At 38.9% G+C, this 113,390-nt stretch overlaps 2 protein-coding genes across 2 annotated transcripts; one reads left to right on the top strand and one right to left on the bottom strand.

The window, feature by feature from the left end:
* Nucleotides 1-18,005: 18,005 nt before the first annotated feature.
* On the bottom strand, nucleotides 18,006-19,163 carry LOC139743098 (neuropeptides B/W receptor type 2-like). The gene has a single exon (XM_071653606.1). It carries the CDS (start codon nucleotides 19,161-19,163, stop codon nucleotides 18,006-18,008), a length of 1,158 nt encoding a protein of 385 aa, XP_071509707.1.
* A 25,278-nt stretch (nucleotides 19,164-44,441) lies between these two features.
* Nucleotides 44,442-106,005, top strand: LOC139743096 (kinesin-like protein KIF15). The gene is made up of 34 exons (XM_071653604.1): nucleotides 44,442-44,542; nucleotides 46,855-46,885; nucleotides 47,361-47,535; nucleotides 48,769-48,845; nucleotides 49,699-49,736; nucleotides 51,706-51,806; nucleotides 52,808-52,987; nucleotides 54,520-54,621; nucleotides 55,023-55,256; nucleotides 56,199-56,257; nucleotides 56,462-56,525; nucleotides 57,708-57,858; nucleotides 58,816-58,922; nucleotides 59,439-59,600; nucleotides 60,922-61,120; nucleotides 61,890-62,017; nucleotides 62,752-62,931; nucleotides 63,872-64,120; nucleotides 65,958-66,065; nucleotides 66,561-66,797; nucleotides 67,149-67,226; nucleotides 67,859-67,975; nucleotides 68,588-68,749; nucleotides 69,693-69,779; nucleotides 70,321-70,548; nucleotides 71,031-71,135; nucleotides 73,459-73,637; nucleotides 78,794-78,884; nucleotides 81,132-81,241; nucleotides 81,959-82,084; nucleotides 83,510-83,581; nucleotides 84,641-84,734; nucleotides 87,104-87,235; nucleotides 104,764-106,005. Exons 1-34 carry the CDS (start codon nucleotides 44,536-44,538, stop codon nucleotides 104,932-104,934), a joined length of 4,341 nt encoding a protein of 1,446 aa, XP_071509705.1. The 5' UTR covers nucleotides 44,442-44,535; the 3' UTR covers nucleotides 104,935-106,005.
* The last annotated feature ends 7,385 nt before the right edge of the window (nucleotides 106,006-113,390 follow it).

Genomic DNA, 113,390 nt, shown 5'->3' with positions numbered 1-113,390 from the left:
AAAGGACGTAATATTTAAGTCAGTTTTCCATGTATTCTTCACGTCATATCAAAGGGATGGTACAGTATTGGTACGGATGAAAATTGGGCTTTTAAATTTTTGCGAGATACCAAGAAAACACTCATGATATAGTAAAGAGCATACCATTTTAAGAGGAATTCAACGTTTATTTGATGAAAATTGGGTTTGGAAATGCTGAAACATCCAAAAAAAGACAAAGCTAAAATCAAAGCGATCGTAATAAAGTGTGGGTCCCACACTTTATTAGCATTGCTCTTTTTTTGGATATTTCAGCCATTTCAAAAACCAATTTTCATCAAATAAACGTTGAATTCCTCATAGATTTACATGCTCTTTCATATTTCATAAGAGTTTCTCATTATCTCACCAAAAAATGTTAGAAACCTGAAATTAGGCCTCAACATAAAAACTGTACGATCCCTTTAACGACGCGTAACTGACGTAAAATTCACGTTGCTTTGCAACTTATTTATGACTTTATATTAGCGACTAATTGATGATGTAAAGTTTACGTCAGTTTTGCGAAGTACTTATGACGTCATATTTTTAACGTATTACAGACGTAAAATTTAAGTCAGTTTGGGACATATTTCTGACGTCATACTAACAGCGTCTAAATAACGTCAAACTTACGTTGCTTTTTGTAGTGTTTATCACGTCACACTAGATTACTTTTGTTGAGCCTGTAAGATTTAGTCGAAATTGCGAGTATTTCATGTAATTTTGTTGCCTGTCATTTAGAAGTGTTGTAAGATCTGAATAATATAACAAGTGCAGGTTTGTTGTTGATTTTTGGTGCAGAAATCGAAATTCCTCTTACAATTTGGAGGTTTGTAGTTACAATCGATTAGTATGAAAAATAATTTAAGTTGAAATTACTATTCAGATATGTTGACAAAAGATTAACATGTGTTTTATAAAAGAATAATGTTGTTTGTTCACAAATCTCTTAATCATGGATCAAAGGACATCGTTTTAATTGCCTATGTCTGGGGAACGTCTACGAGTGAAACCTGAACGTCTCTGATCAAAACATGGCTTACTTTCAGCATCTGTAGAGGGCTTTTATAGTGATTTGATCAAACAAAATGCACTAAATTCATCATTAGTATCTACGGAACAATAACATTTAAACAAATGAGACCCCTGTTAATCGTTTTGTTCAAATGAGATGAAAGTGAAGATATGAATATGAAAATCTCTGCCTAAATGACAAAAACTCCACTTTTTCTTTAACTTCCGTGTGTATTAGCTTTTGCAAACTTCACAGGCGGTAAACAATACTTTAGGAACAAATTATAACAGTCTTCGAAAGGATGAAGTAGATCAAAACACCCAACACACCCAAAACACCCAAAACACACAAGCACATAAACACACAGACACACATTAATAAAACGATCTTTTCATATCGCTTCAACAAATGTGTATATTACTTGAGAATCGTAGCTGTGGGTTGCATTTCTTTTACTCTCACACAGTGGACATATAGTTCTGCTGATATTATAAAGTTCATATTCATTCATTCATTCATTTCATTTCATTTATTTCATTTCCAACAACATTTTCATACACAAGATAACACAACATCAATACAATGTAGTAACAAAGAAAAATACGTGACGTTAACAATAGTACGCATTACAAAATCAAATGCAAATTGAATGAAAACTAAAGTTGCAGGAAATGGAGGAGACATGCTAAAAAGCTAAGCTTGTATTTTGCAGTCTCCTCGTGGACAAAAAGACTAAATAACATCAAAAAAGTAATTAGCTAGACAAAATATAAAAGGTGCACAACACATACAGACCTATACAAACAAACAGACGGACAAACAAACACAAGTAACCTCTCTTGTAAAGAGAAAGATAGAGAGAGAAAAACAAAACAGTGAAGGAAAAAGAGGAAAGGAGGAAATGCTATCATAGCCCCATTATATCATCACTTTCTCTGTGTATACACTATTCTTTTGTGTGTGTTTAAGTACGATACTGCACGACTTCGAAACAAGAAATCATGCTGTAGGTCGACGATAAATAGTTTGTACACATTTAAACTCATTAACCTAACTGGAAATCTGATACTAGTAAACGCTTGAACTTGTCTTCTCTTGGTTTCAATATTGATCATGACGAGTGTATGCGTGCAATTATCGTGTATGATATTTTTTAAGTATAGGAATTATAGACACAATGATAGTCTCAATATCTATTTTGTACTAGGTGTATTTTGCAAGATGTTTGAAATATCACGCAGCTAGCAAACAATAACGACATACTAAATTTGTAATCGAGTATGAATGATGGAATCGAAATGATTGTTTTTAAACATCATAAAAGAGAATCTACAATTTGGAAAATAGTGGAAATAAACTTTAGATAAAAGACATCAAAATACTTGTGAAATTAAAATTGAATATGTTACAGTTGCCTAGATCAATAATCTTTTCGTAATTATATTGATATGACATGCTTTTTACCAGTTCATGCTTGTGACTCGTAAAGACGTCAGAACGACGTAATACGATACGTTACAGTATTGATCATGAATATGCATAAGATTGAATCTAATATGCAAAAGTTAGTGAAAATATGGAAAACATTGATAATTAGAGTATTTATGCTGGGTTTACACTTAAACTGTGCCAGAAATTGTTCAATTTATCGTTATCTTATTTGAACTAATCCTAACTTATGCTACGGAGACATAATTTCATAATTAATTGGGTTTTTTCACAAAATTGTGGCCTTGTTTAGTAACCATGCCATGAAGCATTACAACTTTTCGCCCGTTTATATAGAAACGTGCTACGTCAGTCCAGTAACTAGGAATAGGTGGTACGTAGGCATAGGCATATAGGCATAGGGTTTAGGACTTTAGTCGTAGTTAGGTGAGATTGGTAGGATAGGCCTAGTAGCTGAAGATGCCCACACCTTCATTAGACTTTGTAATCAACGTAGTAATTAATCTTTCTCGGCAAGCGACGTCAAACTGACGTATTTTTTCTTTGGTAATTTTCGTCAAAAAGACGTCTTTTAGACGTCTTTTTGACGTCTAAATATAAGGTCTTTTTTTACGTCTTCCATATGAGCAAAATGACGTATTTCTGTCGACAGTTTACGACGTCTTTCTGACGACAGCGCTGACGTGAAATAGACTTCATTCTGACGTGTCTCTGCTATCAGGGAAGTTGTGAGGGGATGACATGCTCACTTTGCCATTTGCATATTCAAATACTGACCATTCAAGAACTGTTTCCCGAAAAAAATAGCGAAACATCAAAATGTCATAACTTCCTTATTTTTCATCCGCTTTCGATAAAAGATTATACCGTTGAACTCGTACACTGTAATATTTTACCCTTTTTTTATCAGACTAACTTATAATTATTCGGACTGAATTTCCCTTTTAGAATCGCTGTCTTGTCCAAAATTTTGATGCTATCTCTTGGGAGAGAGAGGGGGAGGGGTAGGAGGAGAGAGTGAGAGAGAGAGAGGATATCAAGGCGGAGATCAGTGAGAGAGAGAAGGAGAGAGTAGTAAAGAGGGTTGGAGGAACATTCCGTTACTACTAAGTCAAATTACCTTATCAATACGCAAGAACAAGAATGTCGAGTATATATTTCTTAGCGCAGTTCGTATAAGGTGTCACTCAATTTAATTGCACATCAATATTCATAATGAATGTGAAACTCGCTCTCCCTCTCTCTCTCTCTCTCTCTCTCTCTTGCACTGATGAGCAATGGAAAATGAAAGTTGCATACGTAAAGAAGGGTAATCAACTTCGGTAAAAAAAAAGAAGAAAATACGACATAATCAGCGATCAAAGTGGGGGGGGGGTGGGATGAATAAATTTGTACCACTAGTTAAGTAAAGAAATTTCAAGGTCACTGCTATGACTTGTGGCTTATAATGAAATTTGGAGTCAATTTCTTTTATAGTTTCCATGCTCATTCAGTGGAAGTTGATAAGAACTAATAGAATGAAATAGGATTTGACAGAATGCATAGGCCTACTTTACAATAATATTGCCCCGCCACTCCACGAAAAGAATACAACACACACTCTAATTGTGCGAAAGAATAGCACGTTAACTAGTAGTAGTGCAAAAGGAAAACTCCTTTTAAAAAATCGCTAAAACAAACATGTAATCGACTCCATATAGACCTCCGTCTGTGTAGGAAGACAATATGTCTGACGTCATAGACTTTCTCTGTTTAAGTTGCTTTTGTTGTTATCGCTGTTGTCGTTCCTTTCAGTTTTGTTCTTGCATGGGATGCACCGACTCTCTTCTTTGAAATGCCACTCTGTATAGTATAGTAGTGTAAGCCGGACAGAATATTATACGTTACAATCTCGTCAGGATGACCAACCACTTCTTGTCGCTTGCCAATGAGTGGTGAGGTCGCCGCAGCTTTGAAGGAAACTCCCTGGTGGCGCGCTGGTGACACCTTCACGACGAGTCTCTCTCGTTTATCGTGTGCTTATAATTAATAGTCGCCGACAAGAACGTGACAATCAGCAAGCCAAGAGGAGAGGCTGTAAAGCAAGACTCGACTGCCGCGCTCTTTCCCCTTGCTTCTATCCCTTCTGGCCTTCTGTGTTGCGCGCCAACAAAATCATAACGCCTATGCTGAAATCTGTCGAGTTTGTATGCTGATCTGTTGAATACTAACACGATGTTTTGTTCGCTTGTTCGAAGTAGATTTCATGAGTAAACACGTCACAAGACAGTCAGTAATGATAATGACCTTCTGAAACAGTTCATTGCGTTGGGGTCGCAGGAAATTGCAACATTATTGAATGGTCAAATGTGTTTGTTCATTCAAGACAATTGCATTTTGTGTGAGTGTGGTGTGTGATGTCCAAAGTAGATATTGAAGTAGCATACGATGTCACCCCCCCCCCCCCTGTAAAGAATGTTTTGTAACACTAAAAATTCCTATATCGTGCTAGCATATTCAAAATCGACAGGCATCCAATCTTACAGTAGGCCCTATCATCTTATCTTGTGCGGAAGATATGTCCTCCAGAAACGTGGAGAAGAGAGTGTTGCTACTTAGCTCATCCCAAAATTACAAGGTCTCCCAACCCCCACCCCCAAAAGAAACAAACACAAATAATCACATCGTGATACTGAATCAAAAACAAAACAGTGCAACACACTAATGTTTTTGCGCATTTATTGATTACGTTAGGATTTGTTAATCTAATTGTGTCAATAAGCCATTTACTCCCGATTATCGCAACTCACATCACAGAAAAATTGGATCAGCACAAAGACAGGGCAAAACTGTATTTTCATCATTAACATAATGGAGAGAGTGATGTTACAGTCTATGCTAATGTTGATCCACAACAGACAAAATCCGGCGGACTATAGTTGTGATCAGATTAATGGCATGATTTGAGTGAGTGTAAAGCGATTGGTATAAAGGGTTAAGAAATCGAACTGATGATCGTGACAATGACATGTGCTTAAAGGGACTCCGGTTTGATTATGATGTTCTGTATGGAAACAGAAATATCAGAGAAGTAAGTCAGGAAAGTTTCTCTTTTTGGGGGGGGGGAGGGAGATCGAGTGAGCAATATTTGGCAACTCTGTGTGATTTAGATGTATCAGCTTGTCACTAATATGTCACTAATTCCATTTTCCTCAAATATTTAGGCAGAGGAGGACTCGTAAGAACATATTACTCTTGTGATATTATGCCCAGAACATTTTTTTTTAATCGGGTGAAAATGGAAAGTATTCGATTTTTGCGTGCACATCGAACGGAGACCTGCTCAACAAAGATATCACACAGAGATGCCAATTTGCCTTTCTCTCTGAACTTTTTACCATTCGTAACGGTTTTTTGTGTGTCTGATTGTTACCCAAATTTTCAAGGAACTGCCTCTCTGCCTTTTCTATTTCAAAGCGAAGCAGTTATCAAGAAGTAATTTCCCTTTAAGTGACACTTGTTATCGTCCATCCTAGGTATGACCCACTGGTGCGCTGAAGCTGTTTTAGTCTCAAGATGTGGGCCTACACACCCCTTCTATAAAAACTTCAGTATCTGTGATATTTCTGTATCGAGTTGACGTGGCACAATATCAACAAAGTATGATGTCAGCAGTTTAAAATATGGATGTCCTTGATTGATCTCACTGTCTCCGATTTGTGAATCTTAGATGAATAGGGGCTTGGGAGCGAAGCTGCCGGAGCACGGGACATTTAGCACCTCCCGACGGGAGAGCACCAGGCTCGATCGTCGATCAAAACGCGAGCCGGGCGACGCTAGTACTTGCTGCTACGATTGTTCTGTACTGATATTCGTTTTTGTTTCATATGTGTTCACCTACGTGATTTGATTTGTCGGCGCAATCTATACATTCATAGAAATATGAAATGAAGAACATCCGCCAGCCTGTACAACCTCCCTAACCTTACACTGCAGGAAAGTGCTAAGTTCCTTCGATCAATAGTGCAAGGAAGGCATACTAGTAGTAGAACTGACACGAGAATCGCTGCCTGTGTAGTCATGTATTAGCAAGCAATTTAGGATTTCTTTTGATACTTCGGTTATTCCTTTGTCGTTCGCGTTGACGTTGTTTTCTTTCTCTCTCTCTCTCCCTCTCTCGCTCCAGGGGCGGATCCAGGAATTCCGTAAAGGGGAGGCGCTTTTACAAAAATTAGGGGGGGGGGGGGCGCACAAGCGCCCCCATTAATTTTTGTAAAAGCGTAGTTCTTTTTATTTCTTTTGCTTAAAAAAAATGAGGGGGCGCGCCCGATGCGCCCCCCCCCCCCCTGGATCCACCACTGCTCTCTTTTTATTTCTTTCTTTTTCTCCGGTGAAATGTAATCATGTCATAAGACCCTTTAAAAATGAATAATTTCGTTCTGCCGCATCAAAAAAGTAAAATAGTCCCAAAATGGCGCCCGCTAATATTTCTGCGAAATTCACAAAAAGTTGTGATTGGGGTACGTGCTCGACAGTTTGCTGTCGTGTGCATCTATAGGCTGAGTGGCAATTTGTGTCACAGCGTAAATCGAACAATAGTGTCCCCCTCGAAAAAAAAAAAGAAAAAGAAAAATGGCCCCAAATAATTTTGTTACCGCATTTGGGGAAAATTTGGATATGTATAATAATGTATGTGTGTATGTGTGTGTGTGTGTGTGTCTGTCTGTCTGTCTGTCTGTCTGTCCGTCTCTGAGTTTACACGCTGTATGTTCTTGTTTGTTTTGTTTTTGTTTTTGTTTTGTTTTGTTTGTTTGTTTTTGTTGATGTTGGTGGTGGTGTTTGGTTTTTTTCATCCGCGGTGACGGTGGCTTTGGACCTTCAGTGCCGGCGGGCACAGTGTTGTACCCCTGCAGGCGGTATAGGCCTGTATAACTGTATGGGCTTCAGATATAGAATCTAGTCGTATGCATAGATATGCGTTTGTCATTACGCTCTTGTTTTGTGATGTATTTATTTATTTATTTATTTTACGATGACGAATCTCTCTGCTGACTCATGTCGCAAGGTGGGATGTGTAACTTGTACATTATTTATGACGCTTCCCGGCGTTGTTAGCCTGATGTAACGTAGGCCCTACATCTTGAATCGAGATGGTGTCAGTCGCAGCATGCCTACCTGAAATGGTAACCTTCTCAGGCTATATTGCCAGACAAAAGTTTAGACTAACGGTATCTTTATTGCAGGGAGCTAATCGTTAGTGGGGCCTATTTCATACACGAGTATTGCGGTCATGCATGTACGGAGGATCAGTAATAGATTCTGGGAATCTTCAAGTCATGAAACAAACATTCAGTATAATGAGAACCAGTGATAAGTCTGACGGCACAAACTGAATAGAACAGACTTTTGCTAATACCACAGTTTCTTCATACAACATTACATGAGGTGATAAGAGGTATGTGAATGCATTAGAGATAATTTGCAGTGTGTTTTTAGTACGTTTTTTTCTAACTTTCTAGAGGATCCCAATATGGTTCTTGGTATTGTTGAGTGAACTCTTTATGTTATGATCGGACCATGTTAAGTGTGAATCAGTGATTACCAGTGGCGGATCCAGAGGGGGGCGCAACCGGCGCACGCCCCCCCCCCTTTATTTTTCGTTAAAAACAAAAGAAATAAAAAGAAAAAAGAATGAAATGAAACCCGGAAATAGCACCAGAAATATTAGTCACGCCCCCCCCCCCCCTTTACAGAATTCCTGGATCCGCCCCTGATTACGTCCCAAAATTGAACGCAAGACTTAGATCTAATTCAAAATGTTTGCTATCTACGTGAATAATGTTCTTTTAGTGGTGTTGGTAATTACCACGCTACAGTGGTTGCCATGGGCAATTGAACCTCCTGTGTTACTCAGTGTGCACCTGAATAAAATCAGAACCTCAGAGCCACTTTTCTCAAAAGTAACAACTGTATACCAATTTTATTTGAAAACTTACAATCTACTCTTTAAGCTCTGCCCTTGGCTGCTGTAAACAAAAACAAAAATAAAAACTTATACTTGCCTATTTCGACTTTTTTTAAAATCTTATATTTTACTCTTGAAATGGTAGTAAATAAATTGAATAAAGTTTAATTCACGGTCACATGTTGAAAATAGTGGTGGGTTCCATATTAGCAGAGGCTATGTATAACTTTAATGATGTGACAAATTCAGTTTTCGACACTCTTTGTCTAATGAATGTTTCATCGGGGGAGACGGTAATTTTAATACGAATAGAGATAGAAAAGGACTGACATACAGACAGATAACAACTCTGGAAGTGCGTGTCTATACACAAAAACACAACAAAAAACATCAAAAAGATCCCATGGGTGTGGCATGAACACTGTTCCGGTGTTTGCTTATTCATTCGTTCTCTAATTAATATTTTGCATAAACAAAATTTTTCCCCAAAATCTTCCCCACAAAACATAAACTAACCAAACACACAAACAAACAAACAAACTGGAAGAGCTCTTGGTATGGTAGTCCATGCACCGCAGCTACATAATATAAGTCATTTCCTTTTAACGAGATTTTGTGTGCAAAAGCCCCTTCTCTCTCAAGGCTTCTCAGAAATGCCGAGTGTTCGAAAATGCGGTCAATGAGAAAGCTATCAGTGAATAATTCAACGCGACATGCGCTTTCTCCGCAACAGTTAATCAAGTGCTATCTCTTCTAATCAAAATGCGTGTCGCGGAGTTCTTTTCGGCGGACGTGCAGCGTGCACACAGTGAGAATGGAGATGACATTCAGTGTGCTTCCATACAAGCAGTTATAAGATTACACATGAATAGCATACACATGAATAGTCGCACGTTTTGTGATGTGTACATCAGTTTTTTCCCTTATTTTTAATGGCTGATAAATAAACAGACAATCCTCACAAATCATCGGCTGAAAACCATCCTCTAGATTGGCCAGAGGACGTATACCTTTCAACTTCAAAGAGAGATGCAAAGAGGACAGGAATGATTATCTTTGCATCACTGCCTTTTCATGTCATTTTGATGATTTGTTTCGGTTGTCGTCTGCCAAGTATCTTCCCCTCGCGCGCTTTCATGGTCCGCCATGCCTTGCGCAATTTCACGGCTTATTGTTTATTAAAATTGGACTTGACACCCCGTCAGCTTTCCGTCCTCTCCCTTCCTTACATAAAAAAAAAACTCGTGCATTAATTAATGATAAGAACATACAGTGCAAGTGCTGAAGATTTCTGGTATGTAAAGCACCACGCTGGTATTACATTACCTGCATGCCTTACAAATTATGCTTACCGACTGAAATCTTAAAAACAAAATATCGGAATAATCAAGCTCGTATATAATGAGAGCTCTGCTACGTGATTTCATTGAGTTTCTTAAGCTTGTCATGCTGATACCCGAAGTGATAAGGATGAGGAGGAGGAGAAGAAAAATTAAAAGAAAAGAATTAAAACACAGCAAAACAGTGATGCAAATAGCACTTGTCGCAAGAAAACGTATAACGTATATGTAAGGACACAAAAGGTTCTAAAGAGGATTAACTTGTCAGTGCTATATATGTCACCACACGGGCCATTGATCACATTGAGTTGACCTCAATCTCTCAAATGATTTGCATAATTATGCAAATAAAAAAGGAAAAAAAAAACAACCGCAACAAGAAACCATTTTTCTTCCATTGTCACCTGAATGCTAGATCTCGATTCGAATATGATCGTTGATTCATAGTGAGCAGAGTTTATAGCAAAAAAGAAGAAGAAAAGAAATAAGAAAAAAGAAGTGTCTCGTAAACAATCACAAGATAATTGACATTCTCAAAACAAAATTTCAAAATGGAACTTGCAATGCCGATATCATTCAAATAATATGACCACATCTATGCTATTTTGAAACTATGTCCAAAATATTCTATTTTAGGGGGCTTTGCAGTAAGATTGACCCTTACACCACACAAGCAGTATCATTCTTGATTCATCTATCTCCCTCCCCCCCCCCCAACACACACACACACACGCACACACACACATATACACACACACACAAAACAACAAAAAAAAATTTCTGAGACCCTGTCATTATGTACGTACTTCAGCCTTAATGTGGATGCAGCAGTAATTATACTACCACGGAAACGAAGAGTACAGTGGGTGGTGTAATATCATTACTATAATTCTACTTGTGGTGAAAAGATACATGAACACAATTGTAGCGTGGTAAAATACTTTAAGTGAAATGTCATGTGGGCATGCGATTGCACGAACAAAAAAAAAAAAAAGACCCACGCACCAAGAAGCCTTAATCAAACAAAGTATCTGACAAAAAGGGGGGTGGGTGGCTTTAAATAGCAATACATCCAACAAGACAGGGGATGCATGTGTGTGCTTCCTTGTAACGACCAATAAATTGAGGAGTCTCATTGTGTGCCATATTGGAAGTAATTTCACAAACAATGCAGAAGAAATCGTCGCTGATCAGCTTTACAACATTTAAGTTACAAAACAAATATCCAGACGATATTAATTTCCCAGTTATGTCTGTCTGTCTGTAACTGTTTCAGCTATCATATATCATGTTCAAAGTCAGAGCGCCCATGCCTATAAATTGTGTTGAGAAACTTGAGATAGAATGAGAACAACGAACGTGTACATAACTGAACAAGGTGTAAAACATTGTATCATACGATCCCCACATATACAGCCAGGTCACGTACTTTCATGAATGCCATAATATCATTTCACATAATCTCTGATGAATTCGAAATGAAATCCAATCATAGTCTGGATAACGAATGTTGCTGTGATGTAATTACCCTTCTAACAGGTATGAAGGTACAAAAAAGAAACACACAAACAAAAACAACAAACCTCATTCCACAAAAAGGTGTCATGCATAGAATACATATATCCATAATGTGCGCAACCGAAATGTCAGATATACTTGGACACAAATACATACATTACGTTTACATTATACGAAAAAGTTATATTTTGCATCACCATGTTCAATTATTAACTTCACTGGCTTGTAGCGGCTAAATCTCATTATCAGTACATGTCTTCCTTTTGAATAATATATAAAACTCTGTCGAACGATATTTCCCCTGAAAAGGTGTGGAAAGATCGGCTGCCAAACGTGTCTTTGATATCTTTTCAGAAACCAAGCTAGGACAAACATTTGTGGTTTAAAGTGATCTTTAAGTGACTTCAAACAGAAGAAATTTTGTGGTTGTCCTATGGCAGCACTTCTAAAGTCTAATTGATTTCAGTTGTAGAATCTACTATCTTTATTAACGAGAATTTAGCAAGGTTTTGTTTATTCTGAAATATCATAGAGGGCATAATTTCAAATGTTTTGTATGAATGGGATTTTTTTTATTCGTCCACTGGAACATGTTTACATAGACCACTTAACAAAGTTCAATTTGTTTTCATTTTTACCTTAAAGACCAGGTAGAGTGTGGGTACCACGACCATGTAATCGGGAGGCTGCCTGACTCGGATATAATATTACATACATATTCGGGTATTGGCGTCGTCTTGGCGTTTGCGTCGCATATCTAAAGCTCGCTATACTACACTGTATTCGCAGACCGGCAATTCTACTCTAGCAGGCCTTACATATTCGGATTTGTGTGTGTGTGTGTGTGTGTCTGTGTGTGTGTGTGAGGGAGAGAGAGAGAGAGAGAGACTGTGTGTGTGTATGTGTGTGTGTGTGTGTGTATGTGCGTGTGTGTGTGTGTGTGCGTAAGTTATAAATTGTATGAAAGATATTGGTAGGATTTGATATTAGGATAAATGTAGATTTGTTTTGGTTGGGAGGTGAAGGGTTGGTTGGGGTTTTTTATGAATGATTTCATTCTAGATATGTATAACGTGTTTTTTTATTCTTTTTATTTATACGCCCTTGTAAGTGAGAATGAGTTGCATGATTCAACATATTCAAGGGATATAGGTTCGGTACATGTCAATACTTTCTCGTGAAGGAATTGTCAATAGGGTTGATTTATAATCGAGTTATTTATGTTGAGAGATTATTTGCAGTATAAATTGACAAATGGATTTGTTTGTGTTTTGAATTGCATTTGCACCGTTTTTGTTCATGTTACATCCAGAATGGGTTGATTTATGAATTATTTGAATGAAATCAATAAATATCAAGGAAAAACAAAAAAAAAGTAAGTGTACCCCAGTGGGTGGCGAATGGAAATCAATTCAGTCGCAACACCCTCCTAACCCACGCTAGCGAGTCCAAAAGTCACCCCAATGTTAATCAGCGTCTTCCAGTGTAGCCTCCCTCCCAGATACTCAGGGTTAAGAATGTGTAACCATACCCTCATGACGCCTGATGATTGTAGACAAATACGGTGACGCCAGCTCTGATGTTCGTGATCCATTATCGAAGGTCCAGTTTATATAAATTTTGCAAGCCTCAAAGTCGGCGTGCTTCATGCCCTAAAGGCCGTATCATTACCACTTTGAAAGAGACGATGTTGTCAGGGTTTAAAGGTACTGTTTACCATTGGGAGCAGTGATTTAAAAAAAAAATGTTCGAGTTTACATCACATGTGATACATAATGTGTAGGTCAGTTATTCACAAAACATCCTACCATATATATGAAAATTTTGCAATAAAACCTAAAATATAAGGAGATATCACCTTTTTTTTTTCTCAGTGAAGCATAATTAGTGTAGACGGTTTATATAGTCTAGAGACAATTTTTATCATAATGTTGTTCACTACTGTTCACATTTTGTACATTTAACAATACTTAACATAGATTATACTGATTAACTTTTCTTACACTGGTTTCTTCTATCCCTAACTCACATTTTTGAGCTATTTTGAAGCACTAAAGCTGCTTGTTTTTTTTTTCATCTTCAAATGGTATATAATGCCTTTAAAGGAAAAAAAAATATATAAACATAGAGGATAATGACCGGTACCTCGTAATAGAATCAGCTTGAGGCATGATTTAGGTTGGACTACTCAGTATTAACATTATCTGTTGTGTTATTCATATTTTCTTGCCCTTTGTCTGTCTGTCTCTCTCTCTCTCTCTCTCTCTCTCTCTGCTGTTTCTTTTTTCCCAAGAATTTTCGATCACGTATCAACCCTCCTATATCTGCATTTCACGTCGTAATTGTGTCTATGTATGTGATATTTCCCAACGTGTATACGCTCATCACATTGTACCCGAATATCAAAACCGCGAGATCGGATTTGAGTGTGTCATACGTGACCTGGAATGGTTGCATCTTGTTACCAGCAAATACAGCTACACTGTTTCAAGTTAGGTTTGGTAAAATGCCTCGTCTTGTCATCTTCTTTCATTTTTTTTTAAAACCTTTATATGCAAAGAGAGAGAGAGAGAGAGAGAGAGAGAGAGAGAGAGGGAGAGAGAGAGGGAGGGGTGGGGAGAGGGAGAGCTTGTGGAATGTCACAAATTTAAAATCACAAACGAAAAATGTATATGTTCGCTAAACAAACGAGCAATATCAAAGATACTTACACGGTAAACAGCGCCCCCTTCGTTGATGTTGCGGATGGAGTGACGTGACGCGCAGATCACTGGGGGTGCTTCATCAATTTAGTCAGCGCTGACAAGTTGTCAGTCACTGACAATTTCAGCAAAATCCTTATTTTTGATTGGCTGAGATGCTCTGGTCACTGACTGTTACCATGGTTATTGTCAGAGACTGACAACTTGTCAACGCTGACAACTTTTATTAAACGGTACCCTGATCTCGGAACTTCTTATCGATACAAAATCAATGGCGTTGACGCGTATATGAACAAAGTATGTTGCCTTTTTTTTTTGGGGGGGGGGGGGGGTCTGGAATCTACGTCATTGATGATAAACTGCAGAATGACGGAACTTAAAAATCTACCGAAGGCTTTGTTTGTTTGTTTCGTTTGTTTTGTTTGTTTGTTTGTTTGTTTGTTTGTTTACCCATCCACCATGAATCCGGCCACACACCCGCACCCACATCTCCAAAAACTGTATGTCAACCTTCTTCTTATCTTTTTCGTTGTGCTCGTGTACTCTTCAAGACCATGCCCAACAAAACAAATTCGACCTTATACATTTAATAACGAGGTCTTGTAAGATACAGTTGTACCACTCTACCCCTCACTAGCTGTTTATTTACTTCAATAATGTCTTCTCTCTTTTTTTTCCTGCTGATCTTCTATCTCCTTTTCATTTTGGCGTTATTCCTATTCCGTCTGCTGAACCTTGGCCAATGTCCGAACCATCAATGATGTGGATGGGAGAGACTTTAACTCTCCCACTGACAAGAAAGGCGTAACCCCTTACTTTGGTTACAGGAGTAGGTATATCGGACCGGTGACAGTGTGCAGTGTTGTCTAACACATATATGAAAATAAAGATATTAACACATGGGACCATTCAAACATAAGATTTAATGCACACACACACACACACACACACACACACACACACACACGTACAAACATAAAACTACCTATCTTAAAATCTTATGTTGCTATAAAACTTATCTATTGCACTTTCAGCCACTCAGAGCAGCACAATAGCAGTTGTTGAAGTGAGTATTGTTAAGTTTGATTATAATGATGATAATGTACTGACTCATATCGTTTTGTGACAATATTGTGATAACAAAGAATATAAAAAATGGTGAAGTGAGACAATCACAAAACTTTTTTAAAGAAAACACTTGGTTAAATCATTTCACACTCCCTCTCTCATTCTCATGGTTTCAAGGCATGTATGCTAACTATATGTATAAAGCCAAATACAAGCTCTGAACTGAAATGACACTTGGGAGTCATATGACGTCATTCTGCATCCTCTACGCAACTCGCTGTTCTCTGAGTGATAATTTGGGGGCGCTCCGCCAAAGCTCGCATCAATACTGGACTCTTGAAGACTCATCTATCAATGGGTTTCAAGAAGAGAAAACGATATCGTCTGCTCATTATTACTCCCGCACCATCTGTCGACCTTGGCAGCTTCGCTCGGTATACAGAAAGATGATCTATATCACAATACAAACAGAAATATAAGATACACAAATCATATTCGAGTTAATCCTTTCTTGTTCATGTTGTAAGGGATTTTTAATATCACGTAACATTAGGTGATTTCCTTGTTGTTTGGTATAAATTTTGAAGACTTTGAATTCGCATAAGAGACAGCAATCCTCATAAAAATGTGTGACTATACTGGCTGATTTGCTCTGATTCTCAACTCCTAATATATGGTTAAGGCAGATGTTTAACTAACTGCTATTTTCAGCAAATCTGCAATGATGATAAGAACATTCTGCTCATGATAAGTGATTCTTAACAGCGAAGACTGCACGCCACGGTTTCAAACTGCAGAGTCACAAGACTGACAATGAAATGTGGTGTTCTTCGATGTTCCATCTTGGAACCGTTATCATTATATATATATTAATGTATATATATATATATATATATATATATATATATATATATGTGTGTGTGTGTGTGTGTGTGTGTGTGTGTAAATGACATCATTACATTTTCTACTTATCGCGAATGATACCAATATTGCATTTTCTGAGAGAAATATTGAGACTCTTTTACCATTTGAACTCGTAATATTTCAAACATTGATTTTTGTTTAATTCATTCATGGTTTAATGTAACTGGACGAACTTCCACTACATTTCGCGAGGCAGTTTGGAATAACAAGTTAACTTGGCATGATTATATAAGAAGCATAACAAGGTTTACAGATAAAACTAAATATCTATTTTCATCACAATCATTATGCATTGTACATGCTTTATAATGCACTTATTCTGCCTTTACTATAGGACTAATTGCAATTTTGTGTGTGACAACTGTAATAAAGCGCAAGTAAATTTGTTGTTTTTATTGCCAAAAAGGCAATCAGAATATGTTCACATATTTTTTTCACGTATCTAGCGCATTCGGCCCAGTCATTCAAGCAGCTAAATACATTACAAAGATAAATTTCAGATTTCTGTATTAAAATTGTATGTACAAATATGCCAGGAATTCGCTGCTGCAGTCCTTTCAAAAGTTCTATTATAATACAAGCTTTCACTCGTATATATTTATACATCCGTTACATTTTATACACGACAATCAACAGATTTCCACTTATATAATCCAAACGCCCTCATAGCACACATGTCTGTAAGGCATCATGAACCAGATACATAGGGCCTACATGGATTGCTTTTCCCAACTCCCTGAAACACGAACATCACTGTTTTCTTTGAATGCTAACACTGAGTAGCTCATTTTGACTAAATGCACTCTGTTGAATATAACATTATAATTCACATAACACTTTTTTAAGATTCTGGTCTCATTCCTTCATCATTGTCTTATTGTTATTAAAGAATAATTAGGCCCCTATATCATTACATGGGCAAGAATGTTCACCGCAATTGTCTTGAAATACTACAAACTTTGTAGCAGTGCAATATCTTCCATGGCGAAATTTCTAAAAGCTTTCTCTTAAACCAGCAGCAGTCAACACCTACTATCACCGATGTGACATACATCTCTTTACGGTTACAGTCCATTTTTTCGAAGTTTCGTTATTCCGAAGGTTTGTTAATCCAAAAATGAAATAGAATTTGTCACTTTACATGGTTCGTTAATCCGACAACGAAATAAGTAGAGAAGCTTCATTGTTCAGAACTTTCATTGCTACGCACATTCTTTTCATTTTCGAGTAACAAACCTTCGGAATAACGAAATCTATTTCATTTTCAGATTAACGAATCATCGGAATAACAATCATCACCCCTTATAAGAGGTGTTCTTAGGAAAAAAAGAAACAGATACATAACAACTTTTTGTATTATCTCATTGTGAAAGATGCATTCTCCCAAAGCGCTTGTTGACAAATTCTTGCTTTGACTATAGACTTCGACATCTTTAGAGTGTCAAGACACTGCCCTGATTCACATGAAGGTGCTTATTCCCTCATCAATATGTAACTGTTTTCCATAGTGAGTATCGTATAATATGAACTGCGTCGCCGTTTACGAACATACAGTTCACATTTTAGGTTTATACTATAGCATTTGGTGTAGTCAAGTGTATATTTTTTTCCTCAAACTATATTTGCAACAAACAACGACACATGGCAGGGCGGACTGAAGTGACTTATCTGATTCTAATGCTGCAGGCGTCAAGGGAGAGTGCTGTGTTTGGGTAAAAGTACATGGTGACCTGATACTATACTGTTAATAAACACCAATTGACCATCTTGTGGCTTTAATGCTGGGCCTAGTTTCTTCCTTTAACACCTAACATGCCTAACGTAACATCATTGAGAACACTATCGACACTAGAATAAAACACTGCTTAACATTTTTCGTATAAAAACGTCCAGTTCAAAATAATCATATGCGCCCCTTTTGTTGCTTGTGTCTCTGTAATTCCTTTCACATACCGAAAACCAGTTAAGACAACTCAAAATCGTTCTATTCATAAGTTTATGAGCGTTCATCATTTTCCTTTTCACTAAAGTGATGTGTTGCGGGTCCTGCTTGGAGTGTTAGTTATTGTCGTTCCCAGTGGAAACGAATTGCTCATGGTTGCAGCCCTCACTCGCTTCAGTTGAAGATAGCGACCACACTTGAAGGCGGCCTTAAAGGCATCTCTATATCTTCTGCTCATGACGGTGTATATGACGGGATTAATCACTGAATTTAGATACTCTAGAGTGCGACCTGCGTCGAGGAGTATTTTTCTCTGTTTCACCGAGAGAAGCATTTTCGATTTCGTTAGTACGACGATCGTCTTGGAGAGAGAGAGAAACTGGAAAAGCGCTAGACACAAAAAGTACGCCACGCCGTTAACGACGAGCATTCGTATCGTTTGAGAGCGGAGCGCAGAATCCGTTTCGCTCCTGCGACCGCCCCATGTACGATGCATCATGGCCGCATCCAGACCACGAATGATGCGGAAAAAGAAGTACGTGTTGACAATGAAAGTGATGAAAAAGGGGATTGTTTGGGCAATATTACTGTAGCTACTGTGCCATTGAGCAAACTGTCCAATGAGTAGAACACGGCTGGGCCATGAGTCAAAGTCAGGGCTGTCGGGCCACAGTACGCAGGCCTCAAAGTACTTGCCATAAGCTGGAATGATCGTTGCCGACAATGCCGTCGCCAGCAACCAAATCGTTATTGAAACCGTGATCGCGTATGAACTGGTGGATCGTCTAGAATATGGCCTGCAAACAGCACAGAATCGCTCCCATGTCACGGCTGAAATGAAGCCCAGCGACGCAAAGCGGGCAATGTTTGCAACTGTATAGAGGATAATGCAGGCGGCCGGTCCCAGACCAGAAACATCTCGGACCACAGGAGACGCTCTCAGCTTCGAGAGTTTAAAGACCAGGACAGCCAGGAGAAAGAGGACATCAGCAATGGCAACGTTCACGAGGTAGACGTTCGTAATGGTTTTCATCGTCGGCACACGATGGACAACGAACAGGAATGAACAGTTGAGAATGACGCCGGCGGAACAGAGAAAGGGTAAGAGTACGGCGATATAGAAGAGATCTGACTTGGAATAGGCGAATGATTCGGCCAAACGTAGATGTGATGTCAGATCAATGACAGAGCTTGATTGGTAACACACATGACTTATATTCGACCACTCCGTTGGCTCCATCGTGATGATTTCTTGGCAAACGTTTATGAATTTCTCTGCGAAAGGTTAGAGGAGTGATTAAACGAAGAGACAATTTAATCGTTTTGTTCTGCGGTTTCTCCAAATCCGTTCCCTATCATATCGTTGATGTAAATCAGTGCTATGTTTAGACGTCCTTTTCAGGTTTCAACTATCACCAATCTTTTGGAAAATCAGTTCGCTCATTTATCTGTTGATAATGACAGTTATGCCAATGTAAGCTGGCGATAGCTCAATATACGTTCCATTGAAAAACGCCTGTCATTCTATCATGTTAAAACACAGCTGGATTGTCACTGGTACGGCTGAGTTCGAGTAATGTGAGATTTTCAATTTTATCCTTCTGAGCAATGAAGCCATTGGGCATCCGGTCTCCTTTTCCTCCGTCTTTTTTGCAGCGTCGTTTTACTTACTTTTAATTGTTCTTGCTTGATCAATTTGAAGACAGCCTCGTGGTATATCCCTACGTCCCAGTTAATGCTCTAGTAATTCAGAGACGAAACTAGCAAAAATTTGAAGTTGGACACTGGGCATTCAGAACACAATGAAAAACAACGCAAGTGAAGATCGACATTATTATACAGCAGTGTCTCTTTCTCCGTCGTCTTATTCCAGGAAGCCACTCGAGGGTGTGAGCAATCGTCTCGTACGGGCGCCCACTTTTGAAGTGGCGAGAGAACAAGGCGAAAGAAAAGAGGCAGAGGAGAGGCAAGCGATGAGTGCGACCATCGATACGTCCACCAATCAATAGCTGTGGTAAATTGACAGTGATTTATCACTATTAGTAGACTCGGAGACACGTTGTGCCGAGGCAGTAAACAGTCCATGTCAGGTACACGCTCGCGATGGCGGAATGCGATTTTACCTAAATGACCTTAAATCTTGTCGGTCTGGTCAAATAAACAGAGGCTAATAGCATCGAGACCGCTTTCTATCTTGCTCCCTTTAGAATCGCTTGTACACCAAGAAGAGAGTAAGACATATTGACCATGCATGATTGGCTATCATCCCTCTTCTCCAACAGGAGACGGGGTAAAATAGATTGAAAAGGGAGCAAGAGGGATGAGGAGGAAAAACAATCGGACGATGTATCGTTGATACGTATTGGATCCGGTTGATTCAAGCTGACAGATAATGGTCACTGCAATTTTGTCAATCGCCCTGTGATCGTAAACTCACCTTGCTAATCAGATAATGGGTGTTGGTACAATCATAACGACGTCGTGGCGCCTTTAAACATAAGGTTACAAACTGAGTGGCTTTTTATTTATCAATTTCATGTTTTAACAGTTTTGGCGCCAGATAGGAAGTGCATAAAGGAAGTTCCTGTTACTGAAGTAAAAATGTATAGTAATTGATGCGTAAGCTTCCAAATAAATGTGTTGAGATGCAATGGCGGAGATGATGATGTGAAGACGTTGTATACTGAGGACGCTGAATAGTTTATAAGTGGCATTTAGTGATGATCATTCCAAAGTTGATTTATTCGACAATCTAGACAGAGTAACATCAAACATACAGAACATTCGTTTTGCATTTTTAAATGAAAGTGCTATTATGATAAAGTAGAAAAACTAAATGATGTAAATTGTCCCACAATAAGTATCCCATGTGAATAAGGTAAATAAACGCACTTCGTCGCTGAATTTCTTCTCTTTACCTGAGTTCAGGTGCTTAAACGACATTATTGATAATTTTTTAAAGGGAATAGGGCTTTTAGTGGCTTACACCTCTCCAACTAATATCCCATAGTGTCATTTGCAATTTCCCGATTTGGAATTGATTATTGACAGCAAAAGTGAATTGTGACACGAGTGGTTTAATTACAAACCAACTATAGCGGACAGAGTTGTGACGTTATGACATGATAGCCGTATCTAATTAATGTGATTATGATCAATATCAGTGATCAGTATCAGTGAAACATTAACTGTTACTGTTTGACTTTATATGCTTCATATTAAAGGTTAATTAAGTTTTTGCACAATGATTTTCCCTTTAAATCAAGAGAAACTCCCCTCTGGATAATCAAGAGGATAAAGAGGTGAATAAAAGATAAGAATGAATTTAGAAATTTGCGTGAGACGATGACTGTGATTATAGCTCAAAACTTTCTCATTGTTTTATACGTAGATTTACAGGAATCACTATTGTCAAAATTTCTCAGTTGATAATAATAACCTCTCCCTTTTGATAATCATTGCATAATGCCATGGTATTATCAGATTAAAGGAAAATCTTTCTTGAGTCATGCTATTTGATAGCATTGCTACTTTCAGTTTGTCTATCTCTACATAAAGAGTAAAGAAAAAATAATACAAAATGAAGAGGAAAATTATCTTGGATATAGAAATAACCAATCAACAGACAGACAGACACACACACACACACACACACACACACACACACAACCCAACATGAAAGAAAACTGATTCAGGACGTACACAGAGAAGAGACTAGAGAGGAGACAGAAGGGAGGGCGAGGAAGCGAGCAAGGTAGAGGGAGGGGGTGAGAGGAAGGCGCACTGCCGACCAATTGGGAGAGAGAGAAGGGAGATTGATGACCGAAGATGAGCTCCGCCGGAAGTAATCGTAGGGCGGTGATGGATGCTAGTGTATACAACGGTTGTGTAAGTGCATGCCCAATTGCCGTCAGTATACCTAAAAGACTGCAACGGTGATTGTTGACGAATCTCTATCGGTTAATGATAACCGCCCGCAATTTTACGAACATAAGAATAATGTGCATTGTGATGTCCTTCACTCCTAAATGAACATCGCCTTAAATGATTATTGCTCGGATGCTACAATCAATTTAATTCAAGTGATTTTATTTCCATATACACGTAATACCAAGCAATATTCATAACGCTTACATGAGTACATAATATCTTAAGGTACTTTGAATCACATAAGTTTCAACAAAACATGGATACAATTATAACTAGAAAAGCACTCTGAGAGCGCAGACCTCCGCCAAGCATGCAGCTCATTTCCACCACTGATCTTGTTCTTCCATAAAGATATCAGTGATTTCCAACCATACGTACTCATAGCATCGTGTGCTGAAAGTCGCCCGATTTCCCAATATAGAAGCCTTTGTTACGTCATAAACCCTCAGCTGCACGGCGCGCCTCGCCCTAGCAGCTAAAAGAAACTAGAGCACGCACTTTACTGCGCGCATGCAAACCTCAAATACGCGCTTCCTGAACTCCCAAGTTCATTGACCCTACCTGCCAAAATATCAAAAATCCTTCACAAATTCCCCCAAAATTCTTGGATCACTACCAAAAGTTAATCGTTTGTTACTTGTGTCATTCTAAACCTTTCCTGCAAGTTTCATCCAAATCCGTTAACTAATGTACTTTTTGAATTGTTTTGCACACGGACAAACTAGCTAACTAACTAACGAACAAACCAACGGTAACGAAAACATAACCTCCTCCCTTGGCGGAGCCAGTGCCGTATTAAAGGGGCATAGTCCCGGTAGTGTAGATGGCGCTGTTGATGATACTGCCGAAGATTACCGAAGTAGAGCTGTCATCAAGAGTAAAGTGCGTAGGTGTTGCTAAGTAACGTTGCCTTTGTTGTCTTCTCTGCGCATCGCGCAGTCTGTAGTAATGCCAGGGTGCGTGCATATGTGCTTGTTATTATGACATCACAAAAGAAGTTTGCTAAAGCTGTCATCCCCCTCAGCCGAATCATGAGCCGAACTGTGATCGGACCACTGACTACAGTGAATCGGACTTCTTCGGACTCGGGAAAGTGGGCCAAAGCGTAAGCGCCAAAAGAAGTCGATAGCGTAGGTCTCTATAGGAAACTTGCGCCGTGCGCCCGCGTACGCATTTGACTAAAACACGGGGACCATGCACCTTTAAGAGAGTCTGGCCAACTCATAAATTGGACGCCATGTCGTTACCCAGCGTACAGTGCGCTTAAGGTTTTAGCGTGTGCGCTTGGGGACTAGCTAGCGTAGTACGCGCAGGCGTCCCAAAGGCGCAAGACACTGTGTTGCATGACTTTTTTTTTCCATAGAGAGAGAGAGAGAGAGAGAGAGAGGGGGGGGGGGGAGACAGAGAGAGAGAAAGGGTGTAGGTTGGGGGAGGGACATTCTTTCATTCCATCCATGTTGAACAAAGCCAACAATCGTCAATCATTTTTACACATTCAAATAGACCATTGTAGACACAAGCACCCAGGTATAGGGAAGCTGTCTAAAGGACATAACTCCTGAATATAAATATGATAATTTTTTGTTGTAAAAATAAAAGAAGAATGAGTATGCCGTGTCGTAACTTTCACTAGACGGTATGCTCTATTGTATTTAGCAAGCTGTGCAGGGAGCAAGAATATTGTATAACAAAATAGTGATAAATAAATTTAAATTTCTAGCAGTGCACAGGTGATAGACGAATTCCACAGTTATTACTGTTTTGCACGTAAATAACCATCAATTACCATCCTATTTAGTACCATAGTTATGTATGAAACTGACATGAAGGCCTACTATAATTCAAATGGAATACGCCTATGTACAATGTACAACATCAAACGTCATCGGCAAGTGCGTATTAAGGTATGTAAAATGATCTCAAATTGTTTAGAAATATTTTTTTAAAGACCTGTAATTGAACGAAAGCACAAATACCTGGATAACATGATAATGAGGGATATCCTCAGTGACATCCGTACCAAATATAAACTACGATCAGGACCATTTAATAGATATGAAATAAGTAAAAAAAAAAAGATTGTCCAAATGGCTACCGGTATATACCTCAGCCATATTGTTCTCTTAGCAAGTGTACAGTATGTCCCCCCAAAAAAATTACAATCAGATTTTCGCATTGATGATTAAACTGTCTAAATTCTACTTCAGAGTCTTAAAATACAATTAGCTCTCTTTTGCAGAAAACCTCATTCAATTTGGTTGAGCGGTCACAGAGAAATGTGGATTGTTGTAAAGCATGTCATGAGTCTGATTCTTCCAAGTTTAACACTTCGATGCTCTTGTGTATGAATACAATAGACAGAACTTAGAGGGAAGAGATTTCTGACATCCCCTACGAAACTCCTCATTTCTCTTTGACCAGTGCAGCAAATCGAAAGGGGTTTTCTGTAAAATGTGGGCAATGAGTTATAGTTTCATACCCTGAATTTGTATTCAGATTGATTCACTATTTTTATAGATATCATTGCGGAGGGTCCCGTTGTATTTTTTTTGGGGGGGTGGACATACGGCAGAGTACGTCTTGACAATGTTACACGACAGTTTCATATAATTGACAGAAAAAAATGGCATGTTTGTCATAAGATATAATGCGTCGAGTGTTTACTTTCCTTGAACTAGGTGTGAATTGATGATTTTTATTGTTTAAGAGAGCAAGTATTAAGGGATTTGAGAAATTTTTACTCGTAAGTTGACCTATATCTATAAATTTTCCTGGCAATACTTTGAGTGGTTATTTTAAAAACATGTGGAAAATCTTGTCATTTTACTATTTTCACTTGACTTTTGACCATCAGTGGATGACCAAAATCTTTCCCTGCGCGTATGATGGCATGCAAATACCGTGTTTGGTTTTAAGTTTTTGCATTGGGTAATCTCCAAGGTATGGAGGAACTGGGTAATAATATTTGAACAATAGATACTAGAATTTTAACATTTTACCTGACATTGATCCTTGACCTTAGCCCCCCTCCCATAACCCCCACCCCCACCCCCCACCCCCCACCCCCAAAAAAATCAATCTATCTATCAATAAATCACAAGAGAATCACAGTCGCCGCAGAAAGTTTCGTCTGGAAATACATGTACTCACCTTCAAAAATTGCATACAGATATGTGGGAAATAGTAATATTGTTATAAGAATTTAACCATTATGTACATGATTTTGACCTTTCACTTTCAGCGTGTTTACACAAAAGTTTATAAGCAAAAGACAAAACTTCGTCCACTCACACGTGCATCTTATGTCAAGTTTCATTACAAACGGTGTCCACAAAATTAATTACGGAATAATGAAGGACAGACAGAAGGACGGACGGACGACCAAAACAAATGCCTCAGGCGACATTTCGTACGTTATGGCGGTGACATACAAATGTAAATCAAAACTTGGATAGTCTGAAAGACACCGTGAGGAATTCAAAGAAAACAAAATTAATCATATAGTTTTCCCGTCGAACTCTGATTTCCCACTTTTTTTCTCCTTCGTTTTGGATCTGTCGGAAAGCGGTGCATCATTACACTTGAGTCAGGTCGGTTCAAGCAACGCCGTGCTGGGCAGGAATTAAGGCATGACAAATCTTCAGTTTTTCGCAGAAAGATATCAAAACAACTTTAAAATATATCATATACCTTCTACTTCAATACAGTAGACAACGGCAATGACAATTCACTATCCCCACTGAACCGTGACTGATATTGGGGATTTCCCAAAGGCAAACAAAATTAGCGCGTAGTTGCGCGTAATGAACAATGGGCACTGCGTATGAGCTTTGCTCGCGCCCGCGTGATTGACTTTGGTAACGACATGGCGCCTGTAGATCACGGGACCAGCTTTTGACCAATCACAGGCTTCAAAACACATAAGCCAAAAACCGAGTTGGCCAGACTCTCTTAATACGGCACTGGGCGGAGCTAACTAGAGAAGCACTCTGAGTCTGAGAGCACAGACCTCCGCCGCCAAGCATGCAGCTCATTTCCACCACTGATCTTGTTCTTCCATAGAGATATCAGTGATTTCCACCCATACGTACTTATAGTAAATAGGTAGAGTGAAATTTGGGTTGTGATTGGTTGGATAGTATCACGTGATTGTGCAAAAATTCCGGTATAGTGGCACGACCGTGCCACTATACCGAACGCTTACAGTGCGTGCCTACGCTTTATGTACGAAGAGAGATTCGCGCAAGGCCTAGGGAGCTAGGCGGCCGATGGACGTAGTAAGACAAGGCAAGCATTTCAACGTCATGCGCGCGTACAGCCGCCTGGACGCAGAATGTAGGAGTTTATAACCGAGTCTGCTCTGTGATGTGCAATACGCATACACGGCTGTACTAGCTAGCGTCGCACGCTGTGTACAGTTTGCACGTAAACTACGTACGGTAGGTTGCGGTTGTTTAACTCTGCGTGTAACAAGTGCAGTGCCGGCAGTACGGTGAGTCTTGTTAGATCTAAATTAGGGCCTAGACCTACGGAAATACATGTAGATCGAGGGACCTATTTACTATAATAATTAGTGCATGTTCTATTGATGCACCAGTACTGGACTATAGAACTCCAAATACTAAATTATCCCTCTTGCAGTTCTATTCACCTCGGCCTGCGGCCTCGGTGAAACAAAACAGCACTCGGGATAATTTAGTATTTGTCGTTCTCTAATCCAGTATAGTGCATCATAGAGCATGCACTATTTATATAATAGCATTGTGTGCCGTCCCAATATAGAAGCCTTTGTTACGCCACAAACCCTCAGCTGCACGGCGCGCCTCACCCTAGCAGAAACTAGAGCACGCACTTTAGTGGGCGCAGCCTGAACTCCCAAGTTCATTGACCCTATACCTGCCAAGATGTCAAAAATCCTTCATAAATCCCCCCAAAATTCTCGGATCACTACCAAAATTTAATAATCTGTTACTTGTATCATTCTAAACCTTTCCTGCAAGTTTCATCCAAATCCGTTGACTGCTTTTTGAGTTATTTCGCACACGGAGAAACAAACAAACAAACAAACGAACAAACAAACCAACGGTAATGAAAACATAACCTCCTCCCTTGGCGGAGGCAACTAGAGAAGCACTCTGAGAGCGCAGACCTCTGCCAAGCATGCAGCTCATTTCCATCTTGTTCTTCCATAGAGTGTTGTCAGTAATTATAAAATGGGTTCAAGAATGTAGCCAATTGGAAGCGCTGAAATGAGTCACGTGTGCGTGCATTATTTTCTTCAGGTAAGCACTAAGAAGAGTCTCTCTTCCACCTCCCTGGCCTGACGTACGTCACAATGTTTTACACTAGCAGTGCGCACTCAATCAGTTGTTACAAGTGCGTCACGCGCTACTATACGCGCTGTCAATCCTGTAAACAACTTCTAGTTCGGGCCGCGGGCTGCCACAACAGCCGGCGGCCTTTCTTGTGCATAACAGTACGTGGCGTACGTATACTCTTATACGTACGTACAGTACTAGGTGAGTGTGCGGGATTTCCGAGTGCGACGTGCGTAAATGTTTGGGACGAACATCTGCGGACATCTTGACTTTTGAGCGAGTGCTACATGTAGCTGACTGGTATTGACCCACAAAGGTACGTGAATAATGCTGTTAGTTTTCGACCCATTTTATAAAACTAATGACGCACAGGATTATTTCGTGGCGTTAGTGAAGGTGCGGCTCACTCTCGAGTATTGACAGCGGTTGCAAACATGCACTCGGCTGCGCCTCGTGCATGTCGCACCATTGTCAATACTCTCGAGCGCGCCGCACCTTCACTAACACACTCTATCCTGTGCATCATTAGTATAATATATTCATAAATATATATATATATATATATATATATATATGTATATATATATATATATATATATATATATATATATGTGTGTGTGTGTGTGTGTATCAATGAGCGAGGGGGAGGAAAAACGTTGATACGTATTGGATCCGGTTGATTCATCCAAGCCGACAGATAATGGTCACTGCAATTTTATCGATCGCCCTGTGATCGTAAACTCACCTTGCTAATCAGGGGGGGCATTTCATGAAGCATTTTGGTCGGATATTTTTCTGACAGACTGTTACAAGCTACTGAAATCCTTGCATGTGATTGGCTGAGAGCAAATTTGTCCGACAACTTTACCAAAATGCTTCATGAAATGCCCCCCTGATAATGGATGTTGGTACAATTCATAACGACGTCGTGGCGCCTTTAAACATAAGGTTACAACCTGAGTGGCTTTCATTTATCAATTCTATGTTTTAACAGTTTTGGCGCCAGATAGAACGTGAATAAAGGAAATTTCCTGTTATTGAAGTAAAAATTATAAAAATTGATACGTAAGCCGTTCCAAAGAAATGTGTTGAACACTCGAAGATGCGATAGCGGAGATGATGATGTGAAGACGTTGTATACTGAGGACGCTGAATAGTTTATAAGTGGCATTTAGTGATGATCATTCCATAGGTGAGTTACTCGACAATCTAGACAGAGTAACATCAAACATACAAAACATTAGTTTCTATTTTCAAATGAAACTGTCATTACAGTAAAGTAAAAAAAGGTAAATTATGTCATTTGTCCAAAAGTTCCAATAAACGCAATTCTTAACTGAATTTTATTTTATTCTCTTTACATTAGTTCAGGTGCTAAAACGACATTTAAACGACGTTATTGACCATTTTCTAAAGGCAATAGGGTTTTTAGTGGCTTAAACCTCTCAAACTAATATCTCAGTGTCATTTGCATTTTCCCGATTTGGAATTAATCATTGAAAACAAAAAAGAAATTGTGACACATGTTTTGTCATGTAAAATTATAGAAGTCATATAAAGATTATCGAAAAAAAACACACACAAAAGTTTGTGCTTGGGGTGTACGTTTGCTTTGGATTTTAGGTGAATGGGGTTAATGGGACTGGGATTTGATCTAAAGTGGACGAAAGTTATAAATTGTACAATTTTTTCTCTGATTTATCATCTAGGATAATAATAGATGAAGATTTGATTTGGTCGGGAGGGGAGGGTTGGTTGGGCCAATATGAATGATGTCATTCTTGATTATAATTTTCTTTGTATGTATGTTCATATAAATGGAATACATGTACAATATTATTCTACCTATTCAAGGAAAATTTGTATCATTATTTCAATATATATATTTTTTTTTTTCGTGAAGAATTGCCCAGTGGGATTCAGTGATTTAATGAGTTATTATCCATGTTGAAGAGATAGATTATTTGCAGTGTAAATTGAAAATTGAATTGTTTGTGTTTTTTTTAAATTGTATTTGTATTTCATTTGTTCATGTTATGCCAGCATGGGCTGATTCTTGTTTAATTTGAATGAAATCAATAAAGATCAAGGAAAAAACAAAAATGAAGGGGTGAGCGACATCACCTGACCCATTACTTCAAACACGATGAATCAATGTATATTACGGCACCCCCACGAACTTTGATTCCATGCCGCACGCAGTTGTAGATCGTATTTAAAAGTACGCTGATGGCAACTGATGTACTTAATTAGACCAGAGTGCGCGTTTGGTGAGAAAAGTACACGAACTTTCGTAGTGCAGGTGCACACTATCAACCAATCGCAGAGCTGTTGTCACGTCAGTCAGGTACACGAATTCCGCGCACATGCGTGGCGTCCATGTAGATTTCATTGCGCCTTCACCTGTTTTCTCAGATTACTCAAATACCATCAATATGAGGTCGATCGATATCGTGTCGGCCGCAATTAGAGCTTCGAGAAGGTGAAGTATTTAGTCTACTTTGTTCAGAAGACTGCAAGACAGGTTTACCCCTGTAATCAGGCGAACAAAACAGAAATAAGATAGGTTTTTCTGTAGCCTATCAAGAACTTTAGGGGACGATCTAGGAGAAAGCATAAACATGGTCCATTAGCAGGATTGTGTCTCGACAAGATAAAATATCAACCTGCTAATTTATTGGCGAAGACAAGTAGAACAGTGGCCATAAACTACGGTGAAAGGCGCCGGAGATTATTGTTCCCGCTATAGAAGAAAGCGAGCAGACGGTAAATCACAAACAACGAGTTGCTTCGGTATTTTGGAAAATGGCCAAGAACCAAGGATCAGGTTGGTATTATGTTGTAAATGTAATAATGAAATTCAAGCGATGTCGAGTATTCTCGCGGCGGTGTATTCTTTCATTCTCACTAACTAATAACCTATACTATGCCCCTTGGCCTGGGGAAAACCGAATGATTGCCGATTTTTGGTGATATTTTTCGTTGATGAAATTCAAGTTTCGTAAATCAATGTAATGAAAGCGGGCACAGGGAAAGCTAGGCTACTTCATACGACGACACTTTGCGTTTGATAAACGTTTGGATGGAAACAGTGTTGACCTCAATTACATCCCGGTATCTATGATAATAACTGTTATAGAACACGATATCTTTGGCGTAGCAGGGCAATATTTACCCCCCCTCCCCCGGCTAAATACTAGTTAGTGACAAGGTTAGAATAAAGATGAGGGTTAGGTTTAGAGTTTGGGTTAGGGTTAGAGTCAGGGGAAGGTTCTGGGGTAATTGCCCAGGGGGTTATTGCCCTAGACCTAACCTCGGGGCGCTTCTTCACACAGGCGTTCGGGCTGGTCGCAGTTACTCAAGACCCATCTTGGGTATAATAGCTGCAGGAATTATCCCGAATATTTACCCCACGAAATCACGCACGGGGTATGCTGTAGGGTTTTTTCCACTTTTTCTTCAACTCGGCACTCGGCAGGTAACTAGTGTGGGTTGTAGCAGTCGGTCTGTAAGACCATGGAGTATGGACCCTACTTGAGTCCATGACTCCATGGTAACACCAGATAGCTATCAACCATGGTATAAGACAGAGTTCTATAGTTATCCTGTTACAGTCGTTCGTATCTTTGTGTGTGTGTATGTGTGTGTGTGTCTGGACATATACACACTTTAGATATTACCACTCATTATGTATAACCACTTCTAAGGTGATGAAAGAGGGTGCTCGATTAATTTTATTGATACAGGCCTGTATAGCTGGTGATGGTTTGTGCATGAATCCAGTACATGAATTAGTACTAACAGTGAATGGATCTAGGCGCTAGCTAGTAATGCAGTGTCGAATCCAAGTTATATTTCATGTGCCGAACAGAACTATACCCAAATCGCACAAAATATTTTCCAACATGGATTGTATCTGATCGCTTTTGTAAATTTGACCTACAGATTGTACTCTGGACCACCGAAAGTATAAGCGTTAGCTTCTATAAGGTGTAAACAAGTGGCTTAGTCCACTTGATCTTCATTAGATAACTCAGAAAGTATGCATCACATAATACTGAAATTGATAAGTGTTACAGCCGAATAAAGTACAATTTTGTCGAAGGTGGTTCGGAAATGATACGTGTCATCACTTTGACGATTTTCTTTTCTGAATGTTAGGTTTTAGAAATGCTAATTTGCCAACACGCTGTTCTTTATAGAAAGACTGATGTATCCAAAGAGAAGAACGGGGAATTGAATTTTGAAGCAATTTTTGATTTTTCGTCATCATTTTTCAGCAGGCATTGAATAATCCCTTATCACTCGGATTTCACAGCCCCGCTCACAGACATAGCTAATCTTGTGTAGTCGTTAGGTAAACTTTTGGTACACGCTTTATGTCGAAGTTCTAGTAGGAGTGTACAAAAACCACATGGCACTACGCACATCATCAGCACGAATTATCATCCCTTGCGGCCGGGGCGTTAAGGTTGTGTAGATGCTGGATTGCTGGTGTTAGCTCAGCCTTTAGTTTTTGAAGTGGAGCTACAAGCTCCATGGTTTAAAATATAAATGCATATGACAACAGTAAGATTGGGTGGGAAAAAGATGAATTTGTAGCGGGAATAAAACATCTTAAGCGAGAGATACACAGCAGGAAGTTCAAACTCGAAATTCAAACTCGAACTGGAGAGCGAGAGATTTGAGAAATATAGTAGAGCTGCAGATCTCCCACCGAAAGTGGTGGAGTCAGAGTTTCTGGGGTTGGAAATTAGGGTGCTGTTCGTTTTTCCGAAGGTTCGTTATTCCGAAGATTCGTTATTCCGAAGGTTCGTCAATCCGAAACACACAAATTCCGTATACCTAGAGGTTCGTTAATCCGAAAATGAAAAAAGGTTCGTCAATCCGAACATTTGTGGAGTTATTCTGAAGGTTCGTTATTCCGAAGATTCGTTAATCCGAAAATGAAATAGGGTTCGCTATTCCGAAGGATCGTTTATCCGAAAGTGAAATAGGGTTCGTTATTCCTAAGGTTCGTTAATCCGAAAATGAAATAGGGATCGTTATTCCGAAGGTTCGTTGATCCGAAAATGAAATAGGGTCCGTAACGAACCTTCGGAATAACGAGCTTTGTTTCATTTTCGGATTAACGATCTTCGGAATAACGAACCTTATTTCATTTTCGGGTTAATGAACCTTCGGAATAACAAATCTTATCACATTTTCGGATTAACGAATCTTCGGAATAACGTATCTTCAGAATAACGAACCTTCGCAAGAACGAACCCTCGGACTAAAGAACCTTTGGAATAACGAACTGTAATCAGAAATTAAATTGTTGAACTGGGACAAGGCTAACAAGGACATCAATCTGTATGTTCATCTTAACAATTAAAGTGGACACTGTGTCATTGATCAGTTTATTTCCTTTCGCAGACATTGGTGTTGAAAAATACCTTGAAGTTTTTCTTCACGAGGTTTCACTCGACAATCATCCGCCAGACCATGTGCGCATCAGTCTTGCTCGCACGATTTGCACCGAACTGGCCAGGAGGGGACGATGGAATGATGTCGATCTTCTGTTTTCTACCGCGCTAGCGCGAGACATCGACAGCTATCGCGAAGTCGAGGACATTCTCCGTGTCGAGATAGCAAATGAACACAGAAAGGGAAACTCCACGAAAGTGTGTTTGTTGTTGGAGGTCAGTACGTTATTGACCGTTTCAGTTTCAAAGTTATTTTTTTTTTTCGCGAGGTTTCCTCACTGTATGTTTGTGTATTGACAAGACAACTTTTGTTAATGTTTTTAAAATCAATATAATATGAGTAATAATTGATTTCACCAATCATTTTGTATTTCCATTCTGAATCCAACCGTCATATTATGTAGGTTTAGTACTTCTGTGAAAATAATTCAACAGCGTTTTATAGAGTGGCCAAAGCACGGATAAGTGATAATCCATCTATACACAAAATAATGATTGATATTTGTTACATTCCTCGTGCAGTCTATCAGGAAATTTGTTATTGATTTCCCATACAAGTAATTTTGAAAGTAATTGATAGGTAATTCTATGATAAAACCATAATCATTATGACGACACGTGTGAAGCGTTTCTTGTAATGTAGGCCTACATAAAATCTCAAGTGGGAGTCCAGATGAAAGGCCAATGGCCTCTGCTGGCTCCTCCATTTTCTCTCTTAGAATTTCCTTTTTCAATCTTTTTTCCCTCGTTCTTTCCATTGTTTTTTTTTTTTTGTTCTTGTACATGTATGCTGTTACCCAGTGTAATGTTATCATTCTCAAATGACAATTGGAAATAAATGAAATGAAATGAATGAAAGTGTATGCTTCTGTGGAATTTGGTTAAGATCCAACTAAAACCTTTTAAAAGCTACCATACATAATTCCTTTCGAAGTGGATAACTAATCTCGATTATCAACATGAAACCAATAGGATCGCAATGAAAACTGACTGTGAAACTGTGTGTTTTTGTAATCAATGACTTTATTTAGGCTCTGATATTATTGACGTGGCATAGGGTCCCATTAAATCGGGTGTTTGCCAATAAATGCAAAATTCATGAGCCCTAACATTGATTTGCAGTGTCGAGAGGTCATTTTGAGCAGCGGTTATAACCTTTCTCTTCCTTACATTTTCCATTATAGATATCGGTTACGTTAACCCTTAATTCCATAAAGGAAAACATTTAGCAAGTCATTATGTGTTTTCTGCAATTTCCGTAAAATTTAACGCATTTACCACGTTTACGAATACATTATCGAGAGTTGAGTTCGTGTCCTTACATCCACCACATACTTCTTCCCGGCGACGTTGTTTTCAATGATAAATGCAACCCGTTATGAGGACATGAAATTAAAAAATGAATGTATATGTGTGAGTATAAATGAAACATATTGACCGCGAGATTGTCAAAATTCTCCCACAATCACCATGCTTGAATATTGTATGCTATGTTTGTCAATACTGTAATTTAGGTAAAACTTAAACACGTTCGAGTGTGGTACATGTACAGTGTACATAGTATAGAAGACAATAAAAGATTGATGTAAAGATCGAGCTTGGCTGTTCATTATATTGATCATCTTGTTTTCTGCAGAATGGGTTATTCCGCGACGGGAATGATCTTGTCAAAGTCTGGGATGAATGTCAGTATAATCTGAGAAGAGCGCCACACCTACCAAGTACGGCATTGACTAAGTACAGAATCAGACAAAAGTAAGAGAAGATTAATGCTGTTGTTGATGATTTTTTTAATACAGTCAGACATGTCTTAGCGACCACCCGTCTATAGTGGCCACCTGCCGTATAGGACAACTAAAAGCAATTCACTCAGAGAAAAAAAAAAAGCATGTTAAAGAACCTGTCTATAGCGGCCACCTTCCTATAACGGCCACTTTTTCGTCTCCCTTGGATTGGCGCTACAGACAGGTCTGACTGTATAATTCATCGAATAACATTTTTTCCCTTGATTATATAGGCCTTATATGCAAAGCTTTCCCTGTTGCTGTATTGTTCCTATACCTGGCATGTTCTATGCATTTGCTGTACAATTGCCTGCCCCACTGCAGGCGTGTTTTCTTCACGTTTATCTCAAACCATCAATGGATTTTTTTTCAAAGTATTTTCTAACATCTATGTCTGCGAAAAGTAATAAGAAAGAACATGGTGAGGAATCTATAATCATTTTCAAACTGTATTTACCTGAACAGATTGGTAAATCGGTAAGAATGAGGAAGTGAAAATCATGTTAATTACACCAAACTATCAATAATATTTTCGTTGAAACTGAGAGTGGCGTGCGCTAGTAGTAAAATCTAAGTTGATTTGAGAAGCTTGGAAAGCCTAGTAAAGTTTGACGAGCAAACGAATAAAAACCAGTGTTCAAAAATAAACAACAACAAAAGAATGAAGATGATTAAAAACATTCTCTTATCTTCACTTCCCCACATTGAGGTTCCCTCCGCCAAGGAGCATTTGCCCCGCTGGAATGCGTGAAAAGATGTCCATCAAACCATTTTCTCGCAAAGTGTTGATGGAATTCTACGAAACAAGCACGAATTACCCCTCCACGGCCCAGAAAGTAAGTGTGCCAAATTTTCACAACGCTTTGTTGATATTATACCAACACAGAGCCCTAATAAAGACAAGCGTAATCCTTGTGTTTGAATATACTATCCGGTAATGGGCAACAATAACAGTTCTATATTTGTCACAGCTTTGCGATAGTTATACACTTCAAAATCATATAGCGTTTTATGATAGTTGCCATGCAAACTTATGCTCTCCATCAAAATTAATTTCGATTTGTACTAGTGGTTTAAAGGGAAATTCGGCACCAGTTAATGGTAGTCTGAAAATGAAGAGTAAAATATGGTACGGACAACGATGAAAATTTGGTCAAATCGGATAAAAAGTAAAGAAGTTACGAACTTTCAAAGATCCGCTATTTTTTTCCTTGATTTTTTTTTTTGACATGAAGATGTAACTAAACGAGTTGATGATCTCATTACCTCACAATTTGTCATTAATCGTTCACAAAAATGGAAATATCGACTTTTCTGCTAGTAAAATGTAATATATGATGTTGTTCCTGGTTGAATAACTTCAACTTAATGATCAGCCAGATATTTCTAGATTAGAGACTGGGGCACACTTGCGCTTGAACGAAAAAAAAAAAAGAGGACATTTCAGAATGTTATGCACAAACTGCACTGCAAGTTGTGAGGGGATAACATCATCAATTCACTATTTGCATATTCATATCGACTGTTCGTAAAAAAATAGTGAAACTTCATAATTTCATTACTTCCTTGGATAATTTTATTCTATTTTGATCAAAATGTTCATTCTAAAACTTCCACTGGTCCAGAATCCCCTTTAAAGAGAATTATAAGCCTATGGTCTTCTGCTCTGAGCCAAACTGCAGTCTCTACGGAGGAACGAGTTGTACAGTCAACCTCGTAAAAGTTGAAATAAAAATGCTAAGTCGAGTAGAATTCTACCCTAGATGGATATACGCATGTATATTGTCTATTGTGTAAGTCGAAATTCACGTAACTTATAAATGGTTTTCTCCGGTCCCTTTGGATTCGACTTTTGTAAGGTTGGATGTGCAAGTGGATATTTTCTAAATTCTGCCTGCCCTGCATGTCATTTTTGCAATTAGTGTTTGCATCTGTTAATGCAATTTGACTATCTAATACTACTACCTGATGTTGCCAGTATTATTAGCTCATTCTTAAGTACGGTGAAGGTTGATTACACACTGTAAAAGCACCGTTATAAATATCACTTTTACGTTATCTTCTATCAATTCTCACTCAAAGAAGCAGTTGGCTAAGACAGCAGGTCTAACTCCAACTCAGGTCCACAACTGGTTTACAAACATGCGAAGAAAAGCCAGGAATAAGGCAGGAGAAATGAGAAAAATATCAAAAGTTGAGTCTGACCATTCGATGCAGGAACGGCGAAGCAGCTATGAGACCAAACGCTGCTTGTACACTTCGCCCACCACCAATGTCTCGACCTCCTGGACCAATACCGGAAGTGGTACATGCTCTTGCTCTGTCGGCCATATGGGGGAGCTTGGAGCCAGGAATAACGCAGAAGAAATGAGTAAGATACCGAATGTTGGGACAGATTCTGACCATTCGATGCACGATCCGCAAGGCAGCTATGAGACCAAACGCTGCATGTACACTTCGCCTACATCAACCAATGTCTCGACCTACTGGACCAGAGCAGGATGCTGTGCATGCTCTTGCTCTGTCAGCCATATGGGGCAACTTGGAGCATTATCATATCAAGCGCTCTCTTACAAAGGTGAGCTGATACAACATCAGGGACAACAGAACAAAGAGGTAGGATCACTTGTGAAATGGAGGAAAGAGCAAGTCTTAGCGTCATCGTATTCGAGTTATCCGGAATTCGTGAGCTTGGCGAATTATGGTAGTCAACAGGTGCAGCAAGATTACCAACCATTCAGATCCCCTGGAGTCAACATGCCCACTGAGCAGGTCGCTAGTCACCAAGTCTCAAGTCATGCGGACATGACTTATCATCTAGATTCCCAAACCACTGCGGACACGACCTACCAAGATTCCCAAGCCAACAACCCACTAGCCATTCTCCAGATGGCGGCAGAGTTTGTGGCAAACCCTGCCGCACGGCAGTCTACTGCAGTATTGCGGAGTCAGTATGAAGACAGGGCTGTCGCGGCGAATTCACCCACCTTTTGCAATGGTTACTAGAACAAGGCTGGACTCAAACATACGCCCCTCCTCAGAGTCACACCCTTAGTTGGGGAGGGAATTTCCCTTTGAGAGACGTGCCGGATGAACCACATTTAATGCACTCTCACGTGTGCTGAAAGTTCCATGGTATTCTTCTCTTCTTTTTTTTTTAATGTCCTGAACTGTTGCAACAATTTTGCGAGAGGTAACTTGCATTATCCTTGGTAGTTACGTGTTATATGTTTCAACGAGTTGAATTGCGCTATCAAGTACTTGAGTTATAAAGATGCAAATTATGGAAATTTTAGCTGCTGAAGCATTAATCCGAATCATGATATTTTCTTATTATAACTTGAGCATTTCCATCACGAAACTGCAAAAAAAAAAAAGAATAGAAATCTAAGAAACTCCAATTTGTCATTATGGATGAGGCATGCGGTAAAAGTATCTGCGCTACATCTATTCCACACAACTTGCAAATTCTTATCTGGTTAGCTTAAGCTTAATCTGTTGTTCTCTATACGTTTTTTGTGGATTTTATTTCTTGTGGGTGGGGAGGGGGTAAATATATATTGTGAATACCAAGTGAAACGTCGCGGAAAATTACTTCAAGGTATTTTATTCATGAGAATGTGTGATGGTATTAGCTTCTCCTGGCTACACTAACAGCATCAATATCAAAAGGCGAATGGATGCAGAGAAATAAAATACAGTATCTAGTACTTGGTCAATGTATTAAACATCTAAAACTAAAAGAGTGTAAGTTCTCATTTGTGCATGATTCAAAGCTCTTCCTATTTGATTGTCTTTCGCTTAACATGCAAATCTGTGCGTTTTGACTTTGTAATTTATATCTTTCTTATTTACGGTGAAATTCAATTTATATTATTTCCAGTCTACAAGCATCTACACTCACTAAAGTAAGAATGAATCATTTTCATGCGATTTCGATGAAAAGAGACATATAAGTTGAATTATTGTAGAATTGCTGTGGGTTCATCGAGGAAAATGTTATCACCTATCTAATCTCCAATTACATGTATTAAAAAGGCATTGCTAAAGTATTTTGCAGGATATCTGGTCTTAATGTTGAATCTGATTTGATTTTCTTTCTTTTTGCAGACTGTGCAATCAGTTGATATGACTGTATATGCAACACCGTCTGGCATAAAAAAAAAAGAAAGTTGATCTGTATCGCAGACTTCGAGGGATTAAGAATGGGAACTTCTGCCCTTTCAACATTCGAACATCAGCCATGAAATGTATGAAAAGAAAAAGAAATGATCAAGATGGTTTGAATCGAACGTGTTTAGATAGATATCGCATAAGACGGCATTATTTTGAAAAGTATACCTCAACACAAAATACGAAGAATCGGAATTCTAAGCTGATGCCATATCGTGAAAAGATGTGTTGTCATTCTCTGCTAGTTTTAAAAGAGTACACCTGTGTCTTTCTCTCATATACGAGGTGTTTTGTTACGATTTTTTAAAATCAAATAATCAATGTCCAGAATCGATCGGACGTAAAACTAAAAATTTGAGGTGGCTCATTCTTTTGTTACTTACGAATGTGTGTTTAACGTTAAAGTGAATGAAGATACCATGTATTGCTCATATTGATAAAAGCCTACTTTTAGGCCCGTTTGTGAACGTTTTATTCTGCTGCTAATTTATTGCCAGAAATTACACCACACGATTAACAGTCACATTGGTTTTGTGATCTCGTTTCTATTCGAAGTTCAAATACCATGAGTTTGTCTTCTCAAATAATAGCTTCTACAATTATATGTATCTGAGATGCAAACATAACCATTAAGGTTTAAGAATACGTAATTTGTTCAGGTTGTTCTTGGCATGTTGTTTTACGGTGTTATTGTGAAGACTTTTCAATCTAGTTCGATTTTTCTTGGAACATCGATCTCGCTTCCTTGTTTCACGATGCGTTTCAAATAAAGCCTTTGCAGTATGAGTGAATCCGTTTCGTTTACAATCGTTTGTTTTATTGCAACTTTAATTTCCATGATTACTTGACCTGCCCTGTTGGTAATAGCGTTATATTCTAAGCAAGCCTGACCGCTAACATGACTAAAAACAAATGAATTAAAGGGAAGTTAAGAAATTTCAAGTCCAGGATCACCCTATTGTTTTGTAGGTATCGATGACAATGATCTTTTCCAGTAATACCACTACTGCTGGAAAGTTTCCCACTCAATCATATAGACAAGCTCAGAACCACCATGGACTCCTCAGAGTCATGTCAATGATTAACAAGTTCCGAGTCAGATAGTTGGCTATAAGCAGTCGTCATTAGTTATAGGCTCTCATTGATATTCGGGTATTGCCTAGCGAACGATGTGGATAAGATGTCCAACCAAGAACAATGTTTCCGTGTCTTTAATACTGAAAGTATGCTCTTGCAATGTTTGCACCGATCAGTATCCAGAGAACATCACTTGGGTCAATACGCCTGACTCTCTCTTTACGTGAGCATGAGACTCGCAACCTTTAAATGTGCTAAATAAGCACCTTTTTTCCTTTGTTAAGAGCGATGATAATACCGTATGTCCTCCCCCCCCCCCCCAAAAAAAAAAAATATATATATAATCGGATTTTCCACAACGATAACTTTAAGGATTATGAATCAATCCAAGTGCAATTTCAAAGTATGAAACTGTAACTTATTATCTACATCTTACAGGTAATCCCATCCAATTTGCTTCAGTGGTCAAAGAGAAATGAGGATCTTTGTAAAGCATGTCAGGAGTCCTTTCCCTCCCAGTTTTGTCCATTGTGGTCAAAGTTCCATGAGAGCATGTACGTGTTAGACTCGGAAGGAGCAGACCCATGACATGCTTTACAAAGACCCACAAATCTCTGTGATCACCCAATCAAATTAAATGGGGTCTTCTGCAAAATGTAGGTAAACAATGTATGAAGTTACAGTTTCATTCCTTGAAGTAACATTCAGATTGTTTAATCATGTTGAAAACTATCAATACGGAAATCCGATTGCATTTTTTTTTGGGGGGGGGGGGAGGGACGTACTGTACATAGTGTAACTTTAACCATGTTTGCATAAATGATAACGTGAATATGAAACGCGACATCTATCGATATGATGCTCAAGACGCAAGTTGCAGAATACAGGATTTGTCTGAGGAATTTAACATACAATCGTTTTAAAAGCCACCCACTCCTGGTTTCAAGACGGCCTTGATGATTAGTCTGCATGTATAAGGTGCCTACAATAATCTATAGCAAATCACCTCCAAATAGCAGAGGTTCAGCCAATATACAGTGTATAGGTGAAATGAAAGAAGATTACAAGGTTTATGGAATTCCAGTGTCACACACTTTCAAGAGATGATGATAAGTCGCAATTACTTTAAGCTGTATGCAAGTTACTGAGGAGGCAATATCGCCTCATCAAGCTATTATGTTGTAACTTTGAGGGCGAAGGTGATAATATGTGCGAAATCTGTTCAAAAAGTTTGGTTCTACATTATTTGTAATCAAACCAGTGGAAATTCATAAGGCTAAGACATCGCATTTCATTTATTCACCAAATGTTCATTAATTTTTTTTCTTCATTTTTCTTTTTTATGATCGAATTCCTTAAAACATGGATCTATTCTTTGTCGTTGATCTTGCTCTGTTTTCAAAATCAGCGTGAGCCCTGCGGAGTGCCATATAAATAGCAATTTAGATTCCAATTCATTTTCACATTTCTCACTGAAATGCTTTGACTATTGATGAAAATTTGCAATATCTTTAGAGGTGTTTGGCTTGAGACTTGACAGTGAGAACATGACTGTGTATGGAACTGAAGTACAAATAGCTCCATGGTGAGAATGTGATGTCAGTTGCTGCAAGGGGGGGGGGGGTAATCGGGATGGTGAATACTGAGAAAGTTCGATCTTTTAACAGTTGTGAAGAGTGTATGGGTTACAGAACAGAGGAAACCAAATGTTGGAGAGAAGTTCGTCTACAGCATTATTATTTCTCATCATGCATGGCTGATCAAAGTTTTTAGCAGTAGGGGAGGGGGGATGTCGCTGCTGATAGCCAGTGAAATAATCAGAGAACGGTTGAGATGCGGATTGATGTTGGTTTCAATGATTATGTTATGTCAATAGTATAGTTGTGTTAAATTCAACACAAATAGAAGGGATTTAATTTGTATAGATTTATATAGAGAAAATCCCACCTCAATGCATGCTTTGAGTTTGTTTTAAGGGGTCGCACTGGGTTCAACAACAACAACAACAACAACAACAACAGTAACAACAACAAAAATCGATTCCATAATGTCATATGTATATTGTTTGAAGCAAAAAAAAAAATATTGTTTGAAAAAAAAAAATATGCTCGTGTTCATTCTACAAGAGTACCCAAGGATGCATTTCAGTGACACCGTACAAGAGCAGTTGTTGATGTTCTGGTGTGGCTAACCATCAGTTTCTCCACGTTGTATATTCCTTTACACAAACCTGTACTAAAGAGTCTGTTGCATCTTGCACTATATGATATATATACATTAACCTGGAACTATTTTTTTTAAAGAATAACGTACTCCCCACCTAAATGTTTACACCAAAAAAAAAAATCAACATGAAACATAAATAGTTATACCAATTAGGTAACTTAGTCTATAGAGTAGAACGACCCATAGTGTTTGTCTTATTAATTGTTCCGGCCTTTCTGGGATCCTTCATCGATAAAGTAAACCTTACAGCTTATCATGAAAACACGTCTGCTATACAATGAATCATCTGGACTGGAGCGGAAGCATGATTACAAATTACCTACGTGATTTTCACATATATAAGGAACACCGCTCGTTTCAACGAAAAATAATCATTATGGCGCAGATTGATCGGTCGTTTTGATCAGCCCAAAAGGTTAAAGAATCCATGCCATGTCATGTCAATGACGAATGAAGGTGATTTAGCCCCTTGTTGCTAAAGCTTTCTTCTTCCAGCCCATCAATTACTGGAGGACACTGTAATATTTGTGTGCTTGTCCTTCCTTTATTTGTTAGTTTTGGCACATCCCTCAACTTTTTTTTAAGAGGTGAGTTTTTGACTTTGGCTCTGATCGTTTGCTGGATTTGCATTTCGTTCTCCACAACTCTATAGCAGCTGAATCATTAAAAGAATTGTTATAGTCAATTTACTTGATTTGCTATGATTTTAATACTAAATTTTTGTGATTGTATGAATGATCAAACAATCTTTAAATGGAAACATTACTTAGCATACGAACATTAATGAAATATCAAATTCAAGTGTGGAACTTTACCTTACAGAAAACAATCCCATTAAAAGGGTTAAAACTTTACATTTTGAACACATTCGAAGATGGTAAAACGTCCAAAACGCAGCTCTTGGAGAAATGAACAATAACTGTTTATACACAGTAATATGATATAAACTTCGATAATTGAAATTATCAACATTGAAGCTCCTGCACGTATACCTTTGCACATTGGCTCTCGCGTATACATAGTGACATATACGTAATAAGGGTGACATGCGATGCACTGCATGAGCTATAGCCAGCGAGATGCTTTAGCGCAATGTGATGACGTCATTCGTTCGCTGTCGCTCCCGAGGGAACGAAGATGACACCAAACACTCCATACTAAACAACAGTCGGTGAAAGAGAGAGAGACAAGAAAGCTCGTGATTATGATGTCATTCGTCTTTTGTCAGTATCTCTGAAATACATAGTTTTTCTCTGCCCAATATTGATATAAAAACAAACTCATTCAAAATCGTTAACAAGAATCCAAGTTTAGCAATTCTCTTCGCTCGCCTTTAATTCCCTGAGTTCAAATTCGCTCAACGACATAAGAACTATCCAGTCTTGTGTAAAGAATGTATATATATATATATATATATATATATATATAATTGAATTCATTTAAGTTGTCATTTAATTCAAATTAGTGACAGAGTCACTCTCTTTCGCTGCACAATATCGCCATTTTTTCTTTCCTGTCGTATTTTTATCCTGCTTTATAATAGATCAACATCTTCAGAGATCATTCTTGTTAATATGTATTTTTATCACTTGTATTTAATTTCATGCCTGCTATAGGCATCTTGGGAGGGTGTCTCCTGTAAAGGAAATTTAATACGTAAATAACAAACATGTTTTCCGCATTTGAATGCTGGAACACTCCAAACCGGGAAACCAGGGTAAATACAAATGACGTCTGTTAGCCTTTTTAGTTGAAACAAAATCATACGATATGGCCAAAAGAGTTTCAAGCAGAACAAGTTCTTGAATGTTGATGTCGTTGCATGGGTTCATGGTGGCATAGTGGATATAGGACTCCTGACTTTCAATCGAAAGGACCGAGTTCGAATTTAGTCCAGCGTTTTCGTCCGTGGACGAGAATCTTGATTGAAACTAATTTGTCTATCTTCACAAAGTGTACTACAATGTATTTATGAATGAAAGGGGACCTCTACCATGTATACCGGGAGAAGGTTGGGGGGGGGGGGGGTATATCCCCCTCCACCCGAGGGATCGAGATTTCGCATTTTTATAATTGAAATTAAATAATATGGTGCACACTTCGGGTCAAATATTTTGACAGGTTATAAAGAAAAAAGCGAGAAAATTTCCACATCTCGGGAATTGGGGGAAGGAATGTTTGCCCCCCCCCCCCCCCCCCCCCCCCATCGGACATCGACGCCCCTGTAATATTAATTGTAACCTGTGCTCAAAGCACTAACCTCATTACTAATACTAGTACATGTACTTATGGTCTACCGTTACAACTGAATGGTTACAAAACGGACTGCTCGGGACCTGTTTTGTTCTGTTTTGTTTTGTTTTTTTCTTTTTTCCTTCTTCTCCCCCCCCCCCCCCCCCCCAAAAAAAAAAAACCATCTTTGACCGTGCAGGCTGAACAGATCTGTTGAACGTATTGTTCGCGTTATTCGTATGCGCATTGGCTGGACGTGCCACAAAAACAGTATGAACGTAGATGGCGCACTGTACTATGTCATTTTGGAGGCAAATTTCGAAGAAGAAGAACGTTTGAACGTTAAAAACACGCCAAATTGATGACGTTGCTTGAAGACAGTGGTGTTTACTCCAGCGGCGAATATGAGCAGTAAGTGTTATTTCATTGTACGTTTTCAATAATAGTATTGAACAGCTTTTTCAAGAAGGGATAAGGAAATATCGTGTTTTAATCGTGGCAGTTTACAACTGTGTAATAATGTACCAGACAGTCCACTACTTACTTCACGGTGTACCACCGGCGCCACGGCGCGGGCATCGGGCAGCACCACTAGCAGTGGCACTGCACTGCACTGTGCTGTACAAGTACCGGCTGACTGCCGTTAGCTCAGACGGGCAAGCTACGTGCAAGTTCTACGGCTACAGCACAATAAACACAATGTAGCCGTTTGTGTTTGGGCATTTCTGTCCTGCGCAGCTACTGTTGTGCCCTCTAGATCTAGTTGATTATATTTAAGCGACAAAAGCTGTGTAGCTAGAGTCTAGTAAAACAATGTCACAGAGACTCCAACCCCAAGCACCTTCTAATCTGGAGATTCTCCCGCCCGAAACCCCTAGCAAACGGGAGACTCCAAGTTGATGTGTGCGAAGCGCGAAGTTCCTAGGATTCTAGGTGTTCTCTGTTGCTATCTAAGGCTTATTTTTTCAACATACGATAGAAATAAGTAAGAGATCCTTTCCACCGGGAGACACAGAGTCAGGGCGGGAGGAATCAAATCTCAAACGGGAGAACGGGAGATTGTGCAAAAATGGGCTTTCGGCGGGAGATCTCCCGTCGAAAACGGGAGAGTTGGAGTCTCTGATGTCAAGGTTAAACTTTTTATGATACAGTTCGTGCTCTGTGCTTGTGAGTGCTGCTGCTCGACCCCGTCGACTGGTGTTACTGGTGGTCTGTCGTACAAGCTGTAGCTGTGCTGTGGTGATGACTGATGGTGTGTGTATGCAGCAGGCACCCACCCCTGCCACAGACTCAGTGTGTAGTTGTAGTACAAACATTATGTAGATTTGGAATTCTGAAGTGCTATGTACAAGTAGGATATACATGCACGTACAATACGCGTCAATGTAGATGATTGTCATGAATGTTGTCTATAAATGAGTATAATGCCAGTCTGTAGATCGTAATTGGCTCATGTGCACATTTTTCATTGGCATTTTGGTACAAATTACCTTTCTGTTTTACTTTTATCACTATCAGTTGGTTATACTATAAGGACTTCCTTTTATTTTCAAAGCAACATAATGAATAAACTTGCCCGATGTAATGTTTATGGAGTTTGATGTTCAAAGAATGAACTGTGACCAGAATGGTCAGTCAAAACTTTAACAAGCTGCCATTTCATTGTTTTTCATTGACTACATTTGATTAAGTCTTTTGTGTGCCACATTAATCTGAGACTGCAAGGCAGAAGTTCTTTTGGAAAGCATTCTGTTTGCCTTTTCTTTAAGCCATGTAACTTTTTACTGAAACTTTTATGCCAGACATGCAATGAGCAAAATTGGAGAGAAATTCCAGGCTTTGTAGTGATGTAAATTTTACAACAAAGGGGTCAAAGCTATGACTATTTTCTTTCAAATGACCAGTAGCTGCATTACTTTCCAGATTGGGAGGCATGACATTTGCAGACAATACCACGACAAAGATTTAGAATTCACTAGAAAAACCATAACTGCATTTCGATCACAAGGCTTACAAGGCAATGCAAGCTACATGTGCAAAGAATGTTGTAGATTTGTGAGTGAAGCTTTCATTGTACTCTGGCATTTGGCGATTATCAATCGGTTTCGGTGGGTTTGTGCATTTGAGCAAAATATGTGAACATGGCATGTTGTTGACTGAGTCGGGCATGCGAACGTGACACGTAAGAGTTAACAAACATTTTTTATGAATACCAGGCTTCAGGTAAACTGCAGATAAATACTTTGTTGCTGCCAGTGTCATGTGGATGCACTGGCAAGTTCCATTTATAAGGATTACATTCATGAATAATCATTGATATCTCTTATCTCAGTAGATTTAAGAACAGACGGGCCTGTTTGTACCAATGACCTTTTTTTCTGCTCATGTGCAAAGTGGAACAACAAACTGACCCATTGGCCTGGCCAATGAGAGTGGAGGGTGCATACAAGTCCCTGCCCATGATAAATCCACCATACACTTGACAAAAATAATTGTAGGACAGTAAGCTTACATTTGGTCAAACCAACTTATCATTGACAGTGATTCTGAAATTATCAGTGCACATTTCAAGTTAAGTTATTAGTGACGTACAGGTGAATATTGTGAATTATTGTGAGGTGGATATGCATTGTGAATTACTGTGAGGGGGAAAATGACAACAGCGAAAGACCAGGTTACAGTGTATTTCATACATGAACATCATTTCTGTTCTTTCTCATCAGAAAAAGACAAGTCTCAAGGCAGCAATGGAAGGTAAGACTTTTTATCAGGTAGCATTGGTTACCAAAAGGAAAAGACAGGATGTGCTGATTCTGTATTAAAAATTATTATTATATTATTAGTTGTATGAATGTGATGGCTGAATGGACATACACACATTATGAACATTGAATTTGCAACAGTTGTATCCAGTAGACCTGTAATTGGGGGAAAATCAGTGAGAATTGAATAAGCAAAATGACTGACCATTATAATCAAGTTCTGAAGTCATGATTTCTATTCTATCTAGTGTCAACTTTGCAGCATTATGCTATTTTTGTCTTTTTCTAACATGGCAAACTGCACTCACTTTATGGAGAGCCTGTAAATTATCTTTTACAGTAATACTTGGAAATGAAATGTAGTAGACCTATATTCATTGTGGTTGGCATATATTGCCTATTTTGGCTGCATATCATTCACCAATGCTTCTTACTCTGGGTCCTACCTCCCTGCTCTGTGTGTGAAGTGAGGGAGACTCAATTCAGGTGTACGTCCGAGTCCGTCCCTCAGAAGCAGTGGACAGTGACCTGGACTTTGGCCAATGTCTTGAGGTCAGACGTCCGGACACCATCATCATGCACTGCAAACCTGAGCCTAAAGTCTTCACCTATGACCATGTTACGGACGGAAACACAACACAGGTACTTGTAGGCAATTTGAGGGTGCAACAATATAAGTGATGAGTAATTATTTGCCACAGAAATACACTGTCACCTATGCAGTTCTTGCTTCTTGTTTGGTCATGTGATTCTACTGCTAATTTGTGCTTGCATGTGATTCACAGGTAAGGTTTCACCTGTGGGTTAGCATTCAGTCTTGATGAGGGAAGACTGCACAGCCAAAGCATAATGTGGGTAGGTTGCTGCAAATGCAAAGGTCCTACATGTACTCACCCATTGCAATTGATACTCATTATTGGGCAAGGAGAACAAAAACATAAGCAGCAGCAACAACAACCACAACAGAGTATTCTGCCATTCTTTTTTTCTTTTTTTTTTGGGGGGGGGGGGAGGGGGGGAGGAATAGCTTGTGCACTGACTTCACTTATAAAGCCCTAAAATGGGGGTAGGAGGGATGTCAAAAAATGTAAGCATCAATCAAGGAGGTTCAATATAACATAGTGTAAGACCCCGTTTACAGTGCGAGGCTCGGCCGCGGCCGAGCCCACGCTCTGGAGGTGGTCTCGACGCGGCCGAGCCCGGCCTTTTCTCAGTGTAAACGCAAACTGGGCCAAATGCGCGGCCAATTTTAGTCTGGCTTCCAATCCCTCTGCCCGTACTATTTTGTTATTTGGGATATTAACCCCCTCAATGTCGAAAACTAGTATAGTTTAAGGTGGTTTTGTCCTGCGAAGGATTTTTCCTTCGGCAAAGGCCTTTGCCCGAACGGCAACTTCGTCGCCACAGAATTCAGTTGGCAAAGGGGCTGAACACCAGACTATACCAAATTGCATTTGTTTACAAGCAGAGCGCCACTATGACAAAATATTGAAAGGTTTGAGTTAAAAGCGCGGGCCCGGCAGTGTAAATGGACAAAATTTGCGGGGCGAGCCCCACAATTGAGGCTGGGCTCGGCCCAGCCCCGCACCGGAAACGGGGTCTATGTCGCCTTGTTTTGATAACATATCCTGGTATTACCTATATAATGTATTCAGTGGTATACTCAAATATTACTCCATAACCTCTAGTCATGATAGATATGGACGAAACAGTTGTGTTGTTTATGTATGCAGTGAAACGTGGATTGCTAAGACCTAAATGTTTTGTTTGCATTAACATACAATCATGCGTTTCTTTTTGTCCTACTTTTGTGTTGCTCAGCTGATACTTAGCTAATATTGTCAGTCTCGTTTGTTTTCGTTTGTTTTGAATCAGGAATCTGTCTTCACAGCTGTGGGAAAGAGCATAATTGAGAGTTGTGTTGCTGGCTACAATGGAACAATATTTGCATAGTAAGTGCTTCTTTTCAATGGTCCATTTATATTGCTCAGAAATGCTGTTGCCCAAGTCATACATACAACTTGTATGAGATATATGATAATGGTAATGTACATGTAGAAGGTTCTTTATATAAAAATGGTAATCTAGGGTTCAGCAACACTGGATATCACAAATACAATTATGTTTAAACACTAGATCTGATGTACCAAGTGAGATGTACCTATGGATGTAAGTTGTAACTTCTACTAACAGATTGTCAATTGCCCTAATGAAAGCAAAATACTTGATGTATAAATCACATCTGATTCATTTTTTAGGCAAAGTGACTCTTTGCCCCGATACAATAATACAAGAGACAAATACCTTTGTGAGCTCTTGTTATACATTGTATGTACATCACTTGGCAATGGACCCGAATTATTGCTTTTTTAGTCTGTTTTCCATAATTTATTAGAACCGTTCAATACATATTATGTGATATTATTACATATTTATGTGGGTAAAAACTTAGAGGAATTAAATCAAGCTCTTTGGTTTTCTCTAGAATGAATGCTCTTGTCCAACATATTAATTTCATATATAAACTTGTACTATTAACTAGTTTTAACTTTAACAATTAATTATTAACTAGTAACTTTCATAGTTAGGCCTCACATTAATTGGATACTTCCTATATGCTTAACACTACGGAAAACATACTGTAATTACAATAACAAGCACAAGCCAAATAGCATACAGTGCCAATATTAATACTTTCGTGCAATACAGATGTCATCTGTATACATTGTATGTAAGTCTTTCTCAGGGCCCCAATGGATTATTCAACACAAGATTAACTGCCTTTTCTCATTATCAACCTTGCAGTGGACAGACAGGATCTGGCAAGACTTTCACTATGCTAGGTAAGCTGACGTTCAAACTAAATGCTTTTCACACAATCTTGGTCCTTTAGTAGACTCAAAATAGATGACAGTGTCTACTCCAATCTTTTCCAACCCACCCCCGAGCAGAGAGAGAGAGAGACAGAGAGACAGACAAACACACACACATACACACACAAGGACGTGAAGAATTGTGTAGTTGTTATTCTTTTTCAGTGAGTACTCTGTATTTCCATTGCAAAGTGTGGGAATTGACAGAGGAGAACTGAGTGTTCAATGTATTTTCTTTTTCAAACAGCATGGAGAGATAGTTTATTCATAAGGAATATTTCACAATAATCTTACTTTATTACATGTGCATGTTATGAACAATAATTGATATCAGTGAGTGTAAACACTTCCAATTTGTGAAAGACTGTAAGGATTTTGAGGACCAGTCAGAAGGCAAGGCTGGAGTTCCTTGGCAACCATAGTGACTAAAAGCATCGCTGACAGTTACCTCAAACTTGACCTAATTATCTGTTTACTTTATGAAGACCATGATTAAATGGACTTCTAGTTGTTTTCAACCTCATTTAAGAGCCAGGATTCCTACGAGTGCATAGGTCAGTCTTAATTTTAATGCCGCCAGTGCCTCTCAAGTGCATTCTTATGTAACTTGAGACAGTTCAGTCTGTAATCTGGCAATTGCTTAAGGACTTGTGATCGCATGCAGTGAGTGATCCAGTGAATGGGTTTTTGGAACCTACATAGTCATTGATTTACTATGAATAGACCGCTGATTGATATAATTTAGTTTGCCACCTACCCCTGTGCAAGAAATGTGGTCACATGTAAAGCATACTGTACATATACAGGGTGTATGTATGTATGCACAATTAATGTGCTTGCTTGGCATACATCTTTGCCATTTTCCCTTGTCTTCTTCTAAAGTACATTCAATCTTACATACACTGTACCTTGCTGTCAGATTGGCTAAATATTACTATCTTGAGGCAAAATAAAAGTCCTAACTTTTTCTTATTTGTTTCCTTTCTTAAAACATGAAAGTCAAAATAACTAACCCAAAGTTTGGTTGTCTTCTTAGGAAATTTGCAATCCTATCTATATTGGATTTATTGTTTTCCACCACATGTTAAAGGGGATGGCTAGTAACTGATCAGTGGGAATCAGTGAGAATGCTGGTGGATGATCGTTCCAATCCTTGTGGGATTCATTTAAGAGTACATTATACATTGTATATCTATTGTTGTGTGAAAATTATTTGCTTCAGAATGGTCTCATATTCAAGTAATGTGCAGTTTAATGCTTCCAGGTTAGCATACCTGTACAGTGACGGGGCATTAAACTGCACATTACTTGAATATGAGACCGTTCTGAAGCAAATAGTTTTCACACAACAATAGATATATTCAAAATGTTCTCTTAAATGAATCCCACAAGAATTGGAACAATCATCCCACAGCATTCCCACTGATTCCCACTGATCAGTTACTAGCCATCCCCTTTAATTAAAGCAAAAGTCCAACACCACTCAGCTATTCCCTGACATGCAAATACCAAAACTGAGCGCATGTGGGTGGTGAAGACAGCATCAGTAAATCTTTTTGCACTTGCTTGTATATACTGCGAGATCAGAGCGATCTTGCATTCAATGCAAAACACTGTACATGTATGTAAGAACTAGAAAATGATGACTTGTTATGATGACTGCCATGCCTCCGCCATATCACACTATTCTCCCAATAGGTCTATAGTACATCTTGACAATGTGTGAAGGCAAGTTATACGTGATTGGACAGACCTTTGACCTTTGATCCCTGGACAAAATCTTTAACCTACAATCATTGTGCAGTGATGCATGTACACATCCAGTGTCTATTCCTGCCATGTTGAATTTCTGAACTTCATCTAAGAGTCACATTGATTCAGACTTTCATTGCAATTAATTGTTCATGCTTGACCTCAGTGATTTGCATTCCTTTGACAGGCCCCTCTGAGGATGGCGATAACTTCCATCATGAGCTGCGGGGTGTGATCCCACGGAGCTTTGAGTACCTCTTCAGCTTGGTCAACAGAGAGCGGGAAAAGGTATAGAAAAAAAAAAAGGGGGGAGAATGAAAAGTATGATGTTGACGTTTTGTTGTCCTGAAATTTCGTCTTTTTTGTTTGCTCTTGGAATAGCAGAGCTGTACTAGCTAGCATGTGCAGTGTTGGTTGATTTCCCCCTAGGTGAAAGTGACAATACATTTTGTGTGTGTGTGTGTGTGTGTGTGCGTGTACAAAGTTCACTATACAGTACCAAGTCACTGAAACACTGCATCAGTTTGCAGCTACACACACTCTTGACTGTCATTCTTGTGGCACATTTATTTAGTTCTCTTCCCTCGGTTTAACTTTCAATGAGACTTTCACTTTGCAAAAATATTTGATGAAAAATGTGTCGAAATTTAGCAATGTCTCGTTCCATTTTATGCAGTAAAAATAACTTGCTTCAGAAATATTGCATGGTATTCTCTTGTTTATTAGAGTTTCACTCAAACAGCGGTGAAAGTATGTCTTCATATAAGGCATTGTATACTACATGTATGCGGTGTTTGTCTAATTGTCCCTGACAATGTGTCATTGCATGACTGTTATCTCAGAGCTATTATGTACAGCAGCAAAGTCCTGATATGATGATGATTTTGTTGTTGTTGAGGTAACGAGAAACCTCTTAAGAAATATTGAAAAGCATATAATTCTAAGAGGAATTCAAAGTTTATTTGATTGAAATTGGTTTGAAATGGCTGAGATATCCAAAACTACACGTATGTGATCCTAATAAAAGGTGGGACCCACCTTTTATTGGGATGGCATTGTTTTACTTTGTTTTTGGATATTTCAGCCATTTTAAAACCGATTTTCATCAGATGAATTTTAAAATCCTTGTAGAATCACATGCTCTTTAACATTGCATCAAGTGGTTTCTAAGTATCTCACAAAAAGAAGTTAAAAGCTTAATCCTCAGCTCAACCAATAATATACCAGCCCTCTAATGACTTGGATGGCTAGACAACTATTTGCACATCTTGTTTTCCCCAACCCAAAAGCATGGAGACAGATTTGAGTTCCTCTGCCGCTGCTCCTTCCTGGAGATCTACAATGAACAAATCTTTGACCTTCTGGACCCTGCCTGCATGGGGCTCCACCTCAGGGAGAACATGAAGAAGGGAGTCTTCGTAGATGGCCTCATCGAAAGGGTCGTTTCCAGTCCTAGTGAAGCATATGATGTAAGGGCTAAACTTAGAATGTGTGTATATGTGACCCTGCATCACAAAACAAACAAAGAGTCACCAGACATGGATTTTTAGTTAAGGGTAGATTCTGAAAGAGCAGACTAAGCTTTAAAATGATGTATAACTCAATTCAAATGGACTCTCCTAACCTATCTAAATATTGGAAAGAAAGGACACCCCCTGGAAAGTGTGAACTGAGAAACCAGGCTCTGAAATACGGGGTGTATTCAAGCGCTTAATCTTTACCAAGCTATGCCAGCTGTGGAATGAATTGAACAAAAAACAGGATGTTGACCACGGGAGCAACAACAATGAAGGGATTATCAGAATAAGTTTAGATTAAGCATGCTTCTTTAGCACATTCTGTACATGATTAATACCAACGTTCAATGCAGTAGCATCATTCTCTTCAAAGTTATTGGAGTTGAAAGTGAAGTGTGTGGACAGGGTTTTTGAGAAATGGGATGAGGGTTCTATGAGAATCAACTAATCACACTATTCCACCAAAAAGTATTCGAGAAAAACTGCTGAAAACGCAAGTTCCTGTTTGTTTTATGATCCCAAACTTTAATGTAATATAGAAGAAGACTTGCTCGTTCAGAAAATATGAAAAACTCAAGATTGGTTAGGTTGACCCATTTCACCTATTTTCAGTCCTCACACAAAATCACTGTGTGCGACTTTTTGTTCGTTATGTGGTGCACGGTCACATATGTTATGTATATGAAAATATATACAGGGCTCAACATAAAGCGGTGGCCTGGTGGCCCGAAGCAACTGGAAATTGATGTCAGGCAACCAAATTTCCAAAAAGGATATCTTTGGTTGCTTGATTGGGTAACTATGATTCAAATTGGATTGATTTATTTCAGGCCAAGTCGTTTTTTGTATGGGCCAGCAATATTTAAGATTTAACAGTCTTATTAATGGAACCAATGAGCCACCAGAGTAAAGAGTTTGTGTCAAGCCCTGATATTTATATATCTATGTTTTTCTATTTATCTGTATTTATATTTATCTTTGTCATCTAAGGAAACGTAGATGCAGTAGTGATGACATACAGTACAGAAAGTCTGGGCTTTCCTGTGAAATGATAGATATATGTACATGCAATTACTCATTTGGGCTTTATAAACATTGACTTGTATTCACTATTAAAGTGAGGTACATGTTTTTGAGACATGTATATCATGCACTCAGGTCTTAATTTTTCCCCTAATATGTAGATAGGGACATTCAGAGTAACAGTGATTTCAATAAAAAGAAAGAAGACAATCTTCTTCTTTTTTTTAATAGTAAAATAAACAACCCATTTTCCTTACCCTTAACATCAAACAACTTAAATATTGACCTTTTCATTTTACAAGTTCAATTAAGTTCGTTATCCACAAGCAATCCAGCGATAAAATGTAATGATATTGTGACACAGAATAGTAGAGGTCTACTGATTTGAATGGTATTTATCTGCAAAAGTATTAAGTAAGTCTAATCTGTTATATATGATTTTGTGGTATTCTGATCACCAGGTTCTGACATGTGGCTGGGTGAACCGACGAGTAGCAGCAACGTCCATGAACAGGGAGAGCTCGAGGAGTCATGCAGTCTTCACTGTTTCCATAGAGTCCAAGGTAAAGCTACACCAGAAAAATTCAGAAAAGACCCTAAAATCAACAAAATCAATGATAAGAAATTAGATTCTAGCACAATATCTTAAGCAATAAGATCGAATAGATCCATGTACTTGTTACAAACTTACAATGTATGACAAAATTTGGTGATTACATTTGAGCCTTGTTGGCATAATACTATTTCATAATTTGATTCAACACACACACACACAACACACACACACACACACACACACATACACAGATCATTTTTAACGTACCAGCTGAGTGAAAAAAAAAAAAATTCCTGTGATGAAATTGCCACTTTTACACTTTAATATGCTGCTCTAGTCATGTAAACTCAGGATCAAAACCAAATTTCTCCAATCACATCTTCTCACGCATTCTTCCTTGCCACACAGGAGAAGAAAGCTGGAGTATCCAACATCCGGGTGTCCCAGCTGCACCTGGTAGACCTGGCGGGGAGTGAGCGGCAGAAGGACACCAAGGCGGTTGGGATGAGACTGAAGGAGGCGGGCAGCATCAACCGCTCCCTCTCCGTCCTCGGCAACGTCATCATGGCTCTGGTGGACATCGCGCACAAGAAGCAGCGCCACGTCCCGTACCGGGACTCCAAGCTCAGCTTCCTCCTCAGGGTAAAAATAGGGAGCTTTAGATTTGCGACGCAGACGTTTAGACGACGATTGCGTTGGCCATTATTCTCCTCTCTCCCTGCGTCGTATTGTAAAGCAGCTTTAGATTACGCGAGAGCACGGCCTATACAAAGTAAAATGGTGCCTCCACGGGATCAGTGCATCAAATACTAATAGCTCTTAGCAGTGTGAATTTTGAGTGGACGCAAAAATAGCCCAGAACCAACTTAGCAAACTCGGACGACACGAGGTTGATTCTTAAAGCAAATTTGCGCATGCGCAGAATATGGTTTTTCCCTCTGAATGTCTGCATTGTGAAAATCTAAATGTGTCTAGTGTGAAGCTTGGTGCCTTTCAAACGTACAAGTCAAAACATAAAATAAGTTCCCCTGTGGCCATGCTTTTCTCCCTCCTGTCTAAACTGACAGTCAGATGAGAGTCTAGTGCATCTTTAATGGTCAAGTGCCCGTTGTATATGGATTCTTCAACACTGAGTTTTAGTTGACTCAAATGAGTAGGCCTTTTGTGATATGCTATAATTTGTTGGTTTCTGCATAATTACCGTATTTCTGTTTTGTTAATTTTTAATTTTTAATTTCTTAAATGAACACAGGATGTGAGACCTAATTTTGGTGTGCCTGGCACTCTTGCTGTTCTTGCACAGCTCTTGCACTCTTATTATTATCTCCTCCATTTATGGCACATAGATATATAATTCTATCAGTATGACAAAGAATAGAAGATTCCTATTCATTTTCTACCCCAGCTTTTATCTACTTCAGAAATGTAATCAGGAAAAATGATTTTGAGTGACTTGCATTTGTATACGTTGTATTGCTCTGAAAGGTTGTAATGGTAGATTAGCCATCATTACAATTGTGAAATTGATTTTTGCATGAATGCTGTTGCATAATAGTTTCTTTTTCTTTTTATTCCTTTATGCAGGATGCTCTTGGAGGCAATGCAAAGACATACATCATTGCAAATGTTCATCCAGATGCTAAGTAAGTATATACAGAAGAAAGTGTATCTGTTGCATCATAGACTATAATGTTTACAAGAAAGCAGATTCATTCATAGTAGTAGATCACATCAGCATGTGAGCATTCAGAAGAAAATGAACTCTATTAAATAGATGCAATAGCATCAAAATATATGAATTCTGTTCTCATTGTTAAACATGTGGTTTTCAAATATTCACTTTGCAGGTGTTTTGGGGAAACACTGTCCACTCTGAAATTTGCGAGGAGAGCCAAGATGATCAAAAACAGGGTGAGTTAAAGGCACTTGAGCAGCATTGCCAATGCTTTTTGTTTCAATAATGTGTCATCCATTGTTTGTGATAGCTGAGCTTTTGAAAATATTGATATCACAAGGCCAGGTCAATAGGGTCAGGCACAGTGTGCCTGGTTGATAATCAGTGTTGCCAGATGGTGATTTTGGTAACCAAAAAGGGTGAAATTTGGTGATTTTTGAAATTGTTTGGTGACAAAAGTTTAGCCTGGTAACCAAACCAAAATTTGGTGATTTTTGGTAATTTTTGGTGATTTTTTTGATGATTTTGAGACCAATGAAAAATTATCACAGTAATGAAAATGAAAATGCATTTTCCCAAAGGTTCCCCTCTTAGATTACATTGCAATTGATTGTACAAAGATAACATGTGCGTCTTTTGTCACTCAGCAGACATACGCACACATACACATCAAGTATTATCCATGAACATTGTAAGGCCTACACTTAACTGCGGTTAGGCCTACACTATGCATTATGGTGTGTGCGTGACCACGACGTGTGCTATTAGGCCCCATATAGTGCGATCAAACTGCACTGAAACTCGTGTAAGGCAATCATGTAGAGTGTTTGATAATGGTTTTCTCTTGAAATTGGAGTAAAAACTACACTTTTCCAAATTAGGTGTTTTTTTGTGAGTTTAGGTGATTTTTCACATGTCTTTTGGTGATTTTGTTTTGCTGGGACCTGGCAGCACTTGGTTGATACAGTTTGCTGACTATTGTTAATAACTTGGGTGAACCACGAGTGGTCGGCATCATTCACCCGTTTTTATTGTGTGGGTGAGTACGGGGCCACTTCACCGGGCTAGCATCCTGCTCTTTGTGATGAATAAAGTGGGATGTTTTATGTGTGTGACTAACTCACACATGGGACCTCCATTTTATGTCTTATCCAAGGGACAGAGTATTTTGCCTCTTAATGGAGGGGACAGAATGCTTACACAGAGTGATGCTCCGTGAGACTTGTGAAATGAACCCGGTACCCTGGGATCTAGAGGCAGACGCCCTACCGACTGAGCCATGCCACCACCCATCCTTGTTGAACTGCATAGAGAAGATGCAAATACAGTGCCTGGATACCACTCTCACGCCAGGTGGTAGTCGGCTCGTCACGTCTTACATTTCATGCGTTGTTTCCACTTCTCTCCTTTTCCTGTAGGCGGTGGTCAATGAGGACACCATGGGTAATGTGATGCACCTGCAGGCTGAGATCCGACGTCTGCGGGAGGCCCTGGCCCAGGCCAACTCGGCGAGGTCCGTCCCCCGTGGACCTGGGGAGGGCGGTGATAGCCAGGGATCCAGTACCATTGGTATGTTGAGAGCAAGTGCCTCATTTGGGCTTGAAAGCCTTTATGTGTTAACCTGCCCGGCGATCATTTACATTTTTCTTTTCCTGTGACCCATGAAAGGCATCCAAGTTCTGCATGTGAATACAGTCCACCTTGCCTCAGTCGAATCTATTTGGACTGAAGAAATAGCTTCAATTTAGAGAAAATTTGACTTATGAGGGATTAAAATCAATAGAATAAGGGAAGAGGACTTGAAAATACGTTCGACTTGGGTGATTATTTGACTTATGCAAGGCCGACTTAAGCAAGGTTAACTGAACATTTAGATTTGCCCCAAACATTTTGTTTCAATTCAGTAAATATGCATACCACATTGTGTTAAAGGTCCAGTTTACCTTTGGGAGCAGTGATTTAAAAAAAAAAAATCAAGATATCACATTTGATGCATATGTGTTTGTAGGCCTGTTGTATCACAAAATATCCTACCATATAAAATTTTCACAATAAAGCATAAAATACAAAGGGATATCAGTATTTTTCTTAATAAACCATAATTGTAGATGGTTTATTCTGGAAACATTTTTATTATAACTGTTGTTCCCATTTTGTGTATTTAACACTACTTAACATAGATAATACGGTTTCAAATTTTTACAGTGGTTGTTTCTATCCCTAACTCACATTTTCGAACTATTTTAAAGAACTAATGCTGGGTTTTTGTTTCATCTGCAAATTGTAAATTATGCCTTTAATTGAAATATGCTGGTACAATGTAGAACTTCATTGTAAGACCCTCCCTCCATAGAAATTGGTGCAATAATCAGAATGCAATAACTAGGCCTCATCTGGGCACGAAATAATCAGTGCTTGTGATACAGCTGTATGTGCTTGTGATACAGCTGTATGTGCTTCCTACAGAGAGGGTGACGAGATCAAGAGGTCATACATTTAAGTAATTGCTTTCTTGTCCATCTACAGGTGGCAGTGATGTTGGCTTACAGCAGCCTGCAAACAATGGTGGCAAGTGGAAGAAGTACTTCCTGGAGGCGATGTGTCTGAGAGACGGTGTGGAAACTGAGAAGAAGGTGAGAATATGAACTCTGTCATTAAAGAAATGGATATTTCAAGTCTTGCAAGAGCAATACAAACACCAAACTGTTTAACAATGCAGCCAGATTTCTGGCTACTCATGACAAGCAGTCCTAACCCATCTCAACATTTCTACCCAAAAAAATTCAATGGTAATGCTGCTTCACTGACGCAGACAAGTCCTTGTGAGAACACCAGAGAGCGTCTGGTTGCAAGAATTTTGCTGTTGCCGAGCTTTAAAAAAAATGATATTAAAGGCTTTCAATGAAGACAACATATTTTCTCTTGGCTGATTTTTCCACATTGATTGAATGCTTTATTGTCGGCAATAGAAATGCTCCGTACGTTGGATATCACAACAAATACACATAAATTACATTACAGGGACACCCAAAGATATCACACAAAGTGCACCTGACTAATGGAAACACATTAACATAAAGTATCACAGACATGACAATTTGATACGCTATATCTGTATGTGTATGTGTGTGTGTTAAATGTAATTGCAGGAATTGCATGAGAAGATCTCCAAGCTTGAAGAGCTGTGCTCCAAGAGAGAGCGAGCCATCCAGTCCACCAAGATGATCGTCAAGTTTCGGGACAGCACAGTGGCTCTTCTTGAGAAGAACAAGGGCAAGGCTACCCCTCAGGATGACAGGGACAAAATAAATGTGAGACCTCTAACTTGGAGCAGCTGACCCATATGAAAGTGTATATCTTTCAGAGTTCTAGCAAACCTTTCGATTGGAATGATTTCATGCGCAACATTCACAATGTCTTACTTCCATTCTTCTCTCCCTCCAAATCTTACAAATGTTTGTTGTACTGTGGATAAGATATTATTTTTCTTCATGGTAGCTGCTGTTTTGTTTTTTGTTTTTTTTTTATTACGAATATCAACTGTAATACTCAGAAAGGCCTCACCCATGTGCAACAGGAAAAATGTTTTAGTTTATGGGTAGTTGTGCAAGATGTTGTGTAACACCAGGAACATTTGCGGCATGAAGCTTTTGCGAATTGGAGCCAATTACCTTTTTCGCAACATGAAACTTTAGCAAATTGTCGACTGGCATTCCATTCATTGTGTACACAAAAACTTTTGAGTGCATTTTACTTTCTTGAATCTTAGCTCCTCGCGAATTTCACAAAAGTTTTATGTACACAAACATTTCTGGTTTTACAGTATTCTAGTTGGAAGAGTTGCTTGAGAACATTTTGCTTGTTATACCAGGAGATAATGATACAAATGAGGAGTGGAACACACTTTTCTTAAACAAAGCGACTTACACGTAAATCAGGTCAGTTGCACATAAAGGGGCCATAATTCCTTACTCTAAGTGATACACCGGTAATGCCATACAGCCAAATACTTCAAGAACTGATAAATCAATGAATGATTTTGAACTCCTCTCTCATTTTTGTGTTTGTGTCAGTGAGGAGGATCAAGTCCAAAGGAACCTGAGCTTTCAATCCTAGCAGAATCTTCATCAGAGGCAAAATGACAAATGTGTAGGGAAGCAATCAAGATATATAGACTACACACAACAAGCACAGTCTGAAGAAGGCTAGCGACGCAGAACAATGAAAACAAAAGGGGTAGGTTAGAAGTCAATGGCAGGAAGTCAAACAGGTAAATAAAGGGGATTAAAGCAAGGGGGTGAACAGACAAAGGGCAGAGGTGGGCCAGTGATGATCCCAAAGATTATAGGGGGCAACCCTTGAAGGATAGAGATGAATAGGGAGGCAACATCAAATGAGATATTAAGGAACAACAGAAGAATAAAGAATAGGAAAAGAGAGAAATAGCAACAGTGTGAAGGGGGCTGAAGGCTGAACAAGCAGCAAGCCCTGTGAAAACCTGATGAACAAAGATGTGGCAAAATTGAACGTGAAAGCCAATCAACAAACTGTCAGTGAGAAGACTGATATGCATGGGTCAGGAAAATGAGCAATACTGACAGTCAGCATGATCTCTTTACCGAATGATTGCAGGAGAATTTGAAGAAGGAGGTGAGTCAGCTCCGAGAGCAGCTGGACCACAATCCAATCATCATGAGATACGCGATGGAGAACCAGTCCCTGCGGGGGCAGCTCAAGAAGATGCAGGCCCTGGAGTCTGTCAGAGCTGGCCGAGAGATCACGGCATCCAAGGCTCAGGACCTGGAGAAGCTTTTCATGGAACTCAGGGAAAGTAAGAATTCTGTGACAATAGTGTAGACAGAGATGAGTGAAATTCCCTGAATACTTCAGTTTCTTGTTGGGATTGAGCAAGCTAAACCAACAAAGCAAGCAAATGTTTGTAATCTATTTGATTAGGATGAATCTTGAAATAGTCTCTCTTGGAACCATTCAGGTCCCATGCATTACATTGAAAGAAATTTCTTGCATTAAATTTCAAGAAAATTCAGAATGTCAGAGGTAACAGGCCAGTTCATTCAAAATGCATCATAACTGTACATATGTATCTGCAAACAAAAAAATAATAGATCTTCGGAAGGGAGGCTTTTATTTAGGGGATGTATAGCAGATCTAAAGTTTTTGCATTTTTTGTTTACTATGAATATAATCAACATAATGCTTTCAATAAATATGCCAAAGTTTGGCATATTTTTTTCGTGTGTCTTTTTATCAGAATCAATAACGTGAATTACACATTGCTTGACAGTAAAAGATTGGATCACTCACATAAGATTTTTGTCACTGTTTCTTCATAGGAAATTAACAATTCAAAAAATAAAAGATTACTATCTTGATGATGTCAATGGCTGAATAGTATTCAAGACTGGAGCCAAGTATGTCAAATCCCTGGAACTTACTGTTTGTTTGTTTTTGTCAAAAAAAAAAAAAATCTTACACTGAAAAAATTGACTGCAAAGTGCTACCATGTATGTCTTTGGAGATCAAGTCCTTGCGAATTTTAGCCTGATGTGCTTTTGATGATGCTACTCCTGAAATCCCAGGTCTTCCCAAGGGAGGTGAAATAATTGTCACTCCAAACAGCACCCCAGTGGATGGCGATAACATTCCTACATCTACTGTCGTCATCCTGAAGTCCCAGATCAAAAAGCTGCAACTTGAGCTGGAAAATGTGAGTCTGGATTTCGTATTTTGACATATCTATTCAATGTTTTGCCATTTGAAATGATTTCTCTCCCAGATGTGTACACATTTTGAAAGTTACCAATGTCTGCCTCAATTATGTTATTTCACAGTTGTAGACATGGCCTGGAAGGAACTTTGAAAACATTGTGGGATATTTGTATTAAAATTTACTTTGTTCGTTTATTTGTTTTTTTGTTCTCCATGTAAGAAAAATTTTTTGATAACCTCAGATGATATTTAGAATTGTGAGGATTCTGTAAGATAACAATTGACATCATTTCAGCTGTCCTTCAATTGGCCAATATACCCTCTCCCCTAGTCTCCAACTCTCCACATACAAATGAATTGTTTTTGAAGATAGCTTTGCATTTAGAAGAAGTAGAAATTCCTGTTTACTGTATAAGCTGTTGTTTTTGCATACAGATATTTTCGAGAATTAGGAGGTCACAGACATTTTCGCGAAACGTTTTTGTGAATTAACACCGAAGCTATCATAAATACATTGCTACCATAGCATATGGCAACATTTTCGCTTGTTGTTAAATTCGCGAAAATAACAGCTTATGTATACAATAATTGTACATACACGTACACACACATACACACACATCATATGCACAGCTGATCCATGTAACCATTGTCATATTCAACAATTGATAGACTTTCTAAACTTTAACCACAATGCACTGCAATTACCCCCCCCCCCCCCCCTTTGGACAGGCCAAGCAGGAGCATGCGGAGACAGAGGAGATGAGCCGAAAGAAGCGTCTGGAGCTGGAGTCCGAGTTGGAGTCGTACAAGAAGAGCAACACGGAGCTTGAGAAGACCCTGGAGGGGGTCAAGGTCAAGAATAGGCTAGAGCGGGACGCCCTCAACGACATGCACATACAGACCATCAAGGTAGTCAGTCCGAGGTCATCGATGTCCCCACTCCCAATGTGTTGCTTGGTCAACTATTGCGTGGGTTCTTGATGGCTCTTTAGAATAGTTGGCTTTTGTATGGATGCATGTAAATTAGAGCATACATGGAGTAAGAACTATAAAGTAATGCTGGCATTCATTTTTTTGATACATTATATTTTTCAATTTCATTATCTTTTTGCTCTACATGCACCATTCATGTTTTAGAGCGTAACTTGCCATCTACATATCTGTATATTATTGTAAACTAAAATTGCAAAATGATATGGATATTTCTTGCTGGACAAATGGAAGTCATACATTACACGTATATGAAAAATAATTTGATCAATCATGTTATAGCTCGTATGTATCATGTATTACTTACTTGCTGCAGTACTGTAAAAGTGGAAATTTTCGCGGTGTTGAAATTTTCGCGCATTTCGCGCAACCAGAAGCTAGCGCAAAAATAAAAGCACGCAAATATTTTTGTGTGCCATTTAGTCCAGTAGTTGACGTCTTGATTCAGCGGAATTAAAAACACACGAAACTCGTCCTACCCGGCCAAGCGCAAAAAATTGTTCGCGCGAAAATATCCACTTTTACAGTACATCATTTCACTCGTCTTTCCTCACTGATGGTACCCAGTGTTATTATGTCATGTTTCTCATGTTCAAAATAAATTACAAGTATGTTGTCATGTCTGTTTTCCCCTTTGCTCTATTTTCTTGTGATTTACATAACTACACCTATTCATCAGCATTATCCATGACGTTTGAAACCTCTCCTGCATCAAGATGAAAAGAGCTTTAAATAGGGAGCAGTGGTTAGGATTTCTCAATGACAGTGGAAAGCTATTATTTACTTTCTACAATCTTATCCATTTAAATATGTGTGCGTAATTTTTGTTTCAATGTTGTTTCTCTGTTTGATAATTTAGAAAATTACCACCCCAAAGAAAGTGTCCTACAACTTGCGCTCCCGCCTCATCATGCGAGTTGGCGCCACGCCCGGAGCCAGCCCGGGTGCCGGCGACGGCTCCAGCCCAGTGATGGACGAGGACATCGGTGGTGGCCCCTCCCTGAGCTCCCCTGCCCTGGACCAAGAAGGCATTGTCGATGAGGACATGCCAGAGCACTTGGTTGAACAGTGCAACGAGGCCCTGACCACTGAGCTTCAGAAACTGCAGGTATATGTGGGAGTCATCTTCTCCTATTGAATGGTGCATATGTGACCCTGCACCTCAAAACAAACAAAAAGTTCGCCAGACATGAATTTTTAGTTAAGACCATATTCTGAAAGAGCAGACTTTAAGCTTTAAAATGATGTATAACTCAAATCAAATGGACTCTCCTAACCTATCTAAATATTGGAAAGAAAGCACAAACTCAGGAAAAGTGGGAACTGAGAAAAGAGACTCTGAAGTACAGTGTCTATTCAAGCGCTTAATCTTTACCAAACCGTGCTGGCTGTGCGATGAATGGGACAAAAACAGGAAGTAAACCACCAGAGTAACAACAATGAAGGGATTATCAAATTAAAGTGAAATTAAGCATGCCTCATTAACACATTCTGTCCATAATCAATGCCAACTTTCAAAGCAGTAGCACTATCCTTTCAAAAGTTATTAGAGTTGAAATTGAAGAGTGTGGACAAGGTTTTTCAGAAATGAAAAAGGGATTCTAAAGACACACCTAATCACACTATTCTACCAAAAATGTTTGAGATAAACTGCTAAAAAACACACTTTCCTGCCCGTTTTATGATACCAAATTTTAGCATAATGTAAAGGAAGACCCGCTCTTTCAGAAAATATGAAAAAGTCAAGTTCGGCTAGGTTGACCCATTTCACTTATTTTCAGTCCTCACGCAAAATCAGTGTGTGCGACTTTATGTTCGTTTTGAGGTGCACGGTCACATATGATCTAAACGTGAAATAACTATTCTAGTATGCACAGACCGAATGACTTTACAAAGAGTCGATTTTTATCTTTTTTTTAGAGTGACAATGAATTTAACAAAATACTAGTTGACCGATTTAGAATATATCTAGATTTAACTACCAAACTGGTAGAATTGTCACTACAATTTGAGTAAGGTTAGGAAGTTAAGAAATTTAAGAATTTTTTAGTGAAAAAATGAGCAAAGAAAATGGGACCGGGATTCGAACCCGAAACCTCCAGAATACTAGCACGATGGTTTACTGGCTGAGCTATAGAAAGCTTTAGTACAGTGTCCGTCCCAGAAACCCTTAACTCTCAATGCTTGTGTGGTCGGAAGCTATGGCAGTGTGTGTGTGTGTGACACACGCACACACTTTAAAGGGAAGGTAAACCCAAAAAGCAATGTGGATTGAGTGAAAGCAGCAACATTAGTAGAAGACATCAGTGAAAGTTTGAGGAAAATTGGACAATCGATGCAAAAGTTATGCATTTTTAAAGTTTTGGTGTTGGAACCGCTGGATGAGGAGACTACCAGAGGATATGACGTATGAGTGGACAACAATACAATGAAAATATAAAAGAAATTCAACAGAAATTCACTTTTCTAGAATTATGAAAGGGCAATGGACCTACCTCTTTCAGAAAGCAGGGGGAATAATTGCTACCCTTAACATATGTCAATATCAAGCTGATGGAATTTGTAATTTTCATGAAAAATTGATTTTTGTAGAATTTTCTTTATATTTTCTTGGTATTGTTGTCCACTCATACGTCATAACCTCTAGTAGTCTCCTCGTCCAGCAGTTCCAACACCAAAACTTTAAAAATTCATAACTTTTGCATCGATTGTCCGATTTTCTTTAAACTTTCACTGATGTGTTCTACTAATGTTGCTGCTTTCACTCAATCCACATTGCTCTTAGGGTTTATCTTCCCTTTAACCTGATTTTTATCCTAACGGTGATGTTTGATGCAACCACATACGGCTGAGGCAATGATACCATTGCATATGTTATGAAGACAAATTTTAGCTTTGACATGACTTTGTTATTTGCTGTTGCTTTTTGCATTTATTTCTGACAGGAGAAGTCATCAGTGGTTGAGAAGCAGCTTCAAGAACAAGATGCACTGAAGCTCAAACTGCAGCAAAATATTTCCAAACTAGAGCACCAGTTGGCACAAACAAATGAGGTAAGAAAGTAGTCCGAGAAGTAAATGTATCTGAAGATTCGAGGTCTGGCATTGACAAGCTCCGGTGCAATAAAGATGACTAGAATTCAAGAGCAACTTTGTAACTACATTTGTGACATTTTTTTTTTCAAATGAATACAGCAGAGGTACAGACCAACATTTATGAGCAGTTGCCAAAGATGGCGCTTTTCCTGACCGCATGAAAATAATCAACTGACACTGCATGAATCTAACATCATTCTACTAAGCAATAGGTGGTTTTCATAACATATTCATATTCTAAGCGTACCTTTTGAACAAAGGTTGTTCTTTTCAATCTGAAAGCTTGTCCAAGGCTTGCTCGACATAGAAACAAGTATTACATGCAAAGTGGATTCCGCAATTGAATTTCATTTAAAAGATTTAATGGAATAGCTCGTTTCTATGTTCCTGGTAGTAAAACATCCATAAATTTGGATACAAATATGTCATGAAAATTATTACTCGCCCACACAGCTCCATGAGAGTGAATCCCAAAAGTGGTCAGAGACAGAGGAGGAAATGAGCAGCAAGCTGGCGGAGCTGACTCGTCAGGTGACCACCCTGCAGCACGACTACTCCCTGGCCAGGGGAGAGGCCGAAGATTTCCGGGTCCTCCTGGCAGCTGCCGACAAGGAGCTGGGCCAGGAGAAGAGGCAGAAGGGAGAAGAGAACTCAGCCTGGAACAAGGCTAAGGCTGCTCTGGATGCCCAGGTAAGCTTTCTTTTTTTTTAAAATGAAATAAAATAGGCTCTGCCTTGAATGCATGCATAGTGAGTGTGAGCAGATTTATGGATCTAGTGAATGCCTTTTTTATTCTTGTTTGTTGTTGAAGGGAATGTAAGTTTAGTGTAATGAGAGTTTCTTTTCCTTTTTTTAAACTGTTACCAGCTTTTGCCAAGATTAGAGCCCATTGTTTTACATGTTCTTTTGAATTCAGAATATTATCCGTATTCTTTCACTGTGTCTCACAGTGCCTATCAAGCATTTGTATTGTCAGCTGTGAATATACAAGAACGCTCTTGTCACCATCTTGTCTTCGCCTTGTTTTCTGTCCCTGGGCAGGTGGTGCGCCTTGAAAACGAGCTGTCCACTCGACTGAGGGAGCTTGAAAATGGGACGGAAGAAAAACAACAGCTCCAGGTTCGTATATGTGCATCATGGCTTGGATGGTGTGAGATTTGCATCCATCCAGGTGCTTGTAAATGACATCATTGCTGTCAACGATTTTATCCCTCCGTCTCTACATTGAACTCATGTATGAGCAGTTGGTCATCATTTCTCTTTGATGCTCATGTGTTCATTTATTTGACTTCATTACATGGGAGCAAAAACTGGATTGCTATACTCATTCACAGCTGGTCTTATTTTGGGTTTGCACAAACGTAATGTAAGTGAACGCACCCAAAAGCTTTTATCAAAGTCATCAATAGTTTTCAGCTGTGGTGATCATTAACACAATTGCACTACAGTAGCATTTCATGGAAAGGAGATAAAGCAATGATCTTAATGCTTAATTTGTTCTGATGGTGATTATTGTACACTATGACTTTACATTTAAATTTGAATAAATGTGTTTCACCATGACATAGTATCTGCAATATGCTGTCTCTGGTTGAATAGATGGCTCTTAGTCCATTGTTAGCTCAGTGTGCATTAGTGTTAACCAAGCTTTTATGGGAAGTAGATATTCCGTGCATTAAAATGGGGAAAATCATAATATATCAGAAGTCGAAGGTAATTGGTCTCAGTCCAACTCCTTTGTTTCTCTGCAGGATGCATACAATACCCTTCAGGCAGAGTTCGAGTTCCAGCAACAGCGAGAGTTTGAATTGGAGAGTCGGCTGCGTTCCAGGAAGGAAGAGATTCAGACTCTGCAGACTGAGATTCAGGTTAGTCCTAAACTCACCATTTTCCTTCTAGATCACAGAGCCCAGAGGACAGAAGGCATGACTGATTCTTTCAAAGAGTCATCCTTGGGCAAATTTATCGTGCTCAACACATTTTGGTTCCTGAGCAAGGCCCCAAACCAATGCCCTAAAGATCCATAGCACAGATGGAGATATATTGGCGTTACTATCATTATTATCCTAATATATATATTTTCTTTTTTGATATAGAAATGACTATCAATCTCTATTTTGATATAATATTACACCCATTGCACTAGCTATGTAGTTAATTATGATGTCATCATTTGTTTTTATGTTGTTTTGATATCTTATTACCTTATGTCACTTCTCTTACACACTTTACAATGCAGCATATGCTGGACACTTGGCTTCCTTGTAATGCAGGCCTATGTGGTTCTGAATTGGACTACCCTGCTTTTAATGAAGGCTAAAAAATAAAAATGAAAATGAATAAATCTTCATTATATAGTCTGTGATTCAAGGTCTATAAAACAACCAAACAGCCAAACAAAGTCACAGTCATTATTAGATTTTGATTGCGTTATAATATTCTCCCTTTTCATTCCTGATGTCATATTCTTTATAATGTAGTCCCACCTGGAGAAGATTGATGTTGAGTGTGAGAAGAACATGCGGCTGACTGCCGAGCTGCGTCAGGGAGACAACACCAAGCAGGAGCTCTTGGCCTCCCAGGAGCTCATCGACCAGCTGAGGGAAGAGCGTAAGGAGCTCTACCAGAGGCTGGATGATGAGGTGAGTCAAGTCATCAGTACTGTGTACGTCATATATTTAGAAAGTCTAAATTTTTGCGAATCGGGACTTCCGGACGATTTCACGAGTGGTCAAATTTGCAATAGTGGAGTCCTGTACTGAAAGGAGAAATATATACCCGTACCTCACATTCATATTGGGATCATCATATTGGGATCAGAGTCACTATTTTTGTGTGTCTTTAATTTTGCAAAGAGCACCTGACTGTGAAATTGGCAAAAATAAAAATCTTGCAAAATATTCTTGCAAATATATACAGTACGTTAGTCAATACCAGCTGGCGCTACTGCCCAACACCTTAGGAGAGGGGGGAGGGAAGGGGGAGAGTCAAGAGGATTATAACACCAGCCCTTTATCAATGCTGTAATGTGAAAGTGATGTGTCTATTTTTATACCAGGCTTGGTAACTGGCGTATCTGGGATGACTGATTACATGCTAATTCGCAGGCTGTTTGCTTTCATGATAAGTATTGTGATGTAAAAATCAGTCCAGCTTGACTTTTAAAACTCTCTTGGTAATATGCCCCATGCAGTTGTGTGAATGGCATATGAAAAAACAAACAAAACAACAGAAAATGAAAACGATTAATCCTGCAATGCAACCCTCCATACTAGCTTTGCAAACTCAGGTGACCGGGGTCAACCTCAAGTCATTTATTTATTAAGCACAGTCTGCAGATTATAAGTGTTTCATTTACCACCAAGTGATTTTGTCTATTTGTGTGTGTGTGTGTGTGTGTTTTTGTATGCCATAAATGAACTGTGGCAACTAAAGTTGGTTTTCATATCACAATGCAAAAATGTTTAACTCCTGTAAGCCATGTACATGTATGGCACACCTATATGTTTGTGTGATTCTCGCATCATTGTCAAGGACCTGCAATGAGCAGACCTACACTGAATAAACTAATTTGTGTCCTTGCAGTCCAAGAAGCTAGCAGATACGTCAGATGCCCTGGACGCTGCCAACTCTGCCATGTTAGCCATGAAGCGGACAGAGGCTGAGCAGAAGGTATGGTGTCCGTTTTGAAAGCAATTCGTCCATGAGACATTCTCAGGATGCATAATAAGTGCTGCCAATAAATCTATACCCAAGTGACCTCAAAGTATGTGGAAAGTTAGGTATTAATTCAATGAATTCCACTGTTATAGCAATGCATTTTTGCAGCAGAAGCTGAATTCCTGTTGGAGAGGAAATATGACATAAAGCAAAGACAAGAAGATAAAGAAAGAGACATCAAGAGAATCTTGAAAAAAAGATGTACCTGGTTTAAAAAAAAAAAAAAGCATTTGAAGCACATGACACAAACTTTCCCCAAGTACAATACTAGCCTGAATAATGTCAGAATGCCACCAATGTATTCACTTTCATTTCCTGTCACATGTGAGCACTCGAAACAAAATTGGCATACTCCACATTTTTGTAAGTCGTTATTCTTGCGATGTAATTGTGTAAATTCAGAGCTCATGAAGAAGTCTTATCAATTGACTCTATTGCCATGTTTATTATTTTTTATATGTAATTACCTTTCATTGCACCTTCACTGGTTCAGGAAGCCCTAGCCAGCTTGCTTCAGTCGCTCCAGGACCAGAAGGGGATGGTGAAGGAGCGGGAGGAGGACCTGGCCGAGCTCGGGATGCGATTGGAGGACTCGAGCAGTCACGTGACCCAGCTAGAGGCAGCCGTGGAGCAGGGCAAGGCCAGCTTGGAGGCACTCAGGGGCGAGGTCTCCGCCCTGGAGGAGAGGCTACAGTCTCAAGCCAGCTCCCACCAAGAACAGGTTACCCATTCTATTACAGTCTTTGAACCCCATGTGCAGTATTTACTTTTAATTTCAACAGGTCATTCATTATCCCTTATAATAATACATATGGGATGAAATCAAAATTATCCATAACATATACATTGTTCACCTACCACGTAGTTTTAAAGTGGCTTTTTTTTCCCGTCCTCTGTCTTAACCGTCCCTTAGTTTCTCCAAATGTCCACATAGAATTAAGTTCTGTTAGATTGCTTTTATTATACATGTATTGTATGTAATTACCTAATATTTACACCTTGAAAGATATAAGGATGTATGATACTTGCACATTTAAGGTGGTTAAAATGACCATGCATGCATTTGTGAGTCAAGGTATTAACCTTTTGATGTGTGATGCAGTGTCCCGATGGTCTTGTCTCTTGTAGGTACTCTGATTGAATAGTTTGTGCCTCCCATTTCTCTTATTTGACCTCACTCACTGTCTCAATCTCTCCCTGTAGATTGAGAAGATGCGAGAAGAGGCCATGGACATGAGCAGCCAACAAAAGGAGCTGCTCAGGGAGCTGGAGAAACAGTCGCAAGAAGTCACCCAGCTTCATCAGCAGGTGAGATGTCAGCTCAGTAGCCTTTTGTCAAGGCCCTCTCGCTGCATGATGGCTATAACGGGTGAGCATGACAGCGGGAGGGCCTTCTGAGATCTCCTTCACACATTATTATTCATGACACACGAACTCTACTGAATAGTCATACTAACGGGTTCTGGTTGACAAATGGAATGGCGCACTCCCCACATCCTCCGTCTGGCATTGTCCGGCCTGTTGGCATGCATCACTGACCACCCGTAGAGGTCTGTGGCATACATTTGCCATGCAAATCAGGCCTGGGGAGACAGACATGCAGATTGGTTTAACTTTTGCTCCCAAATTTGGGGAGCAAATGTCAGTAGTTCAAAAGGCTAGCATAAGGAAGCAAATCAGGTCTCGAAATGCCCTTGCGCTGTCCAACTCAGCTGAGCTCGCTTCGTTCACCCCCATTCGCTCACCACCATACAACAAGAGGGCCTTGGCAAAAGGCTATCAGCTCATTGGAGCCAAGGTCCAAAAAGTAGGCTGCGGGTGGTCAGTCATTCACCATCCTTATCATCCATTGTGATTATGTCGGCCATGTTTCATGCAGTTGCACAAAATCTCATCATTGTTTGTTGATTTGAATGCGAGGAGAGATATCAACCATTCACAGCAGGGATTCTCAAGATGTTCAAACAAGGATACCCCACCACCTCACCAGACCCCCACCAATTACAGAGGATTTAGAGTTTTGCTTTGGAAAGTCTTTGTCTTTCAGACAGCATGATTGTTAATGGCAATGTCCTACCTAGATACATTTTTATGCCTCCACCATGAAGTGGTGCCCGAGGCATTACAAAAGTATGTTTTGTCCGTCCGTCCTTCCGTCCGTCCTTCCGTCCGTCCGTCTGTCCGTCCATCCGTCCATCCTTCCATCCGTCCGTCCGTAATAAATTTTGTGGCAAGCGTAACTAAAAATCCTTTTGAGGTATCCTAATGAAACTTGGCATGTATGTGTATTAAGGGGTGAAGTTGTGCCTATCAACTTTTTGGGTGCACATGCTCTAAGTCAAAGGTCAAAAGGTCAAGGTCAAAGACATAAAATTTCACTATTTCCTCCATATCTATGCATTGCCTGAAGATATTTTCTTGAAACTTAGTGTATGCATGTATTACCCAATTAAGATTCTCTGGTGAAAGTTTGGGGTCATGAGGTCAAAGGTCAAAAGTAGAAAGTAGTAGGTCAAGTAGAAATATTAAAATTTCACTTTTTTCTCTGTACCTTGGAAATTGTTCAAGGTATCTTCATGGAACATAGTATATACATGTACTGACTGGCAGTGATTATCTAGAGAATTTAAGGTTCATGGGGTCAAAGGTCAGGGGTCAAAGGTCAAGGACAACACTTCAAAATTTTACTATTTCCCTCATATTTATGCAATGCCAGCAGGATTATTTTTTTACTCTTGGTGTATGCATGTATAACCCAATAGAGATTCTCTGTTGAGAATGTGCTGAACTAACTGTTTCTTCCTTATATAGGAAATAGTTATTTTGAAACTTACTACATATTTTTGCATGTTCTGCCTGACGGTGATTATCTTAATATTTCTAGGGTCAAAGGCCAGATGAAAATGGCAACAATTTATTATTCAATACAGAAATTACACTTTTTCTCCATACCTTGAAAATTACTCAGTGCATAAACTTATGAGTGGATCAAAGTCAAGTTAAGGTTCTTAAATCTCCAAATACATGCTCTCCTGTCCATCCAATTAAACCTAGGTCAAGGAAGGTGAACATTCAACACATTTGTGACAAACTTGTCATGTTAATATTTTGCCAATTTTGTGAAATTGTAATTACATGTTGACCACATGTACTATAGACCTATTAAGAGAACCATGCATTATGGCGGAGGCATACCAGTCGCCATAGCGACATTTCTAGTTTATTTTAAGGTGAGTTTAAATTCTATTTTAAGGTGAGTTTCAATTCCACTTCTCTTACTTCTCTTGTAGTAATTAATTAGAAAAGTACTAGATGGAAAAATTAATCATGTCAGTTGGATATCTGTATTGTATTTGCTGTTATCCTTGTAGTGGTGCTGAGATGATTGTTTATCAAGGATGAACGGTGTTGACTTTAGTTGTCAATACCTGGGCGATGTGAATGATCATATGTACACTAGACTGTTTATTCTAATTCAACTAATAAATGATTGTTCTGTTATCATAGAGATGAAAGATGCATCATGGAAAATGAAGTCATGATGAAAAAGTGTCTAAAAGTCTTTGGCATTTGAGCAAACGTAACCTTCCCACATTTCTCATGATTTGTGTGAATGTTTTTGCTGTTCAAGGTCAAAGAGAAAGAAGAAGAACTGCAAGCAAAAGAGTCTGAACACAAGACTACTGTGGCGAAACTGGAGTCTCAGCTGGAGGAGGTGCAGAACAACCTTTCCACCGTCATCGTCGAGCTCGGTGAGCCGGAGACCAAGAGGCGGAGGATGTCGGAGAACCAGACCCAGGAGCTTGAGTCATATCCTTCCAGTCACTCAACGGACAGTGTCCTCACTAGCCCGTTAGATCCGTCCCTCAGTTTTGAAATGCCACGTCCTGGTTTCCGCAGTTCCCTGAACTCGTGAGGCAGGAGAGATGTATCTATGCCCCGACTCGGGGCTGATCTCACATAGGCTTAGTTCTAGTTTTTGGCATCTAATGCTTTCCAGAGATACATTTCTTTCTCCATACCTAAGGTGTGCCTGTTTGTAGCAGGGTTAAATAGTTTATAGACAATTGCTGTGCATCTTTATGTCTATATCCCTTATCTATTATTATTCGTTATCTATCTTTATCTAGTGAACTGCCAGAGATCAAGAGAAGGGAGGCCCAAAATAATTGAAATTACATGTCTGAGTAAGTTTGATAGGGCTTGAATTATGTCTGCTGCTTCAAGTGAAGAACAACAAAATTTTGAAGTCATGCAATTTTGTTTTTTAAAATATGTTACTGAAACCAGTTTCTGAAAAGAGGAGATAAGTCTAGACATTATAAACTTCCGAATGAGAATTAAGATAACTTTTGCAAGTGTATTATTTTGTAGGCACTACCGCTGATGTAAAGAAAAGAACATTGGTGCCAAGTGCTACAATATTTTACAAATCAGCACTCATTATGTTGTCAAGGTGAAGCAGCCATATGTGACCAGCGACAACTGTTTCAGGCAAAAGTCGAAAATTTTGAAAATTCATTTTTTCACTGAATCACATTGCCAATTTCCTAAGCTTTGCATTGATATAAAACACTTCTATTCTTTGGCACCATAAGTTGGCATAGAAAGCGAAATAAGATGCACTTTTTAAGTTGTTAGACTGACAAAAAATTGCGAGAAAACAGGCTTTGAAGATTCATCTCTTTCTCAAAGACAGTGTCCGAGCGGCGATGCGAGGTGAGAATCACCCATCCGTACGATGGTGCCAATCGATGTTAAGCTCCGCCTCTAGCAACCACATCGCCTTCTAATTGGCTCACTGAGAGAATCAAATTTCCCGGGCACCTTCCTCGGAGCTCAGCATATGGAGCCGAAAAACAATGCGTTTCGCTCGGGTTTGTTTACCAGTACGTCTTTCAAGATGGCAGATATGATAATTGCATGCATGTTGTATGTGTGTATGGTGCACGCATTACGCAATGGCATCCACGCGCCATCACCGTGTGCATGTAACAGGAGCGGGTGGCGAATCCACATATGTGACTGTGCACCTCAAAACGAACATAAAGTCGCACACACTGATTTTGCGTGAGGACTGAAAATAAGTGAAATGGGTCAACCTAGCCGAACTTGACTTTTTCATATTTTCTGAAAGAGCGGGTCTTCTTTTACATTATGCTAAAATTTGGTATCATAAAACGGGCAGGAAAGTGTGTTTTTTTAGCAGTTTATCTCGAACATTTTTGGTAGAATAGTGTGATTAGGTGTGTCTTTAGAATCCCTTTTTCATTTCTGAAAAATCTTGTCCACACTCTTCACTTTCAACTCTAATAACTTTTGAAAGAATAGTGCTACTGCTTTGAAAGTTGGCATTAATTATGGACAGAATGTGTTAATGAGGCATGCTTAAAGGACAAGTTCACCTTCATAGACATGTGGGTTGAGTGAATGCAGCAATATTAGTAGAATACGTCAATGAGAGTTTGAGGAAAATCGGACAATCCGTTCAAAAGTTATGAATTTTTGAAGTCTCTGCTCAGTCACGGCTGGATGAGAAGACTACTATAGCTTGTGATGTCATATGAGTACAACTATATAAAGAAAGTATAAAGAAAATTCAAGATATTCTCACTTTTCTCACATAATAAAAGAACCCTCGACTTTTCTCTTTCAGAAGTCAGGGGGAATAATATTACCCCTAACATAAGTCAGTAACAAGTCGAGGAAATGTGCACTTTATTCAAAAAGTCAAGTTTTGTGAAATTCTCTTTTTATTTTCCTTATATCGTTGTATGCATGTGACATCATACACTGTAGTAGTCTTCTCCTCCAGCAGTGATTGTAGAGATATTTTAAAAATTCATAACTTTTGAACGGATTGTCGGATTTTCCCCAAACTTTCACTGATGTGTTCTACTAACATTGTTGCCTTCACTCAATCCACATGTATATGAAGGTGAACTTGTCCTTTAATTTCACTTTAATCTGATAATACCTTCATTGTTGTTACTCTGGTGGTTTACTTCCTGTTTTTTGTCCCATTCATCGCACAGCCAGCACGGTTTGGTAAAGATTAAGCGCTTGAATAGGCACTGTACTTCAGAGCATCTTTTCTCAGTTCACACTTTCCCTGATTTTGTACTTTCTTTCCAATATTTAGATAGGTTAGGAGAGTCCATTTGATTTGAGTTATACATCATTTTAAAGCTTAAAGTCTGCTCTTTCAGAATATGGTCTTAAATAAAAATTCATGTCTGGCGACATTTTGTTTGTTTTGAGGTGCAGGGTCACATATTTACAAATCGCGTTTTCATTGTGGTTGATTTGTCTTTATCATTGGCGACCCTTTAGAAGGCAGAAAATTGCCAGAGCTTGCAAGGGTCACGCTTCCTGTTTGTTTTGTTTTTACAAGCTGTGCATATGTTGCTTTGTTCGGTGGTGTTTATTATATTCAAACAAACAAACAAACAAACGCGACTCGTTAGTTTGGTGCAATCTTGACGTGTAGTATTTGAATATAACTGATCACGTGACCTCTCCTTTCCTCTCGTCTACCTTCCCTTGAGTCAGCCTGCTGTCATAATTTTTACTACATGTACAAGTTTGTACAATTTAGTTTTCTTTTCACACGATTATGTCATGCTACATGCTTTTTGTTATGCCTCCGCAACGAAGTGGCCGGAGGCATTATGTTTTCGGGTCGTCCGTCCGCCCGTACGTCCGTCCGTCCCGTTTTGTTTTTGTCAATATCTCAAGAACCGTGTGGTGGTTTTACATCAAACTTGGTATGAGGGTATATCCTTGGGGGATAATACTTTGTGTGGATTTTAGGGTCACAGGGTCAAAGGTCAAAGGTCACAGGTTATTTTGTGAAAAAAAATTGAAATTTCATGTTTTTCTCCATATCTCGCAAATGGTTCAAGGTATCTTCATGGAACTTAGTATATATGCTTGTACCGATGGGCAGTGATTATCTAGGGAAGTTGGGGGTCATGGGTCAAAGGTCAGGGGGGTCAAAGGTCAATGTCAACTCCTCAAAATATCACTACTTTCCTTAAAATGCAATATGCCTGAAGGTTTTTTTTGTAAAACTTGATGTATGGCATGTATTACCCAGTATATATTTTTGGGGAAGTTTCTTGCCAAAAGGTCAAAGACCAAAAGGTAAAAGGTCAAGTGAAAGTGCTAAATTGCACTTTTTCCTCCATATCTTGAAAGTAACTCAAGGTATCATCATGAAACTTACATATTTATGCATGTTCTACCTAACAGTGATTCTCTGTGGAACTGTGAGGTCAAAGGTCAAACGAAAGGTTTAGATAATGCTATTTCCCCATTTGATACTGAAATTATACTTTTTCTCAATACCTTGAAAATTACTCAATGTATAAACTTATAAAAGGGTCAAAAGTCAAGTAAAAATCATCAGTTCCCCAAATACCTGCACTCTGACATTTTAATCATTCATCCAATTGAACCTAGTTCTAGGAAAGTGAACATTCAGCACATTTGTGTCAAACCTGTCATTTCAATATTTTGCCAATTGTGTGAAACTGTCATCACACATTGTCAAGACATTGTACTATACACCTATCAGGAGAACCATGCATTATGGCGGAGGCATATCAGTCGCCGAAGCGATATATCTAGTTTCACTTCCGTTGTTGAACATTGCGGTAGAATAGTTTGGATAGAAAGCCAAACGAAGAGCACGCAGTGCAGAGCGAACGTATCTATTATAGCAAGAACAATGGAGCATGCATAATCATGCACGCGTGGACAAAGCATTCCCGAAATGCTGCAACTGGTGTCTCTGAATGGCGAACTATGTGAATGTGTGTGACGCACCAGCCAATTGCATGCGAGACCCTGCGCCGTAGCAACACTGGGGATATTGGCGTGGCGTTCGAAAGAAGCTCGAAACTGACGAGTGTGATCCAACATAGGGTGCTTAAAATTCCATTTTCGACAGGAAAAACTTAGTTTTATGCTATGAAATTTAGTGTAGATGTAGAAAACATATCAAAGATTCAATTTCTGCAAAAAACCTAAATCGGCAAAAATAATGGTCAAAATCTTGGTACCCCGCCTAGGAGGGAATTTGCTCTTGCGACTTTTGCCTGAAACCATTGTCGCGGATCACATATATTTAGATATTACTTGTGTATTTACCTTACTTTCAGTTTCTTTACCAGACAGGTTTCAACCATATTTACTCTGAAACTTCAGTAGATTTTCGCCGATGATTTCATTAAAATGTTCTATGGCATTCCTGTTCATAAGTCAGATGTTGTAATGTGTAATCAAGTATGGAATGAATAAAGTATTTTTTTTTTTCATACCCTAAAAATATGTTAGGAATGGATTGAACATGTGCACCATCTGCACTCAAGCATAGCAGTATGTACATGCACCAGTGCATATGCTTTAGTATGCTAGAGTAGTATTGCATGCTTGAGTAGTATTGCGCAATGAACACAGCTGATCAACTTGAAGTATGCATGTTTGTCTTCCTGAGGGCAAGCAAGTCAGGGAACCTTTCATAAACAATGAGCCGGTATAATGATGTAAAATTCCTAATCTCATTTCAGTTCTGTTGATCCTGTTGAGCAATTGCCAAGTCAAATTATCGCTATGTCGGGCATGCTTTTCTATCTGTCAGTTTCAACCTGCTGCAATGGTATGCACAAAATTTGAGTATTTTAGTGTTTGAGTGTTGTAAGTAAAATGCACTGTGCATGCCTGGTATGTTGAACCAGACTCTGCAAACTCGAGTTTGCATTCTCATTTCTGAGCTTGGTATTTATTGATATCCCAGCTTTAACACACCCCCCCCCCCCCCCCCCCCCCCCCCACCCACGACAGCCTGGGTATTATTGTTTTTGCAGGGGTTAATTCCGTGTCTGTTTTGTTGTTGTATTCTTTACACTCTGCATGTCTTATATAAATCAAAATCACACTTTCCTTGACCTGGATGTATTCACGCTGAGGGAATCTCAGACCAGATTCAACGAGCTCTTCAAGGAGTTTGAGTCCATGCGAGAAGAGAAGAATAAAGAAATACATTCCCTGAAGGTGAGTCATGATGCTGTTTGTACAAGCGAAATGAAAAAAAAAAAAAAAAAAAAAAAAGGGTGCATAATGTTGCTGGGGCGACAAGACCTCGTATATGAAATATTGGTAAAAAATGGCTTTTTTGGATTAATGGTCAGATAATCAATAAAGAGATGTCGTGTCCAAATCTTAGCTGTCTTACCCAAAAAATAAAGCCACCACAGCATGTCAAATGAAAGGCTTTCCCATTTGATATAGTGCTTTGGCTGGCATGTTTTTTTTTTTTTGGTTTTTTTTTTGCTCTCCTGAACATTTGACATTTTGTAGATACAAAGTCTTGTCGCCCCAGCGATGATATACAGTGATGTACAGCCAGTGATAAATAAACAAATAATATCAAACATATGCTTATACCAGTAGTCAACATACCAAATGATGTGGATGATATTTTCATATAGAACTTTGTTGTTGTTGTTGTTTGTCTCCTATTCCACTCTTGTCTGTTTCTGTTTTGGTACCTTTGTGATGCAAACATTCTGCTAGGATCGGAAGAGATGTCGTGTCCAATTTTTTTTTTTTTTTTTGGGGGGGGATTTTTTTTTTGCTCTCCTGAACATTTGACATTTTGTAGATACGAAGTCTTGTCGCCCCAGCGATGATATACAGTGATGTACAGCCAGTGATAAATAAAAAAATAATATCAAACATATGCTTATACCAGTAGTCAACATACCAAATGATGTGATGATATTTTCATATAGAACTTTGTTGTTGTTGTTGCTTGTCTCCTATTCCACTCTTGTCTGTTTCTGTTTTGGTACCTTTGTGATGCAAACATTCTGCTAGGATCGTAAGCTTTGCCCTCCCCCCCCCCCCCCCACCCCCCCCTTATGACTCAATTTTACTCCTCTGGTTTACTATTATTGGAAAAGCAACTTTCAGCAGCTTTTTTTTTTTATGCCTCCGCCACGAAGTGGTGCCGGAGGCATTATGTTTTCGGGTTGTCCATACCGTCCGTCCGTCCGTCCGTCCGTCCGTCCGTCCGTCTGTCTTTCCGTCCGTCCGTCCTTCCGTCCGTAATGAATTTTGTGGACAGCGTAACTAAAAAAACCTTTTGAGGTATCCTAATGAAACTTGGCATGTGTCTGTATTAGGGGGGTGAAGTTGTGCCTATCAACTTTTGGGTGCACTATGCTCAAGGTCAAAGGTCAAAGGTCAAGGTCAAATACATAAAATTTCACTATTTCCACCATATCTATGCAATGCCTGAAGATATTTTCTTGAAACTTAGTGTATACATGTATTACCCAATTAAAATTCTCTGGTGAAAGTTTGGGGTCATTAGGTCAAAGGTCAAAGGTCAAAAGGTCAAGTAAAAATATTAAAACTTCACTTTTTTCTCACGTATCTGGAAATGTTCAAGGTATCTTCATGGAACATAGTATATATACATGTACTGACTGGCAGTGATTATCTAGAGAATTTAGGGTTCGTGGGTCAGAAGGTCAGGGGTCAAAGGTCAAGGGCAACACTTCAAAATTTTACTATTTCCCTCATTTATGCAATGCCAGCAGGATTATTATTTTTTTTTTACACTTGGTGTATGCACACTGTATAACTAATAAAGACTCTCTGGATGCTTTCTTTTTTCTTCTTCTTTTTTGTTTGCCTCAAAGGTCAAAAGGTCAAAGATCAAGGAAAGTGCTGAACTAACTTTTTCCTCCATATCTCAGAAGTGGCTCAAGTTATCTTGAAACTTACTACATATTTATGCATGTTGTGCCTGACAGTGATTATCCTATGAATTTTAGGGTCAAAGGCCAGATGAAAATGGTAACAATGAACTTTTCAATACAGAAATTGCACCTTTTTCTCCATACCTTGAAAATTACTCAATGCATAAACTTATGAATAGGTCAAAGTCAAGTTAAAGTCTTCAATCCCCAAATACATGCTCTCCTATTCATCCAATTAAACCTAGGTCAAGGAAGATGAACATTCAACACATTTGTGACAATCGTCATTTTAATATTTTGCCAATTTTGTGAAAATGTAATCACACATTGTCTACATGTACTATAGACCTATTGGAGAATCATGCATTATGGCGGAGGCATACCAGTCGCCTTAGCGACATTTCTAGTTCTCTCTCTCTTTGTGCATTTTGATCTTTTCATACGGTCAGTTTCTTCTCTCTGATGTATATTGTTGGTGGTGCTATCTCCTTTTCTTTGAGCCTGTGTGTCTCATGACTCTCTCTTCTTACAGGTCCGTATGGAAGAATTGGAGGAGACTCGCATTGCTAAAGAGATCCTCGCTGCCCAGCACCAAACTCTCAAATACGAGATGGAGGCTCAGATCAATGAGCTGAAAGAAAAGTGAGTTCTCCCACATTGTGTCTGCCCTAGTTGAGTAATGCTTAAGATAGAGAGATGACATTGATTTGTAAAATGCTGCTGCACTTGACATTAATGTTATATTCTTTTTCTCTCTCTCTCTTCCTTTCTCACCTATTGGTTATAACACACCTTTCATAGCCTAGAGTTGTCACAATTCACTCTCATATATTTTCATGTGTAGTTAGAGAACACTTGTTTTGTCAAAATACCAGCAAAGCACAACTAGTGATTTTTTTTTGCATTGGCCAAGTAAGATGATTTTGTCATGTTTTTAATTCTGCAGAATCAAACCTTAAAATTGTGTTGCGTATAACTCGTTCCAAAAAAAAAAAGGTTGTTTGTTTAATTTTTGCACTAGTATCTTGTCAAATTCTTCCATTTTTGCAGTAATTGAGATTACATTAGGAACCACACATGATAATACATAAGGAAGGAAATGCTTTACAGATGATGTATGTACAAACTTGTTCCTTCCGACAGTCATAAAGGTTAGACAGAGATGAGGTCTTGACATGGTTATTTTTGTTTAGTTGCATGTTTTTTATTATGCTGTCTCTTCCAGTATGGACCAACAGTAAGTGTATCAATCAAGTCATGCATAACTCTTTGCTCAAGTACCATTAAAGAGCCATATCGCCTCTGTGATGCGGCATAGATTTGAGCATGCATCTTTCTTGTCATCCAACCTTCACACAGAGAGCTGTCTCTGTCCGACGAGATGGATAGTTTGAGGCGAGATCTCGAGCACCACAAGAGGTCGTTGACGAGAGCTGTACAGGACAAAGAGGTTGCTGTGGAGAAACTCCAAACACTCCAGACTGAGTAAGCCAAATACAACATTCTGTGGGTTTTAATAACTTGACAAGTGCTTGTTTTGTTCCAATCTCCTATGCTACTATACAAATGATGCACGTGTCTGAGTGCGTCGGTAGGAATTGTGTGCATAAGGTAACTATTGAATTGATCAATACATGATGGTGCAGCTGAGTGGTTTAGACTTATTTCCATAGTAACAGCATGCACATCATTCCTGCTGATGCACAGTAAGACATGTATCATCTGTTTTATAGAAATTTTTGCCAGAAATAATGCACTTTTTGGGGGGGACATTTGTCAAATTTATTGGATGCATGCCTCTCCATCTGCTTCTGATAAAGTACATAACGTTGGTGGGGTGACAAAACCTCGTATCTCAAAAATGTCAAATGTTCAGGAGAGCTAAAAAACATGGCTGCCATAACATGTAAGTCAATGGAAACAGCCAACTTTTATTTATCATTTGTGACCTTATTTTTGCAGATGGGCATATAAGGATTGGGAATTACATAGTAATGGTTCCTAGCTTCAATATAATGAAGAAAACTCATTTTCACCAAATATTGAGATACGAGGTTTTGTCACCCCACCAACGATAAACTCTTGCTACAAGTGTGTGATAGTTTATTTACAGAGGCTATTGTCTTTGATCATAAAAGCATTTATTTGACATGAACATGTGGCCAGTAAATGTCAAAGCAAGGCTCTTGACTAAAGAGATTGCAGAATTTTCTCGACCTGGTCTAAATTACACCTTGGGCACTAAAGAGGTGCTGTCAGCCTTCAAATGTCCCTATGACTGGCACACACAGTCACATGTTTTCCCCCCATCTATTCAACTTGCAAGCATTTATCAAGTCAAAAGGCCATTACAAGTCCATGTCAATGAGTCTATTATCACACATATCACATATTATGACATTGCGACAAACTGAATTTGAATAAGGATAATAGTGTTCTCCAAAACAAACAAAAAATCCTGGGGTGCTACAAGAACAGTAAACAAGATGGAAAATGACAATGGAAAGGTTGATACTGATACTGATGCTATCAATGTTAGTGACCATAGTAATGAAGATCATCCGGAGGTATGCACGGAAGAAAGTAGAAAAAAATCATGGTGACAATACCGATAATACTGATGATGAAGATGATGATGATGATGGTGATAATGATGACGATGGTGATGACGTCTAAGCAGATTAAATCATGGTGACAATATTGATGGTGATGATGGTGATGATGGTGGTGATGATGATGATGACATTTAAGCAGAATAAATCATGGTGACAATACTGATGATGATGATGGTAATTATGATGATGATGATGATGGTGATGATGATGATGACAATGATGATTAGGAGGAGGAGGGACAGGAGGATGACCAATATGAAATGATGATACGTTTTGATTTTATTCCCCTTGACAGGTATGACCAAGTAAAGGCCAATCAGGAGATTTTACAGGAGAGCTTGGATCAGCTGATGGAAGAGTTAGAAAGGTAGGCAAATCGTCTTGGTCCATATCAATCAGAGCAAAATCACTACCTTTGTTTTTATATCAAGTTTTATAAGTGGAAAATTGAGCAAATAAAATTGGATTCAGTCGAGATAGTTTAATAAGTGTGACAGACATTGCTCCTAACAAGTAAGCTTTAGAAAAAAAATGGTGGCATGGGGCAGAAAATTAGAGACACTGAGGAATTATTGAATCAAAATCCAGTCAATGTTATCAAGTGTTTAAACATACACTCCTCATAACCCTTATCTCTTTTATACAGCAGTTCTGACCTTCTGACTTCATTTTGCATTCATTCAACAATGGACATCCTATTATCTGTAATACAATTACATTTTCTGACTTCATTTTGTATTCATTCAGCAATGGACATCCTATTATCTGTAATACAATTTCATTTTCTGACTTCACTTTGCATTCATTCAACAGTGGACATCCTATTATCTGTAACATAATTTCATTTTCTGACTTCATTTTGCATTCATTCAACAATGGACATCCTATTATCTGTAATACAATTTCATTTTCTGACTTCATTTTGCATTCATTCAACAATGAACATCCTGTTATCTGTAATACAATTTCATTTTCTGATTTCATTTTGCATTCATTCAACAATGAACATCCTATTGTCTGTAATATAGGTTTATTTTCTGACTTCATTTCGCATTCATTCAGCAATGAACATTCTATCGTCTCCAATATGGTTTCTTTTTCTGGCAGTCTGGCCTTCATGACCAGCCACTCAATTCCATTACCTGGCCAAAGCTTCAGTTTTGCCATTTGTAGTGTTTTTTGGGAAATCTTAGCAGAGCTTTGATTTTAATAGACGAGAGGATGATTACCGTCAGTAAACTGATGGAAAAAAGTCTCAGTGCTGCTGGCCTTGCTCGAGTCTAAGAAATGTACAATGATGACATGAATAATGACTGCCTCCTTCGCTTAACCCCAAGCAAGAGTCTCGTCTTGGGTTTAGTCAAATGGTCAAGCAGAGGTCATCTCTTTTTTAACTAAAAAAAAATATATTTCTCATCACTGCTAGGACATCTGCCCTGGAGAGCGCTCACTTCAAGGAGAAGCAGGACTTGAGATCGCAGCTTGAGGGGGAACATGAGGAGAAATCTAAGCTTAGCAAGGTATGGAAGAGGTCAAGTGGGATCAGACTCTTACTTAATGGGGGGGGGCAGAGTTTTACCTTTCGTAAGACATGTAGTAATTTCTTCCAATATTTCTGAACAAGTTGTTTTTTGTTTTATTCATTACTTAAACATAACTGCACCTATGGGGGGGGGGGGGGGGGGGGGGGGCTCCCAGGCCCCACTTTAGATCTCGGCTGTCATCTGCGCGATTGTGACGAAAAATTGGCACACATATTGCCTGCAACATAATCTACAAAATTGTAAAGTTGATTTTTCAAATAATTATTATTTATACCAATTTATGCATGATGTACGTGTGAAATCAGACTATTTGCTATAAATCACTAATTAAGGCTCCAAAAAGACATATTTTTGGTGTAAATACTCTTTCTAGTAATGCAGTAATGCAGTTTCTAGTAAAGCAAATGACAGTGAAAAAAAAAATTGTAAGTATTTTATTGTTTTTTTATTTCTTACGTATTTCTGTGTTTTTTAACCTTTTTTTTTTGTTTTTTATTGCTTTTCTCAATGAAATTTGAAGTTATTGTTAATCAACTTAAAGGACAAGTTCACCTTCATAGACATGTGGGTTAAGTGAATGCAGCAATATTAGTAGAACACATCAGTGAGAGTTTGAGCAAAATCGGACAATCCGTTAAAAAGTTATGAATTTTTGAAGTTTCTGCTCAATCACGGCTGGATGAAAAGACTACAATAGCTTGTGATGTCACATGAGTACAACGATATAAAGAAAGAATAAAGAAAATTCAACATATTTCCATATTTCTCGCATAACAAAAGAACACTCGACTTCTCTCTTTCAGAAGGCACGGGGAATAACATTACCCTTAACATACGTCAGTAGCAAGTCGAAGAAATTTGCACTTTATTCAAAAAGTAAAGTTTTGTGAAATTCTCTTTTTATTTTCCTTACATAGTTGTACGCATGTGACATCATACACTGTAGTAGTCTTCTCTTCCAGCAGTGACTGCGCAGATACTTAAAATATTCATAACTTTTGAACAGATTGTCCAATTTTCCTCAAACTTTCACTGATGTGTTCTACTAATATTGCTGCATTCTTTCAATCCTTATGTATATGAAGGTGAACTTGTCCTTTAATAAGGCTGGTATTGCTCCGACTAGAAGATTCTTTGATACAGATACCTGTTACTTGGTATGTCCCAAAGACAGGTCCCAGATGTCTGATTACTGTGTCACAGAGGTTATTGCTACTAATGACGAAAGTCTGTCTGATAGCCAATACTGTTGTGTGTATGTCGTCCGGCACCTTAGTATAGGTAAATGAGGTATAAAGAAGCTCTGCAGATATATAGACACTGGCAAAGTTGTCTGACACCTAGAAAATTTCATCAGAACAAAATATCCCCTGAAGCAGACTCGGTGAGGATCAACTGTCTAAACCTATCCTCATATCGATGTCGGAAAATAGTTGCACCTAGTATAAATCACCCCTGTGTGTAAAATTATACCATAAATAACGGTGTATTAACCGCACTTTTCTTCCTGCTAAAACTGGTCAGAATTCAAGGTGTGGTTTATACACCATTGCAGCCAATACCTACTGAATATCTGCATGAAGTGTGCGGACAATGTTCAGTTTTCAGTGTTCGAAATAATTCTACTTTTCGTTAGACATTCTGTAGCCTATAATCTATGCGGAGGATGCAGCTATTGTCTTTCCTGTAATGCTAAATGGCTGATGTGGCAAGACTGTTGTCTTTGCCAAGTGATTCATCTGATGCAGCGAGACTGAACAGGGGATGCGCGCAAAGCATCCACCGCCTATATTCACTCGTCTTGCTTTAGTCATTGTTTTGTTATTATTGATTTTAATCTGCAACAGTTTTTCGTACGAAAACTGCCACAGATTCAAAATCGATAATGAGAAAATGACTAAAGCGAGCCCAGTGGATATAGGCGGTGGGTGCTTCCACTGTCTTGCTGCATCAGACTTATTAGCCGAGACGATAGTCTCGCTGCATCAGATGTTTAGCATAACAGCAAAGACAATAGCTGCATCCTCCACCTTGCTTATGGGCTAGGCATTCCACTGTATATTTCCTTTTTCTTTTTTACGGCACAAAAATCACTCATTTTCTCCCCCAAGCATCTCACTCTATTCGACCAACATGCCAGCAGTATCTCCACCCATTACTGTATATGGCAGTTTATAGCCAGTATCTGCGCTAGTTGGCAGACTGTCATTTTTTCCCCCCGGCAGCCGTGAAAGGTGTTGCAGTTAAGACATTGATGCGGTTAATACACCGTTAGATAAGCTACATCCTGACATTTAAGAGTAACCACTCACATTGAAGCATCTGTTCCTGTCTACCCCCAACAGGAAGTTTCGAGACTGAAAGAAAAGAACGAAGAAATGTCGCTGGAGAATGCAAAGTTGGTCGGTCACCAGAATTCCAAGCAGAAAATCCACTATCACATGCAGGTCAAGAATCAAAATATGGAGCTCTCCAAGGTAAGAAGTTTGCTTATTTTTCCTTTTTCCTGATTCATGTCTACAATTCAATTAGCAGAAAGTCAAAGTATTGTGTGGCAATCTCATGGATCTGATTTCTTTGTCTTGTACTTAAAAAAAAATTAAGTAAAAGATTGAATTAAGAGGAAAGGACTTGTCCTAGAAGAGAATTTCTGTATCTGTGTTAGTGATAATCCATATGCCTTGCAGTGCCAAGGCAAAAGAGAGAAGTGTTTCTTGCGAGAGTTGCAGCATTTTATATCCCGGGCCACTACTGGTAAGATTGCTGAAATGACATCAATGTTGCATGACCAAGATAGGTATCTTCATTTGTCCATTGGAAAGTGGGTTTGATGATTAGCCTGAAATAAAAAAAGTCATAGTTTTCAATCTGATTTCATAGAGTACATATGTCCAAGAGTTCTAAGGAATTTCATTGAACTTTGTTCTTGAAATTGAAATGTGAAGTTCTTGCATTCTGGAGGTAATTTTCCTGTTGTGCATGCATGTCATTTAAAATGTGTGGAAACAAAATTTTGTGACTCTTGGTGGCATGGTTGTGTGGTCAAGTCTTGATGTTTGTGTGTTACAAGTTGCATACCTGGCATACCTGGCCATGCCCACTGAAAATTCATTGAAAGTTGTAAGTCACATCAATATTTTGTTTTTTCCAATAAACTGCGATAAGTTCCCCACAAAACAACGTAAAAGTGCTCTGTCAAGCTGACTTTGGGTGAGGGGTAATGGATTGTATAGATTTTATGATTCTTCCAGCAATGGTTCAACTTCCTTGTACTGGTGTGGTGGATGTACAGTCCAACACCCATGACCATATCCCATGCTGATCACAGAGTGCTTTTGAAACTGACCTACTGATTAGACCTCTGTGTTCCGTCACTGCTGTGTTCAATGACCAGTGAATTCAGAGAGAGTGAACCGCTCATGAGACAATTGCCAGTGAAGTTGCATTGACAATGGTTCTTGGTTGAGAGATACATGTACATTACGAGTAAGGCAGCATGAAGAAAAATGACCACACACCGATGATGGATGATGATGATGATGATGATGATGTGTGGGATAATGATAAAGACTTCCAGTAGCCTCACTAGACACCTTTGTCAAGTTTCTGAATTGTTATTGGATAAAACTGCCTGGCCATGATTGTGTAGATTACTTGCATGTATTTGTGGGTTTTTTTTCCTTTTAATTCGATATACTGTATATTTGTTTCTTCCTTTGACTAATACACGGAAACAAGAGATCATAGAAAGAAAAAAGAAAAATCTGTTCATTCAAAGAACTAATGATAAGAAACAGAAATTGAAGATTTAGAAAAAGAGAATACTCAGTGTCCGAGGGAAAATCTAAACAAAAGGAGATTGGACACCAAGAGTTATGACCATGTTGATGTCAGAAAATAAAACATAGGGTCCTACTGCCATAGCCAGAGAGCTACAGATACAAATCATTTGACTGATCGATCATGTGTTGAGTGCTTATGATTTATTTCACATTCTATAAGCAAATATTTCCATATTGTCTTGGTAAAGGTTTTTTTCTCTCTCTCTCTCTCATCCTCAACTTCACTCCTGCTCAAGATATAATGCAAAGGATTTGTTCATACTTATTATTTGAGACAGAGAATTTAGGTGGTGATGTAAACATATAATGTATAGTGTGGGGAATTTTATTCTATGTTATTTAATTGTTTTGTGTGTTCCAAGCAGACTAAATGACAAGTTCTGTTCATAGTATGTTTTATATGCAAGATTTAGTATGTAGTGGTGTGCACAACTAACAGTATGTTGAATTGCCCTGACAATGTCTTTGTCATGGGATGTATAGTCATAGTCAGCTGACAATTGTACAAAGCAGTCATAATTTGCCTGGTTCTCTCTAGTGTTTGCTGAAATGTGCATACTCTGTATACTGGATATAGATTACAATTTGTGGATAAAGCTGAATATAATGAAATAGTGTAGGATTTAACATATTGAAGTTATAACTGTAGGACTGTAGTCATATATCCTAGTTGTACCCATAGGCAGTTTAAAACATCAAGTAGACTTTTAAACATCTGTGTGCTTTGAGTGTCGATTGGCACAGGAATTCCCTTATCGCTGTACATTCTGTCCAATGTCCATTGCACAGATGGGGATAAAAAGGTACTTTTTCCAAAATTATTTTTATCTGCATTTCTTATGGCTATCAACATCGGAAATTCACAGTGGGCAATACTTTTATTTGGGGGGGGGGGGGGGGCGGGATGGTGGTGATGTGAGTTCTTTGGTGTTATACCGAGGTAATTTAATGACAGATGGAGAAGGCAATTGAATTTCAATTCATAAGTGGGATTTTCAACATGATCCTCCCCTCCTGGCAGTATCTTAGAATTAATGAGCTCAGCCTGCTAACAAACTCAAGAAGCACACGATACAACCCTCCTTCTCCCCTCCCATCCTCTCCCCTTCCCTAATTTCGTATTTCGTTCTTGGTTTGCGATGTGGAGGGGGCTATATTGCGCGACTTGACCCATTTCTTTTCCTCGAAACTCTATTTACCCTGAATCCTGGGGCAAAATAAAAAAAAAAAAAAAAAAGGAAAAAGAAAAAAAATCCTCTGGCATACCTGTGTACTGCTGCAGTTAGGCCAATCTTTGCTGGATTTTGCTGCCTACCTAATGTGGTGTGAATTGATCAATGTGCATTTCATGGAGCCCTGCACTCGGTGGTCTGCGTCACTGCTTGTTAGTGTTTATGTGGAGAGCGCTAAAGGTGCAGTCCCCATTCATAGGACACTATTTGGCCTCCTTTAACCACACGCACACACACAAACATACACACACACACACACACACACACTTACAAACAACAAGTAAACAAACAAACAAACAAACAAACCCAAATTTTCACTGGCTTGACATGACCATCCAGTCATTATACCCCCGCCAAACGAAGTTTGAAGGGGGTATATAGGAATCAGCGGACGGTCGGGCGGTCGGGCGGTCGGTCCGTTGCAAATATTGCGTCGCGAACTACTTCCTCAGTTTTCAACCGATTCCCATAAAACTTGGCACAGATGTGTGCCTTGGGTTGTAGATGTGCAAGACATATTTTTTGACAGTACCCAAAAGTACGTTGCCATGGTAACGGCATATTATGGGCAAAAATGTGTACAAATCTTGCGTCGCGAACTACTCCCACAGTTTTTGATCAATTTTTATGAAATTAGGTACAGATGTTCATCTGAATATGTTAATGTGCAAGACACATATTTCCGCAGTGGCAAAAAGTGCGTTGCCATGGTAACGGCATGTTATTGGTAAAATATAGGGCAAAATGCTTCATGGCAAAACTGCTTCATCAGTGTTCTTCCAATTCTCATGGAATTCATATTGAATGTTTGTCTTAGGATATAGGTCAGCATGACACATTTCTTGACAGTGACAAAAAGTATGTTGCCATGGTAACAGCTCACATATTATGAGCCAAAATGATGGAAAATTTTGTGTTGCAAACTACTTCCTCAGTTTTTGCCCAATTTCCATGAAACTTGGTACAGATGTGTGCCTTTGGTTGTAGATGTGCAAGATGCATTTTTTGACAGTACCTGAAAGTACGCTGCCATGGTAACGGCATATTTATGGCAGAAGATCAAGGAAAGATCTTGCGGATTTAACTACTTCCTCAGTTTTTTGACCAAAGCTTATGAAATGTGGCACACACCTTGATCTTGGTGGGAAGATGTGGAAGACATATTTTTCGGACGTGTCGGAAGCTGCGTTGCCATGGTAACGGCATATAAATGGCAGAAGATCAAGGAAAGATCTTGCGGATTGAACTACTTCCTCTGTATTCGACTGAAGCTCATGAAATGTGGCACGCACATTGGTCTTGGTGGAAAGATGTGCAAGACATATTTTTTGGACGTGTCGGAAGCTGCGTTGCCATGGTAATGGCATATTAATGGCGGAAGATCAAGGAAAGATCTTGTGGATTGAACTACTTCCTCAGTTTTTGACAAAAGCTTATGAAATGTGGCACACACAATAGTCTTGGTGGGAAGACGTGCAAGACATATTTTTCGGACGTGTCGGAAGCTGCGTTGCCATGGTAACGGCATTTAAATGGCAGAAGATCAAGGAAAGATCATTCCTTGGGTAAGACTGTCGTCACGGGGCGGGGGTATTAATCACCTTCAGTGATATTTCTAGTTTTGACAGAACTTGATTAGTAATGTTTGTGCTTGATTGTTTATTTGTTGTTTTATTTGTTTGTTTGTTTATTTGTCTCAGAGTCTTGCCTATTCAGTCAGGTTGATTTCAAAGTTTACTTGATTTTCTGGTTCAGGCCAACTCCACACCATCCCCCCACCCCCCAAAAAAGGACAAAAAATGTAGATGAATGATATAATTACCTTTAAATTTTACTTTAAAGCCAAATGGTCGGATCTAATCACATTTTGGCAGAAGTGAGGAATGCAAAGTCTAAATGCAATATCCAGGCTTAAGTTTCACTAACATGGGAATTAAATGGAGCCAAACAAAGAACCCAAAGTTGGGGCAGATTCCAATCAGATCTAGTCAGGAAGGATTCATAGGTATTTAAAATGTATTCTAGAATGTGGCAAGGTGGGTGCAAAATATTGTTCCCAAATGGCTTTGTGAAGCAGTTCTTAACTTCTGAATCTTAGGACCGATTTGTCCTGAAATTCGCCCTTTGATTGTCCCTAAGATCAGTTGACTTAAACTTAGGATTGTTTGTAGAGCTTTTAGTAGTGAAATAGCCCCCAGTGACCTCCTTTGGGACCCAAGGCAGGGCCCAAGAGGTGCAGAACTGTGTAAACTGCACCCATTATCCAGAAGTTGTAGAGTCATTAAAGGGTGTGTACAGTTCTGGTCGAGGTGAGGATTTAGCTTTAAACGTTTTGCTACGATTGTAGATATTCAGAAACCACTCTATGAGATGTCAAAGAGCAGGCAATTCTAATGGGTATCAAAAGTTTATTTGATGAAAATCGGTTTTGAATTGGCTGAGATATCCACAAACAAGTTGAAACAAAGAGATCCTAATAAAAGGCGTGGCCTGTCGCCTTTTATTATTATCACTTTTTTTGATATCACAGCCATTTGAAAACCAATTTTCATCAAATAAATGTTGGGAATCCTCCTTAAAATTACATGCTCTTTCATATTTTATAAGAGGTTTCTCATTATATCACTTAGGACTGTTCAAAACATGAATCCCCACCTCAACCAGTACTGTACAGTCCCTTTAATTTAACTCTTACCTTTTATTACACCTTCACTGGTTCACAGGAAGCCCTAGCCAGCTTGCTTCAGTCGCTCCAAGACCAGAAAGTTTATTTCATAATAATCGGTTTTGAAGTGGCTGAGATATCCAAAAACAAGATGAAACAAAGAGATCCTAATAAAGTTGTGGCCTATGCTATTGTCTTTAATTATTTATCTCTTTTTTTTTTTAATATCTCAGCAATTTGAAAACCAATTTTCATCACATAAACATTGAATCCTTAAAATTACATGCTCTTTCATATTTCACAAGAGGTTTCTCATCATCTCACTTAGGAATGTAAAAAACATGAGTCCCCACCTCAACCAGTACTGTACATTTAAAGTCATGTTGCATAATCTATAGAATGCAGTGAGTAAATAGCACAAGCAACCAAAAACAGTTAGCAGCTGTAGCCCGAGTGCTTGATCTTGATTAAGGCCTCATAAAACACAAATGATATACTACTAAAGACAGTCTAAACATGGACATAGAAACAGGAAAGGAGAGAGGGGGCCAAGAATGCAAACATGAGTGCATTCAGATGGCATACAAAAGTGTATATTCTTGTTTGTATCAACAAAGTGGTAATGCAGTTACAAAGTAGGTCCCTCAGGAGGTGGGGATGTGGGCCCAGTGGGGACAGCATTGGCGGACAGCCAGTGCTGGTTCTAATCCATATACTGTAGCTATCAGCGGGTCCTGTGTAATTATTCAAATCATAAAAAATTCTTCGGTTCAGTTGTTTTTAGTGTAACTGATTGACAAATTGCCGTATATGGACAGCACTGGCTACTGCCCAACAGCACTGGCTGTCGGGTGGAAGCTCAGAGGGCGGAAGGTCCAATGTAGATTCAGATCCTGCCCGAGTACATGTATGTACAATGTACGCCCATGATTTCTTGTGTCACTGCTACTAGTACTACTAAAACACTGATCAATTCAGTGCTTATTTACGTCCATGTAGAGCAATTTATCAAACAGTTGCAATAAAAACAACTCGACTGAAGAATTTCATGAATTGAGGCAATTTTTTATGCCTCCGCCACGAAGTGGTGCCGGAGGCATTATGTTTTCGGGTTGTCCGTCCGTCCGTCCGTCCGTCCGTCCGTCCTTCCGTCCGTCCGTAATGAATTTTGTGGACAGGGTAACTATCAAAACCTTTTGAGGTATCCTAATGAAACCTGGCATGTATGTGTATTAGGAGGTGAAGTTGTGCCTATCAACTTTTGGGTGCACATGCTCAAGGTCAAAGGTCAAAAGGTCAAGGTCAAATGCTTAAAATTTCACTTTTTCCCCCATATCTATGCAATGCCTGAAGATATTTTCTTGAAACTTAGTGTATACATGTATTACCCAATTAAGATTCTCTGGTGAAAGTTTGGGGTCATGAGGTCAAAAGGTCAAAGGTCAAAAGGTCAAGTAAAATGTTAAAATTTCACTTTTTTCTCTGTATCTTGGGAAATTGTTCAAGGTATCTTCGTGGAACAAAGTATATATGCATGTACTGACTGGCAGTGGTTATCTAGGGAATTTGGGGTTCATGTGGTCAAAGGTCAGGGGTCAAAGGTCAAGGGCAATACTTCAAAATTTTGCTGTTTTCCTTATATTTATGCAATGCCAGCAGGATTTTTTTTTTTTAAAACTTGATGTATGCATGTGTAACCCACTAGAGATTCTCTGGGATTTTCTTTTTTTTGCCAATAAGGTCAAAGGTCAAAAGGTCAAAGATCAAGTGAAAGTGCTGAACTTACTTCTTTCTCCATATCTCTGAAGTGGCTCAAGTTATCTTTAAACTTAGTACATATTTATGTATGTTCTGCCTGACATTGATTCTCTTATGAATCAAAGGCCAGATGAAAATGATAACAATTTACTGTTCAATACAGAAATTGCACTTTTTCTCCATACGATTTATACCTTGACAATTACTCAAGTGCGTAAACTTATGAAAGGGTCAAAGTCGAAATTAAAGTTCTTAAATCCCCAAATACATGCTCTCCTATTCATCCAATTAAACATAGGTCAAGGAAGGTGAACATTCGATACATTTGTGACAAACATGTCATTTTAATATTTTGCCAATTTTGTGAAAATGTAATCACACATTGTCCACATGTACTATAGACCTATTAGGAGAATCATGCATTATGGCGGAGGCATACCAGTCGCCATAGCGACATTTCTAGTTTTTCTTTGCGCTGGGAAGTAAATGCACTAAAAGAAGGCATATAAATGCTCTGTATCTCTATTGTCTTACCCTGTTTGCATATTATGCCTAGAAAAAAAAAAAAAAAAGTGAATCAAACCGAGGACCCTCCGTCCCCATGTCCAATCATGCCAGTGAGAATATAAAGTTACATTCACTGCCTTTTAGCCAGGCTGGAGTCACATTGCTTGAGCTGAATAAATTCAGACTGCATGACCAATCATGACCCCACGAATGCTTCCAGATGCAACACAGACGCGTGGCTGAGCTGTAATTGAGTTTTGACCCCAGGGACCGATAGGCTCGAAGGAAATAAAATATTGCCTCGCGAGAAACCTGATAACTGTGAATCGAAAGAGGACTAGTAAAGCCCGTCCCAGATACCATCCTCATCTGAATTGATATGTACCTATACCAACAGTGGGAAGTCATTTGGATCTGGTGCTGTTTGTAATTGGGATTGCCTTTCCTTTGCTTTGCGCAGTAGCTCACCAGATTACAGGGAGATCACTGCGTGCGCGTGTTACCCTGTGGCTCTGATTGCCAGAAAATTCAGGATTATATGTGTCCCATACGATGTAATGGTAGAAATCCAGGAGCAATTGTGCTCTTGCTCAGTGGTCATGAACCTACCCTGGATTACTACCCATGTCGTTGATAGCATTTGTTCTCCTTAATAACATGGTAGCCTGGCTGGAAGGTAATGCAGTGGATTACATTGTGAGGGTTTCCCTGCTTCAATATAAGACCTTTTCTCCACTGTTTTTTTTTTTTTTTTCATGGGGGGGGGGGGGGTCTTTTTATCAACTAGGGTAATCAACTGAATCAATCCAGTCTTCAGGACACTTCATTAAGTAGCCAATGCATCATTGTGAGTAAACAAATTATCAGCGATGGATGTGGATGTTGGTAGAGAATGATGTCATTGCATGCATAGCAACCCAAAAGTTAGGCTTTCTTTTTAAAAGATGAATTCAATACAGAGACAACAAGTCATGCTCTGGTGATATACTCCTATACATGAGCATGCTTCGGTGATATACTCCTATACATGAGCATGCTTCTTCCATTGTCAACATCAAAACACTGAAGAAATGAATTAGTTTGCCTGTATCTAGGCAAGTTGATTGCCTGTGAAATGGCGTACTAACTTGTATCCATGTTATGCTTCAGAGATGGTACTAGTTATTTATCAGGTATGTAAACTGGACAAAGAAACTCACACCTTCATACCCTCTCTCTCTTTCTCTCTGTCACATGCACACACACACACACACACACACACACACACACAAACCCACACATGCACACATTCTTTTCCCCCTACTAGCTTTTTATTTACACAACCATGCATCTTTTGACAGATTGAAGGGGCATATTGATAGAACAGACCATATTAAGTAGCATTCTTTTGTGTATCTGGTGGTTTGTTGGGGTTTTTTTTACCATTTTCATGGAAATGTCAATATCTACTTTAGATTGGTATATTAAATGATTATCACTTTGATTGTCACTTTGATTCACACTTACACTGTCAAAGATTTGCTCTCTGAAGCACTCATAGATTTTGATGCTGAAATTTTCTAGAATGATAGCGGAAAATCGTTGACATTCTTATTTATGTTATTTTATTCATTTTTTGCCTCCTAACCCATTGAGGATGAGTCCTGAGTAAACTCGGGCAGGTGTCTTTGGGAAATGCGTATTGTAGCAACATCAGCCCGTCCTCAACAGGTTGAAGTCTGCAGGGGAGTTAGGGATGAAAGAAATTATATTTCTTCATTATCCCACGTCTGTTTATCATGCAAAGATGATGGCTCTTTAATATCCATTCTGCCCATTTTCGTAGTCATTAGTGGTGATTGGTAGTGCTGTATACCATTTGCTCAGCTTATCAACGTGCAAACCAGAGAATATTAAGACTATGAAAGAGAGAAGGAGATTATGCCACACTCTTAGCAGGGCTTGGCATCTTTTTGCATGGAACTTGGCGCAATAGATCATTGGCCTCAACAGTTGTTAATCGGGGGTGTCTGATTTGTTTGATTGTTCTTGCCTGCATCTCTGAGATGCGTGCAAGTAGGCCCTTGATAGTTGCTGTGTGGAAATTATCATTGCGAGGATCGTTCAGTGCCATGAAACTGGATCAGCGCTAATCTGCCGGCCTTTCTTTCCCTCATCCCGCAATAAGTGGGCTACGCCAGTGAAAATGGATGGTCTCATCCGTCTTGCTTTACCTTAAAGCGGAGAATTATCGAAGGAGCTTAGCAGAATGCAAATATGAATAGGGACAGGAATTTGCGTTGAGATGGAACTGGCCTTTTGCCAATCAGTTAGACATTGACACAGATGTATATATTATGGCATATGATGTTTGATTGACTTCTTAGAGATGCAACTCATTTGAGCGAGATAAAGAGGGAGGAAGAGGGGGAAAAAAGAGATTGATAGATAGGGAGAGAGGGGAAGAGAGGATTATGCCTGGACAGAAAAAAATGAGTGTTTCAGAAGGAGCTTTGGTCGGATGCCTTTCCTCATTATAGCCAGTGCACTTTACAGGGTGAGAAGATGTACATGTAGTTTGTTTTCACTGCCACACTAGAGGGCAACAACACCATATTTTAATTTGTGTGTGTGTGTGTGTGTGATCAGGGTATGCAGATTTTCACAGGTGGATGAAACTTGTGCTCGTCCATATATTTAAATGTCACTTTTCCAAGCTAAGCAAAGAATTGTACGGTATACGATACATGAATTTACAGGTGTGATGTTCATTAAATGCTTCCTTACCCACCAGTGCTTGCACTGTTGATTTGGGTGATACTTAGTGTTAAGGCACCAGCCTGATCCGTTATCTACGTGTACATGTACATTAACCTATAATTGAAACACATACTGGTACTGTAAAAGCTTGACTGAGGCCAAGAATTTTGGAATACATTTATAATCTTTGCTTATATGTGGGAACCACACAATGCATTAAAGGAAAGGATGCCCATTTTCACTCAGGGGCCAAGGGATACAGAGGCTGAAATCAAGACTAGGGTTATGAAGCATCAGGGGCCAAGGGATACAGAGGCTGAAATCAAGACTAGGGTTATGAAGCATGAACTGAGGTTATAAGACAGTTTCAGATGGGGAAAGGTGTGAATGTTAGCTTCCCCAATTTGACAATCTCCCCATCCAATCCTGCCCCACCCTGACACAAAAATATGAATAAACACAGGACTGAGCTTCTCGTCATATCTTGAAATCCTAAAAAGAGAGAGCGTGAAAGGTGAACGGGGGCTAGTGAACTTGTTCGGGAGCGATGAGTATTGTGACCGAGGAGAAAAGGGCGTACGGAGGGGGTGGAGAAGTGCTGTATTTGGTTTGAAGTCCCACATACAAGTCTGTAATAGTTATTGCAGTAATCAATCATGCTCAATTCAAGCAGGTGGGATTCCCAGCATGAGCCTGGCACTAATTTGGAGGCATATTTAAGGCAGGAGTGTTGGATAGTGTAAACTGCGAGACATCAATGATACGAAGCCGGAAGTACAATTACCACCGTAATGATATTAACCATGTGATTCTCTTTGCCGCTGTATCTCTATCCATCTTTCTCTCTCTCTCTCTCTCTCCCTCTCTCTCCCTCTCTCTCTCTCCCACTCTCTCTCTCTGGCTCCGATTCGTGAAAATTTCATGCTGTGAAAGTATCTTGCTTTACAGTACCTTCTTTTTACATATTCTACCCCACCCCACCCTGCCCTCATTTCAAGGCAACTCCTGCCTGTTTATTTTTATTCCTCTCTAAGGTATATTTGTGATCTCTTGCCATGCCTTGGTTTTGTTTTCCCCCACCCCACACACACCCCACCCCATCCCAATTCCCTGGCTATCTCTTTGTTCATTCTTCCCTGAGGTATATTTCCTTTACTCTCTTGCGATGTCTTCTTTTCACATCTACCCCACTCCCAGTTCTAAGCATTCCCCATTTGTCTTTTTTCATTCCTCTTTAAGGTATATTTCCTCCCATCCTCTGGTCTCTTGCCATGCTTTCTTTTAACATCTACCTCCACCCCACCCTGCCCTAGTTCTGGGCAACTCCTGTCTGTCTATTTTTGTTCCTCTCTGAGGTATATTTCCTTTATTCTCTGATCTCTTGCCATGCTTTCTTGTGACATCTACCTCCCACCCCAGCTCTTGGCACTCCCCATTGTCTCTTTTCATTCCTATTCTTCCCATCCTCTGGTCTCTTTCCATGCTTTCTTTCAACCTCCACCCCTCCCCCCCCCCCCCCCCCCATCCCATCCCATCCTGGCCCAGTTCTACCCAACTCCTGTCCATCTCTTTTCATTCTTCCCTATTAAAGTTATAGTAATTTCCTCTTATTATCTGGTCTCTTGCCTTGCCTTCTTTTTACATCTATCCCCACCCCATCCTGCTCCAGTTCTTAAGTGGCATTACCAATCTGTCTCTTTTCATTCATCTCTAGGGTATATTTTCTCTCATTCCCTGTTCCCTCTGCTTCCTCAATTAAACACACATAGATGCAAATGCCAAGGCATTGCACAATCAAACATTATGACCGTCTGTCTGTCTGTCTGTCTGTTTTTTTTTCTCTCTCTCTCTGTCTCTCATTGACAAACACAAATGCACACATCAAACCATTTTGTATTCATGTTACCTGATAAACATGACCCCTAATTATTGGCATATTGAATTACATCATGCATTCTTTCTTTCTCTTCTTTCCCTTATAATCCTCACTGCTAACATTTGTATTTATGCAAAAACTCACACATTAAATGCAATGACACACTCTCTCTGTCCCTCTCTCTCTCTCCTACACTGTATCTCTTTGTCTCAAACAGGCAAACCCTTAGACCATTTTGAATGTTACCAGTTGTGTGATAGATATGAACCCAAATTGTTTGCTTCTGGGTGTCTGCGTTGTTGCACTCATTATGAGTAATTGTGTGAATTAAAGGGTAAACCGTCCCTCCTTCCCCCCTCCAGCACCGGAATTACTCAGCCAACAATTCCATCGTTTCCTAAATCCTCCATCATCTCCTAAACACAGCTATTATTCTCCAAGTTACCTGTCTCAACCATCCCTCGCTGAGATGTACACATACTGCCGAGGGCACCATGCACGCATATGCACCGGTATTCTGAGATAATTGTTTGTCTTTTGCGCCTGGCAGGGGCTGTAATTTTGTTTTTTTTTCCGCACACCACATCTGCGTTCATCATCCCCACGTAGGGAAATCGGCGGAAGCGTTGGCCAATTAGGCCAGGGAGAATGCGTACTTTGTTGTTGGACAGCCTGCCGGTCTCTTGGTTCTGGCACGCTTTGGTCCTTTTGCAAGACATCGTGAGCATATTTGATGCTTCATGGAAAAGGATTGCGCCACATATTTTTGTTGTGGTGTCCAAACCTATTTCTCGTCCGCCAATTCACCATCCAACTATATCGAACAGCCAGTGAATCAACGGAAGCGGGACAATGAAAGACATTCCTGTCCGATATGAAATTCAATAGATGCAAACAGATGAGTTGAGATTAACATTTTTATCTTGGGAAACAGAGAGAGAGAGAGAGAATGAAGAAGGCATGTTGTGCATGGCCATATCTGAGAGAAGGAAACAGCACTTGATTCTTATTGATGACTGTTTGCTATGTGAGCTGAATTTTGTGAATTTTATCCAGAACATCTTTTTGGTTATTTTATGTTTGTTTTCAGGAAATTGCAGCCCAGAAACAGGTTTGTTACTTTGTAAAAAAGAAAAAGAAAAAAAAAGGATTGCTCACAACACAAAGTTCTTGTCTCGCTCCAGTCACCTCCGATCTCTTCAATTTCCTTGTTTTGTTCTTTTTCATTCGATGTTGAATGTCTACTCAAAGAAAGCATAGTGCTGTCATCAAATGGCCTTGATTCTGTGATGTATCTTCAAATCATATTTAAATCAATTGTTCCTTTGTTCCCTAATAACTCGTGGACATTTCCATGTACTAGTCTGTCAATGCCCTCATCTTGTTCGAAATGTAATCATCAGCAGTCCATGACCTGAATTCATATAATAGTCTCTGTTCTCTTTCCTGTTGGAATCCAGAAGATTTAGATTTTATTTCAAGCCATTTATTCATTCTTCTCATGACTTGATATTTTCAAGCTTGTTTGCTTCTTTCCAAGTCTTAAAAGACAAAGAATACAAAACTGTATGACAAGTTTCTACCCTTCTCTATTCCCAGCTGAAATTGAAAATTGTGATCTTACTTTTAAAAGAATGAAGTTGTTGCGTACATGCAATTGGCAGTTGCAATTTTTACCACACAGAAGAAAGTCATTTTTTAGTTAAAAGTAAAGTTAGTCCTGCAGATAAAGGGGAAAAAGTTTTTGTCATGCTCCATAAATTATGTATGTTCTCTCATTCTGAAGACAAAAAAAAAAGGACAAAGAAAAGATAAAAAAGTGTCATGCACTTTCGAAGACTCAAACCAACAATCCCCCCCCCCCAAAAAAAAAAGAACACTTTTCTGTATTAGGTAATGTTTATTTTATTATTCATAGCTAGTACTTCTATAGGGAAAGATATCATATCTTTAGATGATTTGAGCCTTATTTTGTCATATGCTATTTTAGTCGCATAATCACTTTTAATTGCTAGATATAAATGATCCCCAAATTTTCATTTTTTTAAACAATTTGTGCAGATACACAATGTAATGAAGTTAGGCATTTATGAGCAGTACATGGCAGTACAGATTTCATACCCTAGTGCAGGGCTCAACACTACCTTTATTTTTTGGTGGCCTTTCCGGGCCCCTAATTTAAAAAGAATAAATAAGAAATAAATAAAATATTAAAAATTGGTGTATAATTTTTTTTTTTTTTAATCATATATACTGTTAGCCCAAAATAAAAACAAGTGTAACAATCCACATTGAATCATACAGTAGTTTCTCAATTACACTACCAAAAGATAATCATTTTTGAAATGTGATGGCCTGACATCAATTTTTATTGGCCCCAGGCTACAGGGCCACCTCTGATGTTGAGCTCTGCTAGCGTAATGGTCATTCTTCACTGCCTTCATGGTGTTTTGACTAACCTGTGTCTGTTAAGTGACCAGTGTATTCATTTTATTCTGCTACATTGTGGCGTTGTCATCATGCGCCTGTGTGAAAGTTAACAGAGTTTGTATTGTTGCTACATCTTGTCAGAAAGCAGCCATAATGTGGAAGAAAATGTACAATTTATCAAAGCAGCAAATTACAAAAAAAAATGATATTAATTCACAAGTGACATGTAAAATCATGCAAAATGTTTTGAAGCACACATCTCCATCACTAATGCCTCCTCCCTGTCTGAAGGTTTCCATCAGCTGCTTGTATCACTTACATAAGCCTTAAAGTGCCCAAAGAAGGCCACTTGTGCAACATGCCAAGGTGCCTTGTTTCAGACAAGAACATGAGAAGGCGACTTGTAAAGTACAAACTTGCCAAGTCACCTTGTTTCAGATGAGAAGGGAAAGAAGACAACTTGTAAGAACTTGCCAAGGCAGCTTTATAGAGACGAAGGCCAGAAGACAAATTGTACAAGGCATCTGGTTTTAGTGTGAGAAGGCGACAAAATATCTTGGTGCATTTGTGCAAGTTGCCTTAAAGGTATTGTTTACCATTGGGAACAGTGATTAAAAAATTTTTCGAGTTAGCACATTTGATGCACATGTGTAGGACAGTTGTATCACAAAACATCCTACCAAAAATGTTTGCAATAAAGCCTAAAGTATAAGCAGATATCACTATTTTTCTCACTAAGCCATGACTGTAGACGGTTTAGCCTAGAAACAATTTTATTGTAACTATTGTTCAGTTTTTTTTTCTTTCTATCCCTCACTCACATTTTAGAACTATTTCAAAGCACTAAAGCTGAGTTTTTGTTTTGTCTGCAAATGGTAAACAATGCCTTTAAACAAGGCGTCTTGACAACTTAGTACAACTTGCCTTCTCACTTTCTCGTCTTAAACAAAGCACTTTGGTGAATTTGTCCAAATCGCTGTCTCATCTTATAGTAGACACCTCAAAGGACAAGTTCACCTTCATAGGCATGTGGGTTGAGTGAATGCAGCAATATTAGTAGAACACATCAGTCAGAGTTTGAGCAAAATCGGACAATCCGTTCAAAAGTTATGAATTCTGGAAGTTTCTGCTCAGTCACGGCTGGATGAAAAGACTACTATAGCTTGTGATGTCACATGAGTACAACGATATAAAGAAAGAAGAAAGAAAATTCAACATATTTCCATTTTTCTCGCATAACAAAAGAACACTTGACTTCTCTCTTTCAGCAGGCAGGGGGAATAATATTACCCTTAACATACGTCAGTAGCAAGTCGAAGAAATGTGCACTTTATTCAAAAAGTAAAGTTTTGTGAAATTCTCTTTTTATTTTCCTTATATAGTTGTACGCATGTGACATCATACACTGTAGTAGTCTTCTCTTCCAGCAGTAACTGCGCAGATACTTAAAGTTTTCATAACTTTTGAACGGATTGTCCAATTTTCCTCAAACTTTCACTGATGTGTTCTACTAATATTGCTGCATTTTCTCAATCCTTATGTTTATGAAGGTGGACTTGTCCTTTAATGAGTTTGTGCAAGTTGCCATTTTACCTTTTTGACGAAAACAAGGTGCCTTGACAAGTTGCACAAGCTTCCTTCTTGGGCATAATTAAGCATTCAATAATCACTGCTAGTCCCTCATTTCATGGTAAATATTTTATTCCAAGTTCTATTCAATTGACGTGAGAAAGCAAGTTCATTTGGTTTGATTTGGTTTAATTTGATTTGATTTGATGCTGAATTTCATCAGCATAATTTTTGTAAAAGAAGAGAAATGGTCATGTAAACACAGTTAGCAACAACAAAAAGTGCTTGTAATCCCTCCATAAAACAAATTTAAGTGTCTCAGGTGGAAAGTGCTTGTAAATACTGCATAAAACAAGGGGAAGAGTTTCAATAGGGAAAAAAAATGCTTGTAATTACTCCATAAAACAAAGTCAAGAGTCTAAGCCCCAAGTCATTAAATTTTTCGTCAGTGCATTACGCGTTGAATGCAAGTTAAATCACCTGGGACACAGTCGCCATCAAACCCAAAGTATGCCTGGAAAGGGCACCAGAGGCCAGCTTGCCAGTATTATAATGATATGCACTCTGAAGACACAAACTGATGACAAGAGCAATTTGCCTCATAAAGTGAAAATGCAATTGGAGTGACCTCTTCCTTGAAACCTTTTCACACACAAGCTGCCCAGAGCTGCCCATTTTGCTTTACACTAATAAACCACGAGAAAAGGCAGACCTGTGTACCAAGGCTTAGCATAATGATATTTTGTGTTTTTTTGTAGTTTACCAGGATTGGTCGCGTAAGGCCAACCCTATGCCTTTATTTTAGTTCTTCTTTTTGTTTGTTAGTGTTCACATTGACAGTGTGTGTAGTTGTGTATTCACTCCAATTAATTACATGTATGTATTTTGACTCTAGTGACTGGAGGGTTTCAGTGCAATGGCCATTGCTTCAGTCAGAATGGAAAATTCCTTGTTAAGAAGGTGCTTCATTTTATGTTTAAGATGACTACACAACAACAAAACAAAATCTTGTGATGGTGATTTTTCTTACGTAAAATCATATTCTTCTCTTCCCACTGTGTAAATCAAGTGCAGTAAGTTACATGATAAGGTTGCAGTCAACTAACCGTCCCTTTGCCCACTGTAATGACATCTGAATGGTGGCCTCACTGTCTCACTATTTCTCCTCCCCCCCCCCCCCCCCCCCACCCCCCTCCCCACCGACAGTATGTGCATAGCTGGTATGACATTATTCACCCCTGAATTTGGCGCTATGCAAATGAATTTGATCCTTGCACTTTATGTTGGCTGTCACAGATGTGATCAAAATTTTGAGGCAACAAAGCCTGTTGTGTACAGAGAATCATTCCTCACCTCGTTAACATCTTGTCTTCTCCTTCCTCTTCAGCAACTGAGCAAGGCGCTGAGTGACAACGCCCAGGTGCGACGAGATTTCGAGGCTGTCCAGAAGCGCCTCGTCCAACTGGAAGCGAGCAGTAATGGAAACAAGTCTCAGTTACCGCGGAAACCAGTTACACTGAAGGAGAACTCACAACCGTCATCTAGTGGTCCATCGTGAACGATTTGCAGTTTTGATGACTCTTTTTTTCCCTTCCCTTTTACTCCCCTGGTCTGATAGTATGCATGATTGATGGCATTTTCATATCAAAGTGTTCAATCAGATTTGGAACATCAAAGGCAAATGACAGATTTTTATTGCGTCAAAGTATTAGTGACCCAGTTTTTAAGTACATTAAAGCCTGGATTATGTTGATCACACACATGTTTGCAAAGGCAATATTTACGTTAAGTTCATTTTTACTATGTAAAACCCAGTGAGATGTCCTTTTTTTATCAAAAACTTTAAGCCATTCATCCACCCTGAACCCAGTGAAAGGTCAGTGACATTGAGCTGGGTTGGTTGCCTTTAAGCCAGCTTTGAAAGGGAAAAAAAAAGTGACTTCCTGTAAATAGAAAAAGCAGTGCATTTAGCCATAAGCCTGCCTATAAGTGAAATACCTTACCCAAACCACTTGATGTAGATGATATAATGTAAGTTGATATGGAAGAAACAGACCTTGACTTGCAGTGCTTTTAGTAGTCAGTCTTGTATCAAGATATGACAGAGACATCAAAGTGAAATTTCAGGGTTCTGTCCCTAGTGTGCCTCGGGCATTTGCCTTAATTGGTGTCTTAATTCATCATCAAACACGGACGCCACTATCTGGAGCCAGCCAGATCCCCCCTAGGTAGGAGTGAGATATTGTCATTTAAAAATGGCCGTACATTCGGCCATCTGAATCTCATAATTCATTTTACATTTGAGCAGCGTGCAATGTTCCCCCCTGGACTGTGGTTGAAGGAATGGTGATGTTTCTGTGCTCCTCATTAGTGGTAGGGAAAATCATGATAACTGAAAGTCCGAAATCAAATTGACAAGTTGTGCGGAGGAGTGCATGTGTACCTTACTGTGAGCTCATTTCCTTGCATAGCATCACCATCCTCTCCTTTTGACATCTGTCTTCATCACCCCCCTCATAATTACACGCTGCTTAATCCAATCATAGACCAAAGGCCTTCAAAATAATCAAGTTCAAATGGAATTTTCATCTGATCAGGTACAGAAGCAGCCTTTGAGGTGTGTAGATCATCAAGTTTGTTGCCATTACCGTTGATTACAATTACCCCAATTAGATTCTAATTTCCATATTTTCCCCTTGCTCTCTTTATACTCCGCAATTCTCGATGGTGGAGCACTGGAAAATAGTGACACTAACTTGTCATCAATGGAAATGAAGTTCAGAGACTACAAACTACATCAATGATGTACAGTATGGAAGTGTGTACCTTCTCCCCTTCTTAATCAAACTGTGAAATTGTATTTATGTGTTGATTCCTTCCAAATGTTTGTGATGGTGTAGTAGGGTGATTTTAGGGGTTTTGCAAACTGATGTCTGTTCTTCTATCTCCTTTGTAGCATCAGGTGTTAGTTTCTAGGGGATGTGATTGTGCAGTATCATAAGTTACATGTAACTTCTTGATTTTCTTACTGGTATCTTTATTTCATCTGCTCTTGATGCCTATGCTCTCCATGAACACGAAACATAATCTGTCACCAAGATCATGAATGTCAAGTGCACATCTGTCTAACATCGATGCATTCCATTTGTTAATAGGAGACATCCAATCAATATTTCTAATCAAGCGGGCTCGATTCGAAAGGCAGGAGCCTTCTTGGGGAGGGCACCCTACCCCCTCAATATTGACTAAATTCCGCCATATGGTGGCTTTCTGTGCCTGCTGATGATTACAACACTCGCACTAGACTCTGAGAAAATGAAACAATCATTTTTTCTTACTTCATTACTGGGATGGTTGTATGTGGACATTCACTGAGATGAAGCTAATCATGGTCATGGATTGTATGTGATGAACACACATTAGTGTAAAATCTCTATAATAATAACTTTGGTGAAGAATTCCACCTCTCATTGAAGAAATCAAGGGTAGTATGTGTACATATGAAACTGTTACTTTCCAATTAAAATTGTTCAATTAATCTTTGTGGAAGTTGATGTCCTTCCATTCACTTCACACAGCTTAGTTAGTTGGCGTACACACTTGCCAAAATGCCTTTTTTTTTTTTTTACACTCTACAGAAATGACATTCCACCGTGTATGTACTATAGTCACTAAATGTCTACCAATAATATTTTCAGGAAACTTTGCGCAAAAGATATGCAAAAATGGTAGGGAATGAACATCTTTCTTGCAAATAGTGGCTACTACCTGGGATTCGGAGCACGTGTTTTCAAGACAAAAACAACCAGTTAGTGTCTAATGACAACACATGGATGAGCTTGTTCACTAATATTTAGATGAAGCTTGTTTGTACAGGTTGTAGATAATTTGTACAAAGAAAACGGAGAAAGAGAATTCACTTGTACTGTACAAAGTTTCTTTTTTTTTTCAAACGGTGTGCGCAAATTTCACTTGCAGTCAGGTGGCTGTCAATCTCAGATTATTTTAGTATGCATTCTTTGTTTTTTGAACCATGATATTCATGTACAGCACAATTTCCTGCAGAACTGGTGAAATGTGGCATTTCCTTTTATGATTTTTATATACATTAAGTAAATATGGTCAACTGGACTTACTTGTATTTTGGAGAAGCGACGTTTCACATCCTCTCCGGGACGCTTCATCGGGTCGACTGATCTTTGGCGGCAATCGGTTGTTGACCCATGACAGGGACGGAGAATTCCCCGACTATTTCTCTATCTGTAACACTTGTCAAGCTGTGTAATGAGATACGTATATGTCAAGTTTTTATATATTAAAGAAAACAATGGATGTGATTGGCAAATGAGGACAATGGCCTTGAAATGACGAATGATCAGTGTAATAAGTCGGCTCCCCTCAGCGAGACTGGCTAATATTTTGTTCAAAGCTCCAAATTCGGCACATCACCTTTCTACGCCATTCTGTCTTGTATATATTGTACACTATCCATATTTAGAATTAGCAAATGATGAGAATGAAATAGAACTGAGATGCAAGGTGAAGCAAAAGTGGCCTGTCTCATTTATTGTGTTTCTTCGTTTGCCAATACTGGGAAACTTCATTATGTCAAAATGTGTAACAAAAACGAAACCAGCTACATACATGTAAAGTAATGGAAAATCGCACTGCCAAAGTCGCCTTGTTAAAAGTGTTCTAAGGTTTCCCTGTGAATACTTAGCAACACTTGTATGAAGTGGTGTTATGTGTGTGTCAGTGCAAGCATGCCCGAATTGATGGAGCACTGTCGATCGGTGAGTGTTGTTAATCTGAATTACGGAAAAACAGAACAAAGCACACACACACACACACACACACACACACACTTTTTTATGCCTCCACCACGAAGTGGTGCCGGAGGCATTATGTTTTCGAGTTGTCCGTCCGTCCGTCCGTCCGTCCGTAAGGAATTTTGTGGACAGCGTAACTAAAAAACCTTTTGAGGTATCCTAATGAAACTTGGCATGTATGTGTATTAGGGGGTGAAGTTGTGGCTATCAACTTTTGGGTGCACATGCTCAAGGTCAAATACGTAAAATTTCACTATTTCCACCATATCTATGCAATGCCGGAAGATATTTTCTTGAAACTTAGTGTATACATGTATTACCCAATTAAGATTCTGTGGTGAAAGTTTGGGGTCATGAGGTCAAAGGTCAAGTAGAAATATTAAAACTTAGTATAACACTTTTTTCTCCGTAATTTGGAAATTGTTCAAGGTATCTTCATGGAACATAGTATACATGTACTGACTGGCAGTGATTATCTAGAGAATTTAGGGTTCATGGGGTCAAAGGTCAGGGGTCAAAGGTCAAGGGCAACACTTCAAAATTTTACTATTTCCCCCATTTATGCAATGCCAGTAGGATTTTTTTTTAACACTTGGTGTATGCATGTATAACCTAATAGAGATTCTCTGGAAACTTTTCTTTTTCTTTTTGTTTGCCTCAAAGGTCAAAAGGTCAAAGATCAAGGGAAAGTGCTGAACTAACTTTTTCTTCCATATCTCAGAAGTGGCTGAAGTTATCTTGAAACTTTCTACATATTTATGCATGTTCTGCCTGACCATGATTATCCTATGAATTTTAGGGTCAAAGGCCAGATGAAAATGGTAACAATGTACTTTTCAATACAGAAATTGCACTTTTTCTCCATACCTTGAAAATTACTCAATGCATAAACTTATGAATGGGTCAAAGTCAAGTTAAAGTCCTTAAATCCCCAAATACATGCTCTCCTATTCATCCAATTAAACCTAGGTCAAGGAAGGTGAACATTCAACACATTTGTGACAAACTTGTCATTTTGATATTTTGCCAATTTTGTGAAAATGTGATCACACATTGTCCACATGTACTATAGGCCTATTAGGAGAATCATGCATTATGGCGGAGCCATACCAGTCGCCTTAGCGACATTTCTAGTTAATTATATTTTATTGGAATTCCAATTTGATATCACCATCGTTTTCAGAATGAAACGAATACAAACATTCAACTAAATCAGCATGATCAAACTGAAAAACGTCTGCTTAATCGTACACACAAAAAACAAACAAACACAAACACCTGAACTTGTGTTTGTTCTGTTTTTGTATTTCTGTCTTGTCAAATGTATACATGGTGTGTGTCTGTGTTTTGTAAACTTAGATGTATGTGCATCACATGCATGTTTTGTAGTTAATGGATGGAAAGTTGATCATCTGCCATCGCTAAAATTACTCTTCTCTCGTTATGTTTTCTCCTCTCATAGCACGCTGAGTCTGCCTTCTATTTTTCTCTCAAACTATCTCTTCCATTATCATCTACCCAGCTTTTAACGCTGTAGAGTCTAAAAGCTGATCCGAGCTGAGACCGCAATCAAACAAAGCCATTAGTACACGTATGTGTAGTTTGTGCTACACGTTGAAGACGCCTTTCAAATCAAAGTGTTCCCAAATTTTAAAAGCAGGGGTTTTTTATTTATCAAAACAACGAGAGGAATGGCGGTCAACACCAAGAGGACGATAGACAATGTCAACTCTCATTTCCCTAAAATTGGGTTAGTATCTCGATTTTTCCTCGACATAAGTGATACATGTATCTTCGCTCAGGTAATGAATTTTGCAAACCCCTTACCCATCTCCCTTGGGCGCCAACTCCCTCGGGCGCGTCATTGTTCGGTGATACTTCAGCCACTTATTCTTTAAGGACAACTTCACTCAAGGATATGAATTAATGCAGCGAAACACGTCAGTGATGCCAGACAATCCGTTCAAAAATAACACAGCAGTGATATTTGAAGAAAATCGAACAATCCTTTTGAAAGTTGTGAATTCTTACGCTTTCGCTGCAGCCGTCGCTGGATGAGAAGACTACTACAGTAAAAACGTGATGTCACATCAACACGTCTATGAAGAATACAAAGAAAATTCACAAAATTTCGTGTTTTTTTTTTTTAATGAAAAAAAACCCCACACATTCACTCGATTTGTTGACATATCAAAGGCAATATCATTCCCCCTGCTTTCTGAAAGAGGAGAGTGAAGTGCCCTTTCATTATGCGAGAAAGTTTAGAAATACAATGTACATTGTATGTTGAATCTTCTTTATGTATTCTTTGTATCGTTCTACACACATGACGTCATAAAGTGTTGTAGTCTTTTCGTTCAGCATTGGCTGCACCAAAACTTAAGTCATAACTTTTGATCAAATTATTGTCCGATTTCCCTCAAATGTCCACTGATGTGTTTTACTAACATTGCTGCATTTGTTTAATCCACATACTAGTACATCTTAGAGTGAACTTGCCCTTTAAGAAGACACGTTCGTGTTGAAATAGCCATGAGATGACAAGGGTTATATCTGCGTTACAGAAACATCTGGCTTTATCTGAAGATCTATACAATTAACATAATATTTCTCTGTTTTAGGTCACTGGCGATTGCAGTATTAACAATGCACATAATTATATAGAAACAATTATAATATTATTTCTTCATTTTGTCTGTAATGTCAGTCAATTCATTCTGACAAACACACCCACATAGTAATTGTTGCACAAGCACTTGACAAGCATGCCTACTTCTATGTACAGATATTAATGATCAAACGCGGTCGTGATAGTTTGCGAACACTATCATATAATGCACACAGTTTAGTTCTTTCACATAGTGTCATTTATTTACGTGACAGTTTGTGATATACAGTAGCGACTGAATACACACTTCAAATTTTGTAATATTTCTTACTGGACCAGTGATTATTATATAGCTATCAAAATACATACACAACTAGCAAAAATTTACATAACACTTACTCTACCAAGCAACAATAATTGACTCTACTCGGTCCATAATCAACCACTGCTGCAATAGTAAACATATCTTAAACTGTGTATTCTATAATCATCAAGAACTGGGAGAACACTTTTTTAGTTCTCATTGTTTCATTGAATTTGCACCTTTTAATTTTGATTTTAGCTCTTGTATTTGAGAAAGAATAATTTGATGGAGGTAAGCGAATTATTAACTCTGCATGAAATAAAAAGGAAATCAATTTTCACCAAATTCATGGAGAAACAGGAGCTTTAGTCTCTAAGATGTGTAAATGATTTGAGAATCAGTTATACGTAAATCCAGTTATTCAGAGAACTTTGAAAAGGCTGCAAAATGCTAACCAATAATCTTCAATGAAGTTTAAAAAAAAAAACCTCTCCCGTGTGGAACATTTCAATGAATTGTGAAAAACAGCAAACAAACCTATGAATGCACACATAAACAACAACACGAAACGACAGAAATGTTAACTGGACTTGATGAGATAACTGTGGTTGGAAAAAAAATCCCGTTTCTGTGGAGAGGAAAGCATTGTCTTTTGTTGTATTATGGTGTATGTGTGTGATTTGTTGTTGTTTTGTGGGGATTCCCCCTGGAGTTCACGAAATAGATTGCATATTTGGAACAGCACAAGTTCGAATATTTAACTGTCTAGGAGACGTTGCTATCGGTTTGTTTGTTTGTTTGGGGTTTTTTGCGGACTCGTTTAACAATTCCACATGAACATTCAGATTACCACGACACACTATAGATTATCATAACAATAAAAGAAAGCTCGGAAAGATGATGGACAGTTTGCAAACCATAATAGGCGTTCACAGAAGACGCGTTTTACTTTCCTTGACAACAGTCTCCTGATATTTCACGCTTCGGTAAGCCTCACTCTAAGTCAGGTATTATGCCAGTAAATTATGTTCAGCAATGGAAGAGTTTTTCATGCACGTGGAAAGCGTCTGAGATTTTTGTTGAGAGTATTACTTTTTATTCGTCAGACGGTTGAGGTATCATGTACAGCGACCTTCACCTCAAGAAAAGTGCCGCGTGCAGGCGTGGGCGGATCAATAACGCCACATTTCCACCATTCTGTTAAAACCCGCGTATGTGATTTCCACCCTTAGGGGTAATGCTGTTGCAGACGGCTTCGACAAATTTGCTGCCATGGCAACGATATATCGCATTAGATGGTTTTTATGTCAAGAAGAAAAAGGATCTCTTATGGCGCATAAATCGCGCCACCTAGCACAAATAGGCGGGACAATGTTCAAAGCCATTTTTGTCTGTTTGTTAAAGCCCAGACGAGTCAGACAGGCAGCCTTGATGAGTATGAAGAACGCTCTAAGATAGCTTTGGATGTGAAATTTGCTCAATATGAGGTTTATAAGCGTTTGTAGTTTAGTGCATATTACATTGCTCTATCAAAACAGCCATCATTACCCATCGAAACCATCGCTCTCAACAATACATAATAGTACTCGTGATATGATTCCATTCACAAACGTTAAACATAATTTCTCTACTAATATCACGACGAAGTGCATCTTAGGTTGAATCATTCTACTCAGAAAGTAAGAATAATACATATGTAATTCGGTGGCGGATCCAGGAGGGGGCGCACCGCCTCCCCCCCCCCCCTATTTTTTGTTTAAAAAAAGAAATTAAAAGAAAAAGAAAAATGGAGGGTGCGGGTGCGCCCCTCCTTTGTAAAGGCGCCCCTCTTTACGGAATTCCTGGATCCGTTTAATTATGCTGCCAGCTCTTTTTGAATAAAGACTAGAGCTGACTGGAGGGCTGCTGTGTCATACCCAAGTTTGTATTTAAAGGTACATTCCAGAAGATTTATATCTTAGATTATAGTATACATAAATTGAAAGTGTCATGTATAGATTTGTGTATTTTATTGAGGTCCTCGAGCAGACAAACCCGTACTCTGATAAACCCCAAATATATTACACTGAACAAGGATGATAACATAAGAGGCTCACATATTCCAATATTTCAATAACGAAGCAATGCAATTTTATTACAATATAGCTTGCTTAACAAGCTCGCCTGTGTAAAATTTATGCATGCTTTCTTCTTTTGTTCTGCTTCCATGAACACCCAATCATAGAAGCTGCTATGTCATCATCCTTGTTCACTGTGATTTCTTATGAATTTTG

Source organism: Diadema antillarum, unplaced genomic scaffold (assembly GCF_040938485.1).
Source record: "Diadema antillarum isolate AM-2024a unplaced genomic scaffold, OU_Dant_1.0 seq00001048_RagTag, whole genome shotgun sequence".
Lineage (NCBI taxonomy): Eukaryota > Metazoa > Echinodermata > Echinoidea > Diadematoida > Diadematidae > Diadema > Diadema antillarum.
The sequence above is the reverse complement of the archived record's forward strand: the minus strand, read 5'-3'. Positions and strand labels throughout refer to the sequence as shown.

Bases quoted from the DNA above. Each gene is read 5' to 3' on its own strand.
- LOC139743098 (XM_071653606.1), bottom strand. From the start codon at position 19,163: ATGGAGCCAACGGAGTGGTCGAATATAAGTCATGTGTGTTACCAATCA.
- LOC139743096 (XM_071653604.1), top strand. The intron at 47,536-48,768 runs GTACTTGTAGGC...GTTTTGAATCAG, and splicing joins CGGACGGAAACACAACACAG to GAATCTGTCTTCACAGCTGT. The intron at 71,136-73,458 runs GTGAGATGTCAG...TTGCTGTTCAAG, and splicing joins TCACCCAGCTTCATCAGCAG to GTCAAAGAGAAAGAAGAAGA.